The sequence below is a fragment of the Leucoraja erinacea genome, chromosome 14, assembly GCF_028641065.1.
Source record: "Leucoraja erinacea ecotype New England chromosome 14, Leri_hhj_1, whole genome shotgun sequence".
NCBI lineage: Eukaryota > Metazoa > Chordata > Chondrichthyes > Rajiformes > Rajidae > Leucoraja > Leucoraja erinaceus.
The window spans coordinates 12,934,684-13,078,862 of record NC_073390.1 but is presented as its reverse complement, the minus strand read 5'-3'; the positions used below and the strand labels follow the sequence as shown (position 1 = coordinate 13,078,862).

The 144,179-nt window shown below is 43.3% G+C and overlaps 1 protein-coding gene across 7 annotated transcripts; it reads right to left on the bottom strand.

Moving 5' to 3' along the window:
* Nucleotides 1–24,555: 24,555 nt before the first annotated feature.
* On the bottom strand, nucleotides 24,556–86,288 carry rhbdd1 (rhomboid domain containing 1). 7 transcript variants are annotated; one of them, XM_055645623.1, is made up of 8 exons: nucleotides 86,154–86,283; nucleotides 84,111–84,260; nucleotides 58,589–59,112; nucleotides 53,365–53,497; nucleotides 51,714–51,802; nucleotides 50,414–50,467; nucleotides 49,656–49,781; nucleotides 24,556–26,874 (listed from the first exon to the last, which is right to left on the bottom strand). In XM_055645623.1, the coding sequence occupies exons 3-8, from the start codon at nucleotides 59,019–59,021 to the stop codon at nucleotides 26,777–26,779; spliced, it is 933 nt and encodes a 310-aa protein (XP_055501598.1). In that variant the 5' UTR covers nucleotides 59,022–59,112; nucleotides 84,111–84,260; nucleotides 86,154–86,283; the 3' UTR covers nucleotides 24,556–26,776. The 7 variants fall into 7 exon arrangements, with proteins under 7 accessions (XP_055501598.1, XP_055501596.1, XP_055501601.1 ...); XM_055645621.1 differs by lacking the exon at nucleotides 86,154–86,283 and adding an exon at nucleotides 82,922–83,006; XM_055645626.1 differs by lacking the exon at nucleotides 84,111–84,260 and having other exon boundaries at nucleotides 49,652–49,781; nucleotides 86,154–86,288.
* Between the last annotated feature and the right edge of the window lie 57,891 nt (nucleotides 86,289–144,179).

Below are 144,179 nucleotides of genomic sequence, written 5' to 3'. Positions count from 1 at the left end.
AGTTAGATGTGGCCCTTGTGGCTAAGGGGATCAGGGGGTATGGAGAGAAGGCAGGTACGGGATACTGAGTTGGATGATCAGCCATGATCATATTGAATGGCGGTGCTGGCTCGAAGGGCCGAATGGCCTACTCCTGCACCTAATTTCTATGTTTCTATGTCTTTCTTTGTTACTAATCTTGGATGTGAATATACTCTGATTTCATGTTCTGATGGTGGTGTTACATATATAATAAATTCAAGATCACCACACTATCTTTGAGATTTCCTATACCAAAATACATTCCCTATTTATTTTGTTTTTGCTACATTCTTCATGGAATCTTACAGGGCAGACGCTATTTAGCGGTATGCCGTCATCTTGCACTAATATTCAGCACAGGATCACCTAGGCAATAAGTACACCTGGTGGCAGGATACTATTGACAGGGCGGCACAGTGACGTAGTGGTAGAGTTACTGCCTTACAGTGCCAGAGTCACGGATTTGATCCTAACCACAGGTGCTGTCTGTATGGAGTTTGTACGTTCTCCCTGTGACAGCGTGGGTTTCCTCCAAATGCTCCGGTTTCCTCCCCCACTCCAAAGGCGTTCAGGTTTGTAGGTTAATTGGCTTCTGTAAATTGTACTATGTCCCTCGTGTAGAAGATAGTGCTAGTGGACAGGGTGATCACTGGTCAGCACCGACATGATGGGCCGAAGGGCCTGTTTTCACACTGTATCTCTAAAGTAAAGTCACTGACTACTGCTCAGCCTCTGACAACATAATACTGGATAAGCTGACCTCTAAACTTCGGGAATATTGGGAAAGTTTGGTTTGCTGTAACTTGATATTTTCAACAGAGGGTGCATCACAAGAAAACATGGGGCAGATTTAAAAGACAGGCATTTCACATTTTGAAAAGTTTGAAAAGTAGCTGAAATGTCTGTGTTATATTCCCTGGACCCCAAACTGCACTCTGTCATAAAGGTGCTTTAAATCTTGAGTTTACAATGGGAGAAATCACAATATTTTAAGATGATTCTTTGTTATAATAGTTGGGAATTTGAAAGCAGTAAACAAACATGAGAAACAATTATTTAATGAAAGGAAATAATTTATTTTGCTGTTTTTATAACATCTTCAGGACATTGGGAAATGCTTTTGAAGTGTTCCCATGATTGTAGACAAATGCAGTATGAGAACAGGTGTCAAGGACCAGATCATCTATTTTTGTGACGTTAACTGAGAGGGAAATGTTATCCAGATGTATTCCTTACCTCCTTCAACCCGTGCCGTGAGATCTTCCACAGAACTGGAAATGAACTGTCCAGAGAAATCCCATCATTGTCAGTTTGACAAGTTGAATTTTGCTAACAAAAAAGCAAATCAAATTTGGAGTTTAAAGAAAAACATCAAAGCCATTGGAATATTATAAACCATCTGATTTACCACTATCTTTGGGAGAAGGAAATCTACAGTGCTCGATATATGACATAGAAACATTGAAAATAGGTGCAGGAGTGGGCCATTCAGCCCTTCGAGCCATTCAATATGATCATGGCAGATCATCCAAAATCACTACCCCGTTCCTGCTTTTTCCACATATCCCTTGATTCCTTTAGCACCTAAGAGCTAAATCTAATTTTCTCTTGAAAACTGCGGGCCAAATATATTAGATATCCAAGTACAGATAATTGGATGGACGGTACATGTTGGCCATCCTCCAGCAATCTCCATAAGCCGAGATGGAAATTCAAAAAGCACAAAGCTAGTTTATCATCTCATCCAGAAGATTTCACCTCCTCCCTGGTGTGGCAATCTCACGAGGCTAATAAATTATAAGTACAAGAAACACCAAGCATTGAATAAAAATGTTGTCTCATCAAGCCTGCTCCATTGAATAAACTTACTTTATCGTGGATTCTTAAGTTACTCTGCATGACATAAAAGACTGGCAGACAACTCCATTTCTTTCTGAAGTGATTGATTAAAACACAGCAGTTGGTGAAATGTTGTCAGAGTATATAAATGACAGTCAAAATCTGCACATCCCCCTGCAGTGTATAAGTTAAGTGATGCTTTTCAAAGCATAGTTCTTTTTAGAAAGTGACATTTATAGGATAACAGGAGAAGCTTCCAACTCCAGCATTTTTGCTGCTCACAGATATGAAAGTGGCATTTAAGAGACTTTTGGATAGACATGTGGATATGCATGGAATGGAGGGATATGACTTATGTGCAGCTAATAAGAGTTGATCTTGGCATCATGTTCAGCACAGACATTGTGCACTGAGGTGCCTGTTCTAGTGCTGCACTGTTCTATGCTCTATGTTATATTTTTGGCAGTTTATTTAACAGCAGAGAGTCTGCATCAATCTGAGACCAATATTGCTTGTGAAAACATTGCCTATGTGATAATTTCACATCAACGTAGGATGACCCTCTCTCCAATACCCTTTCACAGCTTAAACCAATCTTTTCAATCTGATTGGACAAAGTGACATCTCTTTTTTACAGTTGAAGGAGTCACTGACATAGAAAAGGAAGCAGAGGTAAATAGAGTCATGCAGCACATAAAGACACTCACCATCAAATGACCATCAAGAACCCCAGCTACACTGATCCTTTACTGATACCTTTTCATTCTGCCCACGTCTCCATCGTCTCCAGATTCCACCACTCACGTACACATTATGAGCAATTTACAGCAGCCATTTAACCTGCTTTGGGGAAGTTCACCAACACCTCTACTTCCTTAAAAGGCTTCGGAAGTTCAGCATGTCCCGAACAACTCTGACCAACTTCAACAGATGTGCCGTAGAAAGCATTTTATCAGGATTCATCACAGCATGGTTTGGGAACAACTCCATCCAAGACTGTGAGAAATTGCAGAAAATTGTGGACACAGCCCAGACTATCACACAAACCAACTTCCATTTACCCCTCATGCTGCCTCGGCAAAGCCAGCCGCTTAATCAAGGACGAGTCGCATCCCAGACACTCCTTCTTCTCCCCTCTCCCATCGGGCAAAAGGTATAGGAGTATAAAAACGCACACATCCAGTTTCAGGGACAGTTTCTTTCCAGCTATTATCAGGCAACTGAACCATCCTACCAACAACCAGAGAACCTCTAAGCTACTATCTAGCTCATTGGAGACCCTCGGACTATCTTTGAATGGACTTTACTGGCTTTATCGTGCACTAAACGTTATTCCCTTTATCCTGCATCCGAGTGCTGTGGATGGCTCGATTGTAATCATGTATTGTCTTTCCGCTGACTGGTTAGCACGCAGCAAAAGCTTTTCACTGAACCTCGGTACATGTGACAATAAACTAAACTTAAACTAAACTCAAATGTAGGTGGAAAATGGACCACCCAGAGGAAATGAATAGTCGCAGGCAGAATGTTAAGTTTATATGTTCATCAGCAGAAATGAGGCATCACGAGCTCATCAAGTTTACTCCGCCATCAAATCCATCCGTAACCTGTCTTTTCCTCTCAACTCCAATTCTGGCCTTCTCCCCAGACACCCGTACTACTAATCACTATCAAACCTTAAAAATATCCATTTGGCCTCCACGGTATTGCTGACAATCGAGTTTCACAATTCACCACCCTCTGGCTAAACCAAGGACCTCATCTCCTTTCTAAAGGTACGTCCTTTTATTCTGAGGCTATGGCCTCTGGTCCTAGACTCTCCCACTAGTGCAAACATCCTCTCCACATCCACTATCCAGGATTTACACTATTCAGTAAGTTTCAATGAGCCCCCCCCTTCCAATCCTTGTAAACTCCCACGAGTACAGGGCCAGTGCCATCAAACGTTCATCATATGTTAACCCAGTCATCCCCAGGATCATTCTCATAAACCTCCTCTGGACTCTCTCCAACGCCAACACATCTTTCCTCATTTATGGAGCCCAAAACTGCTCACAATATCCAAATTTGAACGGACTTTACTGGCTTATATCCCTGCACTTATATTCTATTCCCTCAAATCCTGCATTCGAGTGCTGTGGATGGCTCGATTGTAATCATGTATTGTCTTTCCGCTGACTGGTTAGCACGCAGCAAAAGCTTTTCACTGAACCTCGGTACATGTGACAATAAACTAAACTTAAACTAAACTCAAATGTAGGTGGAAAATGAACCACCCAGAGGAAATGAATAGTCGCAGGCAGAATGTCTGAAGTTTATATATTCAAGGAGCAGAATTAGGCCATTCGACTCATCAAGTCTACTCCGCCATCCAATCATCCGTAATCTGTCTTTTCCTCTCAACTCCATTCTCCTGCCTTCTCCCCATAACCACTGACACCCGTACTACTAATCAAGAATCTATCAATCTCCACCTTAAAAATATCCATTGACTTGGCCTCCATGGTCTTCCGTGACAATGAGTTTCACAGATTCACCACCCTCTGACTAAAGCAATTCCTCCTCATCTCCTTTCTAAAGGTACGTCCTTTTATTCTGAGGCTATGGCCTCTGGTCCTAGACTCTCCCACTAGTGCAAACATCCTCTCCACATCCACTATCCAGGATTTACACTATTCAGTAAGTTTCAATGAGCCCCCCCCTTCCAATCCTTGTAAACTCCCACGAGTACAGGGCCAGTGCCATCAAACGTTCATCATATGTTAACCCAGTCATCCCCAGGATCAAATCCCTCATAAAACTCCTCTTTATGCACTCTCTCCAACGCCAAGGAGGCATCTTTCCAGATTTTCATGGAGCCCGCGCTACTACTAATCTACGCTAAAATACTCCATTCTGAATGCCGAAAATGTCCAAATGCAAGTTATGGTCCCAAGGCTTTCAGATAAAAGGTTGTGCACCTGTTTGGAGATATGAAATCTAGTCCTCTCAAAATCAGGAAAACAGTAAGGCAGCCTTATTAATAATATTAATAATGCAAAATAACTAATTTGGGAATAATGCACCAGCAGTCCCACAGTATTTGTATAGCACCTCTGCAAACGACTCACATCCTAAAGTGCTTCACTCAGTGCATATGAACTAACTTGATAATACAACAATGTCAGCCCTAAAAACAACATAAACTGCTTACAGCGCCCCCTCATAGGGGCTCAAAAAAGCTCGGGAGTAGAAATAGGTTTTGAGTCATGACTTAAAGTAGTCGATGGTGGGGGCAGTTATGATGAGGAGCGGGATGCTATTCCACAGTTTAGGTGCTGCAACCGCAAAAGCACGGTCAACCCTGAGCTTAAACCTAGGCCGCGGGATAGTCAGTAGCCCCAAGTCGGCCGACCTGAGGGACCTGGAGGTAGAATGGTGGGTTAGAAGATTTTTGATATGGGGGGTGGGGGGTGGGGGGGGTGTGGACAAGCCCGTTAAGGGCTTTGTATACGTATAAGAGGAGCTGTACCGTACTGGGAGCCAGTGGACAGAGGTCAGGATCGGGGTGATGGGGTCCTTTTTACGGATACCCGTCAGAAATCTTGCTGCGGCGTTTATGGACCAATTGCAGACGGGACATGGATGATTGGCTGATGCAAGTGTATAGGCAGTTGTAGTAGTCAAGGCGGGAAAAGATGAACGCGTGGATGATTTTTTTCAAGGTCGACGAATTTGAGGAGTGATTTGATTACAGCTCTTGTACGAAGCTGGAACAAACCAGCTTTTACCACAGAGTTGACTTGCTTGTCAAACTTTGGGAGGAACACAGTTTGATAACCTATTTGAACCAAATATCTGGAAATGCTTTGTACCTTCATGAATTGTATTGTGTTACAGGGAAAGACACCAAATATTGTAATCTGGACTGAATCCATATCGCCTGCCAAATCTCTTTTCAAACTGGAAGTTGTTAAAGCAGAGTGTTTCATTGATGCTGATGGATTTCACTCAGCAAAACCCATATTACAGGCTCCAGCTAACAAGATTGGGGGTCAAATAAATTTGAAACCATTTGGATTGAAGTAAATTTAGCAATAGTTCACCCAAAGAGGCAATGGCTGCCTCACCAATAGTCTGTTTGTCCCTTCCTTCTTTGTTGTTTGTTTGTATGTGTTAAATGTATGTTTTTAGTGTTCTTTGTGTGGGGGGATGGGGGAAAACTTTTTCTAATCTCTTACCTCAACAGAGATGCCATTCTTTTCCATATCGTATCTCCGACCGCACTGCGGTCTAACATTGAGGAGTTGGCTGTCTTTGATGGAGACCGACTTCATCAGCTCCACTGCGGGAGCATGCAGGACTTAACATCACAAAATTTCGCGATCCCTGTCCGTGATCGACTTTGGGGCTCCAACCGCGGGTACCTGCGGACTTTAACATCGCGGAGCTCGCGGTCTCTGGTTAGAGACCGACTTCGGGAACTCCAAGCCACAGGAGTTTCGACTGCCCCGACGTGGGGTATTCGACCGCCGGCTGCGGATGGTTCGATTGCCCCAATTGCGGGAGAATAAAAGAGGAAGCAGATTGGACTTTTTTGCCTTCCATCATAGTGAGGAACGTGGGGAATCCACTGTGGTGGATGTTTATGTTAACCTTTAAGTAGTTGCGTGTCTTGATGCTTTTTTTTTAGTATAGCTGTATTGTAATTCAAAGTTCACTGTACCTTAATTGGTACATGTGACAATAAACTGTGACCTTGACCCTAGACCTTGACCAATTTTTAAATATTAGCCAGCCTGAGGTGTTCAAATCTCCTGAGCAATGGCCATAATTATTGTTATGAGGACTACTTAAAAATAATCCAAGAGGCACGCCTGCCTCCCTGCTACAATTTTCAACTGAGTTAAGGAATAAAAGACCCGAGGGTATGTACACACAGAAAGTTGCGAGACTAGTTGAGATTCACGTTGATAAAGCATGCTGAATTGTTGGCTCTATAACACAGGTCTACAGTACAAAGGCAACAATGTTATAGTAATCCTTTATAAATCACTTAGACCTCAGCTGGAACATGTTACCCAATTCTGGACAGCATCATACTTTAGAAAGGATATGAAAGCCTTCAAGTGGGTGCAGTGGAGATTTGCTTGAATGGTGCCTGGGAGGCAGGAATTTATATCCCACGGAGACTAGAGAAGCTGTGGTTTCCCTGCTAAGAGAAGGTTAAGGGGAGATTTAAGTTGAGGTTCTCAAAATCATGAAAGGTTTTGATAAAGTAAGTGGAGACGTTGTTTCCACTGATAGATACATTGGTAACTGGAGAAAAAATGATCTATGGGAATTGGCAAAAGGGCCAGAGGCAATTTGAGGAGAATATCTTTCACACAGCAAGTTAAAATCAGGGACTGCTGCCTGAACGGGCAGAGGAAGATTATTCAATAATAACATTTAGAATGGAATTGGATAAATCCCTGATTTTAGTTTGTTACTTTGGTGAAACAACATGGAAACAGGCCCTTTCTGGACCAATCCCAACGCACATTAGGGGCAATTTACAGAGGCCATTAAACCCACAAACCTGCACGTTTTGAGCATGGAGGAGGAAACTGGAGCACCTGAAGGAAACCATGTGGTCACAGGGAGAATGTGCAAACTCTAGGATGATAACACCCAAGATCAAAATCAAACACAGACTTCTGGTGGAATAGAATGTGTTGTAGGGTTGTGTGCAAGTGATTGCTGGCTCTTTGAGCCAAGGCACACATCATGGATAGAAGGGCCTTCTTTCATGCTCTATCACTTTTTCATTCTGGAAACTGGCCACATGTGGCTTTACTAATGATTAGTTCCCACTTTGTGATAGATGGCCAGCTTCATTTCACAACACTTCAGTTGGGATTATAACTCCTAAGCATTAGTTTGAGGAGGAGTTTATTACCAAGCCTTAACAAAGTACCTGTACTGCCAATGTTGGAAGTCTGAAGTAAAAACAGACAATGCTGGAAAGAGTAACCAGTTCGGAGAGCAGGGATAAATATGGTTAATGTTTCATATTGATGAACTTACATTAGAGTTTCTGCTCTTCCCTGAGATTGTCGTCAGATATTGCTGTTTCTTTGATCATGACTCTTCAGTCTTATCATCAGCCTCCAGGTTCAACAACTGTGACATTTGTAAATGTACATAAATATCATTGCAATTCACACACATTGAAAACAGCTCAGGATCAATTAAACAATAGGGTGGCACGATGGCACAGCAGTAGAGTTGCTGTCTAACCCAGTGATCCGGGTTCGATCCTGACTACGGTTGCCGTCTATACAGAGTTTGTACGTTCTCCCCGTGACTGCATGGGTTTTCTCAGGATGCTCCGACTTCTCCCACACTCCAAAGTGTGTTTAACTTTGGTAAATTGTTCCCAGTGTGAAGGATAGTGCTAGTGTATATACACACACAGGGAGTCACTCTGAAATGTCACCCAGCCTTTCTCTCCAGAGAGGTTGCCAGTTACTCCGCTGAGTTACTCCAGCTCTTTCTGTCTATCTTTGGAATATTTCCGAAGATCTTCCCTGGTCCCAGCACACTAATGCTATTATAAAGAAAGCACATCTGCGCCTCTACTTCCCGAGAGGATTACGGAGAGTCAGTTTGTAAATAAGGACTCTCTCAAACTTCTACAGGTGCACAGTAGAGAGCATACTGACTGGTTGCATCATGGCTCGGTTCAGCAACTTGAACGTCCAGGAGCGGAAAAGAATGCAGAAAGTTGTGAACACTGCCCAGTCCATCATCGGCTCTGACCTCTCCACCATCAAAGGGTTCTATCGCAGTCACTGCCTCAAAAAGGCTGCCAACATCATCAAAGACCCACACCATCCTGGCCACACACTCATCTCTCTGCTGCCATCAGGCAGGAGGTACAGGAGCCTGAAATCTGCAACATCCAGGTTCAGGAACAGCTTCTTCCCCAGGCTATTAAACTCACCATCAAACAAACTCTGAACTATAACAGCCTATTGCACTTTATCTGTTTATTTATGTGTATATACATATATATATGGTCTATGCTATATGGACACACTGAACTGTTCTGTGTTTATACTTACTATATTCTGTTGTGCTGCAGCAAGCAAGAATTTCATTGTCCTATCAGGGACACATGGCAATAAACTCTCTTGACTTGACATACACATATATATATATACACACACATACATATATATACATATACACACACACATATATATACACATACATATATATACATATACACACATACATATATATACATACACACACACACATATATATACATATACACACACACATATATACATATACACACATTTAAAACATTTCAACTGCCTTAATTAAACAAAAATCTGCTCTTACCTTACTCCAGCAGCCAAATTCACCCATTTATTTGGATGTACCCATTGCAACCGCGCCAGGTTACACTGGCAAGGGTTCAGTGGCGGGTTTCCCAGTCTGTGTGCATTGCAGGTGTCCCGTGGCAATGCCTCTGCTGAGCAGAAGGCTAAATTGTAGCCTTGTTTCAGAAATAGCACAGTTACAGACGTATCTGGCAGCAGGTCAGTGCAGAAGATCAGCCCCAATTATTTCCTTCCTCCAAGGCCTTATTACATTCTGCGTCGGCAAACACATGCATTATCAAGATGCCACAAGATGAATGGCAGCTGTTCCTGGCAAATGCAATGCAATAGCTCTGCAGGACATTACATTTGCAGTGGATGTCAAAACTTACAACAGAATGAGACAGGATTTTGAGAGAGTTAAATGCCTCATTTACAAGAAGCAATTTACGCACAAATGTGGCTATTCAGACCACTAAGATAAATGACAACATGGGCACGAATTTAAAGGGTTTTCTGTGAATTACCTGTCAAATCGAGTATAATTTTAGGAGTCACTTTCTGAATTCAGTGGGATAATGGTATAGCTTCATTCACGATGTTCTTGTTTAGCAAAAGTGTGTTTTACATTTGCTACATCTTAGGCAGATGAGTGGTTGGACCGGGCAGATGCTGCGGGCGATATCTCCCCTGAAGAGCGAGGCAAGAGCAAGAGATTAGGCTCTGAATTGACCATTTTGGTTGAGATGAGGAGAAATTTTATTCTAAATGCTGTAACTTTCATTTTACTTTCACTCACAGTTGTAACTGTTCAGCTACTGCATTGTCTCAACTCACGGATGCAAAGGGTATTTAAATATGAGACTCAATACTCTTCAGATGCTGGAATCTGAATCATCAAACAATATGTTGGAGTAACTCCAGCAGGGGATGTGGTGGGAGGGGGGAGGAGGAATGGTGAACCTTAGAGTCACCCCTGCATTGTCTCCCACACACACGGATTGCAAAGGGTATTTCAACTAAATTGAGACTCAATACTTCTTCAGATATTTTTAGAATAATTTCTGAAGTTGTTAATACCCAGTTGGATCCCGACTCAAAACTAATAATATTAGGAAGTATACCAAGTGCAGACCCGTTGGGTCTGTTCCCCCAACGTGTGGTTGTGGGGGGGGAGGCGGCATGCAGCGTCACACACTGCACTCACGGGGAGGGGGGGGGGGGGGGGGGGGGGGGAGGAGGGTGGGGGGGGGGGGGGGGGGGGTGGGGGGGGTGGGGGGGGGGGGGAGTGAGGGGGAGGGGGGGGGGGAGAGAGGGGGGGGAGGGGGTGGGGGGGGAGGGGGGGGGAGGGGGGGTGGTGGGTGGGGGGAGTGTTAGGGGGGGGGGGGGGGGGGGGAGAGGAGGGGGGGGGAGGGGGGGGGGGGGGGGGGGGGGGGGGGGGGGGGGGGGGGGGGGGGGTGGGAGGAGGAATGGTGAACGTAAGAGTCAAAAACCTACGTAGGCTGCATTACTCTAAAACAAAATTAAATAGAATTTTCCCACACATCACTCCCATCTGTGATAAATGTCAATACTCAGAGGGTAATTTAACTCATACTTTTGTAAATTGTATAAAAATCAAACATTTCTGGACAGATATTTTTAGAATAATTTCTGAAGTTGTTAATACCCAATTGGATCCCGACTCAAAACTAATAATATTAGGAATATCAGAACAAAGCCTAAAACCTACAAGCCAAAGAAGCTTCCTTGATTATAGTATAATAACTGGGAAAAAATTTATATTAACATTTTGGAAAAATCCAACAACCCCCACAATTAAAATGTGGATTATGGAGATGTCAGAGACGTTACATTTGGAAAGAACTAGACTTGTCTTAATTGACAAACAAGAATTATTTGCTAGTATATGGTCTCCATTTATTGATTTTTTGAAAGGGTAAATTGTCCGGCACAGAAGCCTGACTGAAGCTTGAACCCAGGATTAGATGAATAGTTATGTTTTATAATCTACGGACCTATCTCCAAAGTTGTATTATCGGTAATTTATTCTATTCTTTTTTATCGTGTTTTTTTTCTCTTCTTTTTTCATCCTATCTATAAATAAATAAATAAACAAATAGAAGCAGAGTTAATATGCAATTGATAAATGAGGACCCCTATTACTTTGATAGCTGGAATCCCATCTATTAACAATATGTAATTGCTATACAAAATGTGTTTTGATTTTGATATGTACATGCTTCTAATAAAAAAAAATATTTTTTTTTAAGTCAAAACCCTGCATCAGGTTTTTAAATTCCTCAGCAATCAAGAGAAATGGGTCAATGTGGGAAGCTGGACTTCAGTTGTAGGTGAGGCTTGATGGGCCAAATGGCATCCTGCAGGTCCTCAGCAACTATCTGAATATGAACTTTAAATCAGCAGTAAAAACGTGTACTGTTACAGTTTGCCAACCGTGAAATACCTAAAAATATTAGCCAGCTTTACACATCTGAATAAATAGGAATTCATGCACATTTGCCAAGATATCTGGCGAGCAAAATTGGGTTTTGTAGCAAGATATGCAAGACTGCCCTCTATACTTTTGCATACTATTCACTTCTTTAACATTCAATCTTCCACAGGCAAGTTCTAAACATTGGTGAATGTATATCCAAATGAGGAAGCCCTAAATTTGCTTAGGTTCTTGCTTCTAGCAATGCTTTTAATAATTAATTTCAACAGTAGAAGTTTTTGTTTGCTTTTGAACGTCAGGGATATTCAATACCATTGTGAAAGCATGCCAGCTTAGACAGACAATGAAACTGGGCTCAGGGTTTTGCCATTAACCAAGTGTTTTCGTTTCAGAGATACAGAGTGGACCCACTTTGACCCATTGAGTCTGTACCGACCATAGATCACGCATACACTAGTTCTATCCTACACACGAGGGACAATTTACAGGTCAATTAACCTACACACATGTACGTCTTTGGGATGTGGAAGGAAACCGGAGCACCCAGACAAAACCCATGTGGTCACAGGGAGAACATACAAACTCCATATAGACAGAACCTGTAGTCAGGATCAAACCCGGGTCTCTGGCACAGTGAGGCAACAACTGTCCCACTGCACTGCCCTTTTCTGAGTGGTTTTGTGGGGAGGACTTGTTCTGGTCAGCCTACGTGACTTGGTTATGTTGAATAAGACTCAGGCAACATGCAAGAACTTGTCAGTCAAATCCACACTTCTCTAAGATGATAGGTTCAGTCTTATGGACGCAGTATAGCTTCTTGTGAGGTAACAGAGTCTGATAGAAACATAGAAAATAGCTGCAGGAGTAGGCCATTCGGCCCTTCGAGCCTGCACCGCCATTCAATATGATCATGGCTGATCATCCAACTCAGTATCCTGTTCCTGCCTTCTCTCCATACCTCCTGATCCCTTTAGCCACAAGGACCACATCTAACTCCCTCTTAAATATAGCCAATGTACTGGCCTCAACTACCTTCTGCGGCAGAGAATTCCAGAGATTCACCACTCTCTGTGTGAAAAAAGTTTTCCTCATCTCGGTCCTAAAAGATTTCCCCCTTATCCTTAAACTGTGACCCCTGGTTCTGGACTTCCCCAACATCGGGAACAATCTTCCTGCATCTAGCCTGTCCAACCCCTTAAGAATTTTGTAAGTTTCTATAAGATCCCCCCTCAATCTTCTAAATTCTAGCGAGTATAAACCGCGTCTATCCAGTCTTTCTTCAAATGAAAGTCCTGACATCCCTGGAATCAATCTGGTGAACCTTCTCTGTACTCCCTCTATGGCAAGAATGTCTTTCCTCAGATTAGGAGACCAAAACTGTACGCAATACTCCAGGTGTGGTCTCACCAAGACCCTGTACAACTGCAGTAGAACCTCCCTGCTCCTATACTCAAATCCTTTTGCTATGAATGTTAACATACCATTCGCCTTCTTCACTGCCTGCTGCACCTGCATGCCTACTTTTAATGACTGGTGTACCATGACACCCAGGTCTTGTTGCATCTCCCCCTTTCCTAATCGGCCACCATTCAGATACTAATCTACTTTCCTATTTTTGCCACCAAAGTGGATAGAATGATCAGGGAGCATCTGCAGAAGGTCTCTTTCTGCAAAACCCACAGCATCACTGCTTGCAAATAGCTTATTTGCCAAGAATATCAAAATAGAACCAGGCGTAGTCCATTGGACCCTAATACCTTCTCCTCTATTTGAGAAAATCATGGCTGTTCTTCTAACTCAGCCATAATGTTCAGCAGAAACGCGAATCCCTTTATTCCCTTAATATTCGGGAACAGCTTCTTCCCTGCTACTGAACGGACCTCTCATAAGTTAAGGGTGTAATCCCGATCTACTGACCTACCTCATTGTAGCACTTGCACTTTTTTGTTATCTGCACTTGCACAGTTGCTGTAATATTATATTCTGCACTCTATGTTGCTCTTTACACTATCTGTTGCACGGGTTTATGTCTTCATTGTACTATTCTGTGGTATGATTTGACTGGCTATCACACAAAACAAAAATGTTCACTATATCACTACAATAAAACTGATATTATGATGCTATAGTATTACTCCAGCACTGACTGTCATCGGACAGACACTCCCCGAGCACTAACACTCTCTGGACCACACACTCCCCTGTCAGTAACATTCTATGGATCAGACACTCGCCACATGGACCATACAATCCCCAGTGCTGACTCCCTGTACACCAGATACTCCTTCTTTTAGTATAGTTTAGTTTAGAGATACAGCGCAGAAACAGGCCCTTCGGCCCACTGAGTCTACCCCGACCAGAAATCCCCGCACACTTACACTATCTTACACACACTAGCAACAATTTACACTTATACCAAGGCAGTTAGCCTACAAATCTGTACGTCTTTGGAGTGTGGGAGGAAACCGGAGATCCCGGAGAAAACCCACACAGGTCATGGGGAGAATGTACAGACAGCACCTGTAGATCTGGATCGAACCCGACTCTCTGGAGCTGTAAGGCAGCAACTCTACCACTGCTCCACCGTGCTGTCCAATGGAAATCCCCCTTCTGTGGAAAGAGAAACAGAGTTAATGCCTCAGGTCAAAGATCATTTATTTGTTTCAAGTTGCAGAAAGGTGGGTTTTCATGGACTAATTGACATATTGTTTTGTAAGCATTGGTAAAATGTGGGACATGCTAGATAATCAAGTTCTTATTGCAATAGCTATAGTAGTTCCAGTCCTGACTGGATCTCATTCCATCTTCTGCCACTAAGGAAAGTTTTATTTTACCTTCCTTTGTGACAGATTCTGGAGTCTGCATCGCTGATTTCAATCTGCATTGCATCTGTACGTTTTGTCGAAAATACGGGTGCTACATGTCCACTGTTAGGATCTTTGTGACAATTCACAATGCAGCTGAGACAAAGCGCCAGACTTGTTACACCGTCAATAATAGATTTCAACTAAGGAGCACTGAACTACTCCTGGTGATCGAAGATGCCTGCACGTGGCTTTACAATAATGCAAGCAGACTGATCAGTCTGAAGAAGGATCCCAACCCGAAACATCACCCATTCCTTCATTCCAGTGGTGCTGCCCGTCCCCTCTGAGTTACTCCAGCATTTTGTGTCTATCTACGATTTAAACCAGCATCTGCAGTTCTTTCCTACACAGAAACTGATTAACCCTCACTCACACCTTGTCGTCTAAAAGCCAGATAATTATCTGTTCTGAAGCAAAAAGAGATCTGCCCGAGGAACTCAACTGGTTAGTTGGCATCAGTGGAGGGAAATTGACAGTTGACTTATCCAGTGGCGACCCTTTATATAAATGTCTTGACCTGAAACGTCAACTCTTCACATCTCTCTCCACGGATGCTGCCTGACCCACTGATTTCCATCGGCAGCTCTCGTTTATCTGCTGGATTCCAACATCTGCAGTCCCTTACTACTAGCTATCAGTTCTGTTACTTGTTCTCAATTGCTTTGTTAATGTAGATAAATTACACCTATTTCATTACCCTAGGCTACTGTCTGTTACGTGGTCAAATAATTCAACGCTTGATCAAGCAAGATGTTTCCTTTTGAAATCGATGTTTACTACACATCATTAATTTTTTAATCCTTTTTACTTTTGTTCCCATTTGGTGAGGGTTCCCAACATCAATATATAGCCAACTGAGCTGTTGCTCCTATAGTACAATTATCAGCCATCTCACAACATGATACCTTTAGTTTATGAATTATTGAACAAGTAATAATGTTTCAACTGGAAACTTCACTAGAGTCCTCTGGAATGTGGCAGTATATTCAACGATTCAGTGATACTTTATTGTCACATGTACCTAGGTACAGTGAAAAGCTTTGTTTTGCATACAACCTGATAAAATAATATCGCAGACCTCACCTGGACAGTACACAAGTGTTACCACATCTTGGATGCGTCAACATTACTAATCCCATCTACTGCCTGCCGCTGCCTGCCGCTGCAGGCCCCACCTCCCCCCATTGGGTTCCCAGTTCATTTTCGGCAGCCCCCGCAGCCAGGTCCCCTCTCAGCTGCTCCATTGGGTTTCTCCCTCTTCATTCTCGGTGGCCCCCTGCCAGGTAGCTCTATGTTGGCCCTCCTCACTCTCCGACGGCACTCATTACTCTCGACAGTTGCTCGCAGGACTCTCCTCGCTCTTATCTTGTACTTCCGGTGGCGCTGGTGCCAGCAGCCTCCACCTACAGCCCGGTATCTTTTTGTTTTTTTGTTATGTTAAAACTGTATTTTTTTGTGTTTTTTTGTGTTTTTATGTGGGGGAAGAGGGCACGGTGCGGGGGATACCGTCCTTCAGCCGCTTCCTGGTGAGGACGCGACTATTATTCAAGTTGCGTCTCTCCCCCCCCCCCCCCCCCCCCCCCCCCCCCACAGCGCCTACCTACCTTTGGCGCGGCCTTTCCTGCCGGGATCGACCGGAGCTCCCCGCAGCGGCGGGACAGCGCTGGAACAGCGGGGCTGGCGATGCCTTACCGGGGGTCGCCGTCTGGAGCCCGGAGTGCTGGACCTGGAACTGCGGTTTGCAGAGCTCCCAACGCGGGCGGCGCTGACTAACAACGCGGGGTCCTGCGACTCTGCCCAGCTCGACCTGTGGACTCAGGAGCTGCAGACTCCGGCAGCGGGAGGCGGCTGATCAGAAGGTCCGGGCCGCTGAGGAGGAGGCTGCTCACCGTCGGGGCTCGGCGTCAGCGTTCCACCAGCCCGGCGTGAGGGCCTGAACATCGGGCCACCCGGGGCGGCGACTGCAGGTGCTCGGAAGGCCCCGACTACGGATGGACACGGAGGGGAGGCTGGCTGGACTATGGTGCCGTCCTCACCTGGGTGCCATTTATGTTATGTTGTGTTGTGGACTTTTTGTGTTTGTGCTTTTGTTAAATTTTTAATTCAATTTCAATTTTATTTTTTAATATGTTTTATTATTTATTTATTATTTATTTTTATTATTTTTCTTGTGATTTTTTTTAACGATACTGCTGTACGGGAAATTCATTTCGTTGTCTCAAAGTGAGGCAACGACAATAAAATTTGAATACAATACAAGAATACAATTACGGCGCGGGTCTCGTCGACGTCTGTGGTGGGCGAGCCGGGCCTACTGGAAGGCTTGGCTCCGACCGCGCTGCTTGCCGGGAGCACTCCTGACCTGCCGGTGTGACCTGATAGTGTGATCAGAACTGAAGCTTTTAATGTATGGATTTTATTCGTTTATTTAATATGCCACCTACAGCTGATCTTAATGGTAACTACTGAGGCAAATTCAGAATTTTATATTTCTGCTATTGTTTCTGGCGGTTTTACACTGCTCATGTAAGATCTAGTCAATAAATTACTTTGCAGTTATGTCTGCAGAATATTTGCTGTATGTTCAGTGACATTTTGATTTAATACTTTCTCTTCTGCATGGAGCAGACCAACAGTTCAGTTCAATCACGGTGCTGACTAACAGTTCAGTTCACTCACCATGCAGACTCACATTCAGTTCACTCACGGCGCAGACTAACAGTTCTGGACTCAACTCTCACTCACAGTCTTCCGGGGTGACTGACTTAAGTCCGGCCTCCGGGGCTTTATTCTCCTGGCCCCCCGGAAGGGGCATTATCTTCATCATGGTGACTGATAGGCGAGAAGACCAATCTGCTGATCTCACGATTTTTTAAACATTAATTTTAATATTTATTTTATTAGAAGCAATTGTACAAAGAGAAAGTCATCGACGTAACAGTTATACAATTTTCGTACTGCTTCAATTTTAACATTTTCTAAACTAATAACTAAATCGGAAAGAAGGAAAAAGGGAAGGAAAGAAAAGAAAAAGAAAAGAATTTAGAGAAAGACACGAAAAAGAAAAAAGAAAAACCCCAGAACTAACGAAGAAGTGAAAGAAGCGGAGATATATCCCACTGCCCTTCCATACGCCCGCTCACCCGACCCTAGCGTCGGTTTTGAGTTTGTGTTCAACCATTATGTTGTTATAATTTTTTAAACATTCATAACTTTTTTATTATTTCACCGATCGGAAAAAACCTTGGGGCGCTTAGAGGAGAGGACGGTGAGTAAGATGGCGAAAAAAATCATAGCCATTTTTTTCTAAAATTTATTTACAACGTAGGCTGGAAGTGGTCAAGATGAGACTTTTAGTAATAGTATACTGTAGAAGAAAAAATGCAATTTGGTGTTTCTGTTTAAAAAATGCCACTGCCCTCACGGCACTTCATTTGCACCTTTTGCACAAGGCAAGGAAAAGCTCATGATGTGTTTTCTAAATCGGAGAATTGTGTATTGTCTCTTCCCCAGATGCTTTCATAAAACACATGTAATCTAACCAGACCAGAAGGTATTAAACTATAATTTTTTTGTTTATTTAATAGGGCTCTTCGTCTCATTTTAGATTTGTCTCTGCAAATTATTATTTGGTACATTTATTTTTTGGATTGCAGCAGCATTGGGAAATGCCAAGAGTTGTTGCCCAGTGCTAACTGTTCTTACGATGGTGGCGGTGGTAAGCTCCCTCTTCTAACTCCTGCGAAACAGAATCTCAGAATTTTATGGGGGAGGAAGTTCAAGGACTTAGACCTGGTTAATATGAAGGAATGGCAAACTATTTCCAAATCAGGTTGGTCTATGGTTTCAAGGACAATCTACAGGTGGTGGCCTTTGATGCCTCAGCAGCCTTTGTCCTTGATGGTAGAGGGCACAAGCTTGGGAGGTGCTGCCTGCGTGGCCTCAGTAGGTAACAGCAGAACATTTTTAACCTGTTATGCACTGCAGCTATAAGAACAAGATCTTTGGCCCTCGATGTCTGTGGCCATCATGGGAAAAAGGTTCCGATTGTCCACCCTATCTATGTTTCTCATAATTTTAAATACTTCTATCAGGTCTCCCCGCAACCTCCAGCATTCCAGAGAAAACAATACATGTCTGTCCAACATCCCCTGTTGCTATTACCCTCTCTCTAATCCAGGTAAATCGTCCCTGCACCCTCCAAAGCCTCCACATCCTTCTGGGTGACCAGAACTGCATACCATACCCCAAATGTGGCCGAAACAAAGTTCTTATAAAGCTGCAACATGATTTCCTGACTCTTATAGTCAATGCTCTGATTTATGAAAGCACCTCTCTGTGTACTTCTGTAGTCACTTTCAGGGAGTTATGAACTTAGACCCCAGGATCCCTCTGTACATCAATACTGTTGAGGGTCATACCATTAATTGCATATTTTCCCCTTACATTTGATCTCTCAAAGTACAACACCTCACATGCGCGGATTAAACTCTATCTGCCATTTCTCCACCTATTTCTGCAGCTGATCTATATCCCACCATTTGCATTAACAGCCTTACTCACAGTCTGCGATCCCAACAATCTTGGTGTCATCTGCCAACTTACTAACCAATTCATCCATGTTTATGTCCAAGTCATTTATATATACCACAAACATCAGTGGTCCCAGTACTGATCCTTGCAGAACTCCACTAGTCACAGACCTCCAGCCTGAATATTGTCCTTCCACCACAATTCTGTCTTCTATCAGTAAGCCAGTTACGAATCCATCTGACCAAGTCACTGTCAACCCTGTGCATCTTAATCTTCTGGATCAGCCTACCATGGGGGACTTTATCAAATGCCTTACTAACATCCACGTAGACAATACACACCACCCTCCCCTCAACGATCACCTTTATCACCTCCTCAAAAAAAAAACGATCAAATTAGTAAGACATGACCTGCCATGCACAAAGCCACGCTGACTGTCCTTAATTCACCAAATGGGAGTAAATATTATCTCGAAGAATCCTTTCGAATATCTTCCCCACCACAAATGTGAGGTTCACTGGCCTATAATTACAAGGATTCTCTATACTTCCCTTCTTAAATAAAGGGACAACATTAGCTACTCTCCAGTCCTCCAGGACCTTGCCTGTGGCTGGAGGAGATGCAAATATCTTTGTTAAGGCACCCACAATCTCTTGCCTCTCTCAATAACCCAGGAAAAATCCAATTAGGTCCTGGAGATTTATCAACTTTAATGCTCTTCACGGGCCCCGAACACCTGTTTCTTAATCTCGATGCCCTTGCATAATATTCTCCACTGATCTCACTGTCTGCTCGCTCATTCTCTTTGGTTAATATCCCACATTCCAACACAAATTTCCTTCTTTATTCTTGAGTGGTCCTACCTTCTCCCTGGTTACCCTCTTGTATTTAATTTAATAAAGGTATAAAAAGCATTGGGATTTTCTTCAATCTGACTCACCAAAGCAATTTTGTGGCCCGTTGTTGCCCTTCGAATGGCTCACTTGAGTTCTTTACTTCTTACTTTACGTTCCTCAAACACCCTGTCGGATTCCATCCTCTTTAATTTTACATGCAATTCCTTTTTCTTTTTGACCAAATTGACACCATCTTTGGTCATACAATGTTCACTTACCTTGGCCTCCTTATCCCTTCTCCTCACTGGTACAAGCCAGTTCTAAATTTTGTTCAACTGGTCTTTAAACAACACTCACACCAGATGTAGACTTACCCAATAACAATTCAATGATTCAATTATACATTATTGTCATATGTACCTAATACAGTGAAATTCTTTGTTTTGAATACAACCCAGTAAAATCATACATTAGTACAAGTACATTCATACAAGAGTAGCCAAGTTTCTGGCACTGACAAAAGTTACAAAAAGTTAATCGAACAGTCCAATTGTAATGAGTCAAGTCATACACGTTAAGATACAACACATATTTATTAAATCTACATACATCAAGGATCTGCAGTCATCACATCTTCGAGCTGCTATTCATTTCTAACTAGTGTAAGTAGGCTCTTGATAATATGAAGTACATAGTAGGCGGAGTCACTACTAACAAACACTATAATTGGCTAGTATGAAATAGCCAATCTACATCCTTCCTTCTCGAAACAATAGAAGCATAGGTGGCTAAGCAATATAGAAGGGATATTAATAATACATTTGCAGAATTACACAAAATCGCCATATCTAACGGGTGGCCTGCAAACCCTTCCAGCCCGTGTGTAATACGATTCTGCCATACCTCCTTTCATTGGAGAAGAAACTGAGGGGGGAAATGGGGAAGCGGCCGGCGGCCCGACAGGCAGGGAGGGTGACGAGATAGGCGATTGGTTTGTCGATCTGCTGTAAGCGAGCATAGAACTTGGTCCTTTCAATAATGTAGTTAGAGATCAGGTCACACAGCTCTCTGAACTTTCTGATCAAAACCGCAGGGTCGTCGATTGTTTCAGCAGGCACTCTGACCTGACCGTCATCTTCCAAAACAGCAGGAACAAAAGTGAAGTTGTCAGCACGATTCATTGCTTCAGGTGCCGCCAAATGAAGCAGTACAGAGGCACACACCTCGAGGGGGGGAGGGTGTAATTTCGATGGACGATGAGAGCATAATGAGTGTAGTCACACTCAAAAAGACGCCAGCATTCAGCAATGTCAGAATCAAAGATCAGTGGACTCGGACGACGACACGAGTTTGGCATGAATGAGATAAAAAATACACAAAATAATCAGATGAAATAAAACCCGATAAACATAAGCAGAGTGGGCAAGATACCACTTCTGACACCATGTAATGAGTCAAGTCGTACACACGTCAAGATACAACACATATTTATTAAATCTACATACAGCAAGGATCTGCAGTCATCAAATCTCCGGGCTGCTATTCAGTTCTAACTAGCGTAAGCAGGCTCTTGATAATATGAAGTACAGAGTAGGCGGAATCACTACTAACAAACACTATAATTGGCTAGTATGAAATAGCCAATCTACACTAATCTTCTGCTCGCAACAATGAACCAGGTCTGCAATCAAACGTGGCAGCAGGCCACCTCAATACGAGAGCAAAACAAATATTCTCAAATTACTATTTCCCCATCCTTACTGAGGGTACATTCCATTCCCCCCACCCCTGCTAAGACAACCCAGTTGCTTTGGTATCTTTCGATAATATGTCTACATATTTGATCCTTTATTTCCCACTTGCTATTGGGGAGGCCTGTAGTGCAATCCCATTAGAATGTTCAAACCTTTCTTATTTCCAAGCTCCACCCATATTGCCTCAGTGGATGAACCCTCCAGTATGTCCTCTCGGAGTGCCACTGTGACAGTCTCCCTGAGTTGTAGCACAACTCGTCCACCTCTTTTGCCTCCCTTGCTCATATCTGAAACATCAGAAGCCCAAACATTGAGCTGCCGGTCAGGTCCCTCTCCCAACCACGTTTCCGCGATAGACCTTTCATATGTTAAGGATGAATTCCTAATCTTCCAATCTATCTCCTTGAAGACTTGCATTTTTTTAAAATCTGGATTTTCTTTGTAAACTTATGAACTTTGCTTATTTTCCCTTTTGCACTTCCTGTTGTACTTACGTTTGGTTTGATTAGCAAGCTAAATAAAGTATTTCATTATATCTTGGTACAAGTGACAATAATAAACCAATGTAGCTTTAGAATCCTCTGGTTGGGAGAAAGGCTTCCTACTATCCACCTAATCTCTGCCCATCATAATTTGTATATCCCAATAAAGTTCCTCTCAGCCTCCTCTGTTCCAAAATTGACAAATAAAACTCAATCTAAAAAGTAAGTGTGAGATAAATTTGCAAATGAAATCAAGGTAAATAGTTGGATACTAAAATACATAAAAGAAAATAGAGACATAAAAATGTAACCTGGGTTGTACATTATTTAAAAAACCCCCCCACAAATATTCACCACAAGTAGCGATGAATCTAACTCAGAGAAGGAGCCTTTCATTCCATATTCCTCCATCCCGACTGTTTGGGAAGTTGTATTTGTGGATTCAGGCTGGGATAAAGTTGACATAATTAGTGGTGCTAGTTGTCCCTTGCAATAATGAAACATAAGACTGTCAACTGTTACTAAAGAAGTTAAAAAGATCTTCCTTGAGCAGGGTAAAATCATCTTGTTTGGTACTTCTCAGGTGTAGAATTTGGACAAAAAAATGGACTTAAAACCGAATAAATCAGCTGAATGCTGACAGCTACAAGATCCCATACAGAAATATTAAGACTGACTCATAATTGAAATAAAGGCCGATCTGTTATAACTATGTCCTAGAATAGAGCAGACAGCCATTCGTACAGTAATGCCTCGTACAGTAATAAGTAAAGATGAAAAGCACATGCTGGGACTGAGGAAATAGAGCAGCATATACTGTAGGAAGTATCAATCATGGTTGGTGATTGTAGTGGTTTAAGGAGTTATGTTATCTGCAATTTTGGGCATGTAAGACGAGTAAGATAAGCTTGTGTGACTCGGGTGCTTCTACGTTTTGAATCATTTCGGATTGTTTTTAAGCAGACACCAAATCCCAAATTTACATCTGACATGTAATGAGGAAGAAACATATAGTTATCCTCAGTCACAATACAGCATAAGCACGTTTCACTGTGTTTACTGCTGTTCATCATGAAAACATTACACATACACTTCATTACACAAAAAAACACCTTCAAATAAAAATGAAGGAAAATATTAGATTTGACTCCCAAAACAATATTGATGTTCACGTCTCCCTTGAAAACAATAATACACCCATCAGATTAAGAAGGGTCTCGACCTGAAACGTCGCCTATTCCTTCGCTACATAGATACTGTCTCACCCGCTGAGTTTCTCCGGCATTTTTGCCTACCTTAGATTAAATACCAATGTCAGTACTACTTTTATGACTCTCCATAACAGCCCTCCCTTCAATGGCAATGAAAATTAGAGGCACTTAATGTCCACCTGAACCAGGCATGAAATCCTCCCCATTCAACCCAGCTCCTGTACTTTGCTGGAGAAATAATATCAACGTTGTGGAGATATATTACTGAAATGGTATCAGGATTGAGAGATGTCTAGTGGGACCAAATTCATTTGGAGCAGAGAAATGCTATGAGATCATATGGAACTGCTCAATACTAATGATACATTTTAGTATAGGAAAAAGGTAGACACAAAATGCTGGAGTAACTCAGCGGGTGAGGCAGCATCTCTGGAGAGAAGGAATGGGCGACTTTTCGGATTGAGACCCTTCTTCAAGAAAGGTTGAGACTCTTCTACTTTAATATAGGAAAAATATGGCTGGTTGAATTGGTACTGTTGGGTACAAATTTAATTTCATTGCTAAAAGCACGAAAAGTAAGAAAAGTTGTTTCTCTGCAAGTTGTTTTTAAGATATAGAATTTTCTACAAAAATCATAAAAATGCGGAACGATCTTAAAAAAAAAAATGGCACTCAGTTTGGGTACAGAATATCTTAATATTACTGAAGCAGTGGTGGTTTTAAGCTAAGCTAAGCTCCATGATTTTTTTTTTAATCCAAGTTTAAATGATTATTTATTTTTAATTTCCCAGCCTCTATGATATTTAAACGTGCTTCTGGATCAATGGTCCAGAAATCTGCCTGCTCGACCAATAACTTAACCACTATACCACTGTACCCTGATTCCTGGATGCTTCAGACCAGTAAGACTGGCTCTTGTTATACTGACCATGTAAGCACATGCGTAGGCAGGAGGGCAAGGTCAGCAAAATCCGGCCCATTGTGACAGACAAAATGTTGATCATGTAGGATTAAGTACTTGCAATTCGCAATTTGATTTCAGAAGCCATGAATATTACTTACCTTCATGTAGCATCAGTGTTTATTATGTTAGAATAAATTTAAAAGGATAAACATTACCAAGTAAAACTTTAGCTACAAGAGAAACCGTTAACTTTCTCCTTTGAAAGTAATCTTACAAGCTGTGGTAGACAACATGGTTCCAAGAAGAGCAACATTATTTTATTTTTCTTCCTTCCAATACAAAAACCAAGAGTTTATAAAAGGTTAGTTGGATTACAAACTCACTTTAAGACTCTAAGATCCAATTATAGCAAATTGGAAAGACATTTCTAAATGTGGAAAGTTGGCAATACCTCTGTAATTTTACTGCTCAGATGTGGTCAAAGGAGGAAACCCTCTGACTTATGCGTTCCAGCACCAATTAAGCTAGGACCATTTACATTCATATCCTTTCCCCTGACCTACATTTAAAAGTCGCCCCATTTAATATAAATCGTGTTTATTGAATGCAAGTGTAATTAAAAAAAACATTCATAAGGCACACATCATTTAACATGAAAAAGATAATGAAATAACTTTTCTGTCCACATAAAAGGCTGCTTTGAAAAATAAAATCAATTGGTTTCTTCCAATTGCTGCTAGATCTAAAGCTTATGATTTGCAATTTGGAACTAAAATGTTGGCTTGAAGGAGGAATAGCAATAAGAAAATGGCAAAGAGGGTTTTTTAGTTGGATATTAAACAAATCGATCAAACGTAACAGGGATATGGGATAATTGGCATTTATGAACCAATTTTTACCATTATTTTCAAGTACAATATGGCCAATCAAACAGATTCTATTTATCTCCACCCATTCTATAATCATATCCATCTGATATGAAATGCACAATTTCACTTTTGATTTAACAAATGTCTTTGTACTGATATGTAATGGATCATGGTGATACACTGATATCATTTGTACAATTATACCCAAGTTCAGTTTTACATTTATCTGTCTAAGAACAATTTTAATCCAGGCACTAAATTGCTTGCTTAGATAAATTCCACTAATGGATTTACTCAATTGCAGTGCAATAATCCTCACTTTTCCTAATACCCATAAATTGTGATTAAAATGAGATATCTTTGTACACTGTAGTCTTTTCCTCCAGAAAAAGCAGAATATTTCCTTTTGTAAGATATAATAAATGTAAGAAAATGATTTAAATACTGAGTTGTAAGAATTTAATTGTTCTGTTCTTGTGCATATGATAATAAAACACTCTTGACTCGTAATATTGTCAAGATCAAGTCTGAGTGACACACAGTGCACTTTAAACAGTACGAACTACAGCAGCCAGATGTTCACAATGAAACAGGTTTCTTTGGGCTTACCTTTTAGTGGAAGATATGGATCTAATTCCTTTGTCCTATTCAATTAGCTACTCAGATTCTATTACAGGTTGGATTGTTTCTACAAACCAAGATCTAAGTTGATCAGATTGCATGCAATGAAACAACATCTGAATCCAAAAGAAAGAAAAATGAATATTTAATCAAAAAATATTTGTTTTGTTTCCTTGCCGAAATATCATGTTTGTTTCCTTTCAGATACATTCCCCTGTAATTCCATGTACAATGGAACACAGGACTACATGATCTCTGTTTTCAGAGCATGTTCAGAGCACAAACCCCCAAGTAATCATTAATAGCAGGTACATGTGTGTTTAATGAATCCCTCCAAAAACAAATGTGTATTCCTGCATATATTTTCTGTACATAAAGGATCTTAGAAATTGAGTTAAATGTGCTGAATGCAATTTTTTATTTCATTATTCTCCAGTTTGGGTGCAACCAACAGCAAGGCCCATGATCTTATGTTGCAAGTGGAGAGCCTAGTCTGAAAATCACTTACATTGGTCTAACTGTCTCAGTCATTCCCTCTGAATGTGGCTTCTCTTCTATTGGACGCCATGGCATCTTCAAGCATTATAATGCCACTAATATCACGGTTATAGATAAGGAAGACCATAGCAGTTCATCTCACCACAACCCTTTCCCAAAGCACTCCCCAAACTAGAAATATCATACAATTTTCCCCTTCCACTGCAGCATTTAATTGTATCTTTGCAGCATCTAGTTGTCGAAATGCAACTGTTTCGCACATTACTAGTTAAACCAGCAATTAGGTTTAAGTGTTGAACTCATCCACAATGCAATAGTAAACATACTTCATTTGTGGCACAAAATGGTTTTCATCCCGGCTGTAGTTCGGTTATGTATTGTAAAAAACAAGAGTTTATAACAATAAAATATATTTGTATCCCTGAATGCAAAAACAAACATTTCATATAAATACTGTAAGACAGTAACAATATGCATGTAGAAAAGGCATAATAGAAGATGACAGTGTGGAATGAGTGTTGATAATCATTAGGCAAATCTGTTTAGTCTTCGCTGCCTTATTTCCTCTTCATTCAGATGTTGTGGATTCCCAACGCCGTATGATCTTCTGCTATTACTACCGGTCCCTGAAAAACATAAAAAGATGAGTGACTCAGATTATAATTGAAACTGACTTGAAACACAGTATACTTGCTTTAAGACTTCCACAGTCACTCGGGTTAATTACTACTTGTACCAGCTTCCATTCCTATTCACTGACTAAAGAGCTGCCAAAGCCATTATTCCCTTCGCTTGAAGAACTAAAGACATGTTTTTTAGTGGAACAACATATATCGAGGCTGCAAAATATGTATAATAATGCACATAGTTCTTATTACACAAGAACATTGAAATTAAAAAATGAGAACGTTGATTTGTACTTTAAGAAAAGCCTGTAAATCCACTACTCCCACTGCCAAACCTTCCCCATCAAAAGTACAAGAACTTTCACCCCAAGCTATTGTAAAGCAGTAAGTCCTTCAGCTTAGAGGTAAGTGGAAGTGACATCCGACACAGCACCAGAGGGTGACGTTGCCAGATGAACACAAGGTTAATTTCCAACTGCAACAATGAAGATGAACCTTCTGCTCCAGCTGGTGGGCAGAACACAAGGGAACGAGAAAGAGGTAGTGGAAGCATTAATGTGAAGTTATTGGGATGATTTTATTTTCGAAAAATCTGTTGGGAGGCATGGATGAGTTGAGCCAACGTGCCTGTTTTCATGTTGTATGACTCCAAGACTATAACTACAAGGGGCTGTTCCACTGCGACGACCTAATCCGTGAGTTAAGAAGAGTATCTTCGACCTTCACGCTCGAGGGCACTCGCCTGGAAAACCTCGAGCTGGATCGACCGTCTGCGTTGAAACCGCGAGGTGGATCGACCAACCGCGCACACACACACACACACACACACATCGCAAAGGCGGGGGCCAGGGAAATCGGGGGAGCGCTGTCTGAAATTCACACCCGCGATGAAGAGGACGGTAAAAGACGGCTGGCACAGTGTACGGTAAGTCCTTTAGAAAGCACGGGGGGGGGGGGGGGGGGAGAAGGGGAGAGAGCGGAAGAGAAGGGGGGAGAGGAGTGGAGACACTTTTAAGAATATAATATAAAAGCTTTATTTCAGACACAGGTCCATATAACACATCATACAGTATAAGGAGATACAAAAAATACATTAAAAATTGCATATTAGCCTATAAGATATACAAGCTATTGCACCAATGCCATCTTAGCCTAGAAGTGAATCTATAGCAGCTTTTCAGAGGGCTGACTAGGGCTTCAATTATGTGGTTCTCTGACTTGTCCAGGCGACACATAAAACTAAACATCAGCTGTCTTAAGAGTGCCTCACAGGTTGGCACTCTAGTGGACACAAACAATTGACCGGCACTATGCCACCTAGGGACACGAAGCAGCAACCTCATTGCATCATTGTATGCTACCTTGAGCCTCTGCATACTCTTTTTCTTATAGTTAGACCACAATGAAGTTTAACGGGCATTTTACCTACTGGTCAGTTTTCCTTGGTCCTGAAAACTCCAATGGGCCAATCAAAATGCCCGGTCAGCGAAGGAGATTGCCTATGGCTGCCCTCGACTGCCTGCAACTAAATAGCGACCCCACTCCACTGCACTACTAGTTAAAAAGAACCATGCCCTCCAAATTTTACTAGCGGAAAACCTTCCAACATGCTGAAATTTTTCCTACGACCTAGCTGAGGCCGCGAGTGTGCGGGAACTTCCCTCGAGCATGAAGGAGTTCCAGTGACCCCATAGGACCTTCTAGGACCTTGCGTCCACCATGCTGTGAGTTTGAGTCGAGGGCAAACTGGTCTAAACTCGCAGATTAGGTCGCCGCATTGGGACAGCCCCTTAAGACTACTAACAAAATAAAATTACTGCACAGAAAGGCAGCCACATGAAGCATTTGTCTCTCCTGACTTAGAGATTCTCCTCCACCCATTTAATATCCTGGCTGATTGAATAGTCACAGGTGAAAAATGCAGGAGCAGCATGTGATCATTTCCTTGGACCTATTCCTGGTCCATCACATATGAAGTGGAAATGCCTTTTTACATGAAAATTCCCAGGTTATGTAATGGCTCCCAGATACTTAAACATCACAGTATTAAACCACAGGTTTTCCATGCAAAATCGCTTAACACTAACTCTTTGCAAACCATGGATAACACTGCTATAACCTCAGAAAGATTGGAAGCATATTATTCCATATTATCTGGATATGGTAACATTCGGTAGGCGGCGCGGCTCGGGGCCAGCAGCGGCCTCTGCAGCCTGTCCGCGTTTTTATTATTTTTGTCTGTGTTTTTATGTAGTGTTTGTTATTTTATGTTGGGGGGGTGTGTGTGTGGGGGGGGGGGGGGTGGGGGTGGGAGGGGGGGGGGGGGAAACTTTTGAATCTCTCCCTGCACTGGAGACCCGACCTTTTCTCGTCGGGTCTCAGTCGTCGTTGAGGCCGCAACGAGGAGCGGCCTCCAACAGGAAGAGACCGGGGACTCAGGTGTCGACTCACCGTTGCCGTCGCGGAGCTGGCCGAGTCCGGAGCGGTGGAGGAGCGCTGCTGCTGCTGATGCTGTTGCTGCTGCTGCTGCTGCTGCTGCTGCCGGAGAGTCGGAGGCTCTCTACAGGTCTGTGGACGACGGCGCCGGGAGCCCACGGCTCCCTGGAGGGAGACCGCTTTTCGGGGCTTCTGCGGCGGCGACTTCTCCCGCCCGAGTTGCGGGGTCGAAGAGCTCCTGGAGCGGGGCCTAACACCACTGCCCCGCGCGGCTGGGAATGGTCGCGGGACTTTGCGAGCGCACACCGGGGGTTCCAACATCAAGACCCGGTGTGCGACCTCGCACCACCTGGCGTGGCTTTAATGGCCGCGGGGCCATCGCCATCGCCAGCCGGGGGCTATGAAACTCTGACATCGGGGGGGGGGGGGAGAGTGCATGGAGGAGAGAGAGTTTATTTGGCCTTCCATCACAGCTATGTGATGGATGTTTATGTTAAATGTAATTATGTTGTGCCTGAGGTCTATTTGTGTGTAATGTATGACTGCAGAAACAGCATTTCGTTTGGACCTCCAGGGGTCCAAATGACAATTAAATTGACTCTTGACTCTTGTGGTTCAGTTACTGGATCCAGATACATTGGTAGTGACCAATGTCAGATGCATAAATTCAATATGACCCCATCAAAGCTGAGAAAGTCAAATACAACTATTTAAATAAATTTAAACAAAATATAAAAGTTTGCTTCAGTAATAGTGCCGATTATCATAAAGATTTATCTGGTTCACTAATGCCCTTAATGAAATTATATCTGCCATCCTTATCTGATCTGGGCAATATACAACTCCAAACCCAGTAATACAGTTAAATCCTAACTCTCTCTTCAGTTCAGCGACATCCACATCTCATGAATGAAAAAACTCTCCATCTTTCCTTGTTGTGAAACCAGATTTTTGGTTGCATGTCAATATTAAATTAAAACACATCTTAATGTTTTATTTAATGCATCTCCACACTAGTATTGTTCAATAGAAAACAGTAAAACCCTGGGAAATTAATAGTGGAGGAAAAGCAGATGTGATTTTACCAATGACTGGCAAGGAAAGGCGGATTGGACTCTGCCTTTTCCGAATAACCATCCGTTGACATTGGGCATCGTAAATCCTATTTGCAGATCGTCAGCCTACTCGAACAATGCTGGGGTCTTCCTGATTTTATCAAAAAGACCCTACTTTATCCGACCTTATCACGGAGAGATCATTGATGATGTTGTGATGAGGTAGTCCTTGGTCCAAGACTGTTCAGAGGAACCCTACCCTAAGGGACTACTGAGGTAAACAACTGAAATGATCTTTCTTTCTGTTTGGTTGCTCCCTTAGTGTTCTCTAAGTTATCCTTTACTTTATGTCAAAGTAATGTTATGTCTGCGCGCCGCACAGATTATGTCAAAGTCACTCACTTACTTCATCTCTGTAATCTATACATAACTAAAACTCTGATCTTGTTATCTTCCGGTTTGGCAGTTTCCTATTTGCGCAAAAACGTTTTGCGATAGTGCTACGATTTTTTGCGAGTGCACCGTTTCTTTCCGATCAGTTGAATGTCGTAAAAGTTAGTGAGGTTTAAAAATCATAAAAACCGCGCCGCGCAGATTAGTCTCTTCCCCGTCACTCCCTGGGACGGTCCGTCCCTTCCTGCGCTTTTACTGGAGCTTAGGATGGCCGGCGGAGGTTTCCAACTGGACTTTCGGAGGGACCCAAAGCAGCCCTGCCCCAGGCAGCAGCCCCGCCCCAGGCAGCAGCCTCGCCCCAGGCAGCAGCCCAGCGTCGGAGACCCGACGCAGCCCAGCCCAGCTTGGGAGACCCAGCTCGGAGTGGGAGATGTCGCCAAATAGAAAGCGGAGACTCTGATCCCGGTGTAGGAGAAGGACCACTGCCCGCTGTGAGTCCCCATCGTACCGCCAATTCCAGCCACTACCTTTCTGGTCCCCCTCGATGGCTCCTCCCCCCTCCCCCTGATGCCCCCCATGGCTCCTCCCCCGTCTTTTCTCCGAACTCACTCCCCCCCACCCACACAGCCCGCCCGCCCACATACCCCTCCCCCTACAAGCCCCCCTGCCAATACTACCCCACCCACACACAACCCCCGCCCACACACCCACACCCCCTCACTCCACACACCCCGCCGCCCATACACCCTCCCACACATGAACAGGAGGGGGAGGGAGTGCTCGGGGATGAGGGGAAATGAGCCGCGCCTGTGCAGTTAAGGGCTATGGGTGATTGGTGGAATATTGCGCTGGGGGAACGTGTTGCGTTAGGGGAATGGGTGAGTGAGTGGTGGAATATTGCATTGGGGAACGTGTTGCGTTGGGAGACCAGGCCTCCTGTGTGACTGGGAGCATATGTCCCGTGTAAAGCTGAGTGTTCATTTCAAAACCCAAACCAAGCTTTGATAACCAGGTTTCTAATAACTACGAAGGCACAAGAGACTGCAGCTTCTGGAATCTGGAGCAAAAAAATATCTGTTGGAGGAAAACTGATAACTATGTTTTCATTGACAGCACTGGTACTGAAGTTTTGCAGTAGTTTATTGATGATTGATAGAAGTTGATAGAAAGATAATTTGCCAGGTGCTTCTGCCTAGTTCTGATCAATACGATCTAGGCTTCCATAATGCCAAAGTGGGAACAGCTTGGTCAGATAAACAGCTAGTACCTGAACACTAGTCATCACTGCCACAAAATGACTGGTGCTTTCAGTCATTTCTTCTTATCATCTGAAAGGAACCACATTGGCTAAAAAATTGGCCACTATGAAGGTGTTATGGCTAAGATTGAACTGGCATTTTGCACTTATGGCTGAAGATATTTGCTAGTTCTTCAACCTTCATAAAATTACGCTGCGACTTTAAAACAAGGCATTTGTATTTTGCATTTCATCAGCTCATAAATAATTTAGCCACGTATTCTCCCAAATGTTAAGGATTGGAACATCTGCAGTAAAATATGAGCATTAAAATTATACATTTCAATACCCCTTCCCAGGCACAAACCCCCCCCCAAATCATAAGTATTTGTGGAGGTGGTCAACATTTCCATCAGTTACATTTCTGAAGACGCATTCCTCCCACTTACTTTCATTACTTTTGTAAGTTAAACTGAGAAATTAAATTCTTTGCTGGCTGGACCTTTGGTCTGACAACAATGGAAGAAATGTGTACCTAGAGCACTTTCCATAACCTCAGGAGGTCTAAAATATTTCATTATATTGTTTCGAATCCTGCTGTGCGTGAGTTGGATAAAACTTTTCTTCATTTCTAAAAAAGTTCAACCAGCATGCATAAAATCAGTAATGGGTGGAACGGACTGAAGAGATACCGATATACTAACCGTAGTTCCACAGTTGTAACTTACAGCATAAAGTTGTACTGCAATTTAATATATAATGTGACCTCTACGTATTAGGCCTTCACCACTGAATACGAGGATTAAAAATATTTATGGAAAGCTGTTTGACTTATTTTGATCTATTTACATAGAAAACACTCTCATCCCAATGCTACAAGCTGAATGTTTTTAAATAATTCAAGGATATCCGACTGCACTATTCCATCTTGCAATTCACTAAAGTATTTGTTATTCTGTTGTCTGCTTAATTTCCTAATATCAGTGCTCATGTGCCTCTTAGTTGATTGAAACCACGTCTTTTTGCCCTTCACTGTTTACTTTGAGTAAATTCCAGTTTTCTATTCTATTTTTTACAGCTACAACATTACTTTGTGGACACATACCGCCTCAAAACACTGACATCAGCAATCAATACAAAGTTGATACTAAAGTTCAACTATTTGGTGAAAAGTAACACAGGACCTTCTCACAAGACATATCTTTAACACTGGATTTCTGTCCAAATCAGGGTGGTCCAGTTTGGACTGAGCAACTTTAATGCAACCTCACTAAAGAATGTACAAGTTAGAAGGAACTGACCACCCAGCTCTTCTAGTTTACCATTTAATAAATTCACAGATGATCAGATTGCAATCTCAATCTCATCACCGTCAATGCTCAGCAACCTCTGCCCCCTTGCTTACCAGGTATCTATTTATCTCTGCCATGAATATTCAAGGATATTGCTTCCATCATCCTTGGGCGATGGGAATGAGATGAGAGGATGAGAGCTCCAAAGACTCGCAACGCTCTCACAAAAACATTTTACCTCATCTCTTAAATGGGCAAAAATGTATTTTTAAATCGTAACAACTCCCAGATCTAGATTCTTCTACATGAAGAAAAGCTCTCTTCCACTCCAAGTATTAGTCCAGTGTATCACTTACATGCAAGTGTCTGGTAATGACAATATCCAACAAGAGAAAATCCAACTATCACCCTCTGACTTTCAATGGCGCTACCATCACTATCAGTATCCTGAACTGTTCTGGAGTTGCCATATACAAAATGTGGTGATAGGTGCAGGTCAGGTGCTAGGAATCCTACAGTGAGTAACTCACCTCCTAAAGGGCCTGTCCTTGGCATGCAAATTACGCGACCTCGTGGTCGTGTTGAGCCGCGACGGTCCCGCGAAGGTCACGTGCAATTTCATGCGTACGCACAGCCGTCTGGAGTGCGTGACGTCATTTGAAGATGGACACAAAGCTGGAGTAACTCAGCGGGACCGGCAGCATCTCTGGAGAGAAGGAATGGGTGACGTTTCGTGTCGAGTCTGAAAAGAAGGGTCTTGACCTGAAACATCACCCATTCCATCTCTCCACAGATGCTGCCGGTCCTGCTGAGTTACTCCTGGCTTTTGTGTCTATCATCAATTTTCTTGGCCCCGCTCTGGGAGTAGAAGTGGGGGCGGATCCGGATCCGCAACGGCCGTGAGCCCCAGGCCGAGTTTGGCGATCGCTTGCCTGCTTCTGCTGCTTGCTGTTGGTGAGATGTTGCATCGTGCCAGGGTCTTGGGCCTGTCCCACTTTGGCCGTCAGTTCCGCGAAGATTTCGTTCGCTACAAAAATTTCGGAGCCCCGCACGATGCCGCGCACAACTACATACCCCTCCGCGTTTCTCAGTGGGACCGGCCCTGCGCGGCCATACGATGCCCGTGCGCCTCAATGCGACCACGAGGTCGCGGAATTTGCGTGCCAAGGACACGTAAGTGGGACAGGCCCTTAACTCCCCAAAGCCTATCCTGCATCTACAAGGTTTAAGTCAGGAGTGTGAGGGAATCTCCTCTACATGCCTGGATGAGTGCAGCTTATAAGTAAGTTATGTTCATAAGTTCATACGAGCAGAATTAGGCCATTCAGCCCATCTCACCTACTCTGCCATTCAATCATGGCTGATCTATCTTTCCCTCTCAACCCCATTCTCCTGCCTTCTCCCCATAAGCCTTGAAACCCTCACTGATCAAGAAACTGTCAATCTCTACCTTAAAAATACCCAATGACTTGGCCTCCACAGCCATCGGTGGCAACAAATTCCACTGACTAAAGAAATTCCTCCTCATCTCCTCTCTAAAGGTATCCATTTATTCTGAGGCCAAGCCCTCTTGTCCTAGACTCTCCCACTCGTGGAATCATCGTCTCCACATCCACTCTAGTAAGTAAGGCCTTTTACTATTCGGTAAGTTTCAATGACGCATTTTTATGGACGCACCTGGAACTTTTAACTTTTAACTGATTTTGGAGAGTCAAATGCAACGAAATTTCGTTCAAGGTGCACTGTGTCTAGGTGTATATCTGAATGACAATAAAGTTTTCATTCATTCAGATTCCCCCTCATTTTTCTAAACTGCAGCGAATACAGGCCCAGTCCTGTCAAACGGACATCATATGCTTCAATTACACTCAAGTAGCTTGACGCCGTATAGGACATACCAATCTGCTTGATGGGCAGCAGTTCAAGAAGGTAACACCATCAACTTCTCAAGGCTAATAGGAATGGGACAATTAAATAAGCTGGCAGGAAGCATTTGTGGAGGACATGGACAGTTATGTTTCAGATTGGAATCCTCCTTCACACTCAGATTTAGCTTTTTATTACCAACTTAATAAAAATCCCCATCCAAATTAATGCAACCTCCAGCCAAAAGATTAATTTTTCAATAATCCCTTCCCGTACCCTCAATGAAATGTCTATAAATCTTGGGTGTTTCATTCATTAGATCTTCGAGTAATTTAAATCCGCTCCTTCCTAACATGTATAACGCCAATAACAAACATCTTAGGATTTTTTTCCGTAAATTACCATGAAAGTCAAAATCATTGGAAAGATTTTTGTAAATATTTCCTTTTCCCCACCACCATCTTTGATTACCACAGGGCACTGATTCCCTGAATTCCATTGTAAACCACAACCAGTCATTGGAAGATAATCAAATCCAATTTCCTGCGACTTCCTTTCACCCACAAGGGGAATGCCCTTCATCTCCATTTCTTGCCCCCTTAAAAACGATATTGGTTGGTTTAAGGGAAAACCTCACAAAAACACAATCACTGGCTTGCCTTCAGAGCCTTCTAGCCTCTCCTAATTAATTCTACTTTTTTTTCCCCCAAACAAAGACATCCCATCCTGGTCATTCCTACTTCTCCTGCTCCCATCGGGCAGAAGATACAGAAGCTTGAAAGCGCTTATCACCAGACTCGGGAATAACTTCTTTCCCTCTATTATCAGGCTTCTAAACGATCCTTCCATCAGCTAGAGTACACCCTGATTTGCCTCTACCCCACTGTGGATATTGGACTTTGTCTCTGGAAATGGTCACTGCAATGCTGAGAACTATTTTGCATTCTGTATCTTTCCCTTTGCTCTACCTATCATACTCGAGTTTCGCTTGATTGTATTTATGTATAGTGTTATTTGCCTTGAATGGATAGCATGCAGTAACATAGCTCTTCACTGTTCCGCAGCACACATGACAATAATAAACCTAAACCATAAGAGGAGGCATGAAAACAATGTTAACAGGTTTCTAGTTTAAACAAAGTCAATCAGTGATGGAAGAGTTAATATCTCTACGGTATTTTACATTCTTTGGTTGGAATAATCTGGATTTCATCTGTATAGATATGGAATTCCTGAGGCATTGCGAGTGACTTAAGAGTATGTATTGCTGGGTCTCCAGTGGAGGCCCCGTGTTTTGTGAGTGAAGTGATTAGATCCAGATGTTTTCTAGCTCCTTAATTAATGGGAATATATCTCTCTCTGCCAAGACAAAAAGGTTACTGTTAGCCACATTGAAAATATTAATCTCACAGTAATACAGGGAAACCCAACTTCTGATTTTTAATTGCAAAAAATATGATGCGCTTCATGTCAAAGCATGTGTTGTGTGTATAATACTGGGTCCACAACACAGAACTAAAACGATTCAGACCTTGTCATCAAAACCACGTGGAACGTGAGTATTTAAAAATTACCACATTGTTCCATGAATCTGGTTCTTTTCAAGACCCAATATATCTTAATCCTTACCCACTCTAAACCTATATCCTATTTTCTATAATGCTTCCTGAATCAGAAATATATCTGTCAAGTGAACACTTCTACTTGCAGTACCAGCCAAGGGTGCAATGTGCAATCCAGTATTAACCATTGCACCACCTTCAGAACAAAGTGCGATCCAATCCTACTAATCTGTGTATACTTCTACAGCCTATTATACTGAATAGCTAAAGGTAGGCTGGACAGCAACAATCTTTCCCCAGGGTGGAAATGCCATGGACTAGAGGACATATCTTTAGGGTGAGAGGGTTGAAATATAAAGGAGATGTGAGAGGCAAGTTTTTTTTTTGTAAGAGATACAAGATACAATTTAATTGTCATTTGGACCCCTTGAGGTCCAAACGAAATGCCGTTTCTGCAGCCATACATTACAAACAAATAGACCCAAGACACAACATAATTTACATAAACATCCATCACATCGTTGTGATGGAAGGCCAAAAAAACTTATCTCTCCACTGCACTCTCTCCCCCCCCCCCGATGTCAGTCAAAGTCAAAGTCAAAGCCCCCGCTGGACAATTGTCCCGCGGCCATTAAAGCCACGCCAACAATCTGTTAGAGCCCCCGGCGGGCGCTCGCAGAGTCCCGCGGCCATGCCCCGCTCCAGGAGCTCTTCATCGGGCGGGACTCGCCGTTGCGAGAGCCCTGAAAAGCGGTCTCCATCCAGGGAGCCGCGGGCTCCCGGTACCGCCGTCCACCAACCTGCAGTTGAAGCCTCCAACTCTCCGGAGGGTCGGGCCGCAGCAGCAGCAGCAGCAGCGCGCCTCCACCGCTCCACCCGCTCCGGACTCGGGCCAGCCCTGCGACGGCGACGGTGAGTCGTCAGCACCCAGAGTCCCCGGTCTCTTCCTGTTGGAGGCCGCTCCTCGTTGCAGCCCCAACGATAACAGAGACCCGACAAGAAAGTCGGGTCTCCCGTGCAGGGAGAGATTTAAAAGTTTCCCCCTCCCTCCCACCCCACCCCCCCCCACCCACACCCCAACAAAAAATAACAAAAACTACATAAAAACATAGACAGAAAATAATAAAAACGCGGACGGGCTGCAGAGGCCGCTGCTGATGGTGCGTGTCTGGAACTTGCTGCCGGGGGTGGTAGTGGAGGCACATATAATGGAGGCATTTAAGAAGCTTTTAGATAGGCACATGGATATGCAGGGAACAGAGATATATGGATCACATGCAGGAGAGTATAATTAGTTTAATTTGGCATCATGATTGTGGATATTATGGGCCGAAGGGCCTGAATCTGTGTTGTAATTTTCTACACTCAACGTAGCCCTTTAAATATTTTGTATAATTTCAATGAAACTCGTTTTTATTCTTCCAAGCTTCCAAAAAGATAGGACCACTTTATTCAACCTGTCTTGCAGTAGCAACTGTTTCATTCCAGAAGACAATTTAATGAATCTTTGCTGCCCCTTTAATAAACCAAGCATGGTCCTCCCTTAGTAGGAATACGGACTTTTACTGTCTCACCAATGTTCTATAATAGTAGTAAGACTTCCATACTTTAATCTCCAATCTCCTTGTATAATGGTTAACAGCTGATGTGTCTTCCCAATTGCTTGCACATTGGCATTATGACTCACTTATAAGGATATTCAAATCCCTCTGCATCCAAAGATTTACTCATCCCTCTTGCTTTAAAAGCAGAATTGGAAAATTTGAGGTCCAAAACATTATAGATTACTGCATTCAGAATGCATATCCACGTACTTTACAATTCAAGAAACAAGAGACTATAGTTGCTGGAATCGAGAGCAAATCCTGGTCCTGGTGCAGGGTCTCTATTTGAGATGTTGACCATTCCTTTGCCTCCACAGAAGATGTCGCCTGCCTGACCTGCTGAGCTCCTCCAGCAGCACTTAAAAAAAAAAATATCCAATAACGTCTGTGCCTGCTCATTTAAAAAAAATTAAATTAATGAATCTGCTTCCCTTTCTGAGGCTATTCATTACAAAATCATGGAATGCAAGCCACCAATTTGAGTAGATTTGGCATCATATAGCTTCCTTGGTTAAAAAAAACTGATGAAATGCATTACTCTCCTCACTCTCCTTCGATCATAACTGTATATCTGTCACCTGTTATGTTTCTCCTATTCCTGTCTCTAACAGATCCACATTTATTTTTTCTGATATATTCCTTAGACAATTCAGTTTTCATATTTTTCTCATTTATTACCATATTCTATTTCATGTTCTAAAAATTCTTTGTCAATCTTTCCCTTATTTCAAAAACCCTCAAAGCTTACATTTTATGGTCTTTTCAGCAACGTTGCGAGCTTCATTCAAACTAATCCTCGATTTTCTTCCGGCTGGTTATAATTGGACTACATATTACTGTGGAGATTGTATTCCAAAAGTGTGTATACATTGGGATTCAGAATTTCTTTACGTGCTCAACATTCCCCAGGTACTACTCTAACTTCTAACTAAATTTCAAAATGTAACCTGGCCAACTCATCCCTTATACCTCTGTAATAAGCTATTAAAATTCACGACTCTAAAATCACATTCTCCCAATCATCCTTTGCTACACGATTAACTATGTTTCACTACAGAACGTTAAATCTGAAATAGCTTGTCCATTGTATTACAGTGCTCTTCACTCTAATACAGCCCAGCCTTAATCCTGTCACAGTAACAATCCAGTTAGCATATTTCACATAATGCATAAATAGGTGGTCTGTGATGTGAGTACTATCTAAACCAATTAATTTAAGTAACAAACTTAACTGGAGGGTTATAAATAATGAGCACCCATATATTTTCTGCAGAAAATTAATTTGTATCCATTTATTTTCCATATACCATTGACCATGATCCTACAATAACAATAAGCATAAAACCTGCGTAATTGCTACCTTGAGATATTCAAAAGTTTGTGAGAATAAAAAAGCAAAGAGTATTTGTGAAGAATCTACCTGGATAGTTCTCTTGCATCACTCCAACAGTAGGTGAAACAAGGACAGAGAGATCTGGCATATGTACAAGTCTTTATTCTGCCAACAGGTGGCAGTAAAGATAGCAGTTTCGGAAATTTAGCTGGAATCTGCGATAACGACAACGTCAACAAAGCCTCAGCACAATAAGCAGATTTCATTATCGTTCAAGAAATGTATTCACAAAAGCATCAGAGAGAAGCCAAGGCAATGGACACCAGCAATCAGTGTATTGTTGATCTGGCTGAGCAAATGAGGATGGGATTAGCTGCCCAGTGCCAGCAGTTTCTTTAGGCATTTGTTCATCACAGAATGTGCTGTGGAATGAATGACCAATGAGATCCGTAATAATCCTGATTGAATTGAGAACTCAAACTTGCTGAAGTGGACTAACTTTTAATAACAAAATAAAAAGTGCTACGTAGCCACATTCTGGGATGATGACTAACTATTGGCAAATCCTTAACACGTGCTCTCTTTCACTATATGCACTTGGCACAAATACTTCTGAACCATTTTATTACAGATGCTTAACAACAATGTGTCTGCTCTGTTACCTCAAAAAACATGGCAGTACTATGTTCTAGGGAGGATCAATTTAGGGCAGGAGGTTAGAGACCAGTGATTTTGTCACAACTTAATACTTAGAAGGCATAACATGACTCTGAAGTTTATAGCACTACCTGCACTTTAAACTTTCTTTCTGTATTTCACAGATAGTAAAGTTGGGGTTATCAGGATAAAAATGGATGGAACAAGTAGGTGGAAGACAGTCAGTCCCTGGGAATATGGCTTCTGAGTGGCTTGTTATTATCTCAACCCTCAACCTGCAAAAAACAGGTTTGAACAGGTTGTGGAACCTTCACAGTCACAAATAAACAACTAGCACAGAACTATGCATGAAATGAAAGTATCTTCTTTGAAGGTTTTTCTGCAGAAACACCTTCAGGTTCCTCGGCATTTATATCACCAGCAACCTAACCTGGTCTCATCACATTGATGTGGTGAGTGAGAAATTGTATCTGAAAAGATTCAGAAGTCCAAGAGGATTCTCTTGAAATTCTGCAAATGCACTGTAGAAGTTATTCTGCCAGGATGCATCTCAACTGCTCTGCGATTGACTGCCTGAATCGGCAGGGAGTGGTGAACACAGCCCAGTCGATCATGGGGTTGTTACTTCATTCCATCCAGTCTATCATCACAGTGCATTGCATTAGGAAGGCTGGAAGTATTGGCTAGGATAACCATTCCATTTTCTCCCTTTTACCTTCTGGTAGAAAATCCGACAGCTTGAAAGCCTGAGCATTCGGACTTCAGAAGAGCCTCTTCCCCACTGCTATCGCACTCCTGAACCCAATACCTCTTTCACACCCCTTTCCAGAGGTGCTGCTGCTCTTGCCTCTACCTCATGACATTATTCTATGATTGCACTTTAATTTGGTTTGTACTACTTTGGATTGCACCACATGCTTACACCATTCCGCAGTTTTGCACTCATCATTGAATTTATTCAATTTTTCAATGCTGCATGTAAACTGTTGGCTGTGCTTCAAGTGAACACGAAATGTCATTGCATCCTGGTGCATATGACAACAAACTAATCTGAATCTAATGTTGGGAAGTTGGTCTAGGCGAGAACTCTGAAATTGGTTCATTGATCATGCCAGGAGATTTGGAGGTTGTTGCAAAAACAACAAACTTGGTATATCTCCACAGTTTTAAACCCATGCTGCAAGTAGTCCATGTCTCTGAAGCTTTTTGGAGTAAGGGCATTACTGCTTCGAGTAGACCGTGAACTTTGTAGGATTTTTGTTCTTGCATACATAGATACATAGACAATAGGTGCAAAAGTAGACCATTCGGCCCTTTGAGCCAGCACCGCAATTCAAATGTGACCATAGCTGATCATTCACAATCAGTATCCCATTGCTGCCTTCTCCCCATATCCATTGATTTCGCTAGCCCCAAGATTTAACTCTCTCTTGAATACATCCAGTGAATTGGCCTCCACTGCCTTCTGAGGCAGAGAATTCCACAGATTCACAACTCTATGTGAAAACGTTTTTTCCTCATCTCTATTCTAAATGGCCTACCCCTTATTCTTAAACTGCGGCCCCTGGTTCTGGACTCCCACAACATCGGGAACATTTTTCCTGCATCTAGCTTGGCCAATCCAGTGTCACGTTTCTATGATGAAAATACTTTCCAACTATGTTTATAAAAAAGAGTGCAAAAGTAGAGAGGAAGATAAAAGCAGATCAAAAACAACAATTTTAAAACAGGATAAAAAGGCAATGAGCCACAAAGTTAACTGATTTACTTGGTTGAGATATCACAGCAGATGGGAAGTTTGTTTTTGAGGAAAGTTATTTATAAAACAAAAAGGTGTTTTAAGGCTAAACTTTACAAGATCTCACTCCTTTTGTGACATCTAACTGGAGTACTATGGAGAATCAGGCTTGATGAACCACCACCTAATTTGCAGCATTCTTGTGAAAACAAGGATGCTAAAATCACTGTTAAGAATTTGAGTTTTAGTTGACAATTAAATGAGTTTATCGAGCTTGCAACACTTATATAATGATCGACAGGTGGTCAATAGTACACTTACTTACATAATGAGGGTAGTTTATAGGCACTGTTATTGAAATGTGCCAGCATCCTGTACCTTGTTTCTTGTACTGATGCCAGTGAAAACTCAATAGCAATAAGGCCATAATAGCAATACTTGCTGCAGAACCTTAATCACAATTGTTTCAATATCCAAGATCAAAATTGTAGTCTAAATATGTTACAGCCGTAGCTTCTAATGCAACAAACCATCAAGAATTATAACATAGCAGAATAATGAGAAAAAAAATGAAGCACCAGTTTCATAGTCTGCAGTTCATGGGAGAGTGGAGTTCTCCCCATATTTACACTTCCAGAAAATTGGCTCCTTTATTCTGCTGACGTACTCTTAATCCAATTGAATCAAAATATGCTCAGCAGTAACATCAACAGTTCATTTTAAATGATGAATGCATAATTAAGTAACTCCATTGCCGTTAATGTAGATTAACAGCTATTTCATTGCAAACTGGAACAAGCCGAGTTGCTGGGAGGTAGGAAACCTTTCAATCTCACCAGCGTTTAAACCTGCTTCTGCATGCAATTTGCACTGACAGTTCCTAATGTGCAATCTCCTGCAGTCATTATTACCAGAGAAAGCACAGCAACTAGCAGAAAGCCAGTCTTCCACAACCCTACCTGCAGCCAGAAAATAGCTGTTGCATCAGCTGCACTGTGATTACTGATAATAAAGTCAAAATACAATGTCACGTCCAGCATTGCGCAAAATGCAAAGTGCTTTGTATTTTGCCCAAGATTTCAGCATCTGCAACTCCTTGCATCTCAGCATTGCACATCCTGGCCCATTCATTAGATTTTTCCACGCGGACATGAGAAAAACAAACAGTAATGAGGGACGGAGATTGAGAAGATTATATTGACAGGGTTAAATGATTTATGCTGCTCTATTTCCAACTTGCGATTATTAATCTCCTCACAAGATTCAGGAAATCAAGATCTTCATCTTTACCATGGACTCAGAACTTTGTGCCACTAATTTTCTATATCTTGATAATGGCTAATGGCAGAAGTGGAAACAAGTGGACCCGTTGATCCTCTCAGGAAATATCAGTGAAATTAAAGTGTACAGAGTAAGAACTAAGAAGGGCAAATTGGAGTTGAAATGTGTGCAGAAAAAGAAAAAGGAGACAAAACACTGGGCTAAGAGAAAAAAAATATTTAAAAATCTTCATATGGATTATGGATAGGAATTAGATGACACATTTAATTGTTCCATTTCCAGTCCATAGAGTAACATGGCAGGATCAAAACCCTCACCAAAGAGGAAGCTCAATGTACTATTAAGTAGTAGATCCATAAGAGATTAATTCAAATTTACTGCACAAATACAGTAATTTCTTGAAACTTATGGAGAGTGATTGCAAACTGCTAAATTGGGGGGGGGGGGGGGGGGGGAATTCAAATTATGCAAAGATTTACAGTGATTCACAACTCAAAACTCTATTCTCCCTAAATTCTGGACAATTTACACAGGACTCACAGTGTAAGCATTACTCTTGCCAATATTTTTCAAAAGATTCTGCACTGACCACTCAAACCATTTGCCAAATTAGCTTTCTTTTGATGTTATGACCCAAGTACTTTGTATCCGAGACAAATTGTCAAGACTAGTTTGCAAATATGTAAAACAGCCGTAGTTCAACATAGTTAGAGATCAGATGGTGGAGCCACATATATTACAGGGCACCAAGAACTATTTTGCACTTTACAAACTCATCCGTTCTAAAGTGCAGCATGACCTCTCATTTCAGAAAGTGAAGGGGGTGTGGCTGGTATAAATTAAGATGGACGAGAAAAAATCCGATCAACAAAGATCTGCATTATCCCAGCTTCTGCAAGACCTGCCATTATCCTGTGTTATTTAAAACTACAATGGAATTGGGATCTCTCCAACTCCCATCAACATCTATGTTCAAATTATTTTATGACCAGAATTGTCACAAATTGATTATACCAGTAGGGATAAAAATGCATTGTTATAGACGTGGGTACATTATTGCACGAATAACTGATGTTACAATAATCATACAACAAGCCTGGGTTGTGGATTGGCTTGTGCAGTTTAGATAACGTGTGTTTGTTGTGAAAACTGTAGTTACTGGCCAGGTAAAAATAAGTTTATTTTCACAGTATAAACAAGGCTAAGTGAAGAACACTGAATGTCAGACAGAATAGAGAACAGTTAACACATGAAGGAGTCAGGAATTCAAGTGTTGAATGAGCGACAGGTGCAAGAAAAATATTTATAGGTACCACAGCCACGGCAATAGATCTTTAAGACTACAGAGCCTTTTTGTGTACAAGCTAGTCTTTTCCATTATTTCTGGAAACTCAGCAGTCTAAAGATTGAATTAAATATTATTGTCATAGGTTCTGCGTCACCTGACAATATATGGAGGAGCCGATGGTCCATTTCAAAGTACCTGCAACTACACGTGGAAATTTGCAGAACCACGGGACCCACAATTAAAACCCCACAATTCCATCCTGGAGTCATGATGGAATTCACTTTAAAAATTAAATGGAACAAACGTACAAATGCCTGTAATTAGTCATGGAGTCCTAGAGTCAGAGTGATACAGTGTGGAAACAGGCCCTTCAACTTGCCAACATGTCCCAGCTACATTAGTTCCACCTGCCTGCGCTTGGTCCATCTATATTATTACTAAAATAGTGGTCATCTTGACAACTTCTGCTTTGCTTTTTAAAAAAAAATAATTTGTGCAAAACGGTACCCTATATCACTAGGATTTATTTACCACCTCACTCACTGTTCTCATTGTTCTCCTCTGCTCCAAGCGCACCAAGTTTTGTTCCGATCGGTGGAATATTACAAACGTTATGAAGGTTTTAAAATTTGTGAGCAGCAGTTTGGTCTTCTCGCCTGTCAGTCACCATGAAGGTAACGCCCCTTCAGGGCGAGGAGAATAAAGTCCTGGAGGCGGGGCTGAGTCCACAAGCCGTGTGGAGTCAGGGGAAGCCACTGTATGTAGTCGGGAGAAACAGCTGTGTGGGGTCGGGGGGGAGCCGCTGTGTGGAGTCGGGGAAGCTAATGAGTGGAGTCGGGCAAGCTACACGCTGGTGGTGCCCTGGCCGGTAAATTCCCTCCCCCCCACACACACCCCCTCCCCGCCAGAACACACGGATCCCACAATTTTAAACCCCATTCCCTTCCCCACACCACCACACACCTCCACCCCAATGCAGAAACTTGTCGAATGCCTTACTGAAATCCATGTACACAACATCTACAGCTCTACCCCTCATCGACCTTTTTGGTCACATCTTCAAAAAAATCAATCAGATTTGAGAGACACGATCTCCCACGTACAAAACCATGCTGACTATCCCTAATCAGTCCTTGCCCTTGCCCATCCAAATGGCTGTATAACCTGTACCTCTGAATACTCTCTACTAACTTTCAACTACAGATGTCAAGCTCACCGGCTTATAATTCCCAACATTTTCCCTGCTGCCCTTCTTGAAAAGAGGCAGAACATTTGCCACCCTCCAGTCTTCCGGCATCTCTCCTGTAAATTTCATCCAGGGCTCCCGATAACTGAACTATTAGCAATCATCTGGAATAGGTGCTCAATATCTCCATTTAAAAGTGCGAAATGTTAACTTAATTTCAATTAAAAAGATATTGATTAATGGATCAGCAAACTGATCCAACTGGGTTGAATGATTCTTTAGGGAAGAAAGCAGTTTTAAAACTATCTGCAATAATCAACAAGGGAGGCACAGTGTCACAGCAGTAGGTCTGCTGCCTCACAGCACCAGAGACCCAGGTTTGAACCTGACTTTAGTGCTGTCAGTGTAAGTTTGCCTATTCTCCCTGTGACCATATAGGTTTCAGGTGATCCGGTTTCCTCTCATATTCCAAAGATGCACAGGTCTGTAGTTTAATTGGCCCAAGGGAGTAGGATGTGAAAGTCGGATAACATAGAACTAGTGTATGGGTGATCGATGGTCGGCGGGAAATCGGTGGGATGAAGGGTCTGTTTCCATGCTGTATCTCTAAATTAAACACGTTCCACACCAATGGAGTTAATTTAAGTGCCTGCTGAAATGGCACAGGACTGCAATGGTAAAGGTGACATAAATACGTGATTGTTTAAGAGCCATAACCTGAGGTGTTTTAAAAGAGTGAATTTGATCTATGTGGCTGAAGAAGAATCACCAATATTCAAGCAATACTGGAATAGATGAGTGTTCCTAACAAGGGCATAGGTCAATCAGCCTTTGATTTGTTTTGTTTTTATATTCCTGGAGACAATAAGAAACCTTAATGAATTTTCGGCTGATTTACACGCGGTCCATTTAAGAAACTGTATGTCCAAAACAACCAAGTGAATTTGACCTCATGATTATTCATGCTATTGGAACAATGCTCAGCGTCAGCAAACTTCAAGAAAGACTATAAACTTATTTGAACTATTCAGAAATATTGGGGCCCGAGTTGTAATACCTTGAACATGCAAAATTAACACTGTACATCAGTTATAATTAACAATACAATAATATGAAGAACACCCTTCAGTATAATGTCCCGGCCAGCCCCACCAGCAGACCTGGACAGAAGATCGAGGTCCCGCCCGGAAGGTAGAGTTCGCCCACTGCGGACCGAGGAAGGGGGACTTGCCTGGCCCGTCTGCCAGAGACCGGGGACTCGCCTGCCACAGATGGAGGATCTACCCGGTAGACCTGACTTACCCACCGCGGATGAAGGATCCCCGCCCAGAAGATCAGGCTTGCTCACCTGGAGTGGAAGGAGTCGGACGGAGGGCCAGTAAGCAGACCAGCTGTGGGAGGAAGTGTATTACATCGACGGTGGAGTGGGCCTCCCAGAGGCCAAGAACGTGGACTGCACACGGCCTACAGCGATGGAGCAGTGGCAAGAAAATACCACGGCTACGCTTGGCCAGGCCGACCCTGCAAGGCTGCCATGACAACGGGCCTTCTTGGTCAGGACAAGAACTCTGCACTTACAACAACTGGGACTTGAAAATGGCGCCAAACTGATGACTCTGTATACTATCTCAGTGTACTACTGCTATACACTTATACTGTATCTGAAATGCTTATCTAAGATATATCTAAGTGCCTGCGTATAGTGATACTTGTACTGAACTGTATACAAAAATGAAATTTCACTGTACCTCAGTACATGTGACAAATAAAGTACCATATCATACCGATTAAATCAATACAAGGTAATAAAGATGAAAACAACTGAGTTTAGAGCATTATCCCAGTTGTTACTCAGGTGCATTCTCAGAGACACAATATTGAAATAACTAAATCTTCACAAAGGGGATAGGATAGCTTTGGTAGAAAAACTGCATGCTAGAAAACAACTGGCAATATCCAGGGCTGTGATTTTAACATGTGGTGATCAGGTTGGATTTGTTCAGTGTTGAGAGATTTAATGGGCGTGAAACAAATACACCACTTACAGAGCAAATGCCCATCGCTTCGATAATCAAAATTCAAAACATTTCAGGAAAAGATGTACAAAAAACATTTTTTTCTGTGGTTCGTAGAGAAACATTGCTATACGCCACAAAAATCTATGTTCTGCAACACCAAGATGTATTTTTTAAAACCTCCCTTCGTCCATTCACTAAAATATTTAAACAAATGTGAACAGTCTCCAAAACCTCACAGACCTAAACTAACCAAGCTATCTTGCCTTAATTCAACGCAGAAGCAGCTGAATAGTTGCAGTTGTATGATTATATCGTTGTTTAGAATCTTAGTGTGATTATATTGTCAAAGCTAGTGTTTTAAAATCAGTGCTAAACAAGAGAATGACTTGTTAATCAATTTCAGGTGGTATTTATGAGTCTCAGCTTTAAGCAATAAACAATAGGTGCAGGAGTAGGCCATTCGGTCCCTCAAGCCAGCACCGCCATTCAATGTGATCATGGCTGATCATGGCTGATCCACAACCAGTACCCCGTTCCTATTTTCTCCCCATATCCCTTGACTCCACTATATTTAAGAGCTCTGTCTAGCTCTCTCTTGAAAGCATCCAGAGAACCGGCCTCCACCTCCCTCTGAGGCAGAGAATTCTAAAGACTCGCAACTCACTGTGTGAAAAAGTTTTTCCTCATATCCGTTCTAAATGGCTTACTCCTTATTCTTAAACTGTGGCCCCTGGTTCTGCACTCCCCCAACATCGGGAACATGTTTCCTGCCTCAAGCGTGTCCAAACCATTAATAATCTTATATGTTTCAATAAGATACCCTCACATCCTTCTAAATTCCAGAGTACACAGGCCCAGCCGCTCCATTCTATCAACATATGACAGTCCTACCATCCAGGAATTAACTTGGTGAACCTACGCTGCACTCCCTCAATAGCAAGAACGTCCTTCCTCAAATTGGGAGACCAAAAATGCACACAATACTCCAGGTATGGTCTCACTAGGGCCTTGTACAACTACAGAAGGACCTCTTTGCTCCTACACTCAACTCCTCTTGTAATCAAGGCCAATATGCATTTTGCTTTCTTCACTGTCTGCAGAATCTGCATGCTTACTTTCATTGACTGATGAACAAGGATCCCCAGATTCCATTGTACTCCCCCCTTTCCCCAACTTGACTCAATTTAGATAATAATCGCATTCTTGTTTTTGCAACCAAAATGGATAACCTCACCTTTAGGTCTGAAGTCACATAATGGGCCAGACTGGTTAAGGACAGTAGATTTTCTCCTTGACGGCCATTAACGAATGATATGGATTTTTACTACAATCCAGTAGCTTTATGGCCACCATTAATTAATGTTACAATTATTATTCAAAAATGCATACCATTAATTGAATTTAAATTCCACACCAAAGACAACTCTATTATTAAGCCATGCCTCCAGTTTACATGCAAGGTAATTTAAGCATTGCACCATGCTCCAGGTGCTTCACATTGGGGATGGGCCACCCATTATGCTATCTGCAGATTAAATGTGGATTTTAAGAGAAAATACAAAAGCACAATGTCAATCCCACAATCAATTACAAATATAATGGAAAAATATTGTAATTGGGCCTGAAAAAAAAAAAATTCTATAATTGGGAGAGACGAAGTAACAATCCAAAAAATATTCACCAATTTGTATTACATGACTGGTGCTTTGTTAAAGTATTAACATATCATCACATTCATATTACATAAACAAATTATTTTGTAATAGGCTATGTGATATGGAAACCAAGTTGAACAACCTAAAAAATAGAAGCAACTATTGGGGTGTACGACCTACTGTCATCATCTAAGCTTGCCCGAATTGCTTCCTCCAATTGTTCCTCTTCGGTCATTCCTCCTGAATAATCATGCCTCTCTGTGTTGGATGCGGCATCATTTCTAGAAGCACGGTACCCAGAAGAACCTAAGGTTTGCAAAGACAGTTTATTATCAAAACAACACATTGATGCAGGGAAAATTATGTACGTTTTAATTCAAAGTGCAATGAGTAAACCCAAAGATCCTGTTTAATCCCTAGTCAGTGTTGAAGTGATTGATGTGAACCACCTTCTTGAATGACTACAGTCCTGCAATCCTACTGAGGAGGGAGCTCCAAGATCTAGAACTACAGAAGTTCCCACATCCTCCAAGGACATTGAGATATAGGGAAATTTGCTGCTGCGACTTGACTGAGTCGCAGGCTTTAATTAAGTTGTTACTATTGTTGACATTGGTGAGGGGTGAGAGGGGTGAGAGGGGAGAAAGGTAGAGGGGCGAGAGGAGAGAAAGGGAAAGGAGCAAAATGAGAGAAATCTGGAAAGAAAATACAATAGCTTATCTACAGGAAAGAAGGCAAGCATAGTCCAAGTTCAATCTGAAGAGGTAACAGAAGGGTTGATATATTATACAGCGATTTCAGCAAGGCAGCAACAGCTGGCCTTAACATGTCTTCTCCAAGATGATCACACAACAATTCTTGGGAATATTTCCCCTTTTCCCAATCCCAATTAGAAAATCAAATGTGAAATTATCTTAGGACAGTAAATATAAACAAACCTTGGTTATTGAATCTTGTTTGTTGCCTTGGAAAGCTACTTAATGAAACTATATCTGTCAAATAAAAACAGTAAAAATCTATTAGGGAGGACTGTGGTTGTAAAACATTTGTGCTAACACCATTTGAGATAAGTTCATTCTGGAAAATGCATTCATTATAAATTGTTCAAAAATACGTAAGTAATGCAAGAATAACATATCATATCTATTTTGAACATAATCAGGCAAAGGTTAGCTAATCTACCAGTGTTTTATGTTCCCTTTATGACATGAGAAGCCATTGGCCCATCATGTCTATGCTAGCCCTCAGAGTAGGCCCATCACTTCCATTCCTCCACTTTCTTCTCTGGAACATATTTCCTTTCACCTGCCCATCAACCTCCCCCAATTCTCTTGCCACGCACCAACGTCATGGGTGTTTTACAGTGGCCAATTAAACAACCAGCACATTGCACTGATATAAGAAAAGCATCCAGGGAAAACACAGGCAGTCAAATGGAGATTATGCACACTGCACACACTTTCAGGGCTGAATCTGAGTAACAGGAGCAGTACGATAGCTGTACTACCTGCAGTGCCATTATGCCAAGTGTTCCTGTCAAAGCACTATTTACTTTAATTGACTCCTACATGGTCTTGCTTAATGGATGAAAAAAATATTTTTCTTTCCTCCATTAAATAATCAGTGAGATTTAGCACCGGGAACATTTCTATTCACTTAGGTTATGACAGAGGATCTTCCTTAATTATATTCTTTATTATGTGAGTAAAGCTCAATTCATACTATAAAAATAAATGGATTAACAGCTGCCTTAAAAAGGAAGTGCTAAGAGGGATTAGCACCACCATTTCGACAGGCTCCATCAAAAGGTTGATACACGGAACGGCAGATGCTGGTTTATTCACGGTCTCGCCCCAAAACGTTGCCTAACCATGTTCTCCAGAAATGCTGCCTGAACCACTGAATTACGGCACTATATGTCTTTTTAAAAAATATCAATAGGTTGTCCAATGGACAATATTTCACAATTGCTTGGAGTGGTGCAGGATTATATTAAGAAACACAGTCCCATAAACTATTTTACAGCATTTATAAAATTGAAGCAAATGACTTTGTTTTTGTACTGACTTCCTGTGCAGTCTTTAGCGATCATGGATTGCTGTAATATATACTTGAGATAATTATGTTCTGTGCTGCATGATAATTTGAAAAGTAGAAAATGCATTCTGGTGACTAATGAAAGGTTTTGAAACAAACAGTGAATTGTACTTTGATCAAGGGTGGAGAATTGTAGCCTACCAGCACAAATTTGCATCAATTGCTTCAAGGGTCCGTTGATGTATATTAGCCCAACAATGATACCGGAAAGATGGCCAACAAAAGATGACCTAGGAAAAGAAAAGCAAGTTCTTACCAAAAGCCTTAGAATGACACTGATTGAAAACTGTATGCAAAACTGTTACTCTAGCAATTTTAATTAAGTTTCTTTGCTTCCTTTTTTTTTAAAGAAAGTTGAGCCCATTCTTAGGAAGTCTATGGATCTATTCAAATTGCAATTTAAAAATTAATGAGAAAGTAAAAAACAGATCCTTTCTCTTCCACTAGAGTCTTTAAATGATCTGTAGCTACAAATGCTGAACTGTAACACCCACTCCAAGCTGTATAGTTGTATGCATTGTGCAAACAAAAAGAAAGCTTATTGAAATGTAGATCTATTTCATTATAATAGGTCATATTATTAATATCAAATGATGCAACACTGAAATACTGTATCGTCAATCAAACATACAGTATATCTTTGCAGATTTTTACAGCCACAATTTTGCTATCTTTTAAGCTGAATAATTTGATTTCAGTGGTGATCAGATAAAAATGTAGAGAATATACCGAACATAATTGAAGGTTTCGGCAAATACTTTTCCTTTAAATTCGGAACACCATGTTTTGTATGCAGCTTCATCGTCGACTAATAGTTAGCACTTATGTTTGGCCTTGCATATATAAAATTTGAACAAAATACCGTCGACCAATTCTGACTGCATTACACCCAGTCTTGTCTAAAACCAGTGAAGAAATTACCTTGTTTCAAACCCTTGTACTGTAGCCTTTCAATGTGATTTTTGCTGCATTTCGTCCAAGCTCCATACGCTTGTTAGTTCACAGGATAAACTCCATATATGTTCCCAAAATCCTACCGCTTCAATAAATAATCATGCAAGGTTTGGGCGTGTGAATGGCCCTGTTGCATCCTTTCCAATCGATCTGCATAAAATATATGTAGTCTCCGCACCAAATATTATCAAAGGGCATTGCAGATATCAGAAGTTTATTCTAGAAAACTTGAAATGGAGAGCATTTTTGAGCTTTCACCTCTCAGGATATGGCTCTTCAATTTAACATGCTCGCCCCCTTCTTGCAAGCATATTTGCTCACCGGGTACAGAAATAACCACACACCCACAGGGCTAAACAATGATCTGATATCCTGGCAAAATATATTGTGGAGGAACAAAAAAAAAAAGAAAAACGCTCACTTTTATACTTTCCCCAACTGACCAACTCTGGCATTTAAAGGCGTCTCCCTCACTGGAATCCAACAACAGCAGAAATTAAAATTCCATTATGTAGCACATTTCATTTCAACAGTCAACTACGTTTTTTTTATGTATTCAGATAAACTCAGTTCCTCTGTTCCACAAAATTCTCTTCTATTGTTTTCCTCAATGTTCTGCTACTATATACCCGGTTATATCTATTTTCCTAATCCAGTATTAAATGCAAACCCCATTTAATGCATTCTGACAACAAAATAATTGGGACTACACTGTGAAAATATTTCCCCATATACTTCAATAAATAAAATTCAATCCCGTTTTCTGGGGATTGCAATGATCCTTCTTGGAATTGGTGTTAATACATATAATTAATGGTACCAAAGATTGTGCACTTACCCTGGGGCAATCAGATGAATCGCAACCAACTCAGCCCAACATGCATACTGCTCCCACACTGGGATGCCCATCACATAGGTGAGTCCACCTGGGTTGTAATAGCTGTTCACAACTTTCAGAGCAAACAAAACGCCTGAAATAAACATTTGAAAAAGACATTCAAGCATCCTTCCAAGTCAATACACAATTTGTCTTCTACAGATACCCCACAAGCATACTGGCCATTTTAAACAACATAGAAATTTATGTCATACTGGACCAAGATGGGGGTCTGTTTCCCCAACGCACCCATTCCCTACCCGTAGCCCCCACGGGAGGCATGGTCCTCCAACTCAAGCCTTTCCCGAACGTAAGATTCCAGCACTTCCCTACCTCCCTCAGCAGTGGGCTTCAAAAAAAATTTCCAATTGAATTTCCTTTATTGTCATTCAGACCTTTCAGTCTGAATGAAATTTCGTGCCTGCAGTCATACGTACAATAATAGACAACAGAACAGACAGTAAACACAAATTAACATCCACCACAGTGAGTCCATCAAGCACCTCCTCACTGTGATGGAGGCAAAAATCTTAGGGCTGCAGACTCTTCCCTCCTCTTCTCCCTCTGCGCTGAGGCGATACCCCACCGGGCGATGGTAAATCAGTCCTGTGGCTCACCGAGCTCCGCGAACGGGCCGGTTCAAACACCGCGGCCCGGGGGTGGTCGAAGCTGCCGCCCTCCAGTCCAGCGGACGCAGCTGTTGATGACGTCGTCCACTGGCCCGTGGCCGAACCCAGGACTCAGGCCGCCGCCTCAGCCGCCGGAGCACCGTTCCAGCCCCGAGCCGGGTCACTCTCACGTGAGCGCCGTTTCCCTCGAGCTGGGCCGCCCCGACGGGAGCGCCGTTTCCCTTGGTCTGGGCCGCCCTCACGGGAGCGCCGTTTCCCTCGGGCTGGGCCGCCCACACGGGAGCGTCTCAACCCTTCGCCAGGCCGCCCACACGGGAGCGTCACAGCCCCGAGCCGGACTGCCCTCACGGGAGCGAGCCCAGGGCGAGTCCTGACAGGCTGCCTCCGGAGCCTCGAGGTCGCCAGCTCCGCCATTAGGCCTCAGCGCAGACGGAGGCAGAGAAGGGGGATACGACAAAAAAGTCGCATTCCCCCGAAGGGAGAGACAGCGAGCCCTGTTTCAACCCCCCCCCCCCCCCCCCCCCCCCCCCCACACATAAACACACAACCTAAAAAAACAAAAACTTAGCTAGACAAAACGAAAAAAACAACACAAAAAAGTAAAAACAAACGGACTGCAGGCGAGCCGCAGCCGTTCACCAGCGCCGCCACTTCCGGAACAATTGTACTTGCCCTGCATGTTGCAATAGCAATTCGCCCTCCCCCTCCTGTGAGGTGAATGGTTCAGAGTGTTCCTGTGTCGCAACATTGTATCAGTGTGTTGGAAGCTGGCAGGAAGGATTTTAACAGTAAAAATCTTGTTAAAGTTGGCATTTTTAAAACTCTAATCGCGAATAACTTGTGAAATATAGGATTAAATCTTCAGTGAAGCTGATCACCGCTAGCCGAGCCATTGTGACGTCATCAGTTGAAGCTGGTCGTTTAAAATTCAGTCTTTTGATTTAAAAAAAAATAAATTTTAAACTCTAATCAGTAATGTCGAGAAATACAGCATAAAATGTTCAGTGAAGGTAATCTCTGCCTAGAGGTTAATTAGAATATGTAAAATGTTATTGTTATCGCGTAATGTTTTTGCAAAGATGTAAAAACTCACACATATACACACAAATATAGTGCATGGAGTGATTGCTGGTTGGTGCAGACCCGGTGGGCCGAAAAGCCCGTTTGTCTAAAGTCTAAAGTTTATATCCAGAAAAATAGACCAGGCCTGCATCTTGCCAGAAGAGGGTAGCAGAAGGATGACTGATTTTCTGATTTCACCTACTATCAGTTAACCTCCTCCACGTAGAGTCTTTGACGGCCAACTGAATTGGAGAAACCAAAGTGTATTGATTTTGTAAGTACAAGTGCTCAAAATTGCACTACTCTTACACATCAATTTAATGGAGTTAATATACAAGAAAAAATATATTTTTTTTTTTAATCTAGGAACTTTAGGACGGTGCTTCAACCCCTTTTCAAAATCCACATTAAGATAAGAAGGCAACCATGATATCAATTATTTTGCCCTGAGGGACCTTGGAGCCCCACCAGAGGCCTACTCTTGTCCAATAAAGATAACATTAACATTCTCATCACAAAATTCTAGCATATTAATCAAGCGTGACTTAATCTTTACAAATAGTGCTCATCCCGATAAACTATAATTTGTTCGAGTATAGTGACACTCATCTTAATGACAGATAATCCAATAACTTCCCCAGAACTGAATTCAGAGCAGAGGTTAGTAATTAGTTGACTTTCCAGTTCCAATTTTCCTATATAAATATGTCAACAATTTTCCAATCCAGTGTCACATCACCAAAGTTGGGATCCTAGGAAACAGTAAAGAAGCATTTGGAATGCATTTGTCTTTTTTTAGTATCCTGGCATGAAAACCACCATCCTGGAAATTAGCCATTTCCCTTCCTCTGTCATTTATTTACTTAAATCAAATCCAATACATTTCTCGATTTGATTTAGTTACCTTGTGTCCTGGTTCAATGAGATCTTCCAAGATAAATGCAAAACACTCCAATATGACATCTCTATGTGAAGAACTGTACTTATCTTTTACCAAGTCACATTTCCCTTACCCTTTAACATAGTTATAAAATCATTTACTCTCAGAAATTATATCAGTTGCACGTTCTGTCTCTTTGTATTTGAGTAGTGCAGTGGCACAGCTCATAGAACCACTAACCCACAGCGACAAAAACACAGGTTCAATTCTGACTTTGGGTGTCTATGGCTTGGAGTTTGCACATTCTCTCTGTAACTTGACAACAGTACTCTGGTTTCCCCCCCACATCCCAAAGGCATACACATTAGTAGGTTAATTGGGCACTTTAAATTGCCTCTAGAGTGTAGGTGAATGGCGTGGGAGGGGGGGGGGGGAGAGTTGAAGAGAAATGTTGGAATATTTTTTTTAATGGATTTAAGTAAGATTAGCATAAATGGGTGGTTGATATAGGCCAAAGGACCCATTTCCATTCTGTATTATATAATGGTATATGGACACACTGATCTGTTTTGTAGTAAATGCCTACTTATGTTCATTGTGCTGAAAGCAAACCAAGAATTTCATTGTCCTATCAGGGACACATGACATAAACTCACTTGAACTTGAACTATTTCTCCACAAATCTATTCAATTGCCTTTGCAGGTCTAAGAGAGCTTCTTCCCCGACAACAGTACTCAAACTAGATTTGCCTGTGCTTTCCCATAGAGGACACACAGAACTGGTTTACAAAAAAAAAAGACACAGAATGCTGGAGTAATTCAGCGGGTTAGGTAGCATCACTGGAGAACATGGATAGGTGATGTTTCAGTTCAGGACCCTTCGTCACGCTGCAGTCAAAGAAGGGTCCCAGTCCAAAACGCGCTTATCCATATCTTCAGAGATGCTGCCTGACCAGCTGTGTTACTCAAGTATTTAGTGTCTTTTTTCATTCCCATGGAAGTCCTAATTTACATTGTTCTTGTGGACTAAAGCTGGTGGAACTGTTGTTATCCTGTAAACCAACAGCTGTGCTTGGTCCCGGGATGCACCAGTGACTTTCTGCAAGGGACTGGTTAAGCCTGGCTTATTCACAGCTGTCCCTAATAAAATGAATGAAAGACATTAGGCGCTAGGAAAAAGGTTACCCTATTTTCACTGTCTTTAATGTGTCAACTGTTAAACATATATGGTTTTAAATGTGTCCCGCGTGCTATTGATTGTTTGTGAACGTCAAACACATTATGACAAACATTCTAAGGCTTCATGGCAGCTGGTGAAATGAGGTCAGTGCCTAACAAGCTGTCAAAGCCATTCATGGCTGCAGCAGGTGACTATACGGAGACAGTCTAATGCTGCCTGCCACCATAAGCACTGAGAGATTGCTTTCCAGTGCAAAACTGTGGCAGGGACATGCAGAAAAACTAGAGCGGGCCAAGGAAAGCCGGGGCAACCAAAGTTCTAGTTTCTATCACATTGCTAAAACGTTTTGCGTTTGATTTCCACTTCCCTTTCATTTGTATTGCTAATTTACTTCACACACATGAAAAAATAATTGGAGTTGTTCGGCAGTTATTTTAAGACGCAGTTGAGAGTCCACACATGGCTACATCTGGGGACACGTATAAGCCAGAACAAAATAAGCACAGCAAATGTTCTTCCCTGGAGGATTATTGAACCAGGTCAACTTTTTGTACGGCAATCTGGTGACACTATTATCGTCAAAAGCTTTTTATTCCGGATTTATTTAATTATGTGAATATAAATATCCACCCATCTTCTTGAAATTCAATGGTCTCTAGATCAATACTCCAGATCTCTGGATTCTAGTCTGGTAACTTAACATATAAAGCAAGGCCACTACTTTAGCTTTATAAATCTATATCATGAATACAGCCACATATTTGGGGGTAGTTTAATGACATGTACTGATCACGTTGGATCTAATATTTTAGTTTAGTTTATCTTATTGATACAGCATAGAAACAGGCCCTTCAACCCACCGAGTCCGCGCCGACCTACGATCGCCGCTCACTGACACTACTCTACACACACTAGGAACAAGTTACAATTATACCAAGCCAATTAACCTACAAACCTGTAGGTCTTTGGAGTATGGGAGAAAATCGGAGCACCCAGAGAAAACCCATGCGGTCACAGGGAAAAAGTACAAACTCTGTAAGGACAGTAACCATAGGAAGGATCAAACCCAGGTCTCTGGCAGGCAGCAACTCTACCGCTGCGCCACCATGCAACCCACTTTGAGTACCTCCCAACTTTGTAGGTTTGCCATTGACAATGCAGTGCATTGCAGATTCTTTAAAAATCAGCCTTGAAGATCAGTTTGGTTTGCGACTTCTAGTTTCTCTACCTATAAAAAATGTTCGTCTCACCAGATATGTGCAATGAACGAGGTTTAATAGGTTAGCACACCAAGCAATAAAATATCTTGAATATACATAGGTTTAGGGTGAGAGCTGAGTTGGAGTAGTTTTCTTAAATATGAAAAGGGCAAAGATTTCTTGCAGTAACATATCACGGTGATGAACGCAAGATTCAACCAGTGAACCTACTTACCTGAGAAACCAACTGCACATTGCATTTTATAGGACTGGTCCTCCATCAGTTCTGCTAGGATTGTTTCCAGCAGTAAGTAGATAATTCCAGTCATCACTGAGAACACCGACAGCATGAAGGCAAACCAGTTGCTGCCAATCCTTTGCTCCAGTCGAATTCCTTTGTATAGCATTGACACCATGTTGAAATATAGGTGCCAGTCGTCAGCATGGTGAAATGGTGAAAAGAAAAGACGTTTCCAGTCATTTCTGTTCCACGTTTCTTGCACGTTGATGCAAACATTCATTAATGGCTGAATCGGTGATAAATATAGAAAGATATTCAGTGCCATCGTCATCAGTGTGACCGGTGGGATATTTTCAAATCCCACATGGAATAGCTGGCTCAGGAGTAGAAAGAGTCCCAGGTTTCCCCCTCGTCGCCTGGAATACATGATTCCCTTTGGTCGATAAACAGTTTGAGCAGTGGTTAGAGTTCTTTGGATTAGTTAAGACTGTAATCAGCTGCAGATTGATCAAATTTACCTGAAATGACAAGTTATACAGCACACATTAACAGAAATTTTGATGGAGAAATTTTAGCAATACATTGGCAAAAATAAAATCTTGCTCTACTCAATACAGGTGCACAACCTTTTATCCGAAGTTCCAAATAACGAAAACCTCCGAATAGCGGACATTTTTTCAGTCCTTGAAGAAAGGTCCTTGAAAACGTTCACCGAGGGCGGCCCACAGAGGTGACAGCGGAACCTCCGGTCGGTCCTCGAAGAAAGGGGAACTAAATCCCCATTCATAAAAGAGAAGGTGAGGGTATATTGCGCGGGAGGGTTAATAATTGACAATCTGCTGCTGCCTGCCCGCTGAGTTAAAACGTTCCCACGGTAGACTCACGATACACAGTGTATCGTGAGTCTTGCATGAGAACTTTTTAACTCAGCGGGCAGGCAGCAGCAAATTGTCGCTCCCTTAAGTTTCACCCCACCTACACCCCTCTGCTTCCAGGCCATGTGTGTGACCCCTTCCCTCCCCTCTCCAGCTCCCCGCCCATTGCACCGGCGCGGGGGTTTTGCACTGTCTTCACGTCGGAGCTAGTGCCAATCACCGGAGACGTCAGGACCAACGGGACACCGGCCCCCAGGCCCACTGCAAGCACGGAGATCCCAGAGACCCACAGCCAGCAGCAGCCCAGCCCCGTTCCAATTCCAGAGGAACACGCTCTCCGCTGTCCCCGTAGGGACAGAAGCTGATGGCTCGGGCTGTGACGTCTCCGGCCACCCCCCTGTACAGGAGCTGAGACTGGGAACTGTGGAGTTGTTTGCAGTTGCAGAGGGAGGGGGCAAGGGCGGTACAGTTCCCAGTCTCAGCTCCAGTCCAGGGGGGGTGACCGGAGACGTCAGGACCAACGGGACACCGACTGCAAGCACGGAGATCCCAGAGACTCACAGCCAGCAGCAACTCTAGCCCAGCCCCGCTCCAACTCCAGAGGAACCCGGGTTGCGGATGAGGGGGCGCAGCTCGGGCTGTGGGCGAACTGCCACTTGTCGCTGTAGCGGCGCATCGGGGAGCGGGTTCCTGTTGGTCCTGACTTCTCCGGCCATCCCCCTGGACAGGAGCTGAGAGACGTCAGGACCACCAGAAGCCGCTCCCCGATGGGCCGCTACAGCGACAAGTGGCAGTTCGCCCACAGCCCGAGCTGCGCCCCCTCATCGGGACACCGACCCCCAGGCCCACTGCAAGCACGGAGATCCCAGAGACTCACAGCCAGCAACAACTCTAGCCCAGCCCCGCTCCAACTCCAGAGGAACCCGGGTTGCGGATGAGGGGGCGCAGCTCGGGCTGTGGGCGAACTGCCACGTCGCTGTAGCGGCCCATCGGGGAGCGGATTCCTCTGGAGTTGGAGGGACAGGGAGACACAGCGGCTTTTGAGAATGGTGGGCAATCACTTCCAAAGTTCTGCCCACACAGTCATTACACCTCTCCTACACTTGTCTCCCGCACTAAGATTATCTCGCAGAGAATGATCCTAGCCTAACCCTCCCTATTCTCTCCTATTCTGCAAGAAAAAACTACATTGAAGACTCAAACTCGCGATCAAGTAACTGCCGGGATCGAGGCGCAAACTCGCGACCTTGCGGATATGAGCCGAGCACTCTACCACTGAGCCAGCCGTTAAAATCTACGCTAAAAATCTTCCATTCCGAAAGCCGAAAAATTCTGAATTACGAAAAGTGTCTGGTCCCAAGGCTTTCGGATAAAAGGTTGTGCACCTGTACTGCCATTTAGTACTATAATCTACTTGGCTCAATCTTTTTATTTCTTTCCTCTAAAATATCCACAATGCTTAATAACCATCCATTTTATTGTACATCAAAGTCAAGTTGAATGAACATAAAAGCCTGCAGTTACAGGAAATCTTGAATAAAAAACAGAAAAAAAGTGCAAGCATTCAATAGATCAGACAGCATCTGTGGAAAGTGAAAGAAGGTTAGCATTTCAGGTTGAAGACCCTTCATCAGAACTTGAAAAGGCAGAGAGCAAGTTGACATTGTTGGAGAGAGGGTGGGAGAGGAATGGACAGGAGAAAGGGAGCATCGCTGATAACGTGGGGCCAAGGTTGCCATGGTCATTTAAATGGTTAACAGGGACATTTGGAGAGTGAAAAGGAACAAAAAATATTAAAGTTATGAACTGAGAGCAGTTAGAGAGTGAGAACACAAGCAAGACCAGTTGAGATCTATACATATTGTAATAGAGGTTTTAACAGAGAAATGACATCTGCAAACTAGACTTAACAAACAATTCTACCTCTAATTGATTTTAAGTCCGGCAATGATTTAATTGCCCTGCTGGTGCACAGAAAAAATGAGTTAGATCGAAAGGTTCAGACTTCAGGAACAGAGAGCTAACATGCTCTGCTGGCAAAAAATCAAGAGTCAACAGATAGTTTAACTGTCATATGTACTAAACGAAACAGTAAAATTCATACATGCAGCAGCAAAACAGATCTGTAATCACAGTACTCACTAGAGAATATAGTAAACAAAGCCAATCATAAAAAAATAATATTAGTTCAAAACAAAGCAAAAGTCTGAAGTCCCTAGTGCAATCATGACAGTTTGTAGTTCGAAATGTAAGTGGTACTAGACCAAGTGAGACCCGTTGGGTCCTATCCACCAACGCTGGGGGCGGGGGGGCGGCATCACAGGGGAGGGCTGGTCCCCGAACTCAATATTCCACCACTCACCCACAGGTCCCAATACTCACCACTTCCTAGAGGGAAGGGAGGTAGAGAGGGGGGGGGGGGGGTAGAGAGGGAGAGGGGGGCAGAGAGGGAGAGGGGGGGCAGAGAGGGAGGGGGTCAGAGAGGTAGGTGCAGGGGGTTAGAAAGGGAGCGTATAGAGGGAGGGGGAGGGGTAGAGAGGGAGGGGCGGGTTAGAGAAGGAGGGGGAGGGCGGTAGAGAGGCAGGGGAGGGAGGCAGAGAGGGAGGGGTAGGGCGGGAGAGAGGGAGGAGGGCGAGTTTTCAGGCTGTTTTTAACAACCTCGACGGTAATAACGTGAATAGAATGTGTGAAAATGGGAAGGCTGGGGCCTAGTGTTTGGAAGAAAATAGGAATTAACCAGATTGTGCCCAGATAACACTAACACTAACACACACACACACACACACACACACACACACACACACACACACACACACACACACACACACACACACACACACACACACACACACACACACACACACACACAACACACACACACACACACACACACACACACACACACACACACACACACACACACACACACACACACACACACACACACACACACAAACAAGAGAAGAGTTTTAGTATAATAGATTGTAGAGTTCACTAGCCTGATGGTTATTGGCAAGAAGCTGTTCTTGATCCTGGAGGTTACTGATTTCAGACTCCTGTACCTTCTTCCTGATGGCAGGAGTGAAATGAGAGCATGGTCAGTGTGGAGTGGTTCATAGATGATGCTGGCTGCATTTTTGAAGCACCACTTCCACTAGATTCCATTGTTCGTCAGTTCATAAGACATAGGAGCCGATTTAGGCCATTCAGCCCATTAAATCTACTCTGATATTCAATCGTGGCTGATCCATCTTTCCCTCTCAACCCCATTCTTCTGCCTTCTCTCTGAAAAATTTGACACCCTAACTAATCAAATACCGATCAATCTCCACTTTGAAAATACCCATGGTCAAGCCCTGTACAGCCGTCTGTAGCAATGAATTCCACAGATTCAAAGACTTTGATGGTGTTCCTGAGCATTTGAGGCTGTGACACAACCAGTCAATAAGCTTTCTATTGTACACCTGTGTTAAAGTTCAAGATGGTATTTGTCAACATACGAAATCTCCTCAATCCTCTACAGAGTTAGATGCATTGATAAGCTTTTTTAAATGATTGCATCAGTGTGCTGGGTCCAGAAAAGATCTTCAAAGGGATATCCACACCTAGGAAGTTGACATAGTTGACTCTCTCCACTACTGACCTGTCATGGATCCTCAGCCTTCCACTTCTAAAGCCAACATTTGCTTTTTGTCTTACTGACATTGAGAGCAACGTTGTTGTTCTGGCACCAGTCAATCAGATGTTCGATCTCTCTCCGATACTCTGACTCATCATTAACTGTAATTCGCCCAACAATTGAGGTGTCATCGGTGAATTTAAAGTGGCGTTGGAACTGTGTCTGGCTACATTGTATAGATTGAGTAAATTAAATTTAATCTAAATAAGTATGTGGTATTGCATTCAGTTCAATGCAATTAGGTAAGAAAGTACACAATAAAGAGAAGGATTTTAAACATTGTGGAGGAACAGAAGAACCTTGGAGTTTAGTGTCTGCAGCTACTTAAAGGGAAAATAAACATGGTGGGTAAAAAGACATGTGCGATTATTTTTCCCTATTAATATAGAATAGAAGAATAGAGAATTATGCTGAACGCGTGCTTGAACACTGCAGTTCTGAACACCAAATTATAGGCAACAACGTAATTGCAAAGGAAATCTATATTAATATAAAACTCTGATCTTGGATGTTTTATGTATTTGTTTGTTTGCTTGTTAATTTGCTTGTGTGTTTGATTCTCTTTTTCGTTGATTCACATCTCCTCGAAAACACGACGACCTAACGGTGACATTTTTACATATTCCAGTAGAGATTTACCTCAAGATGTCAAAAATCGCATCATCTGAAAATTGGATTAATTTTCTCTTGAGTTATTTCTTCAAATTCATCTCAAATCTGAGATCTTTTTAAAATCTAACGAGCTGATCATGTCGCAATGGCTCCTCTCGCTCACAGTCGACCGGCCGGCCTTCCGCAGCGCTCAGCTCCGGGCTCTTGATTGAAGCCGATGATGAGTTACGTTAACCCTCCCCCCCCGACTCAGTCATTTTGTCGCCTCCCGACTCACAGACGACTCGCACCGCCCCACCCACAGCCCAGCCGCCCAGCAGCCCTACCCTCTGGGCTCTGATTGAAGCCGCTGAAATCAAAGTATGCTCGCGCCTCGGCTCGGTTTTCCTGAGAGAACCCGAGTGATGCCGAGGAGCACCCGAGTGATGACGTCGCAAAGAGCCACACGCAACGTGCTCGCGCCTCGGCTCGGCTTTCCCGACAACTCCCGAGAGCTTTGTACTAGAGTCGGGCCCTGTACTAGAGCTCTCTCTCTCTCCTCTCCCTGGACTCTCTCTGCTTTTCGCAGCACGCTCGCTCGCCTGGCTCCCCTCCTCCTCTCCCCCCCTCTACTCTCTCTTCCTCCCTCTACTCTCTCTCCCCCCTACCCTCCCTCTACCCCCCTCCTCTCTCTCCACCCTATCCCATTCCAACCCCTCCCCCATCCACTCTCTCCCCCTACCCCCCCCCCTCCCCCCTCTCTCTCTGCCCCCACTTCCCCCCTCCTCCCACTCGCCTCTCTCCCTTCCCCCCCCCCCTTCCCTCCCCCTCTCACCCCCCCCGTGTGTGTGGGGGTGGTTAGTGTGTGTGTGTGATGCCGCAGCCACCACCCTCGCAACCGCGTTGAGGGGACGGGACCCAACGGGTCCCCCTTGGTCTAGTGATTCATAAAGATGCTGTCACGATTAAGAAGAAAGATTGGATTAGCTGGGATAATTTTCTTTGAAATAGAAGTGAAAGGAGACTTTACGTTTTTAACATGATAAAAACATTGTGGAGCGGCCAGCTGCGGTGCTGAACTTTACATCCCGGAGCCTGGGATCTCTCGCCGAGATCGCCAGTGTGTGAAGCTCCGTCCAGCGCGGTCTGTTGGCTTGTGATGCCGCGGTCTCCGGTAAGAAGGCGGCCGTTCCTGGCACCCCAAGCCACTGAGGGTTCTCCCGACGCCGGAGTACCATCATCCGGCGAGAACGGCCTGGAACATCGGGCCCCGTAACGGCGACTGTGGAGGCCTCAATAGGCCCAACTCTGGGTGGACAAGAGGATGGGGACTGGACTTTGTGCCTTCCCCCACAGTGGGAACCACTGTGGGGGGCTGTTTTTATGTTTTAATGTTAAACTTCTTGAATGCTATGTTGTATTTTTATTAGTGTGCTGCAAGGACATCTGAATTCCCCCTTAATAAAGTATTTATTATTATTATTATTATTATTATGAGGGGCCTACATATAGAAAATAGGAAGGAGCATTTCCCGTAGCAGCATGACACACCAAAAGGTACTGTTTTAAGTAATTAGAAAAATAGAGGGGTAAAAAGGAAAAAAACTCACTGAGTGTTGTGAACCTGGTTCTCACTTCCTGAGATAAATAAAGGGGACAAGATCCTCACCACATTAAAACTATCTGAATGTGCATTTGAAGAACTGTACAGTATCGTGGATCAAGTGCTAAAATGTGAGATTAGGCCAAATTGCTCTTTATCAAACAGCAAGGCCAAGAAATCTCCTTGTGACTCAAATTTTCTATGATCATATGATGGAAAGATTCCTGGGGCTTCCAGATATTTTTTTCCAATATACAATGCAAAGAAATAGAACTATCCAAACTAAAAACTAGAAATGTGCCTGATTACCACTGAGCATGATGTATCAATAAAGTAATATGTTTTACCATTCAGATAATTCTGCCCAAATCATCTGATTAAATAGGGAGATGATAGATTAAATAACCCCAGGAAGTTCAATTCATGACAGGTGGGAAGAAAGGAATGGCATCTCATCTGTAGCTAATATCCAACATCAGTGATTGGAACAAATTATGTGTGGAACAAAATTAAGAACAAATATGTTCCGCAGAATTAACAGTATATAAATTTGTTCATTACAGGCATGTATGCTCATTCAGCTCATTGATAAAAAACGGTCTCTTGTTTTCTACATGCTTTCAATTTTAATTCTGGTTCTTCAACATAAGTTCAAGACATTTTTCATGTTAGAACATCTGTATTGATTATCTACACTGTGCAAAATGTGGAAGAAAAATAAATCAGAAAACAGGAATACTATAGCTCTGAAAGATTTCAATGAGGAATGGCTTATGCCTTTGATGCCATCAATTTTTCTTTAAGGAACAGATTTAGCCACTTAATGGAAAACTAAAATGCCCGGGGAAATGGTGAATCCACAGCAGATGTGGAGCATTCAGTACTCTGACCCACTCTATCATCATTACCCTTTGTACACAAGACAGAAGCACATCTTTCCTTTAAAAATAACTATCAGAGTGGACTGGTTTTAGTTTTTGTTTCAAGATACAGTGTGGAAACAGGTCCTTTGGTCCACCAAGTCAATGCCGATCAGGGATCCCCGGACACTAGTTCTAGCGTTGTTACAAAACCTACCATCAGCGGTGCTACAGATCTGCCGCCGCCTGTGCATGCGATTCCGGAGGCTTTGGGGGGGGGGGGCGGGATTAAAATGCAGGTTTGTATTGGTTGTCGGAGAGGGATTTCCTCGGGCTGTTAGCTGATGAAGAAAAATTGTTTGGGCACCATTCGCGGATTAAAAAAAAATAATTTGCTGGACGATTGCGTTGCTGGATTAAACTTAAAAGCGACTAAACACGCCTTCAACATCACAGATCGCAATATCAGGACAAAACAAGTATATCATTTATTTAACATATTATCTTGCTTTTTGGTGTGGCTTCATTTTAATCTTATGATTAAAAATGTTATTTAGGCATGTTACGAATCGGCCATGTCTTGCCTGCCGATATGGGCTTAAAATTTATGGCAACGGCAACATTCCAATCGATAACATTCCAGAAACATCCACTCTCAAGATAATCAAATGTCTTTTTTTTTGCACAATCATGACATAAGAACATCTAAATCATCTACATTTTGTGTTATTGTCTATCCATGATCAATATTTTTATACTAAATATCCACAGTACAATTTTAGTCAGATGTATTGCGCAAAAATAATGATTTTGATTATCTTGAGAGTGGATGTTTCTGGATTAATTTATGGGAATTAAACATTAAATTCCTTCCATTTGGCATATAAATTTAGACAGCATTCGCAGAGATTATCCGAATTAGGAATACTCCAAATGTGATGATCTACAGGACATTCTTAATGGGAAAGTAGTGGGCAGAAAGCATGTCATGTGTGGTTTGAAGAGAAAAAAACTTGTAGTTTACAATGCCAACATTGAAAAGTTGAGGGAAAAAAAAGTGTACAGAGTTGCTTATTGGTTACAATCTGAGGAGTATAATGATGCTACTGATTATGATATGCCAATGTACCAGCTAGCAACTGATCTTCTCCATAAAGACTTGGTCTTTGGCTAGAAATTGTAATTTCTTTACCTGTCTGTTACGGACTTACAGCATATAATACAATAATATTAAAGTTCTGATCTTGAGAATATCACATTTTTTAATTTTCAAGGCAGTCTGGGTGTTTATTACTATTTCTGTCACAACGGTCAATTTTGTAATAGTTACAATTAGGTAACTAACTAATTATATGCTTTAATTTCAGGACATCCACGTAAGATGTTTTATATTCGTTTCAGAATGATTCAATCTATAATAACTGAAAATTTCATTGTTCTCTTAATTTTTAAGAAAGTTATGGGCTTTTGACTGTCCTCGATCACAACTTTTGTGTTAAGTCAATGGAAAAGCAATAGAGAAGAAGATGCTAATTTCCGAGTATGAAAGTGCCCATAGCTTTTTAAATACTGAAGATATCAAAGTGAATTAGGTATCAAATTAAAGTTCTTTTTATGCTTTATCTGATGGAATAAATTACAAGCTTGATTTATAAAATCTCAAAATGTTGTAACTTTCCTACTAGTTCTATGTTATCCCTCTTTCGCATCCCACACATAAGGGGCAATTTACAGAAGCCAATTAACCTACAAACCTGCCCGCCTTTGGAATGTTGGAGGAAACCGGAGCTCTCAGAGAAAGCCAGTGCAATCACAGGGAGAGCGTGCAAACTCCACACAGACAGCACCCGTTGTCAGGATCGAACCTTGGACTCTGGCACTGTGAGGCTGCAGCACTTTCACTGCACCAAGTTTGATGGGCTGAATGGCCTAATGCGTGTAAGTGTTGAATATTGATGCCAGGTGTTATTTTATACTGTACTACAAGTGGCTAATGATATATCATTTCCTTGCAATGGTTGATATTACGTCCTGAACATTATGTTGCTCAAGAAGTTTCTCTTCCAAATAATTGCATTAGCCGTTAGTGCAAATGCGCAGAACAATGAGAAAAAAACTGGCATTTTTGCTGCACAACTAAGGGCGTAATTTAAATATGAATTGAATAAATGTAGAAGTAAACGAGTAATTATTTATACATGTCACTCCCCCTCCCCCCCAACTGGCAAATGCCCAACTTATGTACAGACCCTGCATATGAATGAGTCTTTGGGAGATTGGAGATATGGATTTGCTGGCTGCTTGAAGCTGCAGGCATCTCCTGCGTGTGGGAGCTCGGTTCACTGCCGCATTTCCAAAATAAAAACATGAAAGTTAAGGAAATTGGGCAAGTCAATGAAGGTGTCTTACGGACAATCTGTATTACAGCCAAAGAGATGCTAGGCATCTTAAGACACGCAAATATAGATAAATCTCCTGGGACCAGATCAGTTATATCCAAGGACACTGTGGAAAGCTAGGGGCTACATTGCAAGAGTCCAAGCTGAGATATGAATGTTCATTAGACACAGGTGAGGTGCTAGAATGTGGAGGCTGACTAATGTTGTGTCTCTATTTAAGAAGGGCTGCAAAGAAAAACTATTCGGTAGTAAGCCTAACATCCGTAATCGGAAAGTTACCGGAGAGGATTCAAGAGGATAAGATATACATACATTTGTAAAGACAGGTATTGATTAGGGATGGTCAATATGGCGTTGTGCATGGGAGATCACGTTTCACAAATCTGATTTTGCTTATGGAAGAAATATGAAGATGATTTTCGAGGCCTGTGCTGTAGATGTAGTCTGTATGGACTTCAGCGAGGCCTTTGATGAGGTTCTGCATGGTAGGCTGCTCTGGAGGGTTACATTGCATGGGATCCAAGGAGAACTAGCTAACTGAATGTCGAATCTGCTTTATAATAGAAAGGAGAGTGTGGGGTAGATGGATGTTTTTAGGAGTGGAGAACTGTCACGAGTATTACAGTCAAGGGGGGACTAGGGGACGATCAGCCTTGATCACAATGAATGACGGTGCTGGCTTGAAGGGCCGAATAGCCTCCTCCTGCATCTATTTTCCATGTTTCTATGTTTCGATGAGTAGTGTGCCTCAGCGAATGGTGCTGGGGCCGATTGCTGTTTGACATCTATTTTGACGAATTGGATAAGTATGAATATAGCATGATTAGTAAGTTTTGCAGATGACAATTGGTGGTATCAGAGTCAGTGAAGATGGTTATCAAAAATTCTAGTGGTGTCGTGATCAGATGGGTAAATGGGCTGAGGAATGGCAAATGGCATTTAATTCAGATAATTATGAGTTGTTGCATTTTAGGCAATCAAACCAGGGCAGGATTTTCACAGTGATAGGTTGGGCCCTGGGGAGTGTTGCAGAGCAGAGGGATCCAGAAGTACAGGTACATAGTTTCCTGAATGTAGACTTGCAGGTAGATAGGATGGTGAAGAAAGCATTGGCCTTCATCAATCAAGGACTCAAGTATAGATTTGGTATGTTATGTTACAGTTGTACAAGATGTTAGTGAGGCTGCAACTGGCAAACTGTGATCAGTTTTTGGTTAGCCTGCTATAGGAAAATGTGCCATTAAACTGGTAAACTGTAGAAAAGATGTACAAGGATGTGATCAGGACTGACAAGGGTCTGAGCAATAGGGAGAGGTTGGGCAGGCTTGGACTTGGCGCACAGGAGATCGGGGGTGCAACCACAGGAGATGCAACACCTGTCCCTTTACCTCCCCTCTCGACTCCAACTAAAGACCCAAAGACCCAGGTGAGGCAGAGGTTCACTTGCACCTCCTCCAACTTCATCGACAGTATCCGCTGTTCCAGGTGTCCAACTTCTCTACATCGGCGAGACCAAGCGCAGGCTCGGTGATCGTTTGGCTGAACACCTCCGCTCAGTCCGTCTTAACCTACCTGATCTCCTGGTGGCTCAGCACATAACTCCCCCTCCCATTCCCAATCTGACCTTTCTGTCCAGGGCCTCCTCCATCGTCAGAGTGAGGTCCAGCGCAAATTGGAGGAACAGCACATATTTTGCTTGTGTGGATTACACCACAGAGGTATGAACATTGACTTCTCCAACTTCAGAGAGCCCTTGCTGTCTCTCTCCATCCCCTCCGCATCCCAGTTCTCCCACTAGTCTTACTGTCTCCAACTACATTCTATCTTTGTCCCGCCCCCTCCCCTGACATCAGTCTGAAGAAGGGTCTCGACCCGAAACGTCACCCATTCCTTCTTTCCAGAGATGCTGCCTGACCCGCTGAGTTACTCCAGCATTTTGCTTCTACCGGTGATCTTATAGTGGTATATAATCAGATAGGTTGAATACACAGCCTTTTTCCCAGGAAATTGGTATCAAGGATTTGAGGACATACGTTTAAAGTGTGAGGCAAAAAATGTTGTAGGAAACTGATGGGCAACGTATTCACGCAGGGTGCTTGGCACATGGAACAAGCTGCCAGAGGAGGTAGATGAGGCAAGGGCAATAACAGTATTTAAAAGACATTTAGACAGATACATGGATAGGAAAAGTTTAGAGGGTTACAGGACATATGGGACTAGCTTAAATGGGCATCTTGGTCAACATGGACAAGTTGGGCCAAAAGGCCTGTTTCCTTTGTATGACTCAATGATACAGAATCTTTGCAAAATCTGCCCTGGACTCTCCTTTCACTACAAAATGATTGGCTTTATCTTATTCATAAATATTCCTACGCCTTAAAAATTGAAATTCTGCATTCAGAAGTGGTCTACAGGAATGTATGTGACCCCTTTGTAGTGGCATGATATATTGCTGTGTGTTTTAAAATGACGGAGATCTGTAATGAATTGAACAATGTAAAAACATAATTCTGCTTCCATAACTTATTATATAGATATATTCATAACTTAGGTGGACGTGAATGTTTGTTCCAATGAATTGAGCACAGTGCTGCGATAACACAATAATAAACTTATTCAGCAATTCAATCATGGACCATGAAAGGCACTTTGGTTAAAAAAAAAACCATTAGGACAAGACCAGATGATCACAAGGATACATTTAGATACTGGTACACCAAAGGATAAACAGATGTTTTAAAATTAGGAATGTTAGATCATTAGAGTCATAGAGTCATACAGTGTGGAAACAAGCCCTTCAGCCCAACTTGCCCACATCAGCCAACAATATCCCTGCTACACTGGTCCCACCTCCCTGCGCTTAGTCCATATCCTTCCAAACCTGTCCTATCTATGTGCCTGTCTGTTTCTTAAACGATGGGATAGTCCCAGCCGCAACTCCCTCCTCTGGCAGCTTGTTCCACACACCCACCACTGTCTGTGTGAAAAAGTTACTCCTCGGATTCCTATTAAATCTTTCCCCTTCACCTTAAACCTATGTCCTCTGGTCCTCGATTCCCCTACTCTGGGCAAGAGACTCTGTGCACCTACCCGATCTATTCCTCTCATGATTTTGTACACCTCTATAAAATTCCCCCTCATCCTCCTGCGCTCACATCCTCTAGTCCTGGTAACATCCTTGTAAATGTTTTCTGACCCCTTTTGATTTGGACAAGGGAATCAAATGCAACATCTCCAAGTTTGCGGATGACACAAAGCTGGGGGGCAGTGTTTGCTGTGAGGAGCATGCTAGGAGGCTGCAAGGTGACTTGGATAGGTTGGTTGAGTGGGCAAATGCATGGCAGATGCCGTATAATGTGGATAAATATGAGGTTATCTACTTTGGTGGCAAGAACAGGAAAGTAGACTATTATCTGAATGGTGGCCGATTAGGAAAAAGGGAGATGCAACGAGACCTGGGTATCATGGTACACCAGTCATTGAAAGTAGGCATGCAGGTGCAGCAGGCAGTGAAGAAAGCGAATAGTATGTCAGCATTCATAACAAAAGGATTTAAGTATAAGCAGGAAGGTTCTACTGCAGTTGTACAGGGGCCTTGGTGAGACCACACCTGGAGAATTGTGTACAGTTTTGGTCTCCTAATCTGAGGAAAGACATTCTTGCCATAGAGAGAGTACAGAGAAGGTTCACCAGACTGATTCCTGGGATGGCAGGACTTTCATATGAAGAAAGACTGGATAGACTCGGCTTGTATTCGCTTGAATTTAGAAGATTGAGGGGGGATCTTATAGAAACTTACATAATTCTTAAGGGGCTGGACAGGCTAGATGCAGGAAGATTGTTCCCGATGTTGGGGAAGTTCAGAACACGGGGTCACAGTTTAAGGATAAGGGGGAAGTCTTTTAGGACCAAGATGGGAAAAACATTTTTCACACAGAGAGTGGTGAATCTGTGGAATTCTCTGCCACAGAAGGTAATTGAGGCCAGTTCATTGGCTATATTTAAGAGGGAGTTAGATGTGGCCCTTGTGGCTAAAGGGATCGGGGGGGTATGGAGAGAAGGCAGGTACAGGATACTGAGTTAGATGATCAGCCATGATCATATTGAATGGCGGTGCAGGCTCGAAGGGCCGAATGGACTACTCCTGCACCTATTTTCTATGTTTCTAGCTTGATAACATCTTTCCTATAACAAGGTGCCCAGAATTGAAAATGCGGTCTCACCAACGTCTTATACAACTGCAACATGACCTCCCAACTTCTATACTTAATACTCTGATTGATGAAGGCCAAAGTGCCAAAAGCCTTTTTGACCACCTTATCTACCTGCGACTCGACCTTCAAGGAACCATGCACCTGTACTCCTAGATCCCTCTGTTCTGCACTACCCAGAGGCCTACCATTTGCTGTGTAGGTCCTGCCCTTGTTCGACGTTCCAAAATTCAACATCTCACAATTCAACCGTCTCTGCCTACATTCTATCTTTGTCCTTCCCCCTCCCATCAGTCTGAAGAAGGGTCTCCACCCAAAACGTCACCCATTCCTTCTCTCCAGAGATGTTGCCTCACCCGCTGAGTTACTCCAGCATTTTGTGTCCACCTTCAACATCAACATTGAATGGTATTAAATTTCATCAACCATTCCTCCACCCACCTGGCCAATCAATCTAGATCATGCTTCAATCTTTCACAACCATCTTCACTATCTGCAAAACCAAATTTGAACAAAGCTCACATTGTGGAAAGAGGGCGACAGAAACTTGCTTATAGTGCGCAGAATGCAGATTTGCCTTAAAATGGATGTTTTAGGCCATTGTTTAAAGCTACCCCTCTTTTGGACAGCATGCCAAGATTAAACAACAATTCAAAAACACTGGGCAAATTGTTTATTTTCTGCAAAAGACTTCCTAAGTCATGCCACCGCCTCCAAATGTACAAATATTAAGAATACCCTTCAAGCAAACTAAATGCCTCGACTAGGCCTGCCACGCGCCTGCATATTTGTTTAATAACATGAAAATAAATTAACATTGGAAAAAAAGAGGTCTATGTATAAGATCTGCAGTTTCTTTGCTGTGCACAAAGTGATTTGTGTCAAGCATTTTAAATAATTCCAGAGACATAGTCCAGTAATTCCAGTCCAAAAAATAAACTTCCACCATCACTCTCTGCTTCCTTCTATCAACGCAATTCTCTATCTATGTTATGTTCCCTGCCAGTTTTCTTTCATAATCTATTTTCCCTTTCCTAATTATTCTTATAGAAACTTACAAAATTCTTAAGGGGTTGGACAGGCTAGATGCAGGAAGATTGTTCCCGATGTTGGGGAAGTCCAGGACAAGGGGTCACAGTTTAAGGATAAGGGGGAAATCCTTTAAAATCGAGATGAGAAGAACTTTTTTCACACAGAGAGTGGTGAATCTCTGGAACTCTCTGCCACAGACGGTAGTTGAGGCCAGTTCATTGGCTATATTTAAGAGGGAGTTAGATGTGGCCCTTGTGGCTAAGGGGATCAGAGAGTATGGAGAGAAGGCAGGTACGGAATAATGAGTTGGATGATCAGCCATGATCATATTGAATGGCAGTGCAGGTTCGAAGGGCCAAATGGCCTACTCCTGCACCTAAGTTCTATGTTTCTATGTTTCTAAGCCCTTTGTCCTCCTCTGCTGGACTCTGAATTTCTCCCAGTCCTCTGGTTGGCTGATTTTTCTGGCTAATTTGTACGCTTCATCTTTTGTTTTGTACTATCCCTGATTTCCCTTATTATCCACGGATGCACTACCTTCCATGAATTATTTTTTTGCCAAACTGGGATGAACAATTATTGTAGTTCATCCATGCAGTCTTTAAATGCCTTCCATTGCATATCCACCGTCAACCCATTAAGAATCAATTGCCAGTCTATCTTGGCCAATTCACGTCTCATACCCTCAAAGTTACCTTTCTTTAAGTTCAGGACCCTTGTTTCTGAATTAACAATGTCACTCTCCATCCTAATGAAGAACTCAACCATATTATGGTCACTCTCGCCCAAGGGGCCACGCACAACAAGACTGCTAACTAACCCTTCCTCATTACTCAAAACCCAATTTAGAATAGCCTGCTCTCTCATTGGTTCCTCTACATGTTGGTTTAGAAAACTATCCCGCATACATTCCAAGAAATCCTCTTCCTCAGCACCCTTGCCAATTTGATTCACCCAATCTATATGTAGATTGAAGTCACCCATTATAACTGTTTTACCTTTGTTGCACGCATTTCTAATTTCCTGTTTGATGCCATCCCCAACTCCACTACTACTGTTAGGTGGCCTGTACACAACTCCCACTAGCTTTTTCTGCCCCTTAGTGTTTCGCAGCTCTACCCATATCGATTCCACATCCTCCAAGCTAATGTCCTTCCTTACTATTGCGTTAATCTGCTCTCTAACCAGCAACGCTACCCCACCTCCTTTCCCTTTCTGTCTATCCCTCCTGAATATTGAATATCCCTGGATGTTCAGCTCCCAGCCTTGGTCACCCTGGAGCCATGTCTCAGTGATCCCAACTATATCATAGTCATTAATAGCTATCTGCACATTCAACTCATCCACCTTATTACGAATGTTCCTTGCATTGAGACACAAAGCCTTCAGGCTTGTTTTTACAACACTCTTGCCCCTTATACAATTATGTTGAAAAGTGGCCCTTTTTGATTTTTGCCTTGGATTTGTCTGCCTGCCACTTTTACTTTTCACCTTGCTACCTATTGCTTCTACCCTCATTTTACACCCGTCTGTCTCTATGCTCACACATTTAAGAAACCCTTTCCCTATAACTCCATCCTCAACTATCCCATTCGACACCCCACCCCCCTTATTCAGTTTAAAACCACCCATGTAGCAGTGGCAAACCTGCCTGCCAGAATGCTGGTCCCCCACCTGTTAAGATGCAATCCGTCCCTTTTGTACAGTTTCCCCTTACTCCAAAACAGATCCCAGTGATCTAAGAATCTAAATCCCTGCCCCGTGCACCAGTTTCTCAGCCACACATTCAGGTTCCGTATCTCCCTGTTCCTGCTCTCGCCAGCACGAGGAACTGGAAGCAAACCGGAGAAAACAACCCTGGAGGTCCTGCTTTTCAGCATTTTTCTGAGCTCTCTAAAGTCACGCTGCAGAATATTCATCCCCTTCTTTCCAACATCGTTTGTGCCGACATGCACTACCACTTCCGGCTGTTCACCTTCGCCCTTGAGGATTTTCTGCACTCTGTCCGTGACATCCTGGATCCTGGCACCAGGAAGGCAGGACACCATCCTCGAATCCCGTCTGTTGCTGCAGAAACCCCTGTCCGTACCTCTCACAATGGAGTCTCCCACTACAATGGCGTTGCCTGACTTTGGCCTTTTTGGTTTTGGCTTAACAGCCCTACAGCTTGTTACCAAAGATACTAGAAGAGCTCCTCTAGTATCTTTGCTTGTTACTGCCGCTGACACGAAACGTCTCGTTCCTTTTCTCCAGAGATGCTGCCTGACCCGCTGAGTTACTCCAGTTTTTTGTGTCTATCTTCGGTATAAACCAGTATCTGCAGTGCCAAGCCGGGTAAAATGACTCGGCATTTAGGTTGCCCAGCGGTACTTTGGGTGGTCATTGGCACCCGGGCAACCGTTAATTTCGAGCCCTGAACATGTGCAAGGATTTCTTGCTGCGATCCTTCCCCTTGAGAGTGTCATGCGGCTGCTCCGAGACGTCCTGCACTCGGGGTCAAGGGAGGGGTCACACCATACTGGAATCCCGACTGCTGCTGCAGAATCTCCTGCCTGCACTTCTAACTAACTAGTCTGCTACCACTATGGCTCTGCCTCACATTATCCTTCCCTGCTGTGCCCTGACTGCTAATGCTGCTCACCCCTGATGAACGGGGAGGGGGAGGGTGGGGGGGGGAGGGGTTTCAATGCTACATTCAAATAATGTGCCCTACTTGATATACCATGCAGTATTTCAAAACACATCACCAATATGGGGCAGAAGTGGCTAAAATTGTGCAATTGAAGGTTATAGAGATGGGCGGAATTTGAGTGCGATTATGATGCCAGGAGGGTGTTGGAACGTTGAAGCATTGAAGCAGCATGCACCCATGAGATGCTGGAATCTGGTGCAACAAACAACCTGCTGGAGGTACTCACTGTGCGGAGCCGTGGAGGGATGCTTGACATATTGGGACATAAAACACCATCAGGACTGAAAGTGAAGAGGGGAGATGGCGAGTAAAGAGGAGAGGGGGAGTTGTGAGACAGCAGCAAGTGGTGGACCAATGAAGGGTGAAAGATGGGCATAAGAAGTCATATAGGTAAGAGGGAGGGAGGGAGGGATGGAATTGGTAGATAGATGGTGAATGGCGGCAGATAGATGAGAGGGAAAAAAGGTTGGGAGGGGGGGGAGAGGCAGGGGAGAGAGGGGCGTTGGGAGTGAAAGAGGAGAGGGCATGGAGGGAGAGGGGGAAGTGGAGAGAAGGAAAGGGAACACATTTCTTCATACCTAGATTCAATCCAGTCTCCTTTGTCCAGTCCCTTTCCACTTACATTGAGGACATCTCTCATGCTCTCCATCATTTTGACAACGTCTAATTTCTGGTCCGAAACGCCACATCTTTACCGTGGACGTTCACTCTCTTGCCACCTCTATCTCCCATCAGGAAGGCTTTTGACCCTTCTAATTCTTTTCCGACATCACTTGTTTCCATCGGCCCATCATCCTCTCCCTATCTCGTTCCACCTAGTCATCTAGTCTCTATCTTAACCATCCCTTGTACTATTATGTACTGGCAATCATTGCTCTTCTCTCTCAGTCCTGATGCAAGATCTCGACCCAACACATTAATGTACATCTTATGCCTGCACGAATGCTACTTGACCCACTGTCTTCCAATCTTGCTTTTTGTTCTAGATTCCAGCAAACGTCTACAGGTGCACGGTAGAGAGCATTCTGTCTGGTTGCATCGTGGCCTGGTTCGGCAACTTGAACGTCCAGGAATTAAAAAGACTACAAAAAGTTGTGACCACTGCCCAGTCCATCACCGGCTTTGACCTCCCCACCGTCGAAGGGATCTATCATAGTTGCTGCCTCAAAAAGGCAGCCAAAATCATCAAGGACTCACACCATCCTGGCCACACACTTATCTCACCACTGCCATCAGGAAGAAGGTACAGGAGCCTGAAGACTGTAACGTCCAGGTTCATGAGCAGCTTCTTCCCCACAGCCATCAGGCTATTAAACACAACGGATAAGCTATGAGCTGTGAACAGCAAAAGACTATATTATTATTTGTTATTTGCACTATATTTGTTATTTATTGAACGTTTTCTTTTTTCCCCCCATTATATACAATGTTTACACATTCATATATTCTGTTGTGCTGCAGCAAGTAAGAATATCATTGTCCCGTCCGGGACATATGACAATAAAACACTCTTGACTCTTTTAAACTGGATAACCATTCAAGTTCCAAAATCATATAAAGTGGGCATTGTAAAAAAATTGTGCAGGATGGCCTTGTAAAAAAAGGAATGTAGGATTGCCCTTTTATTTTTGCATATTATATATAAAATTAGATTAGCTTAGTAGGCCAGAAGGAAAGGATATTACAGAGGCAGTTATACAGATGGTAGACTTAGTGGCAAAGAAATCTACGAACACTAGACAGTAGATTGAAGTGAGGCAGAGTAGTTTAATGAGAGTGTCGACAGCAGAGAAAAGAGTCTGGCCAAGTATTTTCATTTAGGATGACTTTAAAATACTGTGGTTTGGTAGAAGAACCAATGTGCAGAGCCAGAGTTGGCGATGAATGGTTGCACCAGCTGTGTGTACATCATTGATGTTTAAATGGCACTTTGATTTGAAGGAGCTAAGATTACTCAAAAGTCATTTGAAAAAGTGAGAGTCACAGTTTCACTGAGGTCTGGGGTATAAATAGTGCAGATAAAGATGTGATCGAGGAAATCCATAGCTGCAAATGCATTGTGCTAGAAGCCCAGTAGAAAGTGTCAGGCAATAATAGGTCAGGCTTTTATAATGGAATTAACAAATCCAGCAATAATACAATGTGAAGAGCTGAAAAATCTATTTAGCCTATTATGTGAAACTGTAAATTACACATTTAGAAAACCTTATATATTTGAGGGATTAGTAACGTGTTTAGAAAAAAGTATGAAATAATATAATTCATATTGTTACCAATTATATGTTGTGCTGTACATTATTTTTGGTATATAAAGAATCAATGAAAAATAAATGTAATGAAATTAACCATAGTAAGTCGGTGTATGTATTTTCTTCATATTACATTACAAAAGTTTCCCTAAAAAGGACACAATCGTTAGCAAACTTCTCAGTCAGAATAAAAATGATGCTCAAAAGTTTAAAGACTAAAGTACAAAAGCAATGGATCGCCAAGAAGTCGTTTGGGGCAAAACCAATGAATGAGACGAGAGACAGAAACCTGTCACACAAATACAATATTGCATTCAGATGTTGTATTAAGGCACAAGATCAAATGTCCCAAAAGAGCAACTGGTCATGGAAATGATTCTACAGAAGTGATGAACAAAGGTCTGGCATCATAATCTCTCAATCACTGTGAAGGATGAACACACATAACCTCTCACTGGAAAGACCAAAAGCTTTATTGTTGAAATATGAGGAAAAAGTAAAGATAACTTAACAGTATTTATGGGTGAGAAGAATTCACTCAATAGGCGTGTTTTTGAAATCCATACAAAATTAGAATTGTTTCAAAATCAAACTATCAGAGGGAAGAAATCACACAGGTATACTTTCTGTCAGATCACCATGAAGTATATTCTCAATTCAAATTGAAAGCCTCAACTCAGTGTGGCTGTTCCCGACATCCCCATCTCTCCTGTACAAAATCAGCAGCCTTATCACAAATCCCAAGAATTTTGTTTAGAATTGACAAGTAGTAAGGTAAATGCCATCCACTACCAAAGCACGTGAACAGGATTTAGAGGCAAGTTACAGTACACAGACTACAGACACAGTACAGTACAGACACAGTACAGCAGTTCCTCAAATCCTCTGCAATTGTAATCATAAACCCATGTAGGATCATCCATATAGGACAAAGACAAAAAATAAATGGGTAAATGTCTAATCATTATTCTTGCGTAAAATTGAAAGATATGGAGATAAATTGGGAAAATTGACTTCAAGTAAAAGATCAGCCACAACCTCATGGAATGGCACAACACAGCTGAGAGGTTATACAGACCACTGCCAAATCACTGGTTGGTTGCTCTCTAATTGTCCAATGCGTTTGAGTTCTTACAGTTTGTTTGGATCAATATGAGCTTCAAGGTGAATGAGTTGACTGATTATGGTCTCATTGAAGGGATCTCTAGGGGGCACTGCTTCAAAAAGACAACCAGCATCATCAAGGACCCACTACCACCCCGGCCACACTCTCATTTCACCCTTGCAATTGGCAAGACGATATAAAGGCGAGTCAGAAAGCCGTGACCTCCAGGTTCATTAGCAACTTCTTCCCAACAACCAGTAGGCTCTTGGACACTGCGAACATCAACTAAACTACAAACTGTGAATTGTCTTTGTTGCATGAAGGACTTCAGGATTGTTTCACCAATATTGGGGTTTTTAACATTGAACTTTTTGTTTATTATGTTATCAATGTTTAGAGACCTGTTATGTTGCTGCAAGTAAGAAATTCATTGTTCGGTTTTCAGTATGTATTATAATTAAACACTCTACTCTCTCTCTTGACTTTTGATACATGAGGCCATTTAAATACATGGGGTCGACAAGATTGTAGTATAGACAGGGACAAGGGTAGAGCAGAATTGAAGCTGTTTTCCACAAGATACAAGAAGTGTTCAGAAGGCCAAGTTGTTTGCCTGCTGCCAGGGTTCAAACATGCAGCCAGGGTTGGAGAGGAGCTCATTGAGGCAGGGGAAACATTCACACATCATGTCTCACACAAAGATAAGAACAACATAAGCAGGACAGAAAAGTTGTACTTAGTTACTGTGATATAGCCTCTGGCAACAATGATCAAAACATAATTTATATTTTTAAGTTAGAGAATGGGTCCAAGACCAGTACTTTAAACTTAAACTTAAACAAGGACAACTGGTATTTTAAACCAAACCGTGGAAAGATAGGACATGTTGCTCTTGAGTTTACAAGCAAATCTCACTTCAAACAAGAGAAACATACAAGATGCAACGGGTAAAGTGAAGCACCATTTTGCAAAATTCTGACGTACGGTTTAAAAATAAGAGGTTTTCACCTTAAACCTATGTCCTTTGATTCTTGATTTCAAGTTCAAGTTAGCATTTATTGTCACTTAACCAATTAAGGTACAGTGAAATTTGAGTTACCATACAGCCATACTAGGTGAAAAGAACACAATACACACATAAAATAAAATTTAACATAAACATCCACCACAGTGGAATCAACATTCCTCACTGTGATGGAAGGCAATAAAGTTCAGGCCTCCTTTGTTCACCCGTGGTCGGGGCCTTTGAACTCTCCGCAGCTCGCCGCTACAGATGGTCCGATGTTCAGGCCCTCTCGTCGGGATGATCGAAACTCCGACGTCGGGACGGATCGCAACACTTGGAGTGCCCGAGTCGGCCACTTCTTACCGGATACCGCTGTTTCAAGTCCACAGGCCCCACGGTCGGAGCATTTCTTCTGGCGATCCTCAGCAAAGGATCGCAGCTCCGCGATGTTAAAGTCCATGCAGCGCTTGTGGCTTGAAGCTCCATGCCGGACTCCAGGAAAGGCCGCACCAATCCAGTTGTTAGGCCGCGGGGGGGTGGTAAGATATGAGACACTGAGAAAGTCGCATCTCCGTTGAGGTAAGTGACTGGAAAAAAGGCTTCCGCCTATTTCCTCCCCCCTCCCTCCGCACCTAAACTAGCCAAGAAACAATGAAAAACACACATAATAAAAACAGAGCAGGGACGTGACAAACTGCTGGCGAGGCAGCCATAGCTGGCGCCACCCGATGGTACTCTGCCCTGGGTAAAAGACTGTCTACTCCCTTCATGGTTTTATACACCTCTATAAGATCTCAGCCTCCTGCACTTCAAGGAATAAAGTCCTAGCCTGCCCAATCTTTGTCTATAGCTCAGGCCCTCAGTCCTGGCAACATCCTTGTAAAATGTCTCTGTTCTTTCCAGCTTAATGACATCCTTCCTATAGCAGGGCCACTAATACTGAATACAATACTCCAAATATGGCCCCACCAACTCTCCCTACTTCTATGACTTTCCAAAATGCAACATCTCACACATTTGCATGAAATTCATTAGCCATTCCTCAACCCATTTGCCCAGCTGATCAAGATCCTGTTGTAAATTTTGATAACCATCTTCATTGTTTACTATACCACCTACTTTAGTGTCATCTGAAAACTCATTAATCATGTTTTATACATTCTCATCCAAAACACCAAACAGCAATGGGCCCAGCACCGATTCCGAGGCACGTAACTAGACACAGGTCTCCAGCCCAAAAAACAACCTTCCAACATCACCCTCTGCTTCCTTCCGTGAAGCCAATTTTGTATTCTGTTTTTCAATGTGGATGTTATGTAACCTGCTGAGAATTTCCAATATACTTTTTTAACTTTAGCTTTTCAACTCTAGAAAGATAATTTGCATTTGTTTCGTTTCTTTAACATCACTTTCCATAAACAAACTGTCAACTGGGCAAGATTTAGTGGTTAATCCTGATAAAAACCTTTCAGAAACTGTTTCTCAAATCTCACTATTCCTGGTAAATATAAGGGGCACATAAGGTCATCGGGTCAAAGGGCGTGATGCACGGAGCAGCTCAATCCATGTAGAGGATATGGCTGCCTCGGCGCACACTAGTAACACATGGAACACGTACCTTCTTACCCGTTAAAAACCGCCAAAATTATCATTTTTTGCGCTATAAATATTTGCGGGTACTGTCATTGAAAGCGGGAAGGTATCAGTATCTTTGTTCTGAACCTGAGCACCAAGGTGTAAGCGGCTGAAGGAGCGCATCCCTCGGGACAGCCCCCACTCTTCCTCCGGGGTCAGCACTCTAAGGCCACGGCCGTCCCGTCTCCATCTGCGGGCCGCACTGTCACGGGCTGTGGGTCGTCAGTGCCCACACACGAGGCCGGAGCCGGGCCGGGGGGAGCGTGGCAGGGGCCGGGGGGAGCGTAGCAGGGGCCGGGTAGACTGCCCGGGGTAGGTGGGTGTGCAACCAGTCCGGATGCTGGGCCAGAAGAAGGGCCCGCTGTGCTGCCAGCCATAGTAAATGCTTACCTGCAGTTCATCGCGTGCACTCCAGTTGGCGTAGCGTAGCAACAGTACGGGTCACGGGTCGTGACCTGGACTGCGTGCAACCTCCCTATAGAACCACATAGGAGAAAGAATCTGCTGATGCACATTGCCTGTTTGCTTATTTCTTATCTATTTATCTACATACAATAAAGTTAAAATACTTGTTTTAACCCTGCTTCAAGAACTGTTTGAGAAATATGTCGTAATTGGGTTTAAAAAGTGAATTAAATCAAAACTATCTCGCCAAAACTCAGATCTCAAAGGGAAACAGATGTCAATGTCGTTAACAAGACTATTTTTGATGCATGAGGATGCTGAGTATACAATATTTTTCAAAAGCTTGTTTATCAAATCCTTCTCCCAAAATTTGTAATGTTCTCTAATTCCACAAGGCCTCAGAGCTCCTGACCTCTTGCATATCTTTGATTTTATTCACTTTAACACTGGTGGCTGTGCATGCAGGGGATGAGGCCTTAATCTCTGGAATTTCGTCTGTAATATTCTATGCCTGCTGCTTTAAGACTCTCCTGCATTTTCGATAAATGATCATATTATATAGTTCACTCCTTTTCCCCCATTTTTCCGTAACACTGCCCATGCAAGTATTTCCGGCACTGTTTCTATGTTAGATCTGAAGTATGAATTAAGTTTTACATTCATTCCATTCTTATGTGTCATCCCAAATTTTTGCATGATTACATTCCTGTGAGGCACCTGGCATTGTTTGGTGACATTAAAACCCTGATTTAGTGGGTTTTTTTCAAGAAACTGCTTCCTTTAAACTAATGATCCTCTTCAGAATGTTGTTAAAATGACAAATAGGCATTTATAACTTTCACTTTGAGAAGTTTTACTCAGTGTCTCTCCTTATCAACTGGTATTTTTAATTTCACTATTTAAACTTTGTCGGCCACCGTACTACAGGAAAGATGTCTTTAACCTGGGGAGGGTCCATTTTCTGGGACTGGAAGGCTTGAGTTATGAGAGACTGGATCGGCTGGGACTGTTTCCTTTTACTTCGGTTTAGTTTAATTTAGAGATACAGTGCAGAAACAGGTCCTTTGGCCGACCGAGTCTGCACCAACCAGGGATCCCCACACATTAACACTACCCTGCACACAACACACAAGGGACAATTTTACATTTATTCCAAGCCAATTAACGTACAAACCTGTACATCTTTGGAGTGAGTGTGGAAACCGAAGATCTCGGAGAAAACTCACGCAGGTCACGTGGAGAAGGTACAGACAAGCACCCACAGTCAGGATTGAATTCGGGTCTCTGGCGCTGTAAGGCAGTAGCTCTACGCCACCGTGCCACCCTGAAGTGAAGGTTTAGAAAATCATGGTCATAGAAATGGTCAAAGCCATTTTTTTCAGAGTGAGGGAATCTAAAATTAGGACCTTGATTTAAGATGAGAGGGGAAAGATTTAATTGGGGTCTGAGAGGCTAGTCTTTCAGAGTGTGGTGGATGTGTAGAACGGGCCACCAAACAAAACTGTAGAAGCTGGTACAGTTACAACATTTGAGACATTTGGACAGGTGCATGGATAATAAAGGATCTGGGCCAAATGCAGCTGAATGGGACCAGCATGGGCCAGTTCATGGTTTCAAGGTCAGTTTATTGTCACATGTACCAGTTAAGGCACAGTGAAAATTGAGTTACCATACCAAGTGAAAAGCAATAAGACACACACCCACATAAAATAAAAGTTAACATAAACATCCATCACAGTGGATACCACATCTCCGAAGACTACGTAAAGCAGGTCTCCCCACTACACACCTACGAACTTTTTATAAGGGGACAATCGAGAGCACATTAACCTGCGGCATCACTTCCTGGTTCGGGAGCTGCAAGGCGTACGAACGGCACCAACTAGACAGGATTGTGAAGACCGCCAGCAGGATTATTGGTGCTCCACTCCCTTTCCTGCTGGACATATACAGGAAGAGATGTATCAGCAGAGCCATCTCCATCATCAAAGACCCCTACCACCCATCGCATCACATATTCTCCATCCTGCCATCTGGGAAGAGGTAGAGGAGCATTAGCTGCAAAACCAGCAGGATGCTCCTCAGCTTCTTCCCGCAGGCTATAAGACTGATAAATGGACTTTGCCCCCTGCCAAAGTATTGCCAAAGTATCGCGCACCAACCATCAACCTGGACACACTGCAGCAGAGCCACTGTCGTGCCGCTGCCGATCGGAACGCCTGTTGATGTTTAGTAGAGAGTAGAGTGTTAATTTGTTCATGATATATGTATTTTTATTTCTATTTATTTTTACTGCACACTGAATGGACATTGGTTGAGCAACGTTTTTTTGTTTCCTCTGGGTATGTGAGTACTCAGGAAAATGACAATAAAGATATACAATACAATTGCTCACGTTGATGGAAGGCAATGAAGTTCAATCTTCTTCGGTTTTCATGAAGTATAATTCCATGACTCCTAATATGTTACCATTCCCATGTGTGAAAGCTGTGCAGCACTTCTTAAACTCCAGTATGGTTTAAAGATTTTATAAAAAATGATTTTCAGAAGGTAGACAAAAGTGCTGGAGAAACTCAGCGGGTGAGGCAGCATCTATGGAGCGAAGGAAATAGGCAACGTTTCGGGCCGAAACCCTTCTTCTGTCTGAGTTTCACCCGCTGAGTTTCTCCAGCACTTCTGTCTACCTTCGATTTTCCAGCATTTCCAGTTCCTTCTTAAACTAATGATGTTCAGATTATTTTAGCAGTTGTTTATGTGCATCCTCAGATCCCGTGCATTAACAGTACAGATAACTCGCTGACATCTCTCCCTCATGACAGTATTGCTGCATTAAACGTGGGAGCTCCAGCCTCCGTCCGCTGGCTGCCACTTATCGATTATAATGACGCTACAAATCGATTAGTTGGCGGAAGGGAGGAGGTGCTCGGTGTGCGTGAGGCGATCTGTGGCGCACTTTCCGTAAATAAGGTATCCAAGTAAAACCAGGCGCTAGTTTGGAATTTAAAGAGCGGTACATTTTTCAGCTCCTGTAAAATACAACAACCGGCGGCGGGTTTTACAGGAGGTTGACGACAGCGGGTGGTGATAGTGAAAGTAATGCCAGCCCGCCCGCGGCCTACTCTCGAGTCTCGGCCTCGCGTGGCCGCGGGCTCGCGTTAACCGGCGCTGAGGCGCGCGCTGGCAACGGCGGCTGTTTGAAAACACAAACGGTACTCACTGTGACGTCAGAAGGCAGAGCCTCGCCGCGTTGTGTGAGTGGACCCGGGGGGGGGAGGGGCGGTGCCAGGGGTTGAGCCCCGCCGCGTTGTGTGAGCGAGTCCGGGGCCGTGGGGCGGCGCCTGGTGTTGAGTGAGCCGGGCTGCAGCTGACGTGTGGAGCACCCTCTCGCCCTGTCAGGTTGGACCACGTCAAAATAAAACCGAGGAGGCAATTACATCAGCCGAGGATGATGATGATGATAATAATAATGATGATGACAATGATGGGGGGGGAGGGAGGATAATGTTGCATCCTTGGCATGGAGGAAGGCGAATGGTTTTCTCAGGTAGAGAATTTGGGAAGAAACCCCACCACTAGCTGCTGCTGAATGTTGTTTAAATGACAAATAGGCATTTATAACTTTCACTTTGAGAAGGGTGTAGGCAAAAGGGTGGAAGCATCATACTGGGTGGCAGAAGAGATTAATTGAAAGAGAAAAAAATCTTGAGTTGAGTAGGAAGGAACTGTATACAGATGCTGGTTTAAACCAAAGACAGACACAACAAGTTGGAGTTACTCAGCGGGATAGGCAGCATCTCTGGAGATAAGGAATGGGTGACATTTTGGGATGAGACCCTTCTTCAGACTAGTTAGGAAAAAGGGAAACGAGAGATATAGATGATGATTTGGAGCAGGGGCCTCCAAACCTTTCTGACTGAGGGCCGCATTATACATTTGGCACAATATTGCAGGCCGTAGGAAAATAATAAAGACAGCTTACTAGAGAAAACTGTGCAACTGCAGACATAGACCTGGCAGCGGTCGTTCTTGTTTGACTCCCCAATCACTTCACACAAGTGAATAATTCATTAAAAATTCTATGTGACTGCACAAATACATTGATGAGCTAAAATAAGAGTCAAGAATCAAGAGTGTTTTATTGACATACTAGACCAAGTGGGACCCGTTGGGTCCCTGTCACACGGGAGGCCTGGTCCCCCAACGCAACCCATTCCTCAATGCAATATTCCACCACTCACCCATAGGGTGATTTCACCAAAGGTCAAATGAGCGTAGATCCCCCCTCACGTGACCGAAAAATTTAACTGGAGGACATATGTCACTTCGGTACATGTTAGTGAATGGGGAAACACGCACTTTCACACCCGTTAAAAACATGGAAAACATGGATTTTTTAGCTGAAATTTTCTGTGCTAGTCGGGGTGACCGTGAAGCACAGCGACCTAAATTTCCAGGCAAAAAAAAAGATAGGAAGTAAGGTAATTACAAGAGGGAACTGATGGTGGAAAAACAGCGGAAGTGAACAGCAGACATTTGCCGTGGAGATTTAAAGGTCCAAAATATCGGGAATTATCGCGTTTGTTCGCTGAATTTCATCAAAAGTAAGTTAATAATGCCTTACTTTTGATGAAATGCAGCGAGCAAACGCGATTGACCTTTGGTGAAATCACCCTATAGCCCCCACGGGAGGCCTGGTCCCACAACGCAACCTGTTCCCCAACCCAATATTACACGACTCACCCATAGCCGACACCTGTACAGGGGCTATTCATATCGCCTTATGTAACCCCCCCCCCATTTTTAAACTTTAAAAAAATGCATTTGCACGTGCTTGCTAGCAGAACTCGGTGTACTGTGACCTTTTAAATCCATTTGCACTTGCTAGCTAACAGAACTAAAAAAATGCATTTGCACTTGCTAGGGCGAGCAGAACTAAGTGTACTTGGATAGCGACAATGTTGCGAGCAGGAATACAATCCCATTGTGGCGTCACAGCTGTAAGCACAGGGAAAAGCAGTTATTTTTTCCAAGTTTCTGCACATTTGTGAGCATTTTCATAAATAACTCGAGAAAGAATGCATGACGTTTTCAGATAAGGCGATTTTTGACCACAGCGAAAATCTCTATTGAAATATGTAAAAATGTCACCATTAGCTCGTCGTGTTTTCGAGGAGACGTGAAACGCTCACGAACATCACATACATACAAATACATACACATCCAAGATCTGAGTTTTATAAGTATACTAGACTAAGTGGGACCCATTGGGTCCCGTCCTCTCAAAGAAACGGGTACGGGGGGGGCGGCCTTCTGCGTCACACACACACTGACCACCCCACCCACACACACAGTAACCAACCTCCTTGATATTATATTAATATCATTCATCCGCTCCTTTTATCCCATTCACCACCCTATCCACTCACGCATAACCCCCAACTGTGCAGGCATGGCTAGAGAGGGGGGGAGAGAGGGTGAGGGCGGTAGAGAGGGAGGGGGAGAGGGTAGTGATTGAGGGGTGGAGGGGCACGCGGCGTCACATGGGAGGGGCCAGAGAGGGAGCAGGGACATAGAGGGAGGGGGGGGCAGAGAGGGAGGAGGGGCAGGGGGGTAGAGAGGGAGCAGGAAATAGGGAGGGGGAGGGGGTAGAGAGGCAGCACCTACCCAGGTCGTAGTGCAGCAGCCTCCGCACCAGGCGCCGGGCCCGAGCAAGGCTGCGGGCTGGCGTGGACCTGAGTGTGGCTGCAGGCGGGCTTCGAGCCGGGGACCCCGAGCGAGGTGGACGGCGATCGTCGACCCGAGGAAGGCTGCGGGTGGACGTGGACCCGAGGGAGCCTCCCCACCAGGCCCACGGACGCTGAGTGCGTGGGATCACTCTCCATGCAGCGGAGAGCCGGCCGATCGTGGCTTCCGCGAGGGGAAGCCCACCCGCGTGACAGACGATCGGACTGGGGAGACGCAGAGGACGTAGTCCCCCGTGACAACTAGAGGTCGCCAGGTGGGATCGGGATCACCAGCGAGGAAAAGGGCGTCATGATTCCCCGAGTCCCTGTGATTGACAGAGGAATTGCAGGTCTCTATAGATGGCCTCTCCCAGAGGAAGTAATGGCCACCCAGGACACCTTCCAAACACGCCGTCCCACACCCTCGCGCCTGCGCGGTGATAACGACCACCACCACCATGTTCTCGAACTTCAAGTAGCCCAGCAGAGTGCGCAGAACGACCTGAGCAGCAGTTTAAAAATGCTAAGTGACAAATTTAAAGAAGTGAAAGTTAAGAAGCCAAGGAGTCACCTTCCAGAGGGAAGTGATTCAAAGAGTTTGTGGCCAGGGTAAGAGGGCTCAGAGATGATCTTACCCGCTCGCTTCCTGGTCCTTGCAGTGTACAGTTCGCCAATGGAGGGAAGGCTGCAGACTATAACTTTCTCAGCTGATCGGACGATTCGCTGCAGCTTCCGGATGTCGTGCTTGGTGGCTCAGCCAAACCAGACCATGATGGAGAAGGTGAGGACAGACTCTACGATGGCCGTATAGAATTGGACCATCATTGCCTGTGGCAGACTGTGCTTTTTCAGCTGCCGCAGGAAGTACATTCTCTGTTGTACCTTTATGATATGCTTGTTGAGTTTATTGTCATGCGTCCCGAGGTACAAGGAAAAGCATTTGTTCGGTTGTTAGAAGGAATTTCCACCATTCAGTTATTGACTGAAGGATTTTATTGAAGACTAAACCAAGTGGGTCCCGTCCCCTCAACTCGCGGTTGTAGGGGGGGGGGGGTCAGAGGTGGAGAGGGGGAGGGGGGGGGGGGTAGTGGATAGGGGGGGGGGGGGGGGGGGGGGGGGAGGGGGGGGGGGGGGGGGGGGGGGAGAGGGGGGGGGGGGAGGGGGGGGGGGGGGGGGGGGGGGGGAGGAGGGAGTGGGGGGGGTTGGGGGGGGAGGGAGAGGGGAGGGAGGGGGGGGGGGAGGGGAGGGAGGGGGGGGAGGGGGAGAGAGGGGGGGGGGGAGAGGGGAAGGAGGGGGAGAGGGGGGAGAGAAGAGGGGGAGGAGGGGGGGGCGAACTTGAGGGAGAAGGGGGGTGGCATGGACCGGGCGGAAGGGGGGGGGGGGGGGGAGAGGAGGGGAGCACTAGGGAGGAGTGGAGAGAGAGGGGGGAGGGGAGAGGGGGGGAGGCAGGGCGGGAGAGGGGGGGGGTGGAGAGAGGGTGGGGGGGGGGGGGGGAGAGGGGGGGAACTCAAGGGAGGGGGGGGGGGGGGAGGGGGAGAGAGTAATGAGGAGAGAGAGAAGGAGCGAGTAACAGCGAGGAGAAGAGATAGATAATAATATAATAATAATAATAATTTTATTTATAGAGCACTTTAAAAAACAAACACTTGAACTCGGAAAGTCAAAAGGCATGGACCGGGCCGCGAACACACTGCGACTGCGACGGGCGGTGGGCATCGACAGCTCTCGGGACCACTATGGACCTCGTGGGACCTCGCGGGAACTCTGAAGCCCTCAGAAGTCCAACCAAATTACTGTGTGTTCACCGGCTTCAATCCAGAGCCCTGGGGGGGGGGGGGGAGAGGGGGCAAGGCACTGCGGGCGGGCGGCCGGCCAGGTGCGGGTTACGCGGGGGGATCACTTTACTCGCAGTTTCTCGCGTTGAAAGCTCTGCGCAGCTGGCTGCGAGGAGCAGAGGCATTGTGATGTCATCCAGCTCGCGTCAGCTTGTTAACTTCAAAAAAGATCTGGTGAACAATTTTAGTAAAAAACTCAGGAAATAATGAATCAAATTTTAAGATGAGGCTATTTTTTAAATCATGACGTAAATCTCTACCGGAATATGTAAAAATGTCACCATTAGCACGTGGGGTTTTCAAGAAGATATGATTCACAAGCAAACAAATAAACATCGAAGATAAGAGTTTTATAATACTACTAGACTAAGTGGGACCCATTGGATCCCAGCATCACACAGGAGGGCTGGTCCCCCAACGCAATATTCCACCTCTCCACCAATTCCAATATTGGTGGTGAGTGGCCGGGGGGGTGGGGGCCTGTTGTGCTGGCTGCTCATTCACTCACGGCTGGAGGGCTGGCAGTCGACACGGCTATTCCTTGAAATTCCATTTCAAGCAAGGTGCAAGGCCACCAAATTCAAGTGCAGTTTCATACTATTTCAAGCAGGGTGCAAGGCCACTAAAGACAGTGAGTCGTGACCTCTCCCTCCTCCACTTTACAGAGACTGAGCCACGCCCACACTTCTGGGTTTTAGTCCCTACCCCCCCTCCCACCAGAAGGGGTGTGGCCTTCATGGCGTGATTGACAGGAGAGAGAATCTCAACCTTTTTTAAACATTAATAACTCTTTTATTTTTCATCGGTGGAAAAAATCCTCGGCACCTGATGAGCAGAGGGGGACTCTGAGTAAGATGGCCAAAAATCACAGCCGTACGTGGTAGCGTTTTTTTTCTAAATTCAATATAAAGCACAAACAGGACATGGTCAAGATTAGACTTTTAATTATATAGAAGGCAAGACAACTTTAATTAGGCAAGGCAACTTTAATTAGGCAAGGCAACTTTAATTAGGCATGGTAACTTTAATTAGGCAAGGTAACTTTAATTAGACAAGGCGACTTTTATTAGGCAAGGCAACTTTAATTAGGTTTAATTAGGTAAGGCAACTTTAATTAGGCAACACAGCTTTAGCATTTCCAAACTGAAAGCGTCATAGCTTTAGCAGTTCCAAACTATATTTTCAAAACACATTAGGGGAACTGACAGGTCAGTAAAACTACTCACAATTTAGTAGACATGTGTTCAGTGTTATTCACAGCTCAGACTGAGAGACGTGCCCCTCTCGCTCCCTCATCTTGCAGACTTCCGGGTTTTATAGTCCCTTCGGAAGGGGCATGGCCTTCAGGAGAGAGAATCTCAACATTTTTATTTCATTGATGGGAAAGTTTTTTCTAAAATCAATATACAGAACAACAGGAAGTGGTCAAAATCAGACTTTTAGTAATATAGATAGATGGTGGCTATTATGAAGGATAACCCATTGAATGCAGATTTTGGTGAGGACCTAAATCTTGCTCTAAAACTGGTGCGGGAAATGTTGCCAATGGTTCTGTCAATGATGGTAGAGGGGAAGCCAAGGGTCAGAAAGAAAGAAGACATTGATTTGTATAAAAGTTTCATTAACAAAGAGATAGATAGATAGATAGATAGATAGATAGATAGATAGATAGATAGATAGATAGATAGATAGCCTTTTATTGTCATTCAGACCGAAGTCTGAACGAAATTGCAGCAGTCATACATATAATACCATACAATAAAACAACAATAAACACATATTAACATCCACCACAGTGAGTGGGATTAAGGGATTTGGAGAATGGAATTGGGTCCTTACAGGAAATAGAGTGGGAAAAAGTTTTGTCAGGATTGTCTTGGTGATCTATAGGCTTATAAAGGATGTTTATTTATATCGTATCCACTCAGATGAGATGAAGTGATCCCAAAGGGAAAGAGACGAATGAGAGATGGACTATATGAAAGAGAAAGAAAATTGGAAAGATCTGGAAAAAGTAACCGGAATTGAAGAAGTTGGTTCAATGTGAGAAAGAGTTCAGACTGATGAAAGATTTTTGGTGTAGGGGAGCTGGTTGAGCCTCTGTTGAAGGAAGAAGCTGTGAGCCACACATAATCCAGCTGTGGGGTGGTGGTATAAAAAATGTGCATCTTAATGCTTTGTCAGTTCTGACCAGGCTCCAAATTCTGCTGAAATTGGGAAAGTCAAATTAAGTTCACTATATCACCAATAAGCAAGGAAAGAGTCACATTTTTCTCCTTCAGTTTTCCTTGAAATCGAGGGCAATCCAAAACCATATCTGCATAAACCAAAGCAGGTGTGGATACTTGATATACAAATTCTCTAGATATGAGACCTTGAATCATGTGCCAACTCAATGCCACGGGATATCAGAATAATACATTCCAGTCCTACTAACACTGTTATCTGGACACGCCAACTACAATTGTTACCTGACATCCACATCATTAGTATGAAAGAAATAAGATGAATTGGTCATGAAGTATATGGAATAGAATTTGGGCAACAATTCTTTAGATAAGCCAACATTTTTAGAGTGGACGATTGGGAAGTGAGTGATTCCAGAAACAATTCCGGATACAACTCCATCCCCAATAATGCCAAGCTCACAGTTTCTACAGGATTTAGTTAATAAATTATTGGAGCTGAATTAGGCCATTTGGCCCATCGTCCACGCTGCCATTTAATCATGTCTGAGCTATCTTTCCCTCTCAACCCCATTCTCCTGCCTTCTCCCCATAACCCCTGACACCCTTACTAATCAAGAACTTATCAATCTCCACCTTAAAAATATCCATTGACTTAGCCGTAACTGTCTTCTGTGGCAAGGATTTCGGAAGATTCACCACCCTCTGACTAAAGAAATTCCTCCTCATCTCCTTTCTAAAGGTACGTCCTTTAATTCTGAGGCTATGGCCTCTGGTCCTGGATTCTCCCACTAGTGGAAATATCCTCCACACTCACTCTATCTAGACCTTTCACTATTTGGTAAGTTTCAATGAGGAACCCCCACATCCTTTTAAACTCCAGCAAGTACAGGCCCAGTGCCGTCAAACGCTCATCATATGTTAACCCAATCATTCCTGGGATCATTCTCGTAAACCTCCACTGGACCCTCTCCAACGCTAACACATCCTTTCTCAGATATGGGACCCAAAACAGCTCACAATACACCAAGTGTGGTCTGTCTGGTGCCTTATAAAGCCTCAGCATTACGTCCCTATTTTTGGAATCAAGCCCTCTCGAAATAATTGCAAGCATTGCATTTGCCTTCCTTACTACCGATTTGACTTGCAGATTAACTTTTTGGGAATCCTGTAACAGTACTCCCAAGTCCCTTTGGACTTCTGATTTGTGAATTCTAGTTATTTCATTTTCAAAATGATGGTAAATTCTCATTTTTAGGATGTGGGGTAAAGGTACTTGTTCCCATAGTGCTGTTAGTTAGGAAATCAAGTATTTAGCCAGAGTAATGAAAAAATGAAGATATATTTTCTAGACTGCTCTGTTGAGGAATCTGCATTTCCTGGCATTCCCTGCATTTGTCACCTTTGAACGTTTGGAGCAATGGATGAGGTGATGGTCACTTCATCAATTTTGATAAATGTCTTAAATATTATTAGGGAGTGTCTCTCAGCCACACAAATGAGCTAGTACAGCACCACATTTGTGATCTTTGCGTAGGAAGTAGTAGAACCATGATAGAAGCAAGGGCAGATTTTACTAGTCTCACATTGATATGCATGATCCTCAGTTTACTTTAGTGCCACCCTCTCTACAGTATCTGCAGCATATTGATTCTGTTACTGTCCCAAAATGCATACTGTATATTTCTGGCGTGAATGAAATCATCAATTGAACCTCAGCCCTTAATCCCAGTCCAGAACAGCTGAGATAGGGATGGTATTTTGATTCCGTGACTCCTGATCCTAGACAAATAAACCAGGAGAAATCTCATCAATACATCTGTCCAGTCAAGGCCTGTAAGAATTTTAATTGGTTTAATGGGATTTATTAAGCTCTTTAAACGTCTGGAGGCAATAGGTACAATCCGCTTCATCTTTTTTCACCAGATCAAACCAATCCATACCAGAAATCTTTGCGGTTCTCTGGCTGTATTCCAAATATATCCTTTCCTTGGTGGGGAAGGCAAATCCCTGTACAACATTCTGGTTGTGCTCGCACCAGAGCTTTGTCTAATTCTAATGCATCATCATTGGGCTTGAACGAAAATTATCTTGCAAGAAAAGACCACTCATTCTATCATTATGTTATTGGTATTGGTTTACTATTGTCACGTGCACTTAGATACAGTAAAAAAAAACTTCTGTCTGTACGCTATTCAATTAAATCAGATCATACTATACATGAGTACAATCAAACTATACATAAGTACAACAGGTAATGCAAAGAGAAAAATACCAGAGTGCAGAATATGGTTTATTGCATTGTGATGTTACAGTTCCAGAGAAGAAATCCCATGTCCATAATGATGTAAGTTGGAATATTGGGACTACACCTTAGGTTATAGAGGACCATCAGTAGTCTGATAACAGGAAGCTATTCCTGTTAACAAATATATTAGGTCCCTATGAACACCAATGTTTCATTATGTTAATTTCAATTTTGCACTGCAAAAGAAACACTTTGCATGTCCATTCATTCTATTAAAATTGATGTCGTCACATTTTTAACACATATTCTGTCCGGTTATATCCTTGATGTCCTTCTTATAACTACACAGCTGTAGATTGTGAACAGTTGCAGCACTTCATAATCATAACCTCCCTATCTGAAAATGATCTATTTATTCATAATTTGTGTTCTGAACTTTAACCTATCCCTAAACCATGTTTGTATACTACTCATCATCATGTGTTCTAATTTTATTTAATGACCTTTTGCGTAGGGTCTTATCACGCCTTCTGAAAATACAATTACGTCATATCCAGTGATTCTCCCTTATCCTGCCTGTTACAACATCAAAAGACTAACAGATTTGTTAAACATGATTTCCTTTTATAAATCTCTATTGACTTTGCTCTATCCTGTTATTATTTTTCTAAGTGCCTTGTTACCACATCCTTAATAATAGGTTCTAACATTTTTCCGACTACTAATTTTTTTTTTGCTTTCTCTTCTTTCTTAAATAGTGGCGTTACATTTTATATTTTACAATCTGTGGAAACCATTTTCTGTGAACAACCGCACTCTGATCTTGTAAAGTAGAGAGGTTGATTGAAAAAACAGCTGAAAAACAATTGGGCCAGAAACTCTGTCACAAGGAACTCCTACAGAAATTTCCAGGGCCTGACACGATTCACGATAGACATTATCCACCCTAGTTTGTAGCTAGAAATTATTACAGTCAGTAATGTCTTCCCCTTTATTCCCCCTTAATTCAATTTTATCAAAGTTTGTTTCTACAATTTCAGGTCCATGTTGTCTCGATATTAAGGCTAGTCTCGGTATTAAGGCTAGTCTCGATATTAAGGCTAGTATTTCTCACCTCACCTCACCGTGCCTCTGGAATTCCATTCTTTTTTTAACCAATTTTGCTGCCGTAATCCAGAGATGGGAGTTCACGTCCCAGAACAACAGGTGCGGAATTTAAATTAGCTTAATGAAATAAATCTGGATTTAAAAGATTTTTACTGGTTATGTTAACTGTGAAACTACTGAATTTTTATTAATTCCCATCTGGTTTATTAGTACTCTATCGGAAAGGAATTTTTCATGCCTTATTGAGTCTGTCTTACATTGACATCAGACCTACAGCAGTGCCATTAACTCTTAACTATTCTCTGACATAGCCTGGTAAGCCATTTGATTTGAAGATGTTTTGGGAAGGACCATTGCCAGGGATGTATACTGAGGCAAGCATCAACTTTTTTTTTCATTAAAGGACTGTGGAGTTTGCTGGCTGAGCCACCATTTAATTACCCATTCCTTCTCAATTGCCCATGAGAAGGCAATGATGTGCTGTCTTTGTCAACCGCTATAGTCCTAGAGGGAGGGAGATCAAGGGAGATCAATGACAAAGGAACGGCAATATATTTGTCACGATCTTGTGTCATGGAGGGCTACTTCCAGATGGTGATGTTTGCATGCTATTGCTGCTCTTGTCCTTCAAGCTGGTAGAATTCGTAGGTTTGGAATGTGCTAATGGAAGAACATCTTTTCAGTGAAGGACGATCTTTGATTTTGTCAAAACCTGTTCATCTTCTGGAGTGGGCAGATTTGCACACAAAAATGCTGCTAACTGGCAAATTCCAGGGTGCAGGAGCACGTGCTAAGGAATGAACAAAAGCTTTGCAACAATTGTATGGGTTCGAAGATAGACAAAAAAAAGATGGAGTAACTCAGCGGGTCAGAGCATCTCTGGAGGAAAGGTGGCGTTTCGGGTTGAGGCTCTTCATGGCACGGACCACAATCTAGGGGTCCGTTCCATTAACCTACTGCTTAATGGGCTGTGCTCTGTAATAGCCTTTCAAATACATAATTTGTGCATTGTTTAAGGATGAAACATGTGGGTGCTGATACATTGTAACGTATTGAATTGGCGGTACAATGAATGTACAGAGAGAATATACTGATATATATTATGAATAAAAAAAATGTTTGTGAAAAATAGGCCGATGACACATGCAACCAGTGAATATCATATCTTGTAATTAAAACTATGTGTGTGTGTGTGTGTGTGTGTGTGTGTGTGATTTTGCCTTTGATTCACATCTCCTCGAAAACCTGACGCCGAAACGGTGAAAATTTTACATATTCCAGAAGATATTTACCTCATGATCTCAAAAATCCCTTAATCTGTAAATTTGGTTCATTATTTCCTGAGTTTTATACTAAAATCTTTCACAAATCTGACTTTTTAAAAAATCTAACCGCTGGCCAGCTGTTGACGTCACAATGCTTTGCTCGCAGCCCACCTGGCTCATGGCCCAGCCCCCCCCCCCCACCCCCAGCTCTGGATTAAAGCAGCTGCTGTCAACGCGCAGGCACACTGTTTTCCATGAGTTACATCACCACCCTCCCCCCCCCCCCCCCCCCGACTCTCAGTCATTTTTTTTTCGCTTCCCGCTATGCTGTCGACTAGCACTCGCCTGGCTGTCCACAGCACAGCGCCCACCCTGCCAACAGCCCAGTGGCTCAACACTAAGTATGCTCACGTCTCGGCTCCCACAGCGTCCAGCCCCGTCCACAGCTCAACCACTAAAAAATAGGTCTGCTCGCACTTCGTCTCGGGTTTTAGAACATTGTGGCGGCGGCCGTTACCGTCGCACGGGCGTGAGGCAGCATGATGGGAAGGTGGCCTTGGCGGCCATTACTCCCTCTGGGAGAGGCCATCTATGGAGACCTGCGATTCCTCCATTGATCGCAGGGACACGGGGAATTGTGACTCTTTTTCCTCGCTGGTGATCCTAATCTCAACTGGTCCGTCACAGGGGACGACCTCCTCTCCTTCTCCCCGCCGAATTGTCCGTCATGCTGGTGTGTGCGCTTACCCTCGCGCAAGCCACATTCGGCAGGCCCCCTCCCTCCCTTTCTACCCCTTCCTCTCTAGGGAATCCCCCACTCCCCCTTCTTCCCCCTTCCTCTCTCCCCCCTTCCCCCTTCTCCCCTTCTGCCCTCCCTCCACCTCCCCCTCTCTCCCCCCCCCCCCACATCCACATCCACCTCCCCCCCATCCCTTCCCCCTCTCCCCCTACTCTTCCCCCAGTCCCCCGTCCCTCCTCCCCTCTCCCCCTCCCTCCCTCCCTCCACCTCCCTCTCCCCCCACTCTGCCTTCTCTCTCTCCCCCTTCCACCCCCCTCTGCCCCCTCTCACCCCTCTCCCCCCCCCCCACTACCCTCCCCCCGTCTTTTTTCTTTGGTTGTGCCGATTAGAGGATGAATAGTTAGGAACATCCGGAGCCCTTCAGAGGCTTGGAATCTTTTACATCTGCTACTTCCCTCATTTTAGTCCTTCAGTACTGCATTGAAATGTCAGCATAGATTATGTGTTCAAGTCTCTGGAATGAAGCCTTAACCCGCAACCTCTGGTGCTAATCCAAGTGCTACTGCTGAGCCAAGACTTACGCTGCTTCAAATCACTAATGTATGGTGGAAATGAAAATAGTATAACTAACTCCTGGGGAATCCTGCTCATGTCTTATTTCAAATTGAAAAATGCACCCTTTTCTGTGCATCCAAATTTTCAGACAATTTACCGGTTAGGTCACCTACATTGTTGACATGTTTAGCCCTTAATTAATGAGGTAGAAATTTAAAGAATAATCTCATGGGTTAGTGCTTGGAGACCCGCTACTTTCTGTGTAATAAAATATAATAGTCACAGCTTCTATAAGAGAGAAAGTAAGATGTGAAAGATCAGGATAACATCTTGTCACTTTAAGAAATCGGCATTTTCACTTCTAAAATGATAATGTTCCTTCAATCAAAGTAAAAAGGGCATACTTTTAAAAGATTGAAAGTCATACGGTCATGTGATAGGAGCAGAATTAGACCATTTTGACCTTCAAGTCACTCCTCCATTCAATCACGGCTGATCTATCTCTCCCTCCTAACTCCATTCTCCAGCCTTCTCCCCATAACCCTTGAAAATAATTATGTTTCTCAGTCACCATTCAATTTTTTTATTTGTTGCATGACTATCAACTGAATTTATTTATGGACATAAATAATAGGGATATTTGCATAGCAAAACTTAATAGCCTTGAAAATCAACATTGCATTACAACACACACTAAAATAACCGTGCAATGGACCAATGCCAATTTGATCTAGGGCTAGTATACATATACATTTTCAGATATTTCCACCTTGCTCTAAGATTCACTTGAACTTTCTCTGAAACCTCTCTTTCCTTTCTTGATATCTGGCTCCATCACAGGAGACAGACTATCGACTGACAGCTACGACAAACGCATTGACTCCCACAGTTATCTGGACTTCGACAGGTGTAGAGTAGAGAGCACATTGACTGGTGAATACTGTCCAGTCCATCACGGGTACTGACCTCCCCATCATTTTTTTTTTTTTTTTTTAATTTTTTTTAAATTTTTTGTCTAGTTAAATGTAGTGTTTGGTGTTTTTTAATAGTTTTTTTAAATGTGTATATGTGGGGGGTGGGGGGGGGGATGTGGGGGAAACTGTTTAAATCTCTTCCCTGTACGGGAGACCCGACTTTTTCCCTGTCGGGTCTCGGTTGTCGTTGGGGCCTAGCACCGTGGAGCGGCCTCCAGCCTGATCGACCCGGGGGCTCGGGAGACTGCGGAGCTGCGGAGCTGCGGATCTGCGGACTCACCATCATGGGGCTGGTCGGCCTCGGAGCGTGGGGAGCGGCGGTGACTCGCTGCTGCGACTCGACTCCTGGGGCTCGGAGGCTCCAGCAACGCAGCCGCAGGTCCGGTGGACTGTGACATCGGGAGCTCGCGGGTCTGGGAGGAGAGAGAGAGACCGCTTCCCGGAGCTCCCGCAACGCGACTTCTCCAGCCGGTGTCACGGGGTTGGACAGTACATCACCGGGACAGTACATCACCCGGCACGGCTTCATGGCCGTGGGACTCACCATCGCCCGTGGGGGTTCCAACCTTGGACTTTCAGACCGGGAGCGGGGCCGTAAATCGCCCCGCGCGGCCTAAAATGGCCGTGGGACTCATCATCGCCCGCCTGGGGCTTGGACATCGGGAGAGACACGGAAAACAGGGGAGAGAAAAGACTTGCCTTCCATCACAGTGGCTTCACTGTGATGGATGTTTGTGTGAATTTAATTATGTGTATGTCTGTAAGACAGTGTCCTTGTTTGTATGGCTGTGGAAACAACATTTCGTTTGAGTCTCACTGGGGCTCAAATGATAATAAATTTGTATTGTATTGTATTGTATCTAAGAGATTTACAAAAGTCACTGCTTAGAAAAGGCAGCCAGCATCATCAGAGACACATACCACCCTGGCCACACCACTCATTTCACTCCTGCCAACGAGAAAAATATATCGGAGCCTGAAAAATGTAACATACAAGTTCAGGAACAGCTTCTTCCCTACAGCCAACAGGCTATTAATAACTACAGCCTCCAATTAAGCTCTGAACTACATAGACTTGGGGGCATTGGTTTTATCTTTTTGCAATATTATTTGATATGTGTGTATGTATGCATATATATATTACTAAAAGTAAGATATTGACTGCTTTTGACTCACTGCAATGTAATTTCCGAGAGAACGCCGCCACTTACGGCCGTCATTTTTGGCCACCTCGCTCAGAGCCCCCCTCCGCCAGACTGGACTGGAGGATTTTTCCCATCGATGAAAAATCAGAGAGATATTAATGTTTTAAAATTTTTTGCCATTCTCTCTGCTGCCCCTGCTGATGGGAGGGACTATAAAACCCGGAAGTGGTGTGCCTCACTCAGTCTCTGCAAGATGGAGGAAGCAAGAGGATCATGTCTCTCTGAGCTCTGAATAACACCGAACACATGTCTACTCAACTGTGAGTGCCCTTAATGTGGTTTGAAAATGAAAATATGGTTGGTTCGATGTAAAAAGGCACTGCAAATGGTTGTTTGGGGGTTTTGGGTTGAAGTAAAAAGGCACTGCAAATGGTTGTTTGGGGGTTTTGGGTTGAAGTAAAAAAAGGACTGCAAATGGTTGTTTGAGGGTTTTGGGTTGAAGTAAAAAGGCAGTGCAAATGGTTGTTTGGGGGGTTTGGGTTGAAGTAAAAAGCAACTGCAAATGGTTGTTTGGGGGGTTTGGGTTGAAGTAAAAAGGCAGTGCAAATGGATGTTTGGGGAGTTTGGGTTGAAGTAAAAAGGCACTGCAAATGGATGTTTAGGGGGTTTGGGTTGAAGTGAAAAGGCACTGCAAATGGTTGCTTGGGGGTTTTGGGTTGAAGTGAAAAGTCACTGCAAATGGTTGTTTGTCTAAAATTGACCACTTCCTGTTTGCACTATATTGATTTTGGATAAGGGACGTTAGGGACAGTATAAAAATTAAAGCAAAGAAGTACAACGTAGCAAAGATGAGCGGGAAGCAAGAATAATGTTTAAAGAACAACAGAAGATAACCAAAAAGACAATACGGGGAGAAAAGAGGAAGTACGAATGTAAGCTAGCCAAGAATATAAAGCAGGATAGTAAAAGCTTCTTTTGCTATGTGAAGAATTAATTAAGACCAAAGTTGGACCCTTGAAGACAGGAAAAGGTGAATTTATTATGGGGAACAAGGAATTGGCAGATGAGTTGAACTGGTACTTTGGATCTGTCTTCACTAAGGAGGACACAAACAATTTTCCTGATATAGTAGTGGCCAGAGGATCTGCGGTGATAGAGGAACTGAAGTAAATCCACATTCGGCAGGAAATGGTGTTGGATAGACTGATGGGGCTGAAGGCTGTTAAATCTCCAAGGCCTGATGGTCTGCATCCCAGCGTACTTAAGGAAATGGATCTGGAAATCGTAGATGCATTGGTGATAATTTTCCAATGTTCTACAATCAGGATCAGCATTTGATAAGATCCCACATAGGAGATTAGTGGGCAAAATTAGGGCACATGGTATTGGGGGTAGAGTGCTGACATGGATAGAGAAGTGGTTGGCAGACAGAAAACAAAGAGTAGGGATTAACGGGTCCCTTTCAGAATGGCAGGCAGTGACTAGTGGGGAACCGCAAGGCTCGGTGCTGGGACCGCAGCTATTTACAATACACATCAATGATTTGGATGAAGGGATTCAAAGTAACATTAGCAAATTTGCAGATGACACAAAGCTGGGTGGCAGTGTGAACTGTGAGGAGGATGCTATGAGAATGCCGGGTGACTTGGACAGGTTGGGGGAGTGGGCAGATGCATGACAGATGAAGTTTAATGTGGATAAATGGGAGGTTATCCACTTTGGTAGCAAAAACAGGAAGGCAGATTACTATCTAAATAGTGTCAAGTTGGGAAAAGGGGAAGTACAATGGGATCTGGGGGTCCTTGTACATCAGTCTGTGAAAGTAAGCATGCAGGTACAGCAGGCAGTGAAGAAAGTAAATGGCATGTTGGCCTTTATAAAAGAGGAATCAAATAGAGGAGCAAAGAGGTCCTTCTGCAGTTGTACAGAGCCCTAGTGAGACCACACCTGGAGTATTGTGTGCAGTTTTAGTCCCCTAATTTGAGGAAGGACATTCTTGCTATTGAGGGAGTGCAGCGTAGGTTTACAAGGTTAATTCCCAGGATGGCGTCACTGTCATTTGCTGAGAGAATGGAGCGGCTGGGCTTGTACACTCTGGAGTTTAGAAGGATGAGAGGTGATCTCATTGAAACATATAAGATTGTTAAGGGCTTGGACACGCTAGAGTCAGGAAACATGTCTCCGATGTTGGGGGAGTCCAGAACCAGGGGCCACAGTTTAAGAATAAGGAGTAAGCCATTTAGAATGGAGACGATGAAATACTTTTTCTCACAGAGAGTGGTGAGTCTGTGGAATTCTCTGCCTCGGAGGGTGGTGGAGGCAGGTTCTCAGGATGCTTTCAAGAGAGAGCTAGATAGGTCTCTTAAAAATAGCGGAGTCAGTGGATATGGGGAGAAGGCAGGAACGGGTTACTGATTGGGGATGAACAGCCATGATCACATTGAATGGCGGTGCTGGCTTGAAGGGCCGAATGGCCTACTCCTGCACCTATTGTCTATTGTCTATTGTCTATTACCCCTTTGTGTGGGGATAGAGTGAACCTATAGTCTGTATGTTACATACTGTGAGAGTTTACTGCCACACCCGCCTGGCGAAATAATGATTTTACTACTTGATTACTAACTTTATTGCGATTTTGTCTGTTTGAAGTGAAACGAACCTTCACACTACTGGGTCTTCCCCTTCCCACCAGGTGGCCCCAGCTACTCTCCACCCATACAATAGTCCCCATGCCCCGTCCTCTCTGAACACCCACCATTCCCCCACCAGACATCACCTCGGCCTCCATCTACTCACTTGCCCACATCTGACCCCAACCCACAACCTTGCCATGTGCAAAGTCTCCAACATTATCGTTCCCCAGCCCCGCACGGCCCGATTTTATCTTCTCCCCAAAATCCACAAACATAACTGCCCTGGCAGACCCATTGTTTCTGCTTGTTCATGTCCCACCAAATTGATTTCCACATACCTCGACTCCATCTTATCCCCCCTGGTCCAATTCCTCACTATCTATGCCCAAGACACCTCACATGCTCTTCGTCTCCTCAATTACTTCCATTTTCCAGGCCCCCACCCCCTCACATTTAATATGGATGTCCAGTCACTCTACACCTCCATCCCCCACCAGGATGGTCTTAAATCCCTCCGTCTCTTCCTCACCCTCAGAACCAGCTAATTTCCATCTACCAATAGTCTCCTCCGCCTAGCAGAGCTGGTCCTTACCCTCAACAACTTATCCTTCAACTCCTCCCACTTCCTCCTAAGTGTAGTTATGGGCCCTTGCTATCCCTGCCTCTTTGTAGGATACATCGAACAATCCCTGTTCCAGGCGTACACTGGCCTTATCCCCAAACTCTACCTCCACTACATCCTCAGAGACCGTTCCCTCCGAAACTCCCTGGTCAACTCGTCCCTTCCCACCTAAAGCACCCCCTCCCCTGGCACTTTTCCCTGCAACCGCAGGAGATGCAACACCTGTCCCTTTACCTCCCCCTCTCGACTCCATCCAAACAGTCTTTCCAGGTGAGGCAGAGGTTCACTTGCACCTCCTCCAACCTCACCTACTGTATCCGCTGTTCCAGGTGTCAACTTCTCTACATCGGCGAGACCAAGCGCCGGCTCGGCGATCGTTTCGCTGAACATCTCCACTCAGTCCATCTTAACCTACCTGATCTCCGGGTGGCTCAGCACTTCAATTCCCCTCCCATTCCCAATCTGACCTTTCTGTTCTGGGCCTCCTCCATTGTCAGAGTGAGGCCCAGCTCAAATTGGAGGAACAGCACCTCATATTTTGCTTGGGTAGTTTAGTTAAAGGCTTCCTTTAAGATGGGAGATGGTAGGGAAGGACATTGACTTCTCTAACTTCAGATAGCCCTTGCTTTCCCTCCGCATCTTCCCCTTCATTCCCAGTTCTCCAACTAGACTTACTTTCTCTGACTACATTCTATCTTTGTCCCACTCCCTCTCCTGACATCAATCTGAAGAAGGGTCTCGACCCATTCCTTCTCTCCCGAGATGCTGCCTGACCCGCTGAGTAACTCCAGCATTTTGTGTCTACCATATTTACATATTCTGTTGTGCTACAATAAGAATTTCCTTATTCTGTTTGGGACATATGACAATAAAACACTCTTGGCTCTTGAACTACGTCAACCACCTTTCCTTTTGCAAAAACACTATTCCCTACTCTCAATTCCTCCAAGTCCATTCCAACGTGAGGCTTTCCAGTTGAGGACATCTGAGGTCCTCTTTATTTAATAAATGTCCTTCCCCCCCCCTGCTGTCATAGATTGATCCCTCACCTGCATCACCCTTGTGTCCCTTAGTTTTGGTCTCACTTCTTCCCCCTCCCAGATGGAAGAATATAGTTTCCCTTGTCCTTAGATAGACAGAAAATGCTGAAGTAACTCAGCGGGATGGCAGCATCTCTGGAGAGAAGGAATGGGTGACGTTTCGGGTTGAGACCCTTCTTCAGATTCAGTCTTTGGTTTAAACCAGAATCTGCAGTTCCTTCATACACAAACCCAACCCAAACCTTTCGCCCCCATCAGCCTCTTCATCCAACATATAATTCGGTGACATTTCAGCCAACTTGAGTGTGATCCCACCTCCAGTCATTCCCACCCCTTCCCATCTTCCACGGAGACCACTCCCTCCGCAACTCCTTGGTTCTCTCACCCCCCTTCCCACCCAAAACTAATCCCCCCCCCCCCCCCCGCCCTGTCCTGGTAGTTTCCCCTACAACTTCAGTACTTTGCGCCTTTTTTTACATTTCCAGATCGTTTTCACGGCTGCCCCAAAATGCACATAATTTTGGACGGTGCTTGTGAATCACAAACCGTTAACTGTGTGATGTAGCTTATGAACTAGTTCCTTAATTGGCATTTCTCAGCTCGGAATTGTTGCTGGACGCGGTGGAGGCTTCGGGTGAGCAGTGATGAGTGGTGCCAGGATGCACATTGGAACAGGCATCTGCTTCTACACTTCATTAAAGATGACAGTGGGAGAGGTTGGCACTCGGAAGGAGGATCAGATCCTCCAGAATACCATCTCCCATCTTAAAGGAAGCCTTTAACTAAATGTTGATCAGTAACTGGTGTATTGTTGCATCTGAACCGGTATTGTCAATTGTGATATTGATAATATCAATTAAGATAATACCTATAACTTAAATTCAGATACCTGTAACAAATCCAGAAACCTGTTTTGTTTCAATAAGGCTGGCATTTCTCTTCATGGCTTTTGCAGTTTCATACTTGTACATCGGTTGGCCAATGTTGTAGCAACAACATTAAACTTGGATTGTTTTCTCTGTAAATAGGGAGACCTAATAGAAGTATATAAGGTTATGAGGGGCATAGAGATAGGATAGACAGTTAGAAGCTGTCTTTTAAGGTGGAAATGTCAAGTATTAGAGAGCATGGCTTTAAGGTGAGATTTTTACATGGAGTGGTATGTGCCTGGAACGAACAGCCAGGTTGGTGGAACTAGATGTGGAAGTGGTGTATAAGAGGCTTTTAGATGGTCACATGGTAATGGATCACATGCAGGCAGAGGACATTAGTTTAACTTGGCATCATGTTCAGCATGGACACTGTGGACCGAAGGGCCTGTTCCTGAATTGTACTATTCCAGGTGTTGCATGACAATTGTTATTGCTTCTGCATACCCAATATTGTACATATGTAAGGTCCTTTATTTGGAAGCTCACGTTATGCATTGTATACTGTAAAGTCAATCTCAATTCAATTATACTTAAAACATGTGCTCAACAATTTAATTTCTCAGCCATTACTTTTTAAACTTTTCATTTGAGACTATCCAGGGCAATTTTTTCAGAATCTGCATCTGTCCCATGCACTTACTTTGAAAAGATATTGAATGTCTTGTCATTTTTCACTTGTCTGATGTGCAGTGTTCATTAAATGATGTGACAGTCAGGCTCACAAGAACTAAACGTTGAAATTCCACCTTTTTTCCTCACTGCTTCCATACTTTATATTTAAAAATGCAAATTTGTTGCACGTACAATTATTTTTGTACCCGTGCCTGATTAAAGGACAAAAAGAAAATCTCTTTGAGAAGATTGAGTAGAAGAAAGTATGATTAATATAAGGTTATTTTTCCTTTCAACCTTATCTTTAGCAGTATTAATTATGTTTTATTTGCAACTGCTTTCCAGATACCAATAACATTTGAACAGCCACACATTGCCCATGATTGCTTTATCTTCAATTATCCTCTTAATTTAGATGTCTAAATATTTTTCCTCTTTCATTTTTTTTCATGATCCTTACCACATTTCAAATGCCAGTGTGATTTTCTTTTGTCCAAGCTTGCTCTCCTTTTCCTGGATAATTAACTATCAGGTTACACTTTCTTCCCCTTCCTTTCTTGCATTTTCCAGGACAATCAAATGGAAAGAAGACCATGTGACAAGGCCATTACAAGACCAATTGCAGTGAGAAGCAATTCTAAAAATACGCAATTTTCCAAGGAAATTAATATTTAATCTCTTAAGGCAATTGGGCAAGTCCCAGGAGTCTGCATTAATTCACAAGTTCCAAAAATGTCAGATTCTGCGTGTTGGAACTGCTAAAGGACAGTACTCATAATTACTACTTGCTTCAGTAATCAGTTCTGAAAATAAATACTATTTCATGAAACAATAACAAAGCTTTCTATTCATGCTTTCTAATTATCCCATCACTTTCAAACTCAAATCAATTGGACAGATTATGTCCTTTTAATCAATTTTATACTACACTTGTGTTTCCCCTAAACTTGCATTCTGAAGTAAAAATAATTCCAGAGTTCTTTATTTCTGTCTCACCAGATCATCTGTGTTGCCCGTAAAAAGGGTCAATCAGATGTAAAATCAGACATGAAGTGCTGGAGTAACACAACAAGTCTGGCAGCATCTCAGAGCCATCAGACTCATGTCACTATCAGAACATGGATAGGTGACCTTTTGGGTTGGGACTCCTTTTCAGTCGGATTGGGGGGGGGGGGGGGGGGGGGGGGGGGGGAGGGGGAGAGGAGGGGGAAAGAAAACTGGTAGAGAGGAGGGGAAGAACAAAGTTTGCAGGTAATAGGTTAATATATTTCAGAGGGAGGTTTTGATAGGAAGATAGTTGGTCCAGAGGTGTAAAGACAAAGGGTGTGAGACAAAAGGATTGAAGAGTTTTGAGTGATGAAGCTAGAGGAAGGAATCAGTGGAACGGGAGGAGGAGAGAAACATATGCAAGTCCAGGTGGGGCACAGGAGGGGGACGAGGTGTGACAGGGAGGGTGGGGAGTGGAGAAGGGAGAGGTGTGGGGGTTGGTAATTAACTAAAATTGGAGAATTGAGTATTTAGACCATTGAGTTGTAAGCTACCCAAGTGAAATGTGAGGTGCTGCTACTCCAGTTTGCATGTAGCCTCTCTCTGGCACTGGATGTGGCCCAGAGCAGAAAGGTCCGTGGGAATGGGAAGAGTGGTTAAAATGGTTAGCAACCATCCAGAAGGCCTTGGCTGATCGAGCGCAGGTGTTTGGTGAAATGGTTGCCGAGTCTACGGTTGGTCTCGCTGATGTACAGGAGGCCACATTGGATATAGTAAATGAGGTCAGAGGAGGTGCACATGAACTTCTTGTCTCACTTGGAAGGGCTGCTGGGGTCCTTGTTTGGACATGAGAGAGGAGCTTAGGGACAGGTATTATGTCCTGTGCGGTTGCAGGGGAAAGTGCCTGGGAGGCAGGTACGTGCCGTGAGTAATTACTCAGGGAAGGTAGTCTTTTAAAAAAAATGTAAACCGTGCATGCGCAGATTGTTCTCTCTGTAAAAAACAAAACAAAAAAAACCCAGTAACAATTCAATTTGCCCATGGCTTCCTAGTCTGTCTCATTTATTCTGAATTACTGAATGGGTGGGGGGGGGGGGGGGAGGGGGGAAGGGTGAAGGGTGAGGCAGGTGGAGAGGCGGTGGGGAAAAACGGGAGCACAGGGAAAACTTGAATCAGTTGTCATCTTATTGAAAGACAACACTTGTTCAAGGGACCAATTGGGGGAAGAGTTCCTTTCACAGCATGTGGAGAGTCTGTGCCAGGGGTAAAGTTGTGGGGAGGGCAGGAGTGTTGAGAAGGAGGGGGTTGGGGATAATGCCAGTAACTCACTCACTCACCACTGCCGCAGCTCTCCGGGCGCGAAGCCACCGCGCTGTAGCCGGGGATAGAAGCAGCTCGGGGAGCTGCGAGCGGCGTCCGGGACCCGACAGCAAAACTGGCCGCCTCCATCACAACGCTCCTATCCTCCCCGCAACTTTACCCCGGGCCAGACCCCTCAAACGCTGTGAAAGGAGCTCTCACCTCCAACCCCCACACCCCGGGAAATACGGTATTTAAAAACATCACTAAGAAATGTACTTACCACATCATTGGTACACGAGCTCCATTCTTTTCTCTCTGTTTCCTAAGATACACTTAAAAATAATGCCAATCCATATTTGAAAACCCCGCCAAGAAACTAGCGCTGCACCTGCGCAGTGCTGCAAAGGCAGAATTTCAGCTGCCTTCAGCTCCCCTTGAAATTGACGGCTTCCGGCAGCACTGACGGCACGTGGGCTGCACAGACCTTCAAGGGTTACAAGCGCTGCGGATGAAAGGCACGGAGAATTATGCCTACCGAAAAGATACCTAAGAGATCGATCCTTTACTATTTATATTTCGTAATTACTATATTATATTTTTAATCAGGGTAGGCAGTGCCTACCTTGCCTACCCTGACAGCATGTGCCTACTGAGAGGGGTGGTTAGGGTGGGAAGGGATGAGTGAACCAAGGAGTTGTGAAGGGAGCAGTCTCCCTGGAAGGGAGAAAGGGGTGTGTATGGGAAGATGCAACTGGTGGAGGGATCACATTGGAGGTGACAGAAATATCGGAGGATGATGTGTTGGATGCGAAGGCTGGTGGGGTGAAAGCAGAGGAGCAGGGGAATAACCAAATGTCTTTCAACTCCACCTCATCTGTATCAACCTATTACCTTCCAGGCTTTGCCCTGCCCATCCTCTATTCCAGCTTGCTTCTCCTCACTATACAGCCTGAAGAAGCATCTTAACCCAAAACATCACTTGTCCATGTTCTCCAGAGATGCTGTATAAATACTCCAGCACTTTGTGACTTTTTCTCTAAACCAGCATCAGCAGTTCCTTGCTTCTGCATACAAATAGTTAACATATCTAACATGTTCTTCTAGACAAAATCAGTACAATGCTGTATGATGTAAGTTTAAGTACCTGTAGCTATAATGTTTTGTTTTGCATTGAGCACAAATTTCAAGTGGTGACATTAATTGCCACTGCCTGAAGGTTGTTTACAGGTAAAACTAGTTAATTATGAATTGGCGGTGCCCTATTTCAATGAAGACTTCTGTTTCGCCTCAGGGCTAATCTTCCATATCCTTGTGGTCTGTATTTGTATTATCAGCGTGTATTAGAGATGAGAAACACTGAGACATGAATCCTTTGAACAAGCTGTTGTAACAACTTTAATGTTACAGAAAATGAGCCAAAAGATTAGTCAGATGTGAACTTTCCCAGGTGTTTCAACATTTAGGTACATTTTTCAAATAGGTGTTGTCTGTTTTGTATGTAATTGAGTCGTTAGGCAAAAGTAGAAAAATAATAAAAAGGAGTAGGTAATAGGAAAATGTTACTTTCATCCAATTTGATCATAAGGAATAAATAACCTTTTGCTAGTGTCCATATTGCCTGTGTTCCTGGTGAAAGATAGTAGGAGGGATGTGGAAAGTGTATATAGTAGTTTGTGAATGGAAAAACTGAAAGGTCAAATGTGCAAGAGCAAAAATAATGAAGGTATTTGGTAAATTAAACATTTAAAGGGCAAGGTACTGGCATGCCATATTGAAGTTTATCTGCACACACTAGTGGGTCACTTTTGCCATCTCACTCACTCTTTACTATGGTCAGAAATGCAACGTTTATTTTAAATTTGGGCACGGCATGTTAAACATTCCTATTCTATATGGATGTACTTTTGTTCAATGATTACTGGTGCATGTGCCCCTGCTCACCCTCAACCCCCTCCTTCTACCCCACCTCCGAACCATTGAAGCTACAGCCAAGAAAGCCCACCAACACCTCAACTCAGAACAACTCAGAAGACTAAGGAAGTTTGGCATGTCTTCAATGACTCTTACCAACTTCTACACATCCTATCAGATGTATTACACATTGGTTTGGCAACAGCTCTGCTCACGGCTGCAAGAAATTGCAGAAAATTGGTCACACATTTCTCTTTCCAGTTCGTGCGTTTTAAAAAAAAAGTGCACTTTAATTTTTAGGGCTATTTAATGGGGCTGCCCCACTGTTCGAGCTAATTCAAGTTCTCCCAAGTTTAAAAACAAATCAAACTCGTAGTAAGCACGTAGAATGTACGTAGCGGGTACGTCGGAGCTCGGGACCTCTCTTAGCGGTTCGTAACGCTAACGGCAGGTACTCGGGAAACGCGGTAAGCTCGGGAAGACTCGTGAAGATTTTTCAACATGTTGAAAAATATCCAAGAGAGCCCCGAGTACCTACGAGCAACTATTACCGTAATTCCCCGAGTTCAAATCAGGGGAAACTCGTGTAACTCTTGAATTAGCTCGTACAGTGGGACAGCCCCATTACGGTAATAGCCGCACATAGGTACTCGGGGCTCATGTCAATAATAAACCAATAGCAACCTCCATCTTCACTGATGTACACACTCTTGTGTAACAGTAGGGAAGTGGGGCACCAAAAGTCATTGAGGATTCTTTAGGATTCAAAAGCTTCCAAAAGGAACATTTTCCAGGGAAATAAATTTATTTGTGTTTTGTTTTGTATTAAAAATTCTGCATGGTGTCCAGAAGAGAAGCAGCAGCCTGAGCAACACCGGACATTGGTGGAACAGCACCTCATATTCCGCCTGGGTTGCTTGCGTCCGGATGGCATGAACGTTGAATTCTCCCAGTTTTGCTAGCCCTTGCTGTCTCCTCCCCTTCCTTAACCCTCGAACTGTCTCCTCCCATCCCCCCGCCCTCGGGTTCCTCCTCCTCCCTTTTTCCTTCCTTCTCCCCACCCCACCCCCCATCAGTCTGAAGAAGGGTTTCGGCCCGAAACGTTGCCTATTTCCTTCGCTCCATAGATGCTGCTGCACCCGCTGAGTTTCTCCAGCATTTTTGTGTACCTTCAGCCTACCGTAGACCTTGTATGCTGCTTCTCTGATCTTTTAAGTCATTGTTTGGGCTAAATAAAGGCACACATTTTGACATCGTCCAAGAACTTCTATTTGATGGCTTTATTCTCAAATTATTAACCTGAAGTTTTTAAGTAAAAGACACTATGATGAATTTTGAGATGATATTTTATTTTTTGGAAGTATTAAGCAAAATAGAAAAGATTTATCTCAATCATTAAGGACAATAGTTTATTTTCATAACCAAAAAAAAACATGCTGGATGAACTCAGCATGTCAAGCAGTTTAGTCAATATTTCATTCTGTTCACAATTTGTACTTTATAGAATTTCTTTGATTAAGTCTGCAGAGGATAATTTGGCTGCAGCAGATTCTTCCTCTACCCATTTGAGGAGGAATCTGCGAAGGAATATCATTTGGTATTCAGATTTATTGATTGAAAATCAAGTATTTTATTTTTAATTACATTCTAACTTGAAATATTAATCTCAGGAAACATTACCACTTCTGACTAAGCATTCTTTTAGATTTCTTATATTTAAATCAATTTCTTTACTTGGTTTTACTGTTCCAAATTAAATAAAAGATCTTCATGTAAAATGAGCATAAACTCCGAATTATCTTTTCCACTGACAAGCACAAACAAGAGTGCTTATAGTTCGAAGCTCAAAATAGCTTGTAACCTGTTTGGTAAGGTTAAAACTATCATTATATCATATGCATCGTAGAAAAGTTGCTGATAATAACTTATTAGTGAGAATTAAAATGTAATAATATTATTGTTTGAGCAAGACCAGCTTTCATTTTCTGACCCCAATTGGCATTAATGCAGGTATTTTCTTCAACTACCGTGTCAATGCTGATGAGATATCCTATATTTAGATCCAGTGGAAATGAAGAACACATGTATGTGATGAGGAACCAGATATATCTATTTGCAGTCAATTAAGTGACTACAAAGAATGTGAAAAATACAAAGGGAACACGACCTGTAATTTACAAAGCCCCTTTTTTGCATGTTATTTTTAAGCTAATCAATTTTTACGCTATTCCTCTGACCACGAATATGTAAACCAGAAAGTTGAGCAATAATAGTGACTAAAAGCTTGGTCACAGAGGAGGTATTTAAAAGCAATGGGATTTTGGTGGGAACTATTCTAAACATTGTATCAAAGCAGCAACATGATTCACCTCCAGGAAAAGAGCAAAGAGAAAGTACAAAGTGGGCGGCTACGGTGGCGAAATGGTAGAGCTCCTGCCTTAAGGCTCTGTCCCACTTTCCTGAGTTACTCACAAGTTCTCTCGAGTTTTCCCCTTGATTCAAACTCGGAGAATTACGGTAATAGCCAGCCGTAGGTACTCGGGGCTATATATTTTACTCGTGGACATTTTTCAACATGCTAAAAAAAACATCCCGACTTACCTGATGCCCCTAGTACCTATGGCTGGCATTTCGAGCCGCTACAAAATATCTACGGACTCCTACGGCCTCCTACAGACTCGCTACGGACATTCTCCGAGTTCGAATCAAGGGGAAAACTCGGGAGGATTCGTGAGTAACTCGGGAAAGTGGGACAGGCCTTTACAGCGCTTGCAACACCAGAGACCCGGGTTCGATCCTGACTACAGGTGCTGTCAGTAAGGAGTTTGTACGTTCTCCCCGTGACCACCGGGGTTTTCGCCGAGATCTTCGGTTTCCTCCTGCACCCCAAAGATATACAGATATGTAGGTTAATTGGCTTGGTGTATGTGTAAATTGACCCTGGTGTGTGTAGGACAATGTTGCTGTGTGGGGATGGCTGGTCGGTGCAGACTCGATGGACCAAAGGGACTGTTTCCGCGCTGTATCTCTAAACAATGCTCAAGAACGAAAAATATTTAAGAATGGATTAGGACTGGTTCCAGGGAAGGTAGGTATGATCATGGATACAGACTCAAAGAGACAGTGTGTATTAGGTAAGTGGGATTTAACTCAGAGTAAGAGGGATGCGTACTTTTTCACAGGATGGTGGGATCATACCACAAAATTACTGTGTATTATTTAAACAAAGTGGCATGACTATAGGTCTTAAAAGATGCTTTTATAAATGTAAGAAATTAGACAGAAAGTGCTGAAAATACATAGTACATTAAGACGCCTGTGGACATAGACATAGTTAATTGTTTAAGTAGGCAAGATTTTATGGATGAAAGAAAACCAGGCCGAAACTAAATTTCTTCACTGTCCCTCTGCCTGAATTTCATAGTATTTTCTGTTTTATTTCAGATTTGGGTTATGACAATAGATAATAGGTGCAGGAGTAGGCCATTCTGCCCTTCCAGCCAGCACCGCCATTCAATGTGATCATGGCTGATCATCCCCAATCAGTACCCCGTTCCTGCCTTCCCCCCATATCCCCATACCGCTATTTTTAAGAGCCCTATTTAGCTCTCTCTTGAAAGCATCCAGAGAACCTGCCTCCACCGCCCTGATAATTCCAGGCAGATAATTCCACACTCCCCACCCTCTGTGAGAGGGTTGTTATCTATTCTGTCTCCTTCCTCTTCTCCATTGTCGTTTGGTTATAGTTTATGAGAGTCTGATATGAAAAGGAACAGTAGGGAGGTTGTGATGCAGGAAAAGGAAGAGAATATTGAAGCATCTCCTTACAGCATCTACAGCTTAAACTGAGGAAAAGGTAGAATGCAAGAAGAAACATTAGTTATAAAGATACTGTAATGTTCATCGGTCTCAGCTCCTCTATTGATCATGGGCACAAGAATGGGCATTCTAATGTCTTAACCTTCTCCAGTTGGATTACAATGTACAGATACATCTGCCCCTCATTAGTTTATTGTTGTTGAATCAGGTTATATGCCATGTTGTTCTACAAGGGGGAGGAAAGTATGTAATCTAAAGTAAGAAATAATACAGAAAGTGCTGGAAATACTTAACACGTTAAGCTGTGCCCTGTCATGATTTAATATTTGGAGAAAAAATGTTGGAATAACTCAGTGGGTCAGGCAACATTTCTGGGGACAAGGAATAGATGAAGATTCAGGTCGAGACCCTTCTTCAGACTATGAAACACTCAGTCACCGAAATGCAGGGCCGGATTTAGATAAAGAGAGGCCCTAGGCTATTCCACTTGTGAGGCACATCCCAATCCCCCACCCCCACGTCGAGAGGAAGATGGAAGAGTCCACCAGATTGACACAGATGTGCAGACGAGCGTGGCCAATGAGGTAAGGGCTGGAAAACTGCACTTTTTATTTATTGCCAGTGCTAGTGTCGAGTTATCAGCTTAAAACACTATTATTCTGAAATGGAGGGCAAGGAAAATTACTGGTGTTGTTTAGAGTGCGTTGTGACAGCATATGTAAGAAAGGCCTATGACAGTGTCAAAAATATTATACACCAGGCCCGTACAAAGCTTTTCAAAAAGGGGGGTGGCATGGCAGGAATACAAACATTTTATGTGAAATAAGTGCACGCAACGCATATCACAAGCGTGAAGCTCAAAGTCCCTTGCGGCCGGGGCTTTACGGTTTTGGATGCTCTGGGGTTTTGGATGCTCTGGGGTTTTAGATGCTCTCTGGTGCATTCTGAGCCTTATTTTGGAGCATTTTTGCACCAAATTTATGACCAATATTTCAGAAATAATTTTGGTTGAGTCAAGAGTAATGAGTGGTTGGAATGGAATGAATGGAATGATTCAGCCTATGAAGCCTATAGGTAAATCCGGCCCTGCCGAGGCTCCCCTATATCTCGTGGCCCTACGTTTAAGCTTGTGAAGCTTGTTCGTAAATCCGGCCCTGCCGAAACGTCACCTATTCCTTTTCTCCGGAGATGCTATCTGACCCGCTGTGTTACTCCAGCATTTCGTATCTATCTTCGGTTTAAACCAACATTTGCAGTTCCTTCCCACACTTGATTTAATATTTGGCCATATGTGCAACTTTTAAGTTCAGTGTGTTCACTGCAACCTTGCGGGTGTCAAGGGTTATGGGGAGAAGGCAGGAGAATAGGGTTAAGAGGGAAGGATAGATCACCCATGATTGAATGGCAGAGTAGACTTGATGGGACAAATGGCCTTATTCTGCTGCCATCACTTATGAACCTTGTGACCATATGAGTGTAGCTCTATACAAATCCTAGGAATGAATACTGATTATTGAATATTCTTGGTAAAGTGGATTGGATTCAATTTATTGTCATTGCACTTTTCAGTGCAACGAAATGGTTTAGCCTGCAGTCATAACATAGAATAAATAACAAACACTCAACACAGTTTAAAGTCCCAAACTCCTTGTCTCTTCCCTCCTTGCACTCCCTCTGCGCTGAGGCAATCCAGGCCTCCGATGTTGTGACCCCGCCAGGTGATGGTGAGCAAGTCCCGCGGCTGAATCCGTGCTCCGCAAACGGGCCAGTTCAAACTCCGCGGCCCGGGGCGGTCGAAGCTGCCGCCCTCCAGTCCAGCGGATGCAGCTGTAGTTGCGGGAACTCCGGAAAAACAGGTCACCACCTGTGACCTGCGAGCTCCCGATGATGTCATCCACTGGGCCCGCGGCCGAACCTCCGAGGCTCCAAAGTCGGGTCGGAAGTTGGGTCGCACCGCAACCACAGCCCCGAGCCAGCCTCGCGTTGGTAAGTCCTGGCTCTGCCTCCGCAGCCTCGAGGTCGGTCGCAGTTGGAGGCCGCCAGCTCCGCGATAGGCCTCAGCGCAGATGGACACGGAGACGGGGGATACGACAAGAAAGGTCGCATCCCCCCCCGAAGGAAGAGTCAAAAAACATACCACACCCACCCCCCCCCACACACACACAACTAAATAAACCAAAATAAACTGCAACAACGGGACAAAAGAAAAAAAAAAAAAAAAAAAGACAAACGGACTGCAGGCGAGCCGCAGCTGCAAGGCTTCTGAATGTGTGAGAAGTCATGGTGAATTGTGTTGCATTGAAGCTTTTGGTATAGTTATTAAAATGTGACTATTGAAAATGCATTCTTCAATATGAGCATTGACTTTCTTGTAAACTGACATTCAGGCTGTGAACCTTTACTCTTGAGATTGGATTCCATAGCCAGCACTTTCCACTATCTTCTAAGCATGGGTTTGATGACTTCATGACATCCTCTTACTTTCCACGATTACATCAAAGTGCAGCATTGGAAATATTGCAGAACCTGCATTATTCCATGTTGCACTGGTTTCCCAGGTCATATTTTTTATCTTGAACACCTGCCATGACCTCCTCCACTCACAATGCTCCTCTTCTCTGAAAAGTGAACATCAGCTTTAAGCAGCTCGCCTTGTAATGTCTTCACAAATTCATGAGCCACAACACATATAACCAAAGAGGTAGACACAAAATGATAGCATAACTCAGCGGGACTGGCAGAATTTCATAGAATTTTCTGTTTTATTTCAGATTTGGAGAGAAGGAATGAGTGATGTTTCGGGTCGAGATCAAAGAGGTAATGGCTTGTATGCAAAGCAACACACAAAAGTTTTAAAACTTTAAGCCCATACCGTGCACTCGACAGACTGAATGTACCAACTGCCTATTGTTACGTAGCTGTGAAGCAGGCACTCTTCATGCCAAAGGAGTAACAGTACAAAATTGTTCATGCTTAAACATAGTATGTAACCTGAACTGGTATGAGTCACTCAAGATATCTCATCATGCTAAAGCCTTTGGCCAGTTGTTGGCTGGATGCTATAATAATTCAAAGAAGCATGAAATATGAATTTGGCATGTTTCCAATGTTTAGTTGAATTTGTTAATCATGCCTCAGGATCCTAGGGGCTATTGTATTTATCCTCTCCTTGCTTATAAAGGTTCCCTTTAGAGGAAGTTACCATAAAGGTTTTAACATTTTTTTTTTAAAGATCAAAAATGATCAGGATGGAGACACAAGAGTCTGCAGATGCTGGGACCTGGAGCAAAAAGACAAGGGGTTGGACAGATTAGTATTGTTTTCTCTGGAGTGCCGGAGATTGAGGGGAGACCAGATAGAATTTATGAGACGCATAGTTAGGGTAGTCAATCCAAATATTTTTTTCCCCAATCGCATGGTGGGTGCCAGGAACTTGCCGCTAGATGTGGTGGTGGACGCAGATATGATAGTGGCGTTGAAGATGCTTTTAGATAGACACATGGAAATTACATATGGAAGGATGTGGATGATGTGCAGGTAGATGAAATTCATTTAAATTGGCATCACGTTTAAAACAGACATTGTGGGCCTGAGGGCCTCTTCCTGTGCTGTACTGTTCTATGTCCCAAATACTACTCTAAACCTTGGCCTGCTGATGCCAATGATTCAAATGATCAGTGTAGCTTTTGGAAATCTGTTGCAGAACACATGGTTTTAGAATTACAGCTCTGAAAAGAAAATATCACCGGCTTGTTGATACATAGTGGACCCAAAATTTGATGTAGGAAGCAAAAGTTAATAAAGTTATTACTTGCAGTTTTGCTTCTGCTTGCTGATCTAAGGCATAATCATTAATGGATGTCAAATAGATTGATCCTGTAACAATTAAATAGGTCAAGCCATTGAAGCCAAAACAGCTTTTGGTAAAATATTTTAATTTAAATCTTTTTATTTGAATTTTGAATTTAACAGCAATTTGCATACATACAATGATAACAGACAGTGATAGTCAGGACATAATTGTACAACAGTATGTAAACAACCCTCAAAACCCCTACCCTTACCCTTGCCCACCCTCGCCACCCGGGGACAAACAACACTCACATACGTACACATCCACACAAATACGATAAGATAAACAAAATGAAAAAAAAAAAAAAAAAAAGTGTGGGGAGGGAGGGGATAGCAGCTGCAATAAAACAGAGCAGTGATAGAGGGCACTCAGTCCTCTTCCGAGTCCGGAAACAAGTTAAGAGAGTTAACAAGTTCCAGGAAAGGGTTCCATGTATCTAGGAATGTCTTGGTAGAGCCTTTGAGAGAGAACCTAAGTTTTTCAAGCTTTAAGTTGTAGAGCACCTCCTTGATCCAGCGGGCGTGTGTCAGGGGACAGGTAAGCCTCCAGTTAAGCAAGATCAGTCTCCGGGCTAACAAGGTTGTAAAAGCCAGGACCTGCTTCAACGCAACAGAGAGGTTGGTGTTGGGAGGAGTACCAAAAATAGCTGACAGTGGGTTTGGAGGAATAGTCTGGCCATAGGCTCTTGTCCAAGGAATCAGGGTAAGCCGTAAGAATCTCATATTTGTTTTAGAGTGAAGAAGAGAATAAAGCCAGTGATATTAAAAACTAATTTTGTTACCAATGTGGCTTACTTAATTTAAACCGCTTGCTCCTATCTTAAAATGAAATACTAATATTAATAAAAGATAAATAATTGTATCTACTTCTTTATCAGACTAACTTCTTTCTTGACTGCCATGGTAAAATGTTATTCAATATCAACTGCCTGTCATTATCAAGGAATAATTACACAGTTGGTACCTAAGTATTTTAATGTTAGAAAGTTTCCTTTTAAGCAACTGCTGTTAATCCTCAGAATATATTTAATTTTGTTGCTCTTTCTTTCTTTTTTTTTCAATTGTTACCCCAGTGGAGAACTATTCTGCATCCATCCTCTGCTATGACCAAAGTTTTCCTATATTTTTTGTAATTTTGCCAAAATTAAGTAGCATGTTTATTTCCTGCTTTCTTTTTCAATCCTACATGACAAAATACCTTACTTCCACTTGCCAGATCCTTTTCCATGCTTGTGCAACAGTTTCCATTTATTCAGTTGACTTCATTTTTTATTGTATTCACAGCATTCAGTTGCTTTGCATAATTAAGGCCCCTCTGTCTTCCGCCAAGTTACTCTGTACAGAAATATCCTATTTATCAAGTCGAGTCAAGTCAAGTTTATTGTCAGATGCACATGTACAATGAGGTGCAGGCACAATGAAAAATCTTGTTTGCAGCAGCATCACAAGCTGGGACAGACACATAAACACCAGTAGTGCACCTGGTAGAGCTTCTGTGTCACAGTGTCCCGAGTTCGATCCTCAGGTGCTGTCTGTATGGAGTTTGCACGTTCTTGCAAAACATAATTAGAGAAAAAAAAACAAGTCATGATTGTGCAAGTAGTGTTCTGTACTGTTCTATTGTTGAGGTAGGAGGTAGGTTAGGGTTGTAATGATAGTGTGGGTAAATAGCTGTTCCTGAACCTGGTGGTGGTTGATTACAGGCTTTGTATCTCCTGCCTGACATTAGTGGCAAAAAGAGGGCATGGCTTCATCCTTGATGATAGATGCCACCTTCTTGAGCCAATGCCTCATGGATAATTTGGATGGTGCGATGTGTCTCTCCAATTGTGTTAAGGGTCTTTTCAGAGTACTGAAAATGTACTAATCACCATTACAAACCATGATCCTTCTGAAGCATCAATGTACCATTTGAGTTGGGCAACCACACTATCCTCTTCCATTTGTTGACCCTCAGTGGAGCAGCTCTCCAATTGGGTTTGCTCTTTGACATCCAAACTCTCCCAGAGAATTACCAGAAGTGACATTTCTTCCCATCCTTAGTTGTTGGCTAACGGCACCTTAACTTTTTCCTTAGCTAACAGTTTAGCATTCTGCCTTTGGCACAATTGTCATTGTACATACGGTTGGGTTCCATACGTATGTTGATGAAATCTAGATCTATGTTTTTTTTCACCACCTTTCCACTCCCTTTATGTTTCCAGAATCTTGTCTGTTTAAATGGGCCACAATGTTCTAGTGACACATTTGGAAGAACTAAGTGCCTACTTTCATCAAATGTTGCAAACTCTATTTTCCAGCATTCATTTGCGCACGCTTCTTGATCACCATCTCAAAAGGCACATGGAGTTTGCAAATGCTTTCCGACCTGGTCTAAGGCTAAACTAGGTCTTTACATCCCCTCCAGCATAATGATCACACCATTGCATCACCTCAGGCATTCTGCTGGAACCTCTTTTTTACACTGTTGCCATGTACTAAGTGGGCCTTTCCAGGATGTCCTGAAACAATATATGAAATCATCTAATGTCTGCTGTCTACATCTTAACGTGAACTCACTCACCCATTACCCAGATTTACTGCAGGTTCTTCAATATGTCCTCACTCCAAAAAACAACACATTGAACGTTGCTTCTGAAAAGTCAATTAATGAGAAGCTAATTTCAAATTATCAGAATGGATTGTACAAAAAACCATTCTTCTACATACTGCAACACAACCAACTGAGGTCAATGTCTAAACTCTCACGTATAAAGTTGCAGTTCTTTGTGTTTACAACTTGTCTTTATCTCAGCTGGTCATCACACCCTTTACCCGCAAGCCTCAGTCCTCTGGCCCTAATAGCAGGCAGATTCCTCTTTCTTATTGTCTAATCATTATCATCTTCAGCATTGGCCACGGCCCAACATTCATTAACTCCATCCCAAAACACCTCTGTCTTTCCAATCACAAATATAAATAGCAATTATATGGTCAGTTTTAACAGGCTTCAAAGTGCTTCACAGAACCATTATGTAAACCAAAATGACTGTGAGCCAAATAAGAAAACATTAGGGCAAGAGGCCAAAATGTTGCTTCGAGGTACTTTTAAGAACTTAAATAAAAAATAGAGACACAGAGAGGCTAAAAGTATTAGAAAACCAATTCCATAGTTTGGGATTGGGCAACTGAAGAATATCCTTCATTGTTAGAGTGACAAACACATGGATGCTCAAATGCTAACATTAGAGAAATGCAGATATCTTTAATTATTTAAAAGGGTAAGGTCAAGGATTTGAAAACAAGGGTGAGAATTTCAAACTTTGGTTTTGCTGGAGCAGAAACATAAGTACGTAGGTTTTGGGTAAATATCGATGTGAACCATCTTGCTTTCCTTCCTTGAGGCTTTTCTTGAAGTCAAGTATCCTCCTGAAATTCTTATTCATTGCCTCTGATTATTTTTAGTTTGATTATTTATTGTGCATCACGAGACAGTTTAGACAATAGACAATAGGTGCAGGAGTAGGCCATTTGGCCCTTCGAGCCAGCAGCGCCAGTCAATGTGATCATGGTTGATCATCCCCAATCAGTACCCCATTCCTGCCTTCTCCCCATAATCCCCTGACCGCTATTTTTAAGAGCCATATCTAGCTCTCTCTTGAAAGCATCCAGAGAACCTGCCTCCACCACCCTCTGAGGCAGAGAGTTCCACAGACTCACCACTCTCAGTTTCTATCTTATAGATGCTTTACAAATTGAAAGAATTATTGTAAACTACTTGGAAGAGAGGAAGTGGTAAACAAGTGGGAGGAGGAGGGCACTGGGGGGATTTGGTTCATTTACCTTTAGTAATGAATTGCAAATTAAACTACTTTTTTTATTTCTCATTTTTAAGGTAGCTGTAGAGAAAATGTACTTCACCTTCAAGCAATGCAAGTAAGATTTCTAATAAATTGTAGTGTGATCAGTATCACAAGGTTGATAAATCCATTGAAGAAGTATGTTGCTGGCTTTCTATTAATAGCAAAAAGTGATTATTTCATCGATTTGCAATAGTAGGAATTTCTAATGTTAAAATATAATTGAACATTACAGTTACATTACAGTTAAAATATATATTAGATATTCAAGAGTCAAGTGGTGTATTGTCATATGTCCCAGACAGAACAATGAAACTTACATGCAGCAGCACAACAGAATATGTAAACATGCACACACATATATACATATATATATATACACATATATATATATGTGTGTATGTGTATATATATATGTATATGTATATGTATGTGTATATGTATATGTATATATGTATACACATATATATATACAACACACACACACACACACACACACACACACACACACACACACACACACACACACACACACACACAATAAACAAACAATAATAGTGCAAAAAGACAAAACCAATGCTCCCAAGTCTATGTACAGTAGTTCAGAGCTTATTTGGAGCTTATTTGGAGGTTGTATGTGCAGGATGGCTGCAGGGCAAATTCACGATTTGTACTGAAGACACAAGCTAACACTAGTTGCCCATATTGCTGCTTGATTTTCAGTGTGAAACCACGTGTTATAGTGACAGACAACAGTGCATCTGTTCATTTCCTGATAGGAAGAATGAATGGGAAAACAGCCCATTCTTTTTTCATGCCATGAATGCAGTAAGCATAGTATATATGTGGCAAGTCTTGGAGTAAAACTGAGCAAAAACATAAAGCAACAATATGTACTCATGAAACTTCAGACTAAATGTTAGAATCACATTTTTTAGTTTATATAATAGAGGACGGTTTTCTTTTCTTGCTGTGAAGAGATAGTTACAGAATATTGCCAAAAATAATATTTCTCTGTTTCCTGGTGGGCTAAACATCCAAAATTTCCAGATTTTATCATAATGCATATTCTTGGTGGATTTCTGCCTCACGGTCATCTGAGCTTGGCTTCAGGTGGGAGAAGGCTTGGCGTGGTGAACGAAAGGGGGGCAGTGGTTGAAATGGCAAAAACTATAAAACAACAGCAACAATTAAATGACTTCAGTTATATTTTAAAACAAACTTGAATGTAAGTGACGCCAAAAGATTAAAATTATTCATATGCCTGTGACATATAGACACTAGACAATAGGTGCAGCAATAGGACATTCGGCCCTTCGACCCAGCACCGCCATTCAATGGGATCAAGGCTGATCATCCCCAATCAGTACCCCGTTCCTGCCTTCTCCCCATATCCCCTGACTCCGCTATTTTTAAGAGCCCTATCTAGCTCTTTCTTGAAAGAATCCAGAGAAACCGCCTCCACCGCCCTCTGAGGCAGAGCATTCCACAGACTCACCACTCTCCATGAGAAAAAGTGTTTCCTCGTCTCTGTTCTAAATGGCTTACTCCTTATTCTTAAACTGTGGCCCCTGGTTCTGGATTTCCCCCAACATCAGGAACATGTTTCCTGCCTCTAGCGTGTCCAAACCCTTAACAATCTTATATGTTTCAATGAGATATCATCCATTCCTTCTAAACACCAGAGTGTACAAGCCCAGCTGCTACATTCTCTCAGCATACGACAGTCCCGCCATCCCAGGAATTAACCTTGTAAACCTACGCTGCACTCTCTCAATAGCAAGAATGTCCTTCCTCAAATTAGGGGGACCAAAACTGCACACAATACTCCAGGTGTGGTCTCACTAGGGCTCTGTACAACTGCAGAAAGACCTCTTTGCTCCTATACTCGATTCCTCTTGTTATAAAGGCCAACATGCCATTCACTTTCTTCACGGCCTGCTGTACCTGCATGCTTACTTTCATAGACTTATGTACAAGGACCCCCAGATCCCATTGTCCTTCCCCTGTTCCCAACTTGATACCATTTAGATAGTAATCTGCCTTCCTGTTTTGGCAGTATAATGTGGATAAATGTGAGGTTATCCACTTTGGCAAAAATAGGAAAGTAGATTATTATCTGAATGGTGGCCGATTAGGAGAGGGGGAGATGCAATGAGACCTGGGTGTCATGGTACACCAGTCATTAAAAGTAGGCATGCAGGTGCAGCAGGCAGTGAAGAAAGTGAATGGTATGTTAGCATTCATAGCAAAAGGATTTGAGTATAGGAGCAGGGAGGTTCTACTGCAGTTGTACAGGGTCTTGGTGAGACCACACCTGGAGTATTGTGTACAGTTTTGGTCTCCTAATCTGAGGAAAGACATTCTTGCCATAGAGGGAGTACAGAGGAGGTTCACCAGACTGATTCCAGGGATGTCAGGACTTTCATATGAAGAAAGACTGGATAGACTCGGTTTGTACTTGCTAGAATTTAGAAGATTGAGGGGGGATCTTATAGAAACTTACACAATTCTTAAGGGGTTGGACAGGCTAGATGCAGGAAGATTGTTCCCGATGTTGGGGAAGTCCAGAACAAGGGGTCACAGTTTAAGGTTAAGGGGGAAATCTTTTAGGACCGAGATGAGGAAAACCTTTTTCACACAGAGAGTGGGGAATCTCTGGAATTCTCTGCCGCTGAAGGTAGTTGAGGCCAGTTCATTGGCTATATTTAAGAGGGAGTTAGATGTGGCCCTTGTGGCTAAAGGGATCAGGGGGTATGGAGAGAAGGCAGGAACAGGATACTGAGTTGGATGATCAGCCATGATCATATTGAATGGCGGTGCAGACTTGCAGGGCCGAATGGCCTACCCCTGCACCTATTTTCTATGTCTCTATGTCTCTACCAAAGTGGATAACCTCATATTTATCCGCATTAAACCTCATCTGCCATGCATCTGCCCACTCCCCCAACCTGTCCAAGTCACCCTGCATTCTCATAGCATCCTCCTCACAGTTCACACGGCCACCCAGCTTTGTGTCGTCTGCAAATTTGCTAATGTTACTTTGAATCCCTTCATCCAAATCACTGATGTATATTGTAAATAGCTGCGGTCCCAGCACCGAGCCTTGCGGTACCCCACTAGTCATTGCCTGCCATTCTGAAAGGGACCCGTTAATCCCTATTCTTTGTTTTCTGTCTGCCAACCACTTCTCTATCCATGTCAGCACTCTACCCCCAATACCATGTGCCCTAATTTTGCCCACTAATCTCCTATGTGGGATCTTATCAAATACTTTCTGAAAGTCCAGGTACACTTCATCCACTGGCTCTCCCTTGTCCATTTTCCTAGTTACATCTTCAAACAATTCCAGAAGATTAGTCAAACATGATTTCCCCTTCGTAAATCCATGCTGACTCGGACCGATCCTGTTACTGCAATTCAAATGTTCGGCTATTTCATCTTTTATAATTGACTCCAGCATCTTCCCCACTACCGATGTCAGGCTAACTGGTCTATAATTCCCTGTTTTCGCTCTCCTGCCTTTCTTAAAAAGTGGGATAACATTAGCCACCCGCCAACCCACAGGAACTGATCATGAGTCTATAGAACATTGGAAAATTATCACCAGTCCCATCAGTTTATCCAACACCATTTCCTGCCTAACGTGGATTTCCTTCAGTTACTCCGTCACCCCAGATCCTCTGGCCACTACTATATCAGGAAGATTGTTTGTGTCCTCCTTTGTGAAGACGGATCCAAAGTACCTGTTCAACTCATCTGCCAATTCCTTGTTCCCCATAATAAATTCACCTTTTTCAGTCTTCAAGGGTCCAACTTTGGACTTAACTAATTATTTCCTCTTCACATACCTAAAGAAGCTTTTACTATCCTGCTTTATATTCTTGGCTAGCTTATCTTCGTACCTCATCTTTTCTCCCCGTATTGTATTTTTGGTTATCTTCTGTTGTTCTTTAAAAATGACCTAATCCTCTTGCTTCCCGCTCATCTTTGCTAAGTTGTACTTCTTCGCTTTAATTTTTATATTGTCCCTGACGTCCCATGTCAGCCATGGTCGCCCCTTTCTCCCCTTGGAATCTTTCTTCCTCCTAGGAATAAACTGATCCTGCACCTTCTGTATTATTATTATTATAAGGAGGCCATTTGCCCATCAATCTATTTCCCCCACTTATTTCTACCCACCTTATTATTTCATACATTCCCATTAAGATGCCTTCAATTCTCCTACCATCCAACCTCAGTTCGCCTGTGCTGTAATGGACCACACAGGGGGAGATCTTGTTCGTTATTAACGATTATCTGATATAATTGAATAAGGGGTTAAATATGTGCAGCACTAATGGAAAAACGGCCAATAAACATACACTACACAAGAAACATTAAAAGACACAAAACACACAAAACCTTGGTAAGACACAGTGGTACCGCAGTAAAGTTGCTACCCGAGTCCAATCCTGACCTTGGGTGCTGCCTGTGGCAGGGTGGGTTTCCTCCCACGTTGCAGAGATGTACCAGTTTGTGGTTTGTTGGGCTTGTGTGGGTTGTATGGGTTGCTGGTGCAGCGGCTGCCTTGCAGCTCCGGGTGCCCGGGTTCGATCCTGGCCTCGGGTAGTCCCTGTGGCCGTGTGGGTTTCCTCCGGGTGCTCCGACGCACTGGTTCTGTGCTACACACTGTGTGTTGTCCCTAGTGTGTGTCAGAATCATGAATTGGCCAAGATTGACTGGCAATTAATTCTAAAATGGTTGACGGTGGATATGTAATGGAAGACATTTAAAGACTGCATGGATGAACTACAAAAATTGTTCATCCCAGTTTGGCAAAAGAATAAATCAGGGAAGGTAGTACATCCATGGATAACAAGGGAAATCAGGGATAGTATCAAAGCGAAGGATGATGCGTACAAATTAGCCAGAAAAAGCAGCATACCGGAGGACTGGGAGAAATTCAAAGACCAGCAGAGGAGGACAAAGGGCTTAATTAGGAAAGGAAAAATAGATTATGAAAGAAAACTGGCAGGGAACATAAAAACTGACTGCAAAAGTTTTTATAGATATGTGAAAAGAAAGAGATTAGTTAAAACAAATGTAGGTCCCTTGCAGTCAGAAACAGGGGAGTTGATCATGGGGAACAAGGATATGGCGGACCAATTGAATAACTACTTTGGTTCCGTCTTCACTAAGGAAGACATAAATAATTTGCCGGAAATAGCAGGGGACCGCGGGTCAAAGGAGTTGGAGGAATTGAGTGAAATCCAGGTTAGCCGGGAAGTGGTGTTGGGTAAATTGAATGGATTAAAGGCCGATAAATCCCCAGGGCCAGATAGGCTGCATCCCAGAGTACTTAAGGAAGTAGCTCCAGATATAGTGGATGCATTGGTAATAATCTTTCAAAACTCTTTAGATTCTGGAGTAGTTCCTGAAGATTGGCGGGTAGCAAAAGTAACCCCACTTTTTAAGAAGGGAGGGAGGGAGAGAGAAAATGGGGAATTACAGACCAGTTAGTCTAACAACATCGGGAGTGGGGGAAACTGCTAGAGTCAGTTAGTTAAAGATGGGATAGCAGCACATTTGGAAAGTGGTGAAATCATTGGACAAAGTCAGCATGGATTTACGAAAGGTAAATCATGTCTGACGAATCTTATAGAATTTTTCGAGGATGTAACTAGTTGCGTGGATAGGGGAGAACCAGTGGATGTGGTGCATCTGGACTTCCAGAAGGCTTTCGACAAGGTCCCACATAAGAAATTAGTATACAAACTTAAAGCATAAGGCATTGGGGGTTCAGTATTGATGTGGATAGAGAACTGGCTGGCAAACAGGAAGCAAAGAGTAGGAGTAAACGGGTCCTTTTCACAATGGCAGGCAGTGACTAGTGGGGTACCGCAAGGCTCAGTACTGGGACCCCAGCTATTTACAATATATATTAATGATCTGGATGAGGGAATTGAAGGCAATATCTCCAAGTTTGCGGATGACACTAAGCTGGGGGGCAGTGTTAGCTGTGAGGAGGATGCTAGGAGACTGCAGGGTGACTTGGATAGGCTGGGTGAGTGGGCAAATGTTTGGCAGATGCAGTATAATGTGGATAAATGTGAGGTTATCCATTTTGGTGGCAAAAACAGGAAAGCAGACTATTATCTAAATGGTGGCCGATTGGGAAAGGGGGAGATGCAGCGAGACCTGGGTGTCATGGTACACCAGTCATTGAAGGTAGGCATGCAGGTGCAGCAGGCAGTAAAGAAAGCGAATGGTATGTTAGCTTTCATTGCAAAAGGTTTTGAGTATAGGAGCAGAGAGGTTCTACTGCAGTTGTACAGGGTCTTGGTGAGACCACACCTGGAGTATTGCGTACAGTTTTGGTCTCCTAATCTGAGGAAGGACTTTATTGCCATAGAGGGAGTGCAGAGACGGTTCACCAGACTGATTCCTGGGATGTCAGGACTGTCTTATGAAGAAAGACTGGATAGACTTGGTTTATACTCTCTAGAATTTAGATGATTGAGAGGGGATCTTATAGAAACTTACAAAATTCTTAAGGGGTTGGACAGGCTAGATGCAGGAAGATTGTTCCCGATGTTAGGGAAGTCGAGGACAAGGGGTCACAGCTTAAGGATAAAGGGGAAATCCTTTAAAACCGAGATGAGAAGAACTTTTTTCACGCAGAGAGTGGTGAATCTCTGGAACTCTCTGCCACAGAGGGTAGTTGAGGCCAGTTCATTGGCTATATTTAAGAGGGAGTTAGATGTGGCCCTTGTGGCTAAGGGGATCAGGGGGTATGGAGAGAAGGCAGGTACGGGATACTGAGTTGGATGATCAGCCATGATCATATTGAATGGCGGTGCAGGCTCGAAGGGCCGAATGGCCTACTCCTGCACCTAATTCTATGTCTTCTATGTTTCTATGTGTGAAAAGTGGCCTGAAAAATCAGTGCTGAGTGCTAAAAAACAATTAGGGAGCATATGATGGGATTTTGCTGCATTCAGATTCCCTTTTTTGTGGACAACAGGCCAAAAGGCAAGAGGTACAGAAGTATGAAAATGCACACCTCCAGATTCAGGGGCAGTGTCCTTCCAGTTATTATCAGGCAACTGAGCCGACCTCTCACCAGCTAGAGACCATCCAACGACATCATTGGAGACCTTTGAACTATCGTTAATCAGACATTATTGGACTTTATCTTGCACTAAACGTTGTACTATTTGTCCTTTATCTGTACACTGTGGACGGCTTGATTTTAATCACGCATAGTCCATTGTTTGACTGGATAGCATGCAACAAAAACTTTTCACTATACTTCGGTGCCCATGACAATAATAAACTAAACGACTAAAAAAGTGGGCACAAATTTCTGGAAGTTACCATAGAGGAAGGAAAATGGGATGTTGGCTTTTATTGCAAAAAGGTTTTAGTTCAAGAGTACAAGTAACAAGTAACAAGTAACAAGTAGCCTTTATTGTCATGTACGGGTGTCTTGCTACAATTATATACAGCCTTGATGAAAGTGCATGTAGAGTATTGTATACAGGTCTACCTAAATGAATACACTTGTTATAGAGTGCAGCAAAGGTCCATCAGCCCAATTCCAAGGCTGAACACCAGCTGCTTTCTAATTGCTACTAAAAGCTTACTAGTCTCAGCATTAGGAAATTATTGATATGTCTTTATGAATCTTTTAATCAAACGATTCCCAATTCAGCATTGTTTTGCTGACCAATTTTTGGAATCCAGGTTCTATTAACATTGGATGAGACAGCTTCACTAATGTTTCCATTTAAGTGTGAGTCAGCAGTATCCTGAGAGATACCAAGACAATCCATCAGACATGCGGTCAGGCAGAGGTCAATTACTGATATCAAATACAGAGCTCCAAAGTGCTACCCTAATCATTACAGCAGTGGATTTTTAAAATGCTGCAACTCAGCAAAATTATATTGAATTCACCTTTCAAATTTAGCTCTGTTAATCTGACATGGGAAACCTTTCTTGTAAATCAATGACTTTCAACGCCTATTTAATCATGCAAACTTTGATCACAGAACTAAACCATAACCTCCTGACTCTGATAAAGCAACCTGACGTTTTTTCAGTAGTAATTTATTATTTAATAATCAGTTAATATCCTCTTGACAATGTGGGGTATAAGACCCATAAGGAACCAATAAATAATATAACAATTATTCATTGTTGGATTTTGATAGGAGTTCATATTTCTATCACAAGTAGATTATATCTAAGGCCCATCCCTCATTGCAGGATGAACATCAAACATTGCAACTGAGTCGGCCGCGGTAGAGTTGCTGCCTTACAGCACCAGAGATCCGGGTTCGATCCTGACTATGGGTGCTATCTGTACAGAGATTGTACGTTCTCCCCATGACCTGCGTGGGATTTCCCCAGGTGCTCCAGTGTCCTCCCACATTCCAAAGACGTACATGTTTGTAGGCTAATGAGCTTGGTAAAATTGTAAATTGTCCCTAGTGTGTGTTGGATAGTGTTAGTGTACGATAATCGCTGGTCGGCGCAGACGCAGTGGGCTGAATGGCCTGTATCCGCGCTGTAGCTTTAAACTAAACTAAACTAAACTAAGTTTAATTCTTGATTGATTATTTTAATTTGCAAATAACACGAGATATTAGTTCGGCGGGGGTATTAGCCACAACTACTTAAATGCTTTTCATCTTTTCAATAAGATTAAAATCGTGTCTGTATTGTTTTTATGCAAGCACAAATGCACCTGTCTTGGCATTGCATTTCATTGCATGATTGATGTAGTTTCTGTCCATGCACAAACGTTTGGGTCTGGGGTCTGGGATTAGTTGGGCAGGAAAAATTGATGCAGGAGTGGCCAAGAGGGAGGCAGGTTGTTGATCCAGTTCACAGCAATAGTGGCTTAATACTGCAAATATGCACATTCCAAAATCTTGCAATTTACATGGGACTTTAATTATGCTACCATTAATATATGGTCTAATTAAGGCCCCACTTAAATCACCAAATTACATTATCACTACAGCCTAGAAATTCCAACACATCGTCTGTTTTATAGTGCAAATAACTAAATCATAATTTATGGCTTACACTCTCAATATTGGAAAATGTAATCATGCTTTTCAATGTCTACAAAATATACACATCTTCAAAGCTTGCCCAGCATGTAGCAATGATATCAGTACAATGCAGATTTGGTTTCCATGTTTATTATTAAAACACAACATGGGCCAAGTACTGGTTAGATCAGCTCACCTGCTAGTGCATGATTGATCACACAAGAGTCATAAAATAATGTGGCACAGAAACAAGCCCTTTAGCCCACTATGTAGATGCTAACCTTAAATTACCCATCCACATTCATTCCATTTATTGGCAATTGGTCTGTAGCCATCCATACCTGATAATTCCAATGCTCATCTAAATATTTATTAAATATTGTAAATATCCAGGCTCTATTACTGAAACACTCCATCTCAAGCAACATACTGGTGAATCTACTCTGCATTTGGACAAGGGTTTAGTGGGCCTAGCAATGTACAGGACCTTCAAACGATTATTAAATCAAATTAATGAAGAAAAATGGCAGATAGTTTGAAATAAATAATGAATCCATGCATTGGTTCTGAGGGCCAACATTGCGTAATTATTGACGTGTTTGGTTATTGACTTTGAAAGGACTGTCTGAGACAATATTTAGAATTTGTTCATTTTTGAAAGGGAAATTATTCTTTTGCGAAGAAAAAAATGAGTGTTGGACTTTTTGCAAATTTGCAGATGACACAACGCTGGGTGGCAGTGTGAACTGTGAGGAGGATGCTATGAGAATGCAGGGTGACTTGGACAGGTTGGGTGAGTGGGCAGATGCATGGCAGATGAAGTTTAATGTGCATAAATGTGAGGTTATGTACTTTGGTAGCAAAAACAGGAAGGCAGCTTATTATCTAAATGGTGTCAAGTTGGGAAAAGGGGAAGTACAATGGGATCTGGGGGTCCTTGTTCATCAGTCAATGAAAGCAAGCATGCAGGTACAGCAGGCAGTGAAGAAAGCCAATGGCATGTTGGCCTTCTTAATAAGAGGACTTAAGTATAGGAGCAAAGAGGTCCTTCTGCAGTTGTACAGGGCCCTAGTGAGACCACACCTGGAGTATTGTGTGCAGTTTTGGACCCCTAATTTGACAAAGGACATTCTTGCTATTGAGGGAGTGTAGCGTAGGTTTACAAGGTTAATTCCCGGGATGGCAGGACTGTCATATGCTGAGAGAATGGAGCGGCTGGGCTTATATACTCTGGAGCTTAGAAGGATGAGAGGGGATCTTATTGAAACATATAAGATTATTAAGGGATTGGACACGCTAGAGGCAGGAAACATGTTCCCGATGTTGGGGGAAGTCCAGAACCAGCGGCCATGGTTTAAGAATAAGGGGTAAGCAATTTAGAATGGAGATGAGGAAACATTTTTTCCACACAGAGAGTTGTGAGTCTGTGGAATTCTCTGCCTCGAGGGTGGTGGAGGCTGGTTCTCTGGATACTTTCAAGAGAGAGCTAGATGGAGCTCTTAAAGATAGTGGAGTCAGGGGATATGGGGAGAAGGCAGGTACGGGGTACTGATTGGGGATGATCAGCCATGATCACATTGAATGGTGGTGCTGGCTCGAAGGGCCAAATGGCCTACTCCTGCACCTGTTGTCTATTGTCTATGGAGCAACACTGCCTTACTATGCCAGAAGCCCAGTATGTACATTCTTCCTGTAACTGTGTGGGTTCCCTCTGGCTGCTCTGGTTACCTCCCACGCTCCAAAGGCATCCTGGCTTGTAGGATGATTAGCTTCCATAAATTGTCCATAGTGTCTCGGATAGAACTAGTGTATGGGTGATCATGGTCGGCACGGACTCGATGGTCCAAAGGGCCAGTTTCCACGCTGTATCTCTAAACTAAAACAAATGTAAACAATGTTTACTATGTTTCTATGTTTCTATGTGCTGGAGGAACATAGCAGGTTGATCAGCATCTGTGGGTGGAAAGGAATAGTTGACCTTTTGGATCAAAAGCCTGTATCAGGATTTAACACGGTGTTTGTTATCATGAAAATGTGTTCCAAGCATTTTGTCAGGTGGAAGACTCCATTGGGGATAGCATTATCACTCTTTCCTGTCTTCTAAATTAAAGTCACCAGAGAGGACCAGCTCGCCTGCTAGTGCAGGTTGGTCAGAGACATACTTAGAGTCAGAGAATAATGGAGGTCAGAAACAAGGCCTTCGGCCTTCAAGTGCTCATCTAAGTATTTATTAAATATTAGAAGAGTACTTGCCTCCACCTCCCACTCAGATGATGTCTAGACTCGTCTAGAGGGATTCTGGCTCTGAGAAGACTCCTCCTTTGCTTTCAGGGTTGGAATACATGCACTGACTCCACTTTGGAATGAACCATAGGTTGAACTTCTGTAGTTTGGCATCATTAGCTTCTGACTACAGAAAAGGGCGGCATGATGGCACAGCAGTAGAGTTGCTGCCTTACAGCGCCAGAGACCCGGGTTCAATTCTGACCATGGGTGCTGGTTGTATGGATTTTGCGTGTTCTCCCCGTGACCACATGGGTTTTCTCCGGGTGCTCTGGTTTATGCTCCAAAGATATACAGGTTTGTAGCTCAATTGCCTCTGGTAAAATTGTAAATTGTCGCTAGTGTGTAGTATAGTGCTAGTGTGCGGGGATCGCTGGATGGCTTGGACTCGGTGGGACGAAGACCCTGTTTCCACGCAGTATCTCCAAACTACTCTTTGAGCAGAAAAACTGTCCTCTTTAAGTCTAAACATTCACTGGGTCGTATAATAATTCCATCATGTAAGAATTGTCCGTAACCTGAAGTTTCTGTAAATCAGAAATGGCATCGGCTAGGATCACAAAATCTGCACTGGTAGGTTAATTACTATAGATTAATACAGATCTTAGTTAATTTAGCATCTTGGTGAGATCTTAGAATTAGTTAAATAATGTAAATATCTATTACAGATTCAAATCATGGCAGACCATGTGAGTTGCCAGACCACAGAATGCCAGACTAGCAGATTTGTTAGAGTGTCTTTCCTCTCAGCTGTTAAGCTTTCGGAAAAGCAGGAATATTTCATTCTTAGAGTACTCTTTGTTAAGGTAGTGTCTTATTTGCTCAACCCACTATTATCAACCTGCATTCACCCACACTTAACAATTTCACCCCTCACCATGCTCACTTCTCTTTAAATGGCCACATAGCTCTTTATTTGGCACAATAGCCTTTTAAAGAGGCACGGTAAGATTGTTTAAATAATCAGTCTCTACAAAGTTACATGGCATGAGCAGGCTTCTCCAATCGAGCAGTGACGTGTGAGAGTTCAGTGAGTGCAATCATATTCTCATATTCTTCATATTTTAGTCAGTTGTTAATGCCTTTTGTTCTCTCCATCACATACATTTTGTGACCATCCCATGACGGGAATCTTCTTCATTCTGTCTTTTCTTTTGTTACAATATTTTGCGTTCTCCAATCAATGGTTCAGTGATTTCTGCGCCTTCCTCCACTCCGAGCTTTACTTCTTACTCCTTCTCCTTTTTTATCACAATCTGGTGTGGAACCAGAGGAGCTATTGTTTCATGAAGTATCAGAATTAAAAATTGTGCTTGTTAGCTCGAGTATCGAATTCTCTCACCACAGAATCTCACTTCATTTACAACAGGAGGGCCCCATATTCAGTGTTAAGGAATGTGACAGTCCTGACATAAAATGTTCCCAACTTCCTAATGAGCACACATGTTAGGCTGCTTTAAGTCACGTGCACTCATCTTCCATGGACATAATGAAGTTGGTTCGCACTTGACACTCTCAGCCTTTTGTCTATTTATAACTTTTTACAAACTTGTTGAAGATTTGAGGATAGATCAACTACTTCTGAGCTGTTTCATTTTGCATTTTATTTCCAGTTTTCTATGACTTGGTTAGCATTGAAGTAGTCAGAATAGATTATAGAAACATAGAAACAGAAATTAGATGCAGGAGTAGGCCATTCGGCCCTTCGAGCCTGCACCGCCATTCAATATGATCATGGCTGATCATCCAACTCAGTATCCCGTACCTGCCTCTCTCCATACCCCCTGATCCCCTTAGCCACAAGGGCCACATCTAACTCCCTCTTAAATATAGCCAATGAACCGGCCTCAACTACCCTCTGTGGCAGAGAGTTCCAGAGATTCACCACTCTCTGTGTGAAAAGGTTGGGATGAATTATGAATAGGTTGGGATGCTTGCCTTTCCAGCAAAGCCCATATCCTGAAAAATGAATAAAATTTAAACGTAAATAAATCCTAGTGGTGATAATGTAAGATGCATTGCTCTTCAAGTCTTATGTTGCTCAAGTTATGCAAATAATTAATGCACCAGTATCTTTTGTTTCTCAGAACTGGAATGGTAGCAAGTCACTGTTCATCTGCGGCAGTACCTAGAGAGAGGAAGAAGATGAAAGCCATGCATTCCATACAAGTGTGCATAATGTAGTCATCGCTCTTGACCAGTTTTCTCAAGGAATGATGAATCAGACAACCAAAGTGTAAGCTGCTCAAATCTTCATGATCTTACTCACATTACATTCCATAACTCCACCCTCCCCTTAAAGTCCTCCCTCTTTGGTTTTGCCTACCTTTGTCACCTTTCCCCGAACTGTCTTCTTCAGTCCCACCACATCTTCTCGTCTTCACCCCATCCTTTAATCCTCCTGGTAGTTTTGTCTAACCCCTACACTGTTGCTCCAATTCCAATCTGGAACTTGACCCATTCTCTTCTACCCACCACCAGTAAGAACGAAGAGTCAAGATTGTTTAATTATTATTTGCACTGGGAAAGGAATAATGAAGTTATTATTTGCTGCAACTATCATACACACCATACCAAGTTGGGTCCCGTTCCCCCAACACAATATTCCACCACTCACCCATAGCCCCCAACTGCGCAGGCACGGCTGACGTTTTTAAAGTTTAAAATGGCAATAACTTGTAAAATATAAGATCAATGTGAACGCATCTCCCTCTCCCTCTTCAGTCCCCTACTCCCCTCCTCCATTATCCTCCCTCTCGCCACCTTCCACCAACCCTCCTCTGCTTCCTCCCCTCATCCCCTCCCTCCCCTCCTCTCTCTTCCCCCTCCCTTCCTTCATTACCTCGCCATCCCTCTTCCTATCCCTATCCTCCTCCATTCCCCCTCATCCCCCTCCTCTTCACCGTCCCTCTTCTTTTCCCTCTCCTCGTCCCCTCCGCCACACAATCCCTCTCCTTTCTCCTACCCTCACTCCCTCCCTCCCCCCTCCATAACCCCTCTTCCCTCCCTACCCCCTTCTCCCTCTATATCCCCTCCCACCCCCCTCACCCCATCATCTCCCCCCATTCTCCCTCCTCACCTCCCCCACTGCCCTCCTCCCCCTCTATTCCCCACTCCCTACCCCCCCCCCTCCCCCACTCCTCTCCCTCAATTCCCCCACTCTCCCTCCTCACCTCCCCCACTTCCCCCCCCCTCTCCTTTCCTACTCCCTCCTCTCACTCAATCCCCCAGTCTCCCTCCTCACCTCCCCAGGATCTCCATGTAAACCACTGCCTGGCCTGTTTGTTCCACCACGTCGGCCATGAAGTTGTAGTTGAGGCGGGGGCTGTCGGGGGGACGGGCTGAGTGGTCTGGAGCCACGGGAGGGGGAAGGAGAGGCTGAGGCTGTGGCCTAGTCCTTGCCCCGGGTCCCCCTCCTCTCCCTTACTGTCGCGGGCCCAGAGCAGCAGCCTCCGGACCGCGCAGCATCTCGAGCCCCAGCCCAGGAACCGGAGCCGTGCTCAGGGTCCAGTCCATGTCTGTGTCCGCTCCTCACGCTTAAAGCCCACGCCAGGACTCTTTACCTTCCCTCTTCTTTCCCCTCTCCTCCTCCCCTCCCCCACACCCTCCCTCACCTCCCCCTCCCTCTCCTTTCGCCTACCCTCAGTTACTCCCATCCTCCCTCCAAAACCCCTCTCCCTCCCTGCTCCCCCACTCCTTACCTCTCCCCTTTCCCACCCCCCCACAATAAAAATTGCAATGTTGTTTTTAAATTAAATGTCCCCCCTATCCTACATCCCACTCATGATTTTTCATGTAAATGAGATTCGGGATCCCATTGTGATGTCATTGTGACGCGATGACGGGCAGGGCAAGTGGAAAAATGGTTTAAAAGTGGCTTTTGTAAAGTTTAAAATGTCAATAACTTGTAAAATATAACATCATCCAAACGAAACTTGTCCCTTCTACATCCCAGGACAATGGTGAGTAAGGTCGGCTAAAAATTGTAGCGATATCGTGTACCATTTTGGTGGAGTTTTGAATCGTCACACACTCACACGCATACTTACAAACAAACAGAGTTTTAGTAATGTACTAGACCAAGTGCAGACCCGTTGGGTCTGCTCCCCCAATGCACCAGTTCCCTACCCTTAGTCCCCACGGGAGGCAGGTCCTCCAACTCAAGCCATTCCCGAACGTAAGATTCCAGCACTCCTCTGCCCCCTTGAGTAGGTGGCTTTAAAAAAATATTCCAATTGCACTTCCCCTGCCTGTTGCAATAGCAATTCACCCTCCCCTTCCTGTGAGGTGAAAAGTTCAGATTGTTCCTGTGTCGTCACTGCTAGCCAAGCCATTGTGACTTCATCAGTTGAAGCTGGTCATTTTAAATTCAAAGTCTTTTGATTTTTTTAAATTTTAATCAAGAATTTTAGTCGAGAAATAAAGCATAAAATGTTCAGTGAAAGTGATCTTTGCCTCGAAGGGAAAAATGTGAATCAGAATATGTAAAAATCTTGTTAAAGTTGGCATTTTTAAAACCTTAATTGCGAATTACGTCAAATATAGGATGAAATCTTCAGTGAAGCTGATCACTGCTAGCCGAGCCATTGTGATGTCATCAGTTGAAGCTGGTCGTATTAAATTCAAAGTCTTTTGATTTTTTTAAACTTTTAATCAGTAATGTCGAGAATAAGTCAAGAAATAAAGCATAAAATGTTCAGTGAAGGTGATCTCTGCCTAGAGGGGGAAAATGTCAATCAGAATATGTAAAAATGTAATCGTTACCACGTAGTGTTTTTGCGAAGATGTAAAGACAACCACATATACACACACATATACACACACATATACACATGTACAAGATCAGACTCTTAATGTATATGATAGATTAATGCAGCAACACAACAAATAAATATACAATAAACAATAGTATAATAAATTATCAGTTATACTCACTGACTGGACCGTAATAATGTAAGGCAAAGAGCCTGGTGCGATCTTGATCACAGTCCATAGAAATGTTTTGCTGAGGTTGGGTTGCGGTTAGGATTGTGCAATATGGTTCAAGAACCCGATGGTTGGTGGGAAGCTGTTCTTGACTGAGAGGTAACAGTTCACAGGCTCCTGTACCTTCCTCGTAATGGTAGAAGCAAGATAACTGCATAGCCAGGGTGGTGTGTGTCCATCATGATATTAGCAGCCTTCTAGAAACAGTGCTTCCTGTAGATACTTTTGATGGTGGAGAGGTCAATATTGAGAGGTCAATATAGATACTTTTGATGGTGGGCTGAGCAGTGTCTACTTGCTGCAGCCTCCTTTAATCTTGGGCATTCAAATTACTGAACCAGACCGTTTAAATAAAACCAAGAAACTGCAGATGCTGGTTTACAATAAACGACCCAAAGTGTTAGAGTAACTCGTTGGGTCAGACAACATCTTTGGAAAAAACTATAGGTGAAATTTTGGGTCAGGACTCTTCTTCAGCCTAATTGTGGGGGGGGGGGGGGGGGGGGGGGGGTGGTAGCTGGAAGAGAGGAGGGGCAGGACAAAGCCATTATACAGGTTTATACATTTGAGGCGGGGGTTTTTTTGATAGACAGATGTTTAGACAAAGGCCAGAGATGAAATAACAGAAGGTGTGAGACAAAAGGGTTGCGAATTGTGCAGCTAGAGGCAGGAGTGGATGTGGAAGGGGAGGGTGAGGGGTTAAAGAGGGGGGTTTGTGCAGAAGAAGAAGGGGAAGGTTATGCCATTCTCGAAAATTGTAGAAATAAATGTTCCCAAGTGGAATATTCCTTCAGTTTGTGTGTGGCCTCACTCTGGAAATTGGGAAGACCCAAGACAGAAAGATCAGTATGGGAATAGAAAAAGGAGTTAAAATGATTTGTAACCAGCTGATCTAGCAGGCTTGAGTTGAGTGTAAGTGTCTGATGAAACAGAGCCTACACCCGGTCTCATTGATATATAGAGGGGGCCACATCGGGAACACAGGCTGCAGTAGATGAGGTTAGGCAAGGTGCATGTGAACCTCTGTCTCACCTGGAAGTACTGCTGGAGTCCCTGGATGCAAGTGAGGGAAGAGTTAAAGGGACAAGTGTTCCATCTCCTGTGGTTGCAGGGGAAAGTGCCTGAGCGAGGGGGGTGATTTGAGTGGGAAGGGATGAATGATGAAAGGAGTTGCGGTGGGAATGGTCTCCATGGAAGGTGGCAAGGGGTGGTGGATAGGAATAAGTGACTGGTGGTGGGATCACGTTGGAGGTGACGGAAATGTCGGAGGATGATGTGTTGGATGCGAAGGCTAGTGGGGTGAAAGGTGAGGACCAGGGGAACTCTATCCTTGTTCCATCAGGGGAGAGGGGGAGTGAGAGCAGAACTGTGGGACATCGAAGAAACACGGGTGAGGGATCCAGCTATGGTAGCAGGCAGGAAACCATGTTTACTAAGGAACGAGGACATCTCGGATGTCCTGGAATGGGCATAGAGTAGAATAGAATAAACCATGTAAGTTTTGGATTTCAGGTAACCGTTCTGCTTGTTCCATTAGAGCTGAGAGATAACAGGTGTACCAAAGCAAAATGGAGATGAAGGAAATAGAAAGCTGTTTGCAAAGGGAGACAAGAGATAGGGGATTGGGGAATGGGAGTGGGGGGGAAAGGGATGGGGAGACAGAGCAGTAGGCAATAGTGACAGCCTTAGAAAGAGAAGAGAGCAGTTTGCCCCAGAGCCAGGACGGATGTATTTTTTCTCTCTCAACTACATAGTTTTCCTTGCTCTCTTTTTAACCTTCCTTGCTCTCTTCCCCATCATCTGGCTCCCTCTCTCTTCCCCTCTCACTCTTCTTACATTTTTTTGCTCTCCATCCTTCCCCTCCACCCCCTTCTCTCTTTTTTTCCTTTCAAAAACTTTATTCTGCACAATCGCATGATACATCACATCAAAACACAATCAGAAGTTACAATGTATCAAATAGTTATTAGAGTACAATAATTCATTCATTATTTACAACACTCTCAACCCCACGTGGTGACCAGAGCCTACGGAAGGCCCCCAGAGTCCCCGTTGACACTGCATGTTCCCTCTCCAAGGAACCCCCTTCTCTCTATCTTCTGAACTCTCTCTCTCCCTCTTCCCCCACAATTAACCCCACTGTGGGAATGGTGAGACATTTGCATTGAGTTGTGGATGTGAATGAGATTGTGAGAGCTCAGGACAAGCCAGTCTGAGGAGCAGCCTTCACAACAATGTGTGATAAACTGGGCCGAAGTGTCGAGGCACTGGGAGATTTGCAAAGGAGCAATTAGTACGTCGCCAGAAGATTGTAGTACAAATAATTCCGCTTGTACACTTACAGGTCCTCTTGTGAATGCCTGACTACACACTGTCCAAACACACAAGCAAGCGTTTGAGAAACTGGTGGAGTCTCGACCCGAAACGTTACACTTTCCTCCTCTCCAGAGGTGCTGCCTGTCCTGAATTACTCCAGCATTTTGTGTATATCTTTGGTGTTAATCAGCACTTGCAGTTCCTTCCTACATATTTCGAATGAATTTCCAGGCTGCTACCAGGTTCCAGGCATCATCTGCTATGTGATGACTTAGTTCATGGCCATATTTCCGACTTACAAACTGTTCGACTGACGAACAATTCACAGGAACACCGTAACATGGTGAGAATAGTATATGTTAATACAGCGATGCATTACTATAGATTAAAGGTGTTGATCACATTGTCATGTTATAATGTTTAATATATTGAATTGAATTTCCTTTATTGTCATTCAGACCTTTCAGTCTGAACGAAATTTCGTGCCTGCAGTCATACATACAATAATAGACAAAAGAACAGACAGTAAACACAAATTAACATCCACCACAGTGAGTCCACCAAGCACCTCCTCACTGTGATGGAGGCAAAAATCTTAGGGCTGCTAAAAATCCCTCCTCTTCTCCCTCTGCGCTGGGGCGATACTCCACCGGGCGATGGTAAATCAGTCCCGCGGCTCACCGAGCAGCGCGAACGGGCCGATTCAAACACCGCGGCCTGGGGTGGTCGAAGCTGCCGCCCTCCAGTCCAGCGGATGCAGTTGTTGACGATGTCGTCCACTGGCCCGCGGCCGAACCCCGGACTCAGGCCGCCGCCGCCAGAACGCCGTCTCAGCCACCGGAGCACCGTTCCAGCCCCGAGCCGGGTCGCTCTCACATGAGCGTCTCAGCCCCGCGCCAGGCCGCCCTCACGGGAGCGCCGTTACCCTTGAGCTGGGCCACCCCGACGGGAGCGCCGTTCCACCCTCGAGCTGGGCCACCCCGACGGGAGCGCCGTTACCCTCGGGCTGGGCCGCCCCCACGGGAGCGCCGTTACCCTCGGGCTGGGCCGCCCTCACGGGAGCGCCGTTTCCCTCGGGCTGGGCCGCCCTCACGGGAACGCCGTTCCACCCTCGAGCTGGGCCACCCCGACGGGAGCGCCGTTACCCTCGGGCTGGGCCGCCCACACGGGAGCGTCTCAGCCCCTCGCCAGGCCCCCTCACGGGAGCGTCACAGCCCCTCACGGGAGCGTCACAGCCCCTCATGGGAGCGCCGTTCCAGTCCCGAGCTGGGCCGCCCTCACGGGAGCGAGCCCAGGGCGAGTCCTGACAGGCTGCCTCCGGAGCCATTAGAAGGAGGCAAAGAAGGGGGATACGACAAAAAGTCGCATTCCCCCGAAGGGAGAGTCAGCAAAGCCCTGTTTCAACCAGTGCCGCCACTTCCGGGATATAAATGAACATTAATCAGTTCTCTTGCAGATTGGTTCAAGTTCTGCATTTTGTCTTTTTATACTCTAATTTTAAGGTGCTGTTATGCAGTAAATTGTTTTTTATACCCAAATATAAACTTCATTCAGAGTTTAAAAAATATACAAAAAAAGATTCAAAAACTCTTCATACATTCTCAGTTTCATTCAGCAGTGTCATTTTCTGTAGTATTCATACCTCCTGTATCTTTGAACAAAACACCCTTGCCACTCATGTGGCTCCCTGGGGTGATATCTCTTCCCTTGTTTGAGGGGTGTCCATGCTAGACTCTGACTCTTCAACAGCAGAAGGACTAGACTGTTGTACTCCCCCACGGGTGTGTTCCTCAGCACATACTCCTGCAGTCTGAGATGGGCCAGTCAGCAATACTCTTTGATGTATATTTCGATGTACTGGGACGCGCAACCAGTATTGGGCAGAACAAAGAGCATATATCACGGAGCTGATGATCTTCCGACAGCACTTGATGTCCATCTCCGAATGAGTCCCAGGGACCAGCCTGTAATCAGAGAGAGCTCTGTTACCGAGCTATTCAGAATGAACCATGACAAAGATCCTTGCATCATTCTCCAGACCCTCTTCGCAAACTCACACTCTGCGAGGAGTAAATTAGTCACTTTGGCGTGTTTAAACGTCACGGTTTTGTAAATTCTTTACTGAACCCCACGGGCACTGTATCCCACCACAGCCATTCACGTTTAAACCAAAGATCTTATAGCAAAGCTATAAGATCTTTGGTTTATATCAGTTCTTTATTGGCGAGGAAATCCAATAAATTTGTGCCCCCAGGCAATCCCAGGGAGTATTCCTCTTTTATTGAAAGTGTGACGTTTTTGAGTGAGGTGGTGAAAATCTCAAGCTTTCCCCAGCCAGGTATTCTGCTACTTGTTAAATATTAAATGCTCACTCACAGTCCAGGATGCTTCTACCTCTGTCCATGTAACTCACCATCTTGGGAGGAGTTATCTCAGCAAAGAAATGTGTTATCCAACTTTGCAAACTCTGCCCACAAGATAACCTCTAGAAATCAGTTGGCAATAAGTGGAACAGATCCCTGTGGACGTTAAGGGAATACAATATTTCAAAATGTGTTTTTGAGTCAGGGCTAATTCTCTTAAAAGTTGGATGCAATCCTTAAGGGTTTGAAAGCTCTCGTATACAAGCAAGACTCAAAATGGGTTGATGGGTAAATGTAGGGCATGCCTGCTATTATCTTTTTATTATTGAAATCTACAGGATAAATTCTTAATGTTTATTTATAGAATAGAACATCAGATGCTCATTCATGTTCAGGGGGGAAATAACTAACAAATCAGTCTGGCATTGAAGTGGTTGTAACCAAAGAAAACATTCTTCTTTGGTCATGTGAATTTGTTTGAAAGGCTACATTTGCAGCAGGTGAACTTAGTTGTTCTAGCTCCTTACATATGACATTACGAAAAGTATATTTTATAATCTTACATTATTGCTGTGCAGTGAAAAGGTAGTCCTTTCATGGAACATGCACCATTAGGCCAAGTGTTCACCTGCCTTCTCTGCATAAAGCTTGCACCAACTATCTCAGGGTGGTTTTGCCTTGACGATCTCCAAAGGGTATTAAGCTTGTTTTGTTCAGATATAAAGGGAAGAATGTCCATTTGACATACATGTACTGCATGTCTGCTTTTGTCCTTTAGCAACATGGTGAGACCTTACTCCACCTTATAATGGGTTGCGTTCTTGTCTTCTGTATTCCATTCTGAGGAGGTCATTACAACTGAGGAACAGAGCTTAAGTTCCAGTCCCATTTTATCAAATACATCAATATGAACAATTTATTC

Bases quoted from the DNA above. Each gene is read 5' to 3' on its own strand.
- rhbdd1 (XM_055645620.1), bottom strand. From the start codon at position 59,021: ATGTATTCCAGGCGACGAGGGGGAAACCTGGGACTCTTTCTACTCCTG. The intron at 49,782-50,413 runs GTTTGTTTATAT...TGCAAACCTTAG, and splicing joins AACAAGATTCAATAACCAAG to GTTCTTCTGGGTACCGTGCT. The intron at 26,875-49,655 runs GTAGGTCGTACA...TATGTTTTTCAG, and splicing joins GGCAAGCTTAGATGATGACA to GGACCGGTAGTAATAGCAGA.